General features: G+C 42.8%; 1 protein-coding gene across 1 annotated transcript; it reads left to right on the top strand.

Annotated features, from left to right (window-relative positions):
* Positions 1 to 14,138: 14,138 nt before the first annotated feature.
* LOC124733414 lies at positions 14,139 to 104,913 on the top strand. The gene is made up of 7 exons (XM_047248525.1): positions 14,139 to 14,388; positions 51,643 to 51,779; positions 76,618 to 76,818; positions 83,335 to 83,729; positions 86,220 to 86,439; positions 92,587 to 94,238; positions 104,589 to 104,913. The coding sequence occupies exons 1-7, from the start codon at positions 14,139 to 14,141 to the stop codon at positions 104,911 to 104,913; spliced, it is 3,180 nt and encodes a 1,059-aa protein (XP_047104481.1).
* Positions 104,914 to 144,179: the final 39,266 nt, after the last annotated feature.

Raw genomic sequence — 144,179 nt, forward strand, 5'->3', positions numbered from 1 at the left:
GGAGTCAAACTACGGTAGTCTGGCAAACGGACCGTGAGAATATTTTCCCCAGAAGTTAAAAGACATGCCAAAAGAAAAAAAATTATGTGCAAAACGAGCGGCAAATTTTTATATTCAGGTCAAAAATAGTTCAAATGGCTCTGAGCACTATGGGACTTAACTGCTGAGGTCATCAGTTCCCTAGAACTTAGAACTACTTAAACCTAACTAATCTAAGGACATCACACACATCCATGCCCGAGGCAGGATTCGAACCTGCGACCGTAGCGGTCGCGCGGTTCCAGACGGTAGCGCCTAGAACCGCTAGGCCACCCAGACCGGCGAAGATGGTTCGATGAACCCTCTGCCAGGCAATGAAATATGATTTGCGGAGTATCCAAGTAGATGTAGGTGAACCCAGAACTTATGGTCTAGGGTGCTATAAGCTTCAATTTTCATTCACCTATCGTATTTGTGGAGGGTACACTAACCAGCGCTTGGTATGTGCAGAGTGTTCTATTCCATCTACAGGAAGGTGATGTTCCAATAGGATAATGCTCACCTACACACTGCCCATGAAACTCAACGTGCTCTGCGAAACGTGCAGTAACTTCCCTGGCCATTACCATCTCAGAATTTGTCTCCAGCCGAGCACTTTTGGCATATGATAGGACGAGAAGTAACTCATGCAATTCGTCGACCTACAACTCTTACAGAACTACGTGAAAAAAAAGAGCAAGCGAGGAATATTGTGTAGCACGACAGTACTTGCCATTTCTATGATAGACTGGATTCCAGAGTCAGCGTCTGCATTGCATACTAGTATGGGAGTTTCGGCATAGATCGATACTGGTACCTCAGAAATGCTTGTGCTATTGATATGTAAACGTAATCAGTTAATGTACCCCATATGCGCTGTTGCTACAATAAATCTTTATCGAATAGGAAACGTCTAAACGGAGGTACTAAAATTTTCTGGCAGTACATTTAGTTTGCGTCTCTTCTTTTTGGGGAAGAAAGCAGAAAAATGGAGGGAAACTCCGTCCGATCAGGACTCGGCAGCCCTGACGGTACCGACAAACTACCTTCGCGTCCTCAGTCGATAGGTGTCAATGGATATGGACACTGAGGACCATGTTGTTAGCACACCGCTCTTCCTGCTGTTCGTCAATTTTTGTGACCGGAGCCGCTAGTTCCTCCTCAAGTAATTCCTGAGCTCTTCTCACAAGAGATGGTGGACTCCACTTACCAACAACACTTGGCAGATCCGGGTGGTCACCCATCCATGTGCTGGTCAAACCAGACAGCACTTACCTTCGAAGATCTGATGGGAATCGGTGTTCTCACTGTCGCTAGGACGTTGGGTGACCACATTGGTAAATACGCAGCCAGCGAGGCGGATTGCTAACCTAAGGCTCGCGGATTCTAATCCCTGCCGGATCGGAGATTTTCTCCGCTTGGTGAATGAGTGCTGTGTTATCCTCATGTTCGTATCGTCATAACTGACATTCTACTGTTAAGATGGTTGTACGGACACGTCCCGAAAGCTGATAAATTAAAAAAGAGTAGTGGTTGACTAACAGGGAGAGGAAAGCTCTCGCCAAGTTCAAAGATGATAAAAATCAACTTTGCAGTTTTTCAACATTTTAAAATAGATACAATCAAAGCACAAAAATGAGTTGCACACCAAATTATACTAACAACATCCGCACCTTGGCATCTATGGGAGGTACTCGCGAGCCACCCAAGTACTTCTCTCTAAAAGCGGGATGGCGTCCAACTCACAGTTTTAAATTAACTTATACAACTGTCGTTACTGTCGTTTTTTCCAGATCGTGCGCGTCAATATGGATGACAGAATACGGTCGCTCATGCAAACGAATCCCCTCCCACGCAAAGAGTTGCTCTCTATCCGCACACACACACACACACACACACACACACACATACACACACACACACACACACGCACGCACGCACGCACACACACACACGTGCACACGCACACACAAACACCCACGCATAAATATGTACGACAACATGACTCAAAAATAAAGTGGCGTTAGGAGATGAAGGATGATGGAAATTATGCATACGGATTAGAATTGCAACGAATGTTGGTAAATCCCGCAAGTGTTGCTCTATGCAGATTTCATTCAGTGAAGAATATATTTATTTAAAAAAAAAATCACCTATGAAATTCAATTGTAAAGTCATCTTAGCTGACGGCAGAGAGTAGGCCGATGTAACATGTGTCCTTATCTTGCGACGAAAATGACCATCTCGCAAACAACATTTAAATAATTGATGCTTCCGAGGAACTAACCGTAAGATTAAGCGCCCCATAAACACTTAAATGACGGGCGAAAGATTTGCATTACGACAAAACTTTCTTCGAAAACTCAAGTGTGTTGGGAGCCGTGCGTAAAAGTCTTCAGATTTCCAGCGGAAGTGCTATGTGACAAGTGACACAACCCTTAAACACACCGTCCGGCCTCTTGAATGAACTGCTATAGCAGTGTCGTGAACACGAGGGTGTCTACTACGGAAGTCATAGACGGAAGCTGCATGTGATCTCGCCACCTGCATCAGGACCTCTTAGAATCGTCGCCGTATATCTGTTTCTAAAGCAGAATCTTACACTTGAACTCAAGCTTCAACAAAAGTAATAGGCACAGTACCAAATGATTACTCAGGTGTTGTGGTCCGCTGTTCGTGGTCTTGCGGTAGCGTTCTCGCTTCCCGCGCACGGGTTCCCGGATTCGATTCCCGGCGGGGTCAGGGATGACTGGGTGTTGTGTGATGTCCTTAGGTTGGTTAGGTTTAAGTAGTTCTAAGTTCTAGGGGACTAATGACCATAGGTGTCAAGTCCCATAGTGCTCAGAGCCATTTTTTTGAACAGGTGCTGAATTGGAGACGTAGCTACACAGAACTGAGTTCTTTATAATCACAGGATACAAAGTAATTCGTAGACAGAGATTAATGGATATGGAAACAATGCATCTTCAGTATAATGCCTCACAAACGGCAGTAGGGTTCAGCCCTCCTCCACGGCGTTCTGTCCTTGGAAATTTCTTCCCTTACCCCAAGAGTCTGGAGATCCCTGGCCACCTGGTTCCCCCATCTTATTTTCAGTCTCCATTCATCCCTCGGTTTCCTTTTCTAACACTTCTCCCGATGTAGATCCCTCCTCTTTTATGCGTCGTATCCCAGCAGGAATGGTCATTATTCAGGGATACGGCACGAACCATAATCTGAAGGAAAAAAACTCCATATGGACTTACACCATATTCCGAACGGTTTCCGAGACAGTACATATTAATGTACATTCCTATTTGTTTTCTGTAGTTTTCAGTACATTGTCAGTTTCGCGCAGTCACCCATATACAACACCTAGTAAACATCATAGCACGCTTTCTACAAAGTATTAGTTGAAAAATACCTGTTTCACGCAGCGTGCTGAAAACTCTGGCAAACACTCAACGATCAGGAATTCGCCGTGCCGAAAGCACCGACTGCGTTCTTCGACAGCATCAGTGCCACTACCATGGAAGAAAAACCGAACGTACACCGCATCTTCATGTTCTTCATTAGTGTAGATTTGTCTCACTTTAGACAACGCCTGTACACACACAGTTCACCATTGCTTCTCTCTGATACAGTCTCAATCCCTGGCACTTCTTCATGACGAGAAACAAAATACGTACATCAAAAAAGGTTTTGCATCACCCCGGTTCCCAGAACTCCTGAAGATAGACGTTGACTGTGCATATTGTATCAAAGATACAGTCCCTTTGACTGTTCTGAGATGTTACTAAACCCGCCCAAAGATGTAAACAACCACGCATGAGCAGCATCTACACTCCTGGAAATGGAAAAAAGAACACATTGACACCGGTGTGTCAGACCCACCATACTTGCTCCGGACACTGCGAGAGGGCTGTACAAGCAATGATCACACGCACGGCACAGCGGACACACCAGGAACCGCGGTGTTGGCCGTCGAATGGCGCTAGCTGCGCAGCAATTGTGCACCGCCGCCGTCAGTGTCAGCCAGTTTGCCGTGGCATGCGGAGCTCCATCGCAGTCTTTAACACTGGTAGCATGCCGCGACAGCGTGGACGTGAACCGTATGTGCAGTTGACGGACTTTGAGCGAGGGCGTATAGTGGGCATGCGGGAGGCCGGGTGGACGTACCGCCGAATTGCTCAACACGTGGGGCGTGAGGTCTCCACAGTACATCGATGTTGTCGCCAGTGGTCGGCGGAAGGTGCACGTGCCCGTCGACCTGGGACCGGACCGCAGCGACGCACGGATGCACGCCAAGACCGTAGGATCCTACGCAGTGCCGTAGGGGACCGCACCGCCACTTCCCAGCAAATTAGGGACACTGTTGTTCCTGAGGTATCGGCGAGGACCATTCGCAACCGTCTCCATGAAGCTGGGCTACGGTCCCGCACACCGTTAGGCCGTCTTCCGCTCACGCCCCAACATCGTGCAGCCCGCCTCCAGTGGTGTCGCGACAGGTGTGAATGGAGGGACGAATGGAGACGTGTCGTCTTCAGCGATGAGAGTCGCTTCTGCCTTGGTGCCAATGATGGTCGTATGCGTGTTTGGCGCCGTGCAGGTGAGCGCCACAATCAGGACTGCATACGACCGAGGCACACAGGGCCAACACCCGGCATCATGGTGTGGGGAGCGATCTCCTACACTGGCCGTACACCACTGGTGATCGTCGAGGGGACACTGAATAGTGCACGGTACATCCAAACCGTCATCGAACCCATCGTTCTACCATTCCTAGACTGGCAAGGGAACTTGCTGTTCCAACAAGACAATGCACGTCCGCATGTATCCCGTGCCACCCAACGTGCTCTAGAAGGTGTAAGTCAACTACCCTGGCCAGCAAGATCTCCGGATCTGTCCCCCATTGAGCATGTTTGGGACTGGATGAAGCGTCGTCTCACGCGGTCTGCACGTCCAGCACGAACGCTGGTCCAACTGAGGCGCCAGGTGGAAATGGCATGGCAAGCCGTTCCACAGGACTACATCCAGCATCTCTACGATCGTCTCCATGGGAGAATAACAGCCTGCATTGCTGCGAAAGGTGGATATACACTGTACTAGTGCCGACATTGTGCATGCTCTGTTGCCTGTGTCTATGTGCCTGTGGGTCTGTCAGTGTGATCATGTGATGTATCTGACTCCAGGAATGTGTCAATAAGGTTTCCCCTTCCTGGGACAATGAATTCACGGTGTTCTTATTTCAATTTCCAGGAGTGTATTAGACGATGTGGATCCGAAAGCTCATCAGTTCCAGTGATTGCACCAGGAAGGAGGTACATGGCCCTTGATGTCTGTAGTTCAAACATGCCCAGACGGGTGGCCAGGCGTCTCGGAGTGAACCATAGCGATGTTGTTCGGACATAGAGGAGGTACAGAGAGACAGCAGGAACTCGCTGTGGCCGCCGAAGGGCTACTTCTGAAGTGGATGACCGCTCCCTACGGTATATGTCTCGGACCAAACCTGACAGCAACGCCACCATGTTGAACAATTCGTTTCACGCAGGCACAGGACGTGGTGTTACGACTCAAACTATGCGAAATAGGCGGCATGATGCGCAAATTCACTCCCGACGTCCATGGCGAGATCCATCTTTGCAACCACGATACCATGCTGCGGGGTACAGATGGGTCCAACAACATGCCGAATGGACCGCTCAGGGTTCACATCAAGTTCTCTTCACCGATTGGTGTCGTATATGCCTTTAACCAGACAATCGTCGGAGACGTGTTTGGAGGCAACTCTGTCAGGCTGAACGCCTTACACACACTGTCCAGCGAGTACAGCAAAGTGGAGGTACCGTGCTGTTTTGGGTTGGCATTATGTGTGGCCGACGTACGCCGCTGGTGGTCAAGGAAGGCGATACGTGGATCCCATCCTCCGACCGAGAGTGCAACCATATTGGCAGCATATTGTACCCCCATCGTGCTCATCTTGTGAATGACTTCCTTCAGGATAACGATGTCGCTCGACTAGAGGGCATGTTCTCCAGACATGAACCCCATCGAACATGCGTGGGATGGAGTGAAAAGGGCTGTTTATGGACGATCTGACCCACCAGCTACTGCTAGGGATCTACGCCGAATCGCCTTTGAGGAGTGGGACAATCTGCACCAGCAGTACCTTGATGAACTTGAATATAGTATGCCACGACGAATACAGGCATGCATCACTGGAAGAATACGTGCTACTGGTTGTTAGAGGTGCCGGTGTGTACAGCAATCAGGACAGCCACCTCTGAAGGTGTCGCTGTATGGTGGTACAACATACCGTGTGTGGTTTTCAAGAAGAATAAAACGGGCTGAAATGATGTCTATATTGCTCTCTATTCCAGTTTTATGCACTGGTTCTGGAACTCTCGGAACCGAGGTGATGCAAAACTTTTTTGACGTGTGTAGAAGCGAGTATCAAATTGGCATCCAGAGCATCATGTTCACTCAACAAATTGCCATCATAACAACTTCTTTCAAGAGGAACCAAAATATGGATGTACTAAACTGAAATCAGTGTTACTGTGTGGGGCAGAAATATGGAGAACAGATAAGAATACCGAGAAAAAGATAAAGGTTTTGTAAGTAAAATTCTGTGGAAGATGTTTGGATCAGGTTGTGAGAGTGGAGAATGACGAAGAAGAAAGAACAGGGAGGTCAAAAGAGGGTACGCGTATAACGAGCAAAATGTTCTTGCAGAAATCTAGGGGATAGATGAGGTGTCCCACGAGGAATTATCGGTATTGAAGGGTAAGACAGAATCGTTCATTCGAAGAAAGAATTTCATGTGAACGTATTCTCTATTTCGAACTGTTTCCTGAATAAAACACGCTTAATGTACATTTGTTTTGGGTTAGTGGCGCACCCGTATGGGTCTTACCAACCCAACAAGCTTGACGCGTTATTCTAACCCAACCCACCTCGTTACTTTCAGCCTCTTTGCACAAGAAGTCTTTTTGGCATTAAACTAGCCGATGACCGTGCAGTTGTGGGAACCGAGGTGATGCAAAACCTTTTTTGATGTGTGTATTTGGTTTCTCGTCATTTCTGTTGTTTACTACAACTGTTAGATATCCAAATTCATCTGTTTCCTCAGACATGTGTTCATCAGTCTTCAGTTTAACCAGCCTATTTGTCTTTTAATTTCTTCCTACCCTCCTCAATTATGTTTTGTTGCCATTGACCTTTAGTCCAATATCTATTGCCTTTTAAATAGTTTTCTTGCCAGTATTTTCAGGTTATCTACATTTTCAGCGATTAATGGTGCATCATCTGTGAAAGGCAAGTATATTAATTTTTATTTCTGGCCTAATTCCCTCTTCTGCATTGCTTGCTGCATCAAGTGCTTCCCATATTATTACGCTGAACAAGAATGCTTTTATGCCATGCCATTGCCTGACTCTTGTTTCTACGTTAAAAGCCATAGAATATATGTCTTCCATTTTCACTATCGTTATAGGGCTTTACAGTGTAACTTTTGTAACAGCACCTTTTTCACCGTCTCCTATAATTTTCCTTTTCTATAACACAGTGGGTTTTCATATAATCAACGAACAATATTAGGATTACGCTGTTGTATTTCCTGTATTTTGATACGGCTCCTTTTAGTACAAATATCTGATCGGTGGTCGGTCGATTCTTCATAAATCTCGCTGTGTCTTATCTATTACCTTCTTTTCAGCATCTTTCTAAGTCTCTGGAGAACCTCATGTCGTTTAGGCTGTGCTACTTAATGAAATACCCCCATAATTTCTGCGTTCTGGTTTGTTGCTCTTTTGGTGGACTGTACCATATTCGCTTCTTTTCACTCTTTCTCCGTTATAGATGTTACTCAAGATCTTGCGTATTTATTTCATAGCTGCGTCTCTTCCCTTTTTAAGTAGTTTAGCTGCTATTCCGTAAGTCCCTGGGGTTTGGTTGTTTCTTAGTATTTTGTCTGCGCCAAAGCCTCTTTCACTGTCGGCGGTGCAACTGACAGGTCTATGTTATGATATATTCGTTGTTCCTCCATTTATGTACTTCCATCTTCTTGATTTAAATGAACCTCAATATATTACTTAGAAAGCTCCATACTTTCATATCGTGACCGGGTGTCTTACTAATTATCTCCAAGTTTTTAACAGAATCCTCTTTTCATACTCCGCTACCACAATTGAGGCATAGACGTAACCATTGTTATATTAGTGAAGCTACCTCTTGGTCTAAGAGCAGTTATCCTGTCACCAATCGGTTGAAAACAAATTAATTTTCCTGTTATTCTTTTACTGACCATGAAACCTATTTTGTTTTGGAAATTTCTATTGCCCGGTCTCCTATAGTATGAAATTTGTTTATCTATTTAGAGTTCTCCTGTTCCACGGTTTCTTGTTGCTCGTAGTGCTACTACATCAATTTAATATTTCTTGAGTTCTTCCGGAAATACATTGAGAGCCCAAGTTGTTGCCGAAGTTCTAACGGTCCATGTTTCAAATCTTTAAGTTGCCGTCTGTAAGCCGTTTCCGATGTTCCTTGTTTCCATTTTCATATAGAGTAAGGTCTTGACGTTTCGTAACAATTTTTTTTTCGTTGGGTGAGTTGTTGTCTACCCAGTGCTCAATCCCCAACCTGGAGGAGAAGTCCAGTTATATTTTTAGGTTGAGTATTTTATTTCCCTACTACACTCGGACTCTGCTGGCGGCCATGCGGAGAGCCTTTGCCAATGCCAGTCGGGACGTGCTTGATGGAGACAACCTGCAAATTCCTACACGGGTATACGTTTTATTGACACGTCTATTACATTTCCATGGAGGTCTGCTCTCCTAAGTCCCTTTCACTGGTCATTCAAAACGCATGGTGGCAGTAAGTACAATCAAGCGTTGCAGAAATTCAATAATAAAGTTTCTTATATCTGAAAAAAATGATTAATGTAACCTAATATGCATAGGAAGTGAAACAAAACTAAATTAAATCGGTAAAGACTCAGCAAAAATTGGGGAAACTAAACCCCATTTATATGCTACAATTTCGTGACTGTTCTTCGTACGTCCTAGGTTTCATGGCAGTCTCGGAAAGGCTTCGAGCTTCGTCAGTAGCGCATCATAAGTATCAACGAGTAGTCTTTTCTGTATCCTGCGGCTGTTACACGTTTTGATGGTATTCAGGTCACTGTAAGTGTGTACGGCTTTCTTGTGCCTATATGTGAAGGGCAAGCTCAGGGACTACTGTAGGGATTGTGATACCGTTTTCGCAAATAGACTCATTAACGAGGAAAGTTTGTGTGTATAATTTATAAATATTTCGTGCAAATATGCTGAACCATGATGAATTAAAATCCCGTTCAACGATTTTATGTCTGTCGTCAGGAACTACCTTGGGTATTTTGATGCGGTTTTGAGTAACAATCTCATTCACGAGGAAGGTTCGTGTGTATCTTTTATTGCTGCTACGCCAGACAAGTGACACGGGCGTAGTTACTTAGGGCAACCCGTTGAAGGTTCAGTCATGTCTCTAGTATAACACTATATTCTGTGCGTTACTTACGATATACGTACTTTAGCTGAAAAAAATGTTCGTTGTGATTATGCTGAAACATTAAAATATTGTTTAATGTCTCAGAGTTGCAATGAGTAAATTGAAAGTAAACATATGGTAGTGCTAATATGTAGTTCTGCTTGTATGGAGTTTTTGCACCAAGTGCTCTAACTACATAACAACCAGGAGACTATGTAAATCTGAATTAAATAGGTAAGACACATATAGCACAACGATATGACGCACAAGTAAGCTTATACACTTTGAGCCAACAGTCCCTAAATGTGGTAATGATGATGATGGTGATGATCAGTTGTTTAGGGTGGTGAACGATGAGGTCATGACCGCTCTTTGAACATGGTAGCAATTTGAAGAACAGTATCAGCCCAGGGAGACAAGACTAGACCTTCAATATACAAAACTTATGAGTCGGTAGATGTTTATTATCTTCAGTTCCACATAAATGCACAGTCCTACGTTGGTTCTTTCTTTGCATCAATCAAAGACAATCAACATATTTATTTCAGTGGAGTATGGCTCGAACAAGATGCTAAACGATAACTGATGACTTCTTCGTGGCTTCATGTTCGTATACGGTGGCAATTAGCCATATCTGTCAAAATCAGTCGACAAACTGCACTGAACAAACAACGTAAGTAGTTAATTAAAAGATATAGCGCGTTTCGTCCACTTCCACAGGTGATTGTCCATCTCTGCTGGGGTCACTAAGCAAGAAGTAGCGCTCACTTGGAACCTGGAAGTTTTGTTGTATAAATCGAATTGCTATTCGTCCGTCTGATTTCATCAAATGTCAGACGTTCTTTTACATGTTGTGGAAGTTCAGTTTGTGCTAAGAGGTAATCTTAATCACGATAAACTTCTGAACTGATAAGAAGCCATGTCGCAGGTTGATAGTAATGTTACACTCGTGTAAGCTCTTAGCTTGGCTTTGACTGAACTACATGTGCTTCATAACGGTAAAACTTCGTAGAAGCAGAAACGAATGTGTCTCAGGTTCATGATTCGAGCTGCAAGACAATGGAGTGTTCTAGTAGAATACACAATGCGATGAGGAAGCAAGCAATGTTCGAGCATTATTTGATCAGTTGACTAATTGCAAACACTGGACTCACCGGTACGTCCAAGTGAGACGATTTAGTTGGTCATTAATAGTTGCGATGTATTTTTCAGATGCAGGCTATTAAATCGGTACATCATTACAGCCTAATTGCTATATTCAACTGAGGAGTCGACATGTCGATTGTTGCTCTTCACCGAACAACTGGAGAAACTATTCTCTGGAAGATTATTCCGTTACTTTTTATTCTCTGTTGTGTACTAAGACAAGCATCTCAAGAACTTTCAAGGCATCAACGAAGCTTACTGTAATAGATCGCGTTGACTTACAGTTGGGTTGGGTTATATTTGGGGAGGAGACCAGACAGCGAGGTCATCTCTATTAGGGATGGACGGGGAAGGAAATCGGCCGTACCCTTTCAAAGGAACGATCCCGGCATTTGCCTGGAGTGATTTAGGGAAATCACCGAAAACCTAAATCGGGATGGCAGGACGCGGGATTGAACCGTCGTCCTCCCGATTACGAGTCCAGTGTGCTAGCCACTGTGACTTATTTTAGAGGAAGAGCGCTAGTTCAGATGCGGAAGTCTGACGAAGCTATTAACTTGAAAGATTTAAAGTTACAAAGTAACGACAATAAACCTACATTAGAAGATCCCGACGAGCATTTGAAGCCTGTTACAAGTGACTCCTGTCTTGGCCTCTTTAACTTCTGTAGATCTTCGTCGAAGCTGTTTTCCGTATTCCGTCGCATTCAGCGCAAGACATCCGCTTGCAGTTCCTGTAAGTCTGAGATAATATCCACTTAGTCGTTCCTTCATAATTCAGAACAGGTGATCTCCAGAGGGGGCCACGTCTGGAGAATACGATGGGCCTGGCTAATAGGAATCCTACGGAAACCGTTGTTTTCTGACTCGTATGGGGAAGAGCTCTGTCGTGTTGCAAGAGCACTTTTAGTGACGGTGCACACTCTCGTCACACAGGCGCCGATCGTTTTGGAATACCCCCAGTGTTTACAGCCTCCTTCCACAGAAATCACCCCTTTCAACGCTATTCTTGACGATCAGACTGACATAATGATTTCAGCTGGGAAATTGGGCTGTACAGGAATCACACTCCCAACGGCATGCTGCAGTGGTAACACCGGTTCCCGTCAGATAACTGAGGTTATCTGACGGCTGAACTGGGCTAGCACTTGGGTGGATATGCCGAGCGCTGTTGGTAAGTGCGGTGCATTCAGCGATTGTGAGGTAAAGTTGAAAGACGTGCATGGACCTTGCATTTCTTTCACTTATTTACGATAGTTTAGTCATTTTATTACCATTACTAATACGGCAATAGCATGCCTGCTATTCTGCTGATTATTTCAGTATGACTGCATAATGAAACTGGAGAGAGGAATGGAGCAAGGTACTTTTATTTTATTTCCATATGCTGCAATCAGCTAGCCATGTTGGCTTTCCTTTTCCCGCGTTGACCTTTTAGCTTGGAAGCATCAGCCGGTAGTTTGAACGACTTGGAGAAGTCAAAGTAGTCCTTCTTCTTATTCTTCTAAGTAGGAGTACCAACCTAAAACTCAGCTTCTCCAGCACTTTTGGCTCTGTAAAGAGGCCTCCCTGACAACTCCCCGACTAAATCGTATCAACTCACAAGTCATTCCGCCAAGTCAGGAATGTCTGCTTGAACGGCAGCTAGTTCGGCGACAGATCCGTACATCCGGATTGGCCGACGAAAAATGCGCCAATTCCCACCCCCACAAGTCTCGGCACCGCTGGAGCAACGGCCAGTAGGCGGTTAGCAGTCGTGAAGAGCCGGTGGCGAGATGCAGAAGAAAACGGTTGCAAGCTGGTAAGCATGCGTGCTCTTGCTAGATTCAGAAGCGGATTGAGTCGCGAATACATATTGAAATGTTAGGTGATCTTTAATTTCGGGAGGATTTGCATCTCATTGCTTTTATTTCGCTGTCATTTTGCTATTTTGTTTTTGGACTTGGCGTCAGAGCCTGGTCGGTTGCAGTATGCAAAACATACGTGGGAGTCTCAGTTATCACGTTCGGTATAATTCAACCACTTTCGTAACTACTTTGCCTGCAGCGAATGTCTTTCCTTCTCCAATACTCCATGATATTAGCGAACATTTCATAACGGCCTTTGTGTATTAGATTTTCCCTTCGTTGTCGCCCACGTGTGAACACGTGGCGAGTAGTTCTGCACACGATTGAATTGAACCAGAAGTAGCGAGGCCCGCGTTTCTTGTTATTGATATTCGTAAATAAGTGTGTTGCAGAATGAGTTTTATGAATGTTATTAGTTTAAGGACGGGAGGCCGCTTTAAGAACGTGCATCCACTAGTAGTTCATAGTTTGCCTTTTGAATATATTTACGTATTAGCTATTGGATCCCGTCTCTTACCTTTCACTGATTATTAGAGCAAATTCTTTTCTGAATGGTCAGCTCCCACCTTTCCTTGTCCATTTCGAACGCTAGTATTGTGGGTGATTGTTGAATTGGGGTCATATCCCTCTACGCCCCCCACTCTTGTGTTAACGTCCATCGGTAACAAGACATGTATACTCAATAATTATACATCGTTTGTACAAGTGTAATTTCAATTTATAATAAATTGTGGAGCTTTTAATTCGACTTTCAATGAAAAGTGTTAACCCCATTTATAGAAATATCAAGGAAATGCTAGCATTGCAAGGCCTCCCTACTGAAAATGCTCCTCTTAAGATGATAAAATTGATTGTAAACCGAATGAGTAGTTTTTCTTTGATCGTGGTGGGTATTTTTTATACAGTGAGATAGACGATCCTTGAGCTAGGCCCTAATCCTTTCTGATGTGCCGACACTTCTGCATTAAATTCGATCCCAGTCCTCCGTTCTAGACATGGGAAAGTTACACTAATAGGGCAATTGTGAGCAAAATCCACGTTATGTGGTGAAAGGGCAGGCCCTGCCATTCCCAATCCCTTGTAATGGGCCAGGCACCTCTTTTAAAGTTAGGAGCTACTTGAATGAGAAGCATCGGCTCCGGTATCGGTATCGACATATGGGCGGGAGAGCGGCGTGCTGACCACATAGCTCTCCATATACGCATCCAGTCACGCCTCTGAGCCGAAGATGACACAGCGGCCGGTCGGTAACGCTGGAGCTTCATGGCTTCTCCGGACGGTGTTTAGTTTAGATTTTAGGGTTTACACTCCTTGTTATTCTACTGCCACCTACTGTCGGACTTAAGTACTACACACGTACCACTGAAACAACGATTCGACGGGCGTACCGTGAATGACGGGGAAAAAAATTATCTGTAAATGAATATGGAACACCTCTCGTATAAATGAAATCCGACTCTGATCTAGGTTTTACAAGGTACTGCATGTTGAAAATCTGTTTACAATCGCACCTGACTTGCAGTTCGACTAACTGTTACACGCGCGACTTCAACTTCTTGCAGTATTGGACCAGTGTCTTGTGACGGTTGTGGTTTGCCGCAGCGCTGAGGTGGCGGCCACAGACATGAGAGCCGGCGGGGACTGCGGCGTGGCAGCAGGAGGCCGCTGGCTGATGACGCTGGCGTTGGTGTCTGCGGGCCTGGCGGCCGTGTCGCCCCCGCCGCCTCCATCGCCGCCGACCCCACCGCGCTGCCGGCTGTCCGAGTTCCCGTGCGGCGGCGGCGGCGGTGGCGGCCCCTGCGTCGCGCTCGACAGGTTCTGCGACGGCGCAGACGACTGCGGCGACAAGTCGGACGAGCCGCGCTACTGCTCCCGTGAGTTCCGCCTGCCTGCTCTCTGTCCTGCCTCCTACTCTAGTTGAGGCCGGTTTTAGTAACATCTTCCGACTACGGTTGCCGTAAGGGGGAATCCTGACTTGTTTCTGTCTCTGCAATTAGTGACCGGCTTGCAAGGCAGTCACGTCTTAGGTAACGTACAAGAATGAAATAATATTTCATGGGTGAAAAATGTGTGTACATTCAGATGCTTGGACAATCTTAATGATATTCATCACACAATCCAAAACATTAAGATGAAACAGATCTTTGTACTGTCGCCAATGGGACACAGTGAATGCACACTGGCACGTGAAACTTAAGCACAAAGTAGCGTTCGCGTGATATGTCACTGCCAAGGTACAAAATGAGACGCAAGAAGGATTACAGCAAAGAACTGAAAACAACAGAGAAATATGTACTGAGACAAACACGAAAGACACTTTAATTCAAAGACAAGAATTACAATTATGGAACAGCGATTCATGATGGATATAAGAGAGATATAGGAACAATTAATGCATCCAGAAAAATTGTCAAATATGACCGTTTTGATGGCCCACGTGTTATAGGGAGAGAAGCGTAACGTTACATAGAAATACTGGCTTCCAAACCATTGAGCACCGTATTCTCACCCAACCACGCTATTATGACACTGTACTCCTCCCCTATGTGCGTCTTTCTAGGCTTGAATTCGGCCCGAACTTAATTTTAATGCGTCGCAATGCGCAACCGCATGGAACTGCACAGGTACAGGAGGTCTTGCAACAAGAAGATATTCGGCCAACACACTAGCATGCCTGTTCCCATACTTTAAATCCCATCAGGTACGTTTGGGAAGCGTTGCGTGCGTGTGTGTGTGTCTGTGTGTGTGTGTGTGTGTATGTGTGTGTATGTGTGTGTTTTGAGGTTTCCGGGCGCTAAACAGCGTGGTCATCAGCGCCCAAACGCATAGAAACAGGAACACATGCGGTGAAGGGACACAGACGGACAGCGAACAAGGAGAACGGCTAAAAGACACAGACCTGACGTAGTTACAAATCCTCACATACAGAGGCAAAGCAAGAGGCGAAGGAACGCACTAAAAAGGGAAAGGAAACACAAGGCAAATAGAACAGAAATCTAAGTGAAACAAGTAGGTAATCGTGACTGGCGGAGCTCTTACTTAAAACCTGGGTGAGCCAGTCACCCAGCAGCACATTAAAATCCTCTCCCTAAAATCCGAGGCAACAAACTGGACAGGACACAAAACCTAAGACCTTAACCATAGTCGTTGCGTCGTCTTGCAAAATAGAGGGCAAATCCGGTGGCAAGAAAACCACCGCCCTCTGGTCAGAGAATAAAGGACAGTCAAGTAAAATGTGGCGGACGGTAATCTGGACGCCACAAGCACTGCAGATTGAGGGGTCCTCCCGTCGGAGTAAAAAACCATGCGTTAAGGGACTGTGCGTGATGCGGAGGCGAGTGAGGAGAACCTCATCCCGCCTGCATGACTGGTAGGACGTACGCCATGGCCGCGTGGTGGCCTTGACCAGACGCAGCTTATTTTCACCGACTGCCCGCCACTCCTCTTCCCACTGACGCATAACATGAAAACGCAGGAGGGATGTAACAGCATGGAGGGGGACGGCACATTCAACAACGTGGGGGAGGGAACATGTATCTTTGGCAGCCACGTTGCGGAGACGTATTTGAGCACTCTCACATGCACCGACGAGCACGCAGCCGTTCTCAAAAAAATTGTTCAAATGGCTTTAAGCACTATGGGACTTAACATCTGAGGTCTAGAACTTAGAACTACTTTAACATAACTAACCTAAGGACATCACACACATCCATGCCCGAGGCAGGATTCGAACCTGCGACTGCAGCAGCAGCGCGGTTCCGGACTGAAGCGCCTAGAACCGCTCGGCCACAGCGGCCGGCATCCATTTCCAATCGCGCTTGTGGAGCCATGGAACGCCCTGCTACAAGTACTCTTCACCAACCCAATGGTCAGTATGGGAGCACGCTGCTTATTTGGTCACACGTGTTACACTGCCGACCTTAGAAAATGCAACACCAAAAACAACTGGAGATATCACAGCCAATTTGATTTGGGAGGTAACACGTCATGCAAAGATCACATGATTGTAAGTACAGCTTCATGTGAAATGCGGAAGATGATGAAATTACTAATTAGTGGTGTCGCCATTGCTGGCTGTAAGCACTAACCACTGCTACACGCCCCGACAGTGAATGAAAGAGGCTCTGGATTTGTTGTTAGGGTATAACAGCCATGCTGCTTCCATGTACTGCCAAAGGTGATCTGGTGTAGCAGTGGGTGGTGAATACCGGGCCAGTCATTCCGTATCATCGAGCAGACGTTTCCGACAGGTGGGAGATAACGAGAATAGGGACGCCAAGGCACATATGCAGTTCGACGGGCAACGAAGAAGTTTTGAACACTGCGCTCCCTATGTGGTAGAGCATTATCGTGTTGCATTGTGTCCGTCGGCAAGTTCCGAAGTTATGGGAGAACGACAGGCTCCAACACTTCGGGATGTAACGCTGACTGGTTAGGTTTCCGGCAGTGCTTACCAGGGATAGGCGAGAGTGGAATCCAATACCACACAAACCATAGTAACGGATGCAGTACCAGTATGGCGATGCATAAGGCAAGAATTCAAGAGTTTCTCACCACGGTATCTCCAGACTCTAATTCGAACGTCGTGGTGGTGCAGGCAGAATCGAGATTCATAGTTAAAAGCAATGTCGCTCTATTCGGTTGTCCCCGTCCGCCGTTCTTAGCACAAATGGACACCTTGTCGAAAGTCCACTCTGCTGCAAACGACTTCGAGTGTCACGCGCGGACAGTGCTTCTTGTGGAAAAGACTGAATTTGTTTTGATTTGGTTCGTAATGTTGCTGAGCGATCCGTCACTGACACGCACACGGTATGCCTGTCCACACGTGTAGCGGTCCGTTGTTCTCTCCTGCATCCAGCGATTACAGACACGCATCACTGTTGCTTGGTTCCGTCCGACACGACCACCAATTTCTCTGAGACATAATGGGAAACCACTATAGTCATAAATGAACTAAAAATATTGGCATCTTAACTAAGAAGGCCAAAATTATAAATACATAAAGTATAAAATAATAAGAACCAAATTCAACCAATAAAGTGAAATACAAAGTGTTAGAAAAATCATAAAGCTTAAATAAAACCAACAACAAAGGCAATCTAGCAACCAAAGTATTTCTTGCTCGGTCGAACCCCGAGGCATTCTCGAAAGACGCTCGCTGGCTTCTACGAGGCATACTGAAGTTTATTACGCAAAAGAACCTAAGTTTGCCCCAACGGCCATCTGTTCCCCTTTACATAGCGCTCGGACTTGGGACTATTGGTGCCCGTGCTCTACGTCTGCGCTGAAATTCTAACCGTGTGCATCCCTCGTCTCCACAAACGCGCGCAGAAAATTTCACCTGAGTTAGATGATTACTTTGTTGCGATTTTGAATGAACAGCAGTGTCTTAAAATCCATATCCCGCTGTTCGTTATGGGCAGGAGACCATTATCAATCGCGGTAACTTGAGTGACATTGTTGTCTTTGAATAATACTGTCATTTCCATTCGTCTCATTAGGTGTTTCTATCATTTACGTTCTGTATCATACTGTACTGTAGTAGCTGTTTCTGTGTATGTTCCACGTTTTATTGCGCTAAGTTATTTGGCAGTGGTACATCATGTAAAAAGTACTTCCGGCCTCAAGTTTTCCACAGCGGTGTTCCAGTCGTAGCGTAGTGGGTCAATTCTGTCGTCAAGTTCCATCGCACAGCATTGGAAAAATGATACTGGCTCGGAAAATATTTACAAATTTGACTCGAAAACGGCCCTTGTTAAGTAAAGGAGGACAACCAGTCGCAGAAAATAGTAAATTGATGCATCAGTGTCCTACTGTCATGTGCCTACATATGCGCGTCTCCAGAGTGCTCTGTTCCAAGGCTTCGCTGTCATTACGTTTGAACAAGTGAGAGGAACTGATGTATTTAGTGAATGCAACAGAAAATGGTGCTCTAGAGAAAATAGCAAGTGTTCATTCTCTATGCAGTCCACCCCGGTAGCTGAGTGGTCAGCGTGACGGATTGCCGTCCTACGGGCCCGGGTTCGTTTCCCGGCTAGGTCGGAGATTTTCTCCGCTCAGGGACTGGGTGTTGTGTTGTCTTCATCCTCATTCGGAGCGCAGGTCCCCAAGGTGGTGTTTAATGTAATAAGAGCTGCACCAAGGCGGCCGGACCTGCCGCGCAAGGGGCCTCCCGGCCAATGACGTCAAACGCTCATTTCCACTCTCTATGTTGAACACAATTAGTAGATAATATTTGTAGGCAAAGCAAAACATGGCGTCAAAAAGGTAAGAAAGGGATTGCATAGCGAATAAAAATTTTGATGTTCGTGAGCAAAGCTAGATCTCGCTTCAGTCTCATTGTAAATATTTTGCGGGCCACTTTTATCTTGCTCTCCCCATGTATTAGGAAAAATCATGTCGGAGGCACGACGTAAAGTAATACAAGGGAATATCAACCTGTTATCAACGAGGTCATTGCAAACGAAGCTGAAGTTCGGAATGAGGGGTCGTGGACAAGGAAATCGGTCATGTCGTTGTCAGAGATTCCCTTAACTGCTAATATATTGAGCAGGTAGAGTGATCAGGATTTTTTTATAAGCATGATGATAAAAATTTGATACGTTTATAGAAACTGAAACAACTACGACGTATAAACACTGAAATCGGGACAGTTTACCTAGTGGAAGTGTTCATCTTGAAATGAATGATAAGCAATGTCAAGTCCAGGATTTAGAAATCACAGTTCTGAAAGATTATAACGGATCAATTAGTGTATTGTTTATATGATGTCTGTCATTCTGAAAATACTGCGTCAGCTGGACAGATCGCAGTGTCATACACGAACAGTTGGTCAGTCGACATCATTAATGTAGCTGTACGTATGTAATTTCTATCTTAGAGCTTGTCAACTAACTGGCAATGCGTAAGGGTAACGCGTTCCTACGAGTATGTAAACTATGACGGTTAAGCAGTAAAGGAAATTTGGTAGCTTAATCTTTCCAGCCAAAATCTATGCAAAGTCAGTGGTTCCGCACTGAACAAAGGTCCTTCATTATGTACACTCTCGCGATGAATACTGATTTTATTGTTGACAGAACAGCACAGTGCACTCATTCCTCATCTCATGCACGATGCAGCGGAGAACGTCAAGCTGAGTACTACACGAATCCCAGTGAAAGATATGCTACCGAAATACAATGTCAGACAGGAAGACCGACGGGCGTGACGGTTATTAGGTGGTAACGAGAGTCTGATTGTCTTTCCGACCGATAAAGAAAATGCTACGTTGATTATTAAGACTGACAACTATCGTCAGAAAATGTTATATTGATTGGAGCGTAATACATACAGGAAGCTCAGTGGCAATCCAACAGTCTTTAGAAAACCAGGGAAGCCTTTACATGCTACTAGTATACCTGATGAAGGGGTGAAGACATTAATAACACGTGCTCCCCAGCCACTGAAACCTTTTGGATTCCTGAAGGCAGATCTTCTGTTCACTGTAGGTGCTAAAAGGGAATCTAATTGCATCTGGCAGAGTTTCTGACTGAGATGAAAGGACGTTGACAGCACGCTTCGTTAATTTGCAGGCGTTTATCGAACTACTCAAGAAGATGATGACAGACGAAAACAACGTTAAGGTTATATTTCTACAAGGTTATTGTGGAAGACATGCCGGATCTCTTTCGTCAATTACTTGAGCGTAGCGTGAACAAATCTTCTTACAAATTACACAACGGATTTTAGTCTGAATTTTCATAGACAAAAGAACATTGTAAATTAGACAAATGGTGTGTTAAACTGACCAGCGTGAAACTTAGTTTTGCAAAACACGATTTTTTTACTTGAAAGTAATCCGGGCAATCAATAAAAATTAGTTGGCGATTTTAGGAAATAATTTTGCCACAATTCTCATAGCGAGACGAAGAGTGGGAAATGTAGAAATAGACTATCAAAATGGTGAGTAGCGTTGTAAAAATGTATTTAATTGCCTGAAAATAATCAGAGCAATTGAGAAAAATTTAATTAGGGGCAACTAAAGTAGTTCACGAACCGCTGCAAGTTGCTAAGTAGATAGAGTGTCAAAAAATTCTCTTCGAGGCTTAGCTACTCTTCACATGTAAAATTATGTAGGTGTGATACTTAACTGTCGAAAAGTCTCTCCTCGATCAAGCACTAAATTTCAAGAACAGAAGACGCTATGAGACAAACATGGCAAAAAGCTTAGCATTTCAAGATGCAGCTAATTCTCGTCAAAAAAGTAACGAATGGTGAGATATTTGATTTTTAAAAATAGTTACTTCGGATTAAGTGCTACATTTAGGACATTTCTAGAAAGCAAACGTTAGGAAGAGAAATGAGGTTTCAAAGAGTTCATCTTTTCACAGCCTAGTTATTCTGAGCGTAAATGTTTCAGTGGTGTGATATTTAACCGTTAAAATGTTTCCTCCAAATCAGTTATTAAATTTAGGACATTTAGCAAAAAGGAGACGGTTGGAAAGCAAATGAGGTGACAGTAAAATCACGTTTTCTGAACAAAACTAGAAAATTTAAAAAGGAGACTGAAGAAGTTGGTCAAATATAAGTGATCATCATTAAGAAGAAAAACAGATTAGAAAAATTTTGTTACACAACTTTAAGTGATGATCAAAGTTTAGTACATCAAATGAGGTACGTCAAATGATTGCCTATTCAATTTTATTTCATGCGGTCAGGCAAATCATTTAACAAAACAATTGAGCGAATTTTTTCACAGTGTACAAACTGTTCACAGTGGACAAACTTTTCCGTCAAATTGTTCTATCATACATTACCGACAACTTCTTTTACGTGCACCGAAGTGTATTATGGGATGGACGGAAAAGCGATGATATCTCAACAGTCACCGGCAATAGCGAATTTCTTCAGGGAATACTTTGAGGTGCAGGATCTGAACACGACACCGGTATTTTTCGCCCATTACATACCACAAGAATGTTGAAAATCAGGTGGACTTATAAGATATTGAGTGCCGAGGTTGTCCGCTCCGCAGAAACCGCGAAGAAAGGAACATACACAAACAACTGGAAAGACGGAATTCAGGATGACGGGACATGTGTTCAAACATCAGAGAATAGCTAGAGGGAACTGTACAGGGTAAATCTGTCCGATTTCGTCATTCAGTGTCTAGGAAACCATCGCACAACTACTAGTATAAATAATTTATTAACTGTCCTGTAGAAAACAAATCTAGAGCACAATGGCAGACCGAGATATGATAATATCTGACGAATACTATCTGCAGTATGAATGTAAATATTTGAGACTCGTCTTTAGGAAAAACCGCTCCAGCGAGATGGGAATTGCAGTTCATATCTGGTGCCACCACGGCAGTTGTGGCAAGATAGAAGTCTCTTAGATAGTATACTTATGCAATGTCTAACAGAAGTAAATGAAACAATAAGTATTTCAAACCTAGTGACATTGTTTCTGGGGATAGGCCGTGTCCCGTTTTGTAGAATATATATTTATGGCAGATACAGAAGAGAAGATGTTCACCTCGACGAAATTTGTACCACATCTCTTGTGGTGAGATATAGCTGGCTCTTTTACAGTTTGGTCTCGCGCTTACGAGAGTTGTTAAGACTTTTAGAACATGAGAATAAGTTAGTCGAAAAGTGGCTAGGTCTTTAGATTATTTTACTCGCTGCATATTTTCTGGATCTGTATTTGCAGACATGTAGCTGATACACAAGTGCAAAAACAACCGAGAATCTTAGAACGCTTGGTTAGTAGATAGACCTCCTACAATCTGTGTTCAAGGGTAATGTATACCTTCACATCAGATTTGCACCAATTTAGTAAGCATCTCCTTAAGATAAAGAAGATTAGTGCGTATCAAACTCCTGAGCGACCCTACCGTATGATGCTAACATATCAATTCGGTAAAAGCCTATAAAAATTTAAAGGAAAGAATTATTTCAGAAAAATTTTCCTGTCACTTTCAGAGGCCATGGTAAAGCGTGATCTGGGTTTGTGTAATGCTGCAGTCAAGGTGAGAAGTGGTGCTCTTACACTACACACCCTCCTCAACGCACGATACCATTAACTGTAGAGCACATGTACAGAGTACATGCAAAGGTAAGTTTTTCCCAGAATGAGACTGGTAGCATAATTATCACACTTAGAACATCTTTCCACCAAATAAGGATAAAAGCAAACACTGACAAAGGACAACGGAGCTTTGCGATAGAAAAGTAATTTTATCTCAAGACATGTGCTTAGACAGCCACGTAAGGCTCATCCAAGTGGATCTTATTAAATGAATTTATTGATTTGATCATCGCCCAATAGGTGAACCAGAATCGAGGGAAACTGGGGACTAGTTATTATCAGATATGTTTGCCCCATGTTTCGTATGATCTTCTTGAAAACTTATTTGATTCTTCCCCAACTGATTTACTGCTCCCTTCATTGACTTCAGTGTCTTCCAATATATTAGTAAGAAAATCAGCAGAACAAGAAAAGTGTAGAGTTCACTAAGTTGTGGTTTTAGTAAGGACATTTAGAAAATCAGCAGAACAAGAAAAATGTGGATTTCACTAATTTATGGTTTTAGTAAGGACATTTCGATAATTTAATTTGTTTAAATACGTGAGTTATTCCTCACACTAGAGCACCAGACGCGCAATGAGCACTCGTCATTCCACGGGAATTAATACTCTGACAGCGCATGCCTGTTGCTGAGTCTGTGTAGCAAGCAGACGTCGTGATATCTCAAGAATTTCCATTTATTCCAGCTGTTGCCGTACCCCGTAGATGCGCACATTATTCTTGCTGCCTCAGGTAGGGAATCTCCGGTTTATCAGGGGAAATATTTATGTCTTTAATACGCAGAGAAGGGAGAGAGAGAGAGAGAGAGAGAGAGAGAGAGAGAGAGAGACAGGACAGAGACAGAGAGAGAGATACCGGCAGAATTCCCTGCCGGGACACATATTTACGACTGCGATACAAGACGAGGGAGATAGCAGTGGAAACAAGAAGGCGGTCTTGTCTTATCACAACGTCGGAAGTAATCCTGCGACGGGAGGAACACGTGCCAAGGCGAGCGAGCCCGGACCTGGCAGGTGCATCGATGTATCGACCGCTGCCCTCGAGTTCGCTCTCGATTCAATGCAAATACAAGGGCTCGTGCTGGTCGATCTGCAGACGCAACCGCGCGGCGATCGCAATTATTGGGAGTGTGGGGAGGGTAGGGGAGGGAGGGAGGTGTCACAGATGGCTGCACCAGCGGCCGTCGAACCAGGCCACTATAAATGTGAACGCGGAGGAAAAATTATGCAAGAGAATAAAATGTAATTCAAATGCCGGTGGAATGTTTCATTTGTAACCGTATACCGTACTGGAGCTCTCCTTCCCCGGGTCGTACATATCCAGCAGCAGCTGCCTGTATCTGAATATATATTCGCCGGTGACGTGTGTCCTGTATGAAAGCGTCGCCGTTGGAATTCTTTTGGGAAGTAATTCAAATATGTCCGACATGTACCGCGAGGTAACACATCATTGTGTTGTTATCTTAAATTTGGATCTTTATCAAAAAATGGATGATTATTTACAACGTCTGCCGTCTTCAGTTGCTGAGTCTAACAATATTATTCCGTTACCACTTGTAATCGACCTCAAACGATTTTAATCTCGTTACCTCTGTACTTGATATTTATATATAGTAATTTATATATAGTAATTACTAGATTATGCTACAGACATCACGGTAATTTGATAGAGTACACCCATTAGAAAAGTCCTCTCTAAAATTTAGCTGTAGATAAATAAAGTAAGTTAAAATGACGTTCACAGATAACACATCTGCGTTCTCATTTTCTTGCGTTTGATAGCAGAAAATGCGCTATGAATAACAGTTAATGTAACATGAAGCGAATACGTTTACAGAATGTTGGTAAGCAAACATTGCTGCTACGACTAGACGAATACTTGGGGTACAGAATGAGCGTCTCGTGTCTACTCAATAAATACCACTTCAAGTCTTTTCTGAACGTTGCATAAAAGTATTTGTTTTATTTTGAGAACGTTTCAGATTGTAGCTTGCGATTCATACCGTATCATATTTAGTGCAACAAGTTACCAAGGAAAGTACAAGGTTCTACATGTCGGGACGTGGAATGGCAGAAATTTGAGCATGGTAGGGAAGACAGGAAATATGAAAAGTGAAATGAAGTGAAAGGAGAGTAGACAAGTATTTACAGTTGGATGAATAAACTTTCTCTGTCTCGTGATGACTGGGTGTTGTGTGATGTCCTTAGGTTAGTTAGGTTTAAGTAGTTCTAAGTTCTAGGGGACTGATGACCATAGATGTTAAGTCCCATAGTGCTCAGAGCCATTTGAACGATTTTGATGACTAAACCGTAATGTCAACAACAGCGGAAAATGGTATAACTGTGCTGATTATGAATGGTAAGGAGGGGCAGAGAGTGAAGAGTTCAGTGGTTGTTCTCATCAGAATAGACAGCAAAACAACACTAATAACGATAGGCCAGGCATGCCGATGTGGCGAGCTGAAGATGAAGAGCTAGAGAAGTATGAGAGGATTTTGAAGGGATAATTCAATACGTAAAGGGAAATGAAAATTTAATAGTCATGGCCGGCTGGAATGCGGTTACAGGAGAAGGAGTAAAAGAAAGAGTAATAGGAAGAAATGGGATTCTTGCTAGGAATGGGAGACGAGAAGGACTAATTGAGGTCTGCAATAAATGTCAGCAGGTAATAGAGAATACGCTATCGGAGAATCACAAGAGGAGGGGTATTATGTGGAAAAGGCCGGGAGGTACAGGAATATTTCTGTTTCATGACATCATGGTCAAGCAGAGATTCCGAAATTAGATACTGGATTGTAAGGCGTACTCAGGAGCAGATATAGATTCAGATCACAATTTAATAGTGATGAAGAGTAGGCTGAAGTTTAAGATATTAGTCAGGGAGAATCAGTACGCCAAGAAGTGGGATACGGAAGTACTAAGGAATGACGAGATACACTTGAAGTTCTCTGAGGCTACAGTACAGCGATAAGGAACTACTCAGTAGGCAGTTCAGTTGTCAGGGACTGGAAAATTTCTGAAACGGAGAATCACCGCAGTTGGAAAGAAAAACATGGTGTCGTATATTGACGACATAATGACTTGTACATTGCTACGCGTTAGCCTATTTGGAGCCATCAAAGGTGCTCCAAGGTAGCAACTAAGAGACACAATGCAGAGAGCAGGCAAAAGTGGTAGCGTTACCAGAGATAAACAGTAACACTAGAGACGTGCAAACAGCGGATGCTCCGTACAGCTGTACCAGGGGAGAAGTTTCACTTCAGAGAATTAGCTGGTAATTCCGTGCACGGCCCAGACGCTCTCGTAAGGCGTCACTGTACAAGCTGGGCACGAAAAGGCACGTCTTAGCTGAGGCAGCAAGCCCCTGAGAACTGCAACGTCGGTGGGTTTACAAAGATTAGATGCTACTACAGCAGTTTCCGCCCATAGAAGGGCGGAGGACGCGGCCCAGTGACGTGAAACTATATTGTTGCTGGCCATAATAGGACTACCAATGACGTTTAGCTTTCAGTGGAACGCTGTTGATACTGAGCAGGAGTAGGCGAGGAATCTAAGTGTGGTTGACCAGAGGCACCCTTAGGTACAGAAATACTCGCCATATTTGCTAAAACTTGGTAATTTCCAGTGAATCGGTGGGTCGACTAAAGGAAAGCAGAAATGGTGGGGTGCCACGATTCATTAAAAACCCATGTTTTTCAATTCCGAGGAAGTCCCCAGTCAGACCGCTAGGGCACCGACTCCGTATCGCTTGTGGCGGGTCTCAGTGTGCTCCGACACGTCTCTCACTTGGAGTGCCGCTCTCATGTTAGCACCTAACGTGCTGCTGGTGTCCATTACTGCTATCAGCACCCCCCACCCCGTGGCTTCAGACACTGGCTTATGTTGTGCAGCTAATTCCTTTTGCTTTTTCTAATGTTCAGAATTAGCCTTAATTGTAGTAGTTAGTCTGATCGCAAATAAATACCGCTAATCAGATCCATGGACTCCATGACTCTGCTGCTATAAGCATCCAGTAGCGTTCCAGAACTCACGTCTTCGTAGATGCCCTGTGAGAATATTTGCCGCCGATCCAAGTCATCAACCTGCCTTCCCAGGGACTTTGTCTTTCTGCATTTTCTACTACTCGCTCGGAAATTGTAGACTGACCCTAAACCCCCTGTTTTCACTCTATCCTGCCTCAGGACACGAATAGGTACAAAGAAGATAACTGCGAAGAAACCGTGGGTGATAAGTGAAATACTTTAGTTGATTGATGAAAGAAGGAAGTACAAACATGTTCAGGGAATTTACGGATACAGAAATATAAATCACTTAGTAATGAAACAAAACGGAAGAGCATGTAACCTAGGGCGACATGGAAACATCAAAAATGAAATGCAAAAAGAACTGATTGCCATATGAACTTAGACAGCATATATTAAAGTAAAAATAACCTTAGATGAAATTAAAAGCAAAAGTGGTCAAGAGTTCAATGGATATTTCACTGTAAAATGCAGAGGAGAGAGCAAATAGATGGAAATAGTACTTCAAATGTCTCTATGAGGATAAACTTATCCGATGACGAGAGAGAAGGACACACTTGAGTCGATATAGAAGAGATAGGGGATCCGATATTAGAATTTAAAAGAGCTATGGAAGACTTAAGATCAAATACTTCAGACGGAATTGATAACATTCTATCAGAATTCATTGGGGGAATTGTCAACAAATCGACCACTGAATTTGATGGGTAGAATGCATGAATCTGACGATATACCGTCTGACTGTCGGAGATACATCATCCACACAATTACCAACGATTGCAATACTTAACAAATGCGAATATTATACCATATTCTCCTTAATACGTTAGGCATCCAACTTTATGACAAGAATCATATGCAGAATAAAGGAAAAGAAATTTAAGACGTGTTAGATGACGATCACTTTGGCTATAGGGAAGTTTGAGGCAGCAGAGAGGCAGTTCTGACGGTGTTGTTGATAATGGAAGCAAGACTAAAGGCAAATCAAAACATACACAGGAATTGGATTTGTAAGCTATAACGAAACATGGATAATATTCAGTTTGGGCACGAGCCAAGAGGGAGAAATAAGCGTGGAAGTCCTGGAACGAAGTTTTCGGATTATAAAGGGTCTAAGACAGGAATGTAGTGTTCCGTCCCTACTGTTCAATCTATATATCGAGAAAGCAATGATGGAAATGAAAGAAAGTTTTAAGAGTAAAATTAAAATTGAAATTCAGGGAGAAAGGGTATGAATGATAAGATTCATTGATGGGACTGTTATCATCAGTGTTGAATGGAGTGAAGAGTCTAAAGAATACAGAATATGGGTTGAGGGGAAATCGAAGAAAGTCCACAGAATGAGAAGTAGCACAAATGGGAAAAGCTAGAAACTTAATAGCGGGGTTTGATATCACGAAGGAGATGAAGTTACGGAATTCTGCTACCTATGTAGCAATATAAACCATGATAGACAGAGCAAGGAGGGCATAGAAAGCAGACTAGCACTGGCAAAGGAAGACACTTCTGGCCCAAATAAGTTTACTAATATTAAACATAGGCCTTAATTTGAGAAAAAAGTTCTAAAAAATTGCATTTGTAGCACAGCATTATATGGTAGTGAAACATGGACTGTGGGAAAACTAGAACAGAAGAGAATTGAAGAGTTTGAGATGTGCTGTGGAAGAATGTTGAAAATTAGGTGGGCCTGTAAAGTATGAATTGAGGAGCTTCTTCGGAGAGCTTGTGAGGGAATCAATATATGGAAAACTTTGTCAATAAGAAGGGATAGGATGATAGGACATCTGTTAAGACATCAGGGAATGACTTCCATGGTACTACAGGGAGCTGTAGAAGGCAAAATACTGTAAAGGAAGACAGAGATTGGAATACTTCCAGCGAATAATTGGGGACGTAGGTTGCAAGTGCTACTCTGAGATGAAGAGGTTGGCACAATAACGGAATTCGTGGTCGTGCGCATCAACCTAGTCAGAATACTGATAACAAAAAATAAATAAATAAAAAACCAGATCAAACTTAATGAACAGTCTTTGGTTGCTTGTGGATCACAAGTGGTTAAGGTATGAAATGATAATTCCGTTTGCAGGTGCACATTTCACAGAATACTTCCATGTGAAGTTTTTGTCTGATGTGGCCAGACTGATGGATTAGTTCCGCTATACTGGTTATTCTGACAGTCTGACACATATCACACTTACGTTTCTACAGGATGGGGTAAATAAAAGTGGCCCAACAGAGTTCCAGGGTAAAAAGAAACACAACAGAGCCAAGGAAATACATTAATAACCTGACTATAACAGATGTTGAAAGTGGACACCATTCATCTCGGGGCACTTTTATCCCTGGCCAGCACGCTACTGAAGGGGGATCGAAGCTGGACTGCTGGAAATACATAATCTGCAATTCTTGAAGACTTTAGACCTCCACACACAAAGCAATCGTACGATGAGAGGTCAGGTGACCTGGGTGGCCAGCTAGGGCAGCGACATAAGTGACCTCTGCTAACAACTTTATCAGGCGTGTAGACTGTGTAAACGTACTCTAAGATTCGGCCGGCTGTATGGGCAGTTGCTCCATCGTTTTGGAAGTACTTGTCGGTCTTTCTCTCCTCCGATAAAGCTGCCACAATAGTTCAGTCGTACCCACTCGTCCGTGGAACTTTTATTTGCCACATCCTGAATATGAAACAGCATTTCACATGCGCGGTTACGGAAAATCGGGTGCTGTGGAGCCGAAGTTTTTTGGTCGCTGGGACTGTAAGATGCACCAGATCCTCCACTTTTATACAATGGCGTCGCAATTCATACAACAAAGATGAAACACCTCATAGAAGAATGTACTGTGAACATAAAATATTAAATTTAATCATTTCTCTACTGCACGTAGATCGCTGCTTTTTGCCTTCCCCTTTGCAGCCAAAAACAAACATATATGTCACATGGAAAAATGCCATATACGATATTCATGAGTAGTAGGAATATGCGAGGGACGTTCAATAAGCATTGGAACTTATATTTTTTCTCAGCCTGTTTCGGCTGAAAAAAATCAGAATTTGTCGTCGGGCATCGTGGAATATTTTCGTGAAGTTCAGACAGGTGGCGGCGCTGTACGAATTCTTCAAAATGACGTCTGTAATGAGGATGTGTTCCAAACAGAGATCTGGGCGGAAAAATCTGAGCATCGTTGATATACAAAGGCGCTTGTAGAATGTCTGTGGATACCTGGCAGTGAACAAAAGCACGGTAAGTCGTTGTTCCAGGCGTCTGTCATCATCGCAACAAGGTCACTTAGACCTGTCCGTTCTCCCGCGTGCCGGCCGGTTGCATACAGCTGTGACTCCTGCGGTATTGGAACGTGCGAACACTCTCATTGGAGGTGATCGACGAATCACAGTGAAACACCTCTATGACAAAATAAGCCCCCAAACAAGTTTATGCACCCGAGAAGAGCTCATAAAGTCGTTGGAGTGTTCTTCCGCATCAACCTTTCAGCACGGAACTCGCACCTTCCGATTTGGCTGTATGAGGGATGCACTCGACGGGATGCAGTACGTGGATAATGAGGAGGTTATTGATGCAGCAAGACGTTTGCTCCGATGTCGACCAGTTCAGTGACACCATGTGAGCATACAGGTCCTCTCAGGAAGATGGTGTGAGGCTGTCGCATTGAACGGAGATGATGTTGAAAAGTAGGGTTTTTTAGCTGAAAGAGTGGGGAATAATATTGTCTATCGGAATCTCAAATAAAATCAACCTACTTTCAGAAAACAATGTGTTGCATTTCCTTTTGAACTCCTCTCCCATACTGAAAAAGGACAATTTAGTAGACCGATTATGGGACGAAAATATAACCGGAATTTATTTATTTGTTTGTAGCTACTCTGTAGAATATCTTAACTACTTTTCTGACGCTGACTGCCCAGTTACATTACTGCATGCCGCAGATGGGACGACATCATGGTATAACCCACTCTATGTGTAGGCTATACCTACATCTGCATACGTACTCTACAAACATGGCGGAAAGTACCTTTTACCATTGCTAGTCATGAACTTTCCTGTTCTACTAGCGAATCGAGCGAGGGAAAAATACCTTTCAAAATGGCAGAATTCGAAGCAGCGACCGTAGCAGGCGGGCGGTTCCGGACAGAAGCGCCTAGAAACGCTCGGTCACAGTGGCCGGCAGAAATTACTTTCCATACACTACCGCAAAATCCTCTCATCTTCTATTCACAGCACTGTCATAAGACGTACGTAGCTGGTTAACAATACCGTTCTGCAGTTTTCCAGAAATGTCGCTTCTCTAAACTGTCTCAATAGTTTCGCGAAAAGGATGTCTTCTTCTCTGCACAAATTCCTATTTAAATGCATGGAGCCGGCCGGTGTGGCCGAGCGGTCGCAGGTTCGAATCCTGCCTCGGACAGGGATGTGTGTGAGGTCCTTAGTTAGGTTTCAGTAGTTCTAAGTTCTAGGGGACTGATGATCTCAGATGCTAAGTCCCATAGTGCTCAGAGCCATTTGAACCATTGTTTTTGAATGCAAGGAGAATTTCCGTAGTGCTCGCATGTTCATCGAACCTAGTGGTAACCAATCCAGCAGCACGTCTCGTAATTGCGTCGTTGGCTTCATCATTTCTCCTTTTACACACCAGTGAGAATGAGTAAATATACGTTTCTTTCGCTCTACTTTCGTAGTTGAAAGTTCACTGGTAATATCTTTACTGTGAAGCAGGTAAGTTTTGTTTCAGAGTTTGCCAGTGGTCACTGTAAATACTACGGTTAGCTTTGTAGCTTGGATGACAGTGCGAGGTGCAGGCTGTGGTCGGAGCATACACCTAGACCCGATAAAAACATATTCTAGTACCCAACAAGCTGAGGGAACACCCGCAAATAAACATGCAAATTAATTGAAAACAAGGATACTGTCATGCAACGGGAAACGTCTTATTTAAACGAATATTAATTGAGGTATGCCTATTAAGCACGAAAAATGTGAGTACCACACCACTTTCGTAGGTATATTAACTGGAGGAGGTTCTTGTAGCTGAGAATGGTAACAAATAGTAACTATAACAAACAGATTTATTGACCGTGAACGTGAAAGTTACCCACAAACATCTTAAAAAGAACCATTAATAATCGAACAAGGGAACACAACTCAGGTGTATAGGGAGGATAAAAAGTTAGTGCTTCCCGGGCATGGCCAATGACTGTGTGAGTTCTTAATGAGTTGTAGAGAGTTACGGAAGGATAAGAGTGAACACTATCAAACTGCTAAAATGTGCACTGAAAGCAACATTCTGGATGCGTGACTTTAAAGTCGCGAACTCAGCACCTGAATAGAGCGAATGAGATTCGTTCCTATATTGCTTCGGCGGCTGCGACCATGTGGCATCTTACCAAGTGGGCAGCGTGGAAGGAAACGAGGCTGTCGCGAGTAGTGGCTGCAAGATATGATTTCAGCCTTCATTTTGTTCTTAGTGCTTAAGCACAAACATCTGTCCAGCGGCAGAAACGTTCCTTTCATCCATCATCTCTCCTGTCCTAGTCTGAAGTGTTTGTACTCTACAACACCCTGAGCAGAAATGTGCTTTGTAAAAGCCTGAGGCATAGTATCACCACTGAACTTAAAACAGACAGTTTGCAACAACCTGACAAGAAGTGGGTTCTTCAAGAGCCGTCTGAAATTTGGCTGTTTTGCTGCCAGATCCGGACTTTGGGTTAGTGAACACGGAGATTCCGAGTATTGACACATGAAAAATGCGTAACACGCTTATACAATCTCCTACTCTTTTCTGTCTCATTATGTTTCAGCAGATAGCTCAGAGGCTACAGCTACAGCTGGGAGACTCCTTGATACGTCGATCAGTTGTAGAATTTTGGAACACGTATTATGTTCGAGTATAATTACTTTTCTGGAGACTAGAAATCTACTCTGTAGGAATCAGCATGGATTTCGATAAAGACGGTCGTGTGAAACCCAGCTCGCGCTATTCGTCCACGAGATTCAGAGGGCCATAGACACGGGTTCACAGGTAGATGCCGTGTTTCTTGACTTCCGCAAGGCGTTCGATACAGTTCCCCACAGTCGTTTAATGAACAAAGGAAGAGCATATGGACTATCAGACCAATTGTGTGATTGGACTGAGTAGTTTCTAGATAATAGAACGCAGGATGTCATTCTCAATGGAGAGAAGTTTTCCGAAGTAAGAGTGATTTCAGGTGTGCCGCAGGGGAGTGTCATAGGACCGTTGCTATTCACAATATACATAAATGACCTAGTGGATGACATCGGAAGTTCACGGAGGCTTTTTGCAGATGATGCTGTGGTGTATCGAGTGGTTGTAACAATGGAAAATTGTACTGAAATGCAGAAGAATCTGCAGCGATTTGACGCATGGTGCAGGGAATGGCAATTGAATCTCAATGTAGACAAGTGTAATGTGCTGCGAATACATAGAAAGATAGATCCCTTATCTTTTAGCTACAAAATAGCAAGTCAGCAGCTGGAAGCAGTTAATTCCATAAATTATCTGGGAGTACGCATTAGGAGTGATTTAAAATGGAATGATCATATAAAGTTGATCGTCGGTAAAGCAGATGCCAGACTGAGATTCATTGGAAGAATCCTAAGGAAATGCAATCCGGAAACAAAGGAAGTAGGTTACAGTACGCTTGTTCGCCCACTGCTTGAATACTGCTCAGTAGTGTGGGATCCGTACCAGACAGGGTTGATAGAAGAGATAGAGAAGATCCAACGGAGAGCAGCGCGCTTCGTTACAAGATCATTTAGTATTCGCGAAAGCGTTACGGAGATGATAGATAAACTCCATTGGAAGACTCTGCAGGAGAGACGCTCAGTAGCTCGGTACGGGCTTTTGTTAAAGTTTCGAGAACATACCTTCACTGAAGAGTCAAGCAGTATATTGCTCCCTCCTACGTATATCTCGCGAAGAGACCATGAGGATAAAATCAGAGAGATTAGAGCCCACACAGAAGCATACCGACAATCCTTTCCACGAACAATACGAGACTGGAATAGGAGGGAGAACAGATAGAGGTACTCAGGGTACCCTCCGCCACACACCGTCAGGTGGCTTGCGGAGTATGGATGTAGATGTAGATGTAGGTACGGTTCTGAAATTGACAAATGAAAAACTCTGCACGTGGGCATAGTGCAAAAGCACGAGCTCTGCCGTAAAATATATAATGATCCAACGAGAAGTTGGAGCACCGTAATGAATAGTCACACGCCTTGAGTGAAGCTTTACCTAGAGATCATTACCTGGCTGAATGGATTTCTGTGTGAAATTTCATGTTTCCTTCGAGAAAGGGATGCCTATCCCGCAACCCTCCTACAGAATGGGCAGGGGGAATGACAAGGCCATCCTAGCCACCTGCGGAAGAGGGCTTGCCCAAAGTACAGTAATTTTATACAGGGAAATTTACTTCACTCATCCAACTTGTGAGCCTTCAAACCTAATAAACTTCCACCAAAGCAGAAAGTGAAGCGAAAAGAGCCACTGGCTATGCTGCTCCAGTTCTGGAAGTACAGAACAGTGTAGTGAACGACTAGATGACAAAGGAACTTGCATATCATCCTCTGAATTACATTAGACTTTTGAGAGCAAAATGGCCACGTTACAAAAGATATCAAAACAGTTAGTATGCTTAAATTTCAATTTGGGTTACTAATATTTTGTCTCCTTTGCAATGTGTTTACGCAATGAGAGGCTCTGAAGACAGAAGCATGGGAGAGCTTAACCACATGATAAGACGGTAGATGCCTTTCTAACGCAGTTAGGCGTACTCTATGATGCTAAAACCTACAGAATTTGCTACACATTCGGATACTTCGAAGCTGATTTTCGCGAAACGGAATATCACTTCAAGATTTTTGTAAAAGATGATGTGTGGAAATACTCTGTTTTTTAGCGAATGGAGAGTGATTATGTCTTACAAATATTTCGACCAACAGCACTGGTCAGTTGAGCGCATTGTATACCACATGGCTTATGCTGAAGGGTTTGATTTTTATTGATCTTTTGCTGTAACAATAAAGTCCTTCACAAGTGCAAAGAAATATTTGTTTTTTAAATATACAGCATTTATTTGGGGTGCTCTACGGTAATACCGTAGAACATCAACAAGTAATTAGTTTTAATTTACAATTACGAATTTGTTCTTCAAGAAGCGACAGAACAATTAGTTCACATGAAAAATGCTTACATTAGAGGTTAAACGTTCGTTCATAGTTAAATGTACCACATTCGACTTATTTAGATGTAGCATTCCTTCTTATGGTAACTGTTTAAGAGAATATTTTCCAACAATTCTTCCAGATCGCAGACCGTCTCGTATTGTAAAATCAGGAACCAATATTAGAGCCACTATTACCCGTGACCTTCATCGGCGCATGTAATATGTGAAACTAGAGAAAGTTGGCAAATCGTTAAAATGTAGGACTGCAACGTGCATTTGATAGCACAAACATCCTATCTCTGATCAACAACAGTGCCTCTTTCTGAGGTGCTTCCTGGAAGAACTAAACTAAAGCACACCCTCATTTATCCGAAAATACATTTACGACGTGAGAAAACATATTCACCTACTTCCACTAGATTATTTGTAGTAATGGGCCATGGACGACAAGCAAAGAACTACCGAAGAGGTTAGTCTGCCACGCATACTCTCCAATACAGTTACTTACGACGCGTACTACACTCTGTTACAAAGTATGTTTTGCAGTACCCCGACGACATATGTAATTATTGAACTCGCACGATTCTATCTGGTGTCCTGCAGAAGACAAATCAAGCAGTGTCACGGAGCAGAAATCTCTTCCCTTCAGCTCCTTACAATACACAGGATTTCTCTCGAAGATAAATTGATTCTTGGGCTCTACGAAGGGCAGAAGTGAAATATCAGAGGTTTCAAGGTGATCGTAAATATCGATGAAAGGCAAATTTCACAGATGCTGCCGAGAACTGTGAAATACAGATCAATCTATTTCTCTGCATCGCGGGTAATAATTGTAAAGTGGATGTCGATACAGGATTCTGGTTATACCATTACTTGACAAGGTCATATATTGATTGTGTATGTATTTGTCTTGGGAAAGCTGCGGGTAAATGGTTCAAATGGCTTTGAGCACTATGGGACTTAACTTCTGAGGTCATCAGTCCCCTAGAACTTAGAACTTGTCTCATACAACATCATATACTGTAAGACAGCTGTGATTGGCCTGCACTCTACATAGTGATATCGTCTCAACAAAAGCCTTCTTTCTCTCTTGTTAAAGAATATAGAGAATATAGGACCATAACCCTTTTATCAAAAGAAGTTAACTTGTTCAAAGACCACCATGCTTCAGGTTATCAGATCAGAATGACGTGTCGCCGAATGAGACTAAGTTTTTTAGTATGGATACCTAAATGATTGCGTATTTTCGAGTGAATATCTCTACAACTGAAGAAACACAAGTGTCACCTACACCAACGTTTCAATGAACGAAGGTGGTTGTAGTTATGCTCTCTGGAATAACGTCAGTCACGGTGATAACAAATATTTTGTACGTATGGAAGGTCTTATTGGTACGGAACGTTCGCTTGTGTTCGCCAAGAAGCTTTTGGGAGACCATATTATTATCCTCTTTGATTGAAGATCACCTTAGGCATCCTTTTAGTTTCATATAATTCCTTCATTAGTGGCTTTTGAGAAACTGTATTTTCTGTGTAATCAACCACATGATGCACAGGTTAGGTATCGAACTCGAGAGGCCCAGTTAAGAATCTCAATGCTGCCCTCCTTATTTGGGTTCAATGTGGTCTGCTTTTAAGCCACATATGTTGAAATCCGCGATGGCTCGTAATAAATCGTAGATCCCTCGAACAGAAGACAGTGAAAAAAAATTGGAAGAAGTCGCAGGTGACGACAGTCTACAAAACTGCTGTTTAATGTCCTTAACATTCATTTGCTGTAGCATCTTGCAACATACAGCGTATATTTCTATTGTGGTTGACGAGCTGTAACGAATAACATTATATCAGCATTTACTTCATTTGCACATTAATAATTATAGCTGTTAAGAGCAGCATGATTTTAGGTTGATTAGTACCTTCACGTACGAACAGCGTAAGCAAGCCATTAATATTTACTTTCCCCTGGACAGATCAGGTACTGAAATGGCGAAACGTGGATGCAACACGGACAGTCAATACCGATAGGTGTATTCCACTTCATGGTGAAGCTACGATCGCGCAGAAAACTCCAGGCAGTAAAATATGTGAGGTGTTTTATGGGAAACCTGTTAGACACAGAGGAAAAACACCTAACGCACTGAAGTTGGCATATATTACGGTAACACTTATCACCATATCAGTGCCTATACTCCTACTGCCTTGTGTAGTGTGGTCTCCTCTTTAATGCAGTATCTCGAACACTATGACTCCTCCATTCCAGCCACAAGGATTCTGAAAACATCAGTCATGTGAATCCCAATTTTCACATTACATCCTAAATCAATGGAGCAAGGCAGCCCCAAAAACCTTTGACTGATTGTCAGCACCATATGTACCCTTCTTATCAAAAGTACTTTGATATGGGTATCACGTGAAATTTGTTACTGGATTGCTGAGTGTTCATAGGGAGGACGTAGCGTGTTACCTGGGATGGCGAGTAATTGACAGATGAAGAAAAAACTTGAAGTGTGCACTAGGGAAGTTAGGTAAGGCTCTCGATGTCCATGCTGTATATTAATGACCTTACAAAAGATATTGATAGCAACTACGGATCTTTTTCGGGTGATGAAGCTTCCTTTAATAAGTCTGAAAAAATATTCCCTAGTATCTTGACAACATTTAGAAAGTGTTGCGAAGATTGATAACTTACATTAAATGTTCAGAAATGAAAAACTGTTCACTTCTCAAACCTAAAAGTTATAGTATCCTATGACTACAATATCAGTGATATCGTCAACTCATACAAATACGTTGGTGTAGCAGTGTGTAGGGATATGAAACTGAACGACCATATATTCACCATTGTAGCCGACACATGTGGCAGATCATAGTTCATTGCTAAAATACAAGACGGCAAAGGAGATTGCTTACAAAACAGTCCTGGAACTCTCCCTAAAATATTGCTCGTGTATGGGGGAATAGTTCAATATACGACTAATACTTTTACAGAAAAGGGCGGCACGAATGGTCACAGGTTTATCTGAACCATTGGGAGTGTCACGAAGTTGCAAAAGAAAACGGACTGGCGAACGCTTGAAGAGAGACGCCGCATATTCCCAGAAAGGCTTCTACAAAGTTTTAGAAACCAACAATGAACCTATGAATATACTATAACATTTTACTTATTGTTCCCGTAGGGATCGTGAAACCAGATTCGATAACAGTGCGCACAGAGGTGGTGAAGCAGTCATTCTCCCCTCGCTCTACGCTTGATAAGATGTAACGGGAAGAATTCCTAAAGAGGTACAAAGGGAACACGTCACGTCACATTGCTTTGTAAAATACGTATGGAGATATACCTCATTTCACTACAAATAGAGACATAGAGCTATAAATAGGTCGGTCTAAATGTAAACGAAGGCTTTCCGTTCCCATTCTGACAAAGTAAATGCATCCATAAATAAATAAAAAATAATAATTTTAATTCAATGCCAAAAGAAGAATAGTGCTCTTGCTGAAAGGCAATACGTCGAGCCATAGCGTAACAAAGCATGATGTATTTATTCATAGTAAACACTTCGTAAAAGCTCTTTAAATCGTCTGAGCAACTGGGAGAACATTCTTCACAGTTATTATAATGTTATAAGATTAAACTGTATAAAACAGAAGTGCCTCTTTTTATTAACAAAAGCTGGTCACTTTTTAAACGAGACGTCAGAGAACAAAAGCTGCAGTTGACATTGAGAGTACTTTTCCAAACAGAAAGGTATTGTTATCTGAAAATCGAGTGAAACACTGGATATAAAGAGAGATCAATGGTCTGCACGTGACATGCAGAACAGATGTTTTCGGAAAACAAGTGAAGCAAACAGCGCATCAGGCGGCTTTTGTTAGCATTGTGCTGCTGTCGGACCTCAAAGCAGAAAGCTGACAATATGACTGAAAGCTGTGAGCATTTTATGACTTTTTTTACACTTCATTGATAAATAAATACGGAGACCATTACTTGTATAGGCAGCAAGGCGAGTGACGGCGATGGTTAACCATTGTCGTACCTTCTTATTAACAGCTTTTTAGATGATATCACCATAGGGTGAGTAATTTCTAGAACTCCTATCCGGCGAGGAGCACTATACTTCTCCTATTTCATCGTTCAGTTTACGATTATGGCCAGCTATTTGGAGGTTATAGCAACTTCTAAATGCCAGAAATTAAAGTAGCGTGTGACTTTATGACACAAAACACCATCACTTCACTAGACGTCTGTAAGTAAGCGGTCGTCCATGGCGGAGCTAATGTGCCTCATACGACAAAATTAGCATCTGTATGACAACAAAGTATTAGATCAATACACCGCGGTTAAGCTTAAAGTGCACAGTGCCCGTGTGAATATCGTATTCACGATTTTTGCTGCAAGATAACCTACTTAAATAGTGTAGACCCGCCAGGGTAGCCGTGCGCGCTGACGCGCTGCTTCCTGGACTCGAGTAGGCGCGCCGGCCCCGGATCGAATCCGCCCGGCGGATTAACGACGAGGGCCGGTGTGTCGCCCAGCCTGGATGTGGTTTTTAGGCGATTTTCCACATCCTACTAAGTGAATGCTGGGCTGGTCCCCACGTTCCGCCTCAGTTACACGCGTCGTAGACATCTGAAACACGTCCGCAATATTTCACGAATTATACTGGATGCAGACAGTTGAGTATACTGATTCCATCCTGGGGGGTACGGGGTGCTGGCAGGAAGAGCATCCAGCCATCCCTCACACTAACACTGCCAAATCCGTTGTAACCCTGCTGACCCTGCGATCGCTGTGGGACTATGGCGTAAGCGAAGGAAAGCAAGAAAGAAAGAACCCATTTAAACAGTGTAATAGTTAGTGTACAATGCTTTCTGTAAATACAAACGTATAAGAAAAACCATATTCCATTACGTCGAGTAATGACGTGTTGTGGAACTTAGTTTTATGGCTTCTTTTCAGTCAAGGGCTGTGCCATAGCAACAATTACCGCGTTTTATTGACAACCATTTTCAGGTTCTCCGTTGAACACCATATACTCTATGAGATCAAAAGTGTCCGGACACCCCCAAAACATACGTTTTTCATATTAGGTGCATTGTGCTGCCACCTACTGCCAGGCATTCCATATTAGCCACCTCAGTAATCACTAGACATCGTGAGAGAGCAGAATGGGGCCCTCCGCTGAACTCACGGACGTGCTCAGCTGATTGGCTGTAACATGTGTCATACGTCTATACGCGAGATTTCCGGATTCCTAAACGTACCTAGGTCCACTGTTTCCGATGTGATAGTGAAGTAGGAGCGTGGAGGAACACGTACCGCAAAAAAGCGTACTAGCCGACCTCGTCTGTTGACTGACAGAGACCGCCGACCGCTGAAGAGGGTCGTAATGTGTAATAGGCAGACATCTATCCACACTATCACACGGGAATTCCAAACTGCATCAGGATCCTCTGCAAGTACTATGACAGTTAGGCGTGAGGTGAGAAAACTTCGATTTAATGGTCGAACGGCAGCTCATAAGCCACACATCACGCCGGTAAGTGCCAAACGACGCCTCGCTTGGTGCAAGGAGCGTAAACATTGGACGATTGGAAAGTGGCGAAACGTTGTGTCGAGTGGCAAATCACGGTTCACAATGTGTCGATCCGATGGCAGGTTGTGGGTATGGCGTACGCGCAGTGAACGTCATCTGCCAGCGTGTTTAGTGCCAACAGAAAAATTCGGAGGCGGTGGTGTTATGGTGTGGAGGTGTTTTTCATGGGGGGGGCTGGCACCCCTTTTTTTTGCGTGGTACTATCACAGCACAGCTTGAACAGAAGAAGAGATCGGTTGGTAGGACATGTTCTGAGGCATCAAGGGATCACGAATTTAGTACTGGAGGGCAGCCTTAAGGGTAAAAATCATAGAGGAAGACCAAGAGATGAATACACTAAGCAGATCCAGAAGGATGTAGGCTGCAGTAGGTACTGGGAGATCAAGAAGCTTGCACAGGATAGAGTATCATGGACAGCTGCATCAAACCAGTCTCAGGACTGAGGACCACAACAACAACATCACAGCACAGGCCTACATTGATGTTTCCCACTGTTGAAGATCAATTCGGGGATGGTTATCGCATGCTTCAACACGATCGAGCACCTTTTCATAACACACGGCCTGTGGCGGAATGGTTAAACGACAGTAACATCCATGTAATGGACTGGCCTGTACAGAGCCTGATCTGAATCATACAGAGCATATCAGTGATGTTTTGGAAAGCGACTTCGTGCCAGGCCCTACCGATTTACATCGATACCTCGCCTCAGTGCAGCATTCCGTGAAGAATGGGCTGCCATTCCCCAAGAAACGTTCCAGCACGTGATTGAACGTATGACTTCGATAGTGGAAGCTGTCATCAGCGCTAAGGTTGGGGCAACATCATATTGAATTCAAGCATTACCGATGGAAGGCGCCACGAACTTGTCAGTCATTTGAAGCCAGGTGCCCAGATACTTTTGATCACATAGTACACAAGTAAATGATACGGCGTGAAATAGAAGACGTTGTAAGACCTGAAAGTGTTGTCTGGTGTGCGTCAGATCTGACTCGAGGAACGCGTGTGCAGCGAAAACCCTTTTTCATATAAGGTGGGCGACTGCAATGCTAGTTCTCTCCTCTGAATTCTTAATATAACTGATGGCTGAGTTTGGCCACTGTACACAACGGAAACACCGCCAGAGTGAGAACAAAAAATTTAGTTATTCGTGGGTTGCTTAAGTGTTGCTGGACTGTGGATATCTATGTCAAGAATGAGATTAACAGCCATTTATTTGCTCTAATGATTGACATAAATCACAATAAAATCTCTAGATAGCAAAGTTCCGTAAAACTAAAAAATTAACGCACAAATTGACTCTAATACTGTACGTACGTGTGGAAGACTGTAAGGAGAAAGCACTACAAGATCTGCTCATCTTTCAATCAGCAAATGAAGAACTTCTCAGGATATAGATCGCACTACCGCAATTTCTGAGATTTAAATTACTCCAAGTGAGCTAGCGTGCACTAATCAGCACCTTACGGCAGCAGGAGACAACTCCTTCTGAACAAGGGCCTGGACCGTGAATGCTACGAATCCAAGCTCCCAGCACAACACCATATACTAAAAAAAAAGAAGGAAAGGAAAAAAGCTCTACACTGAGGGGAGGATTCAGTGCTTTTGCGAATGTGATGGACGAGAATATCACTTATTTCATGAAGAAACTGGCGGCCGCAGCAGGTATTTTCCACTATTGTTCGAACCCTTAGGACCAAGCGTGATGGCCATGGGACTCATTTTCACTGGATAACCAAAATTAAGACGCAGAATCAACTGTCGTTCTCACGCTAAATGGACAGTGCACTCCCTTTGATATTCGTGCAGAGAATGCAGAAATATCAAACTCAGTTATTCTTTAGGGACCTGCTGTGGTGGTACAGTGCCCCGTTCCCACTGCTATGGCACGGTGCTGGCTTTTTCCACAACAGAACGAAGAAGGTAGCAGCTGCCTGTCTCGTTGAGGAGACGTGTCTCTCCTAACGAGATTCACTGGCTTTGCTGACAACAGTAGTCTGAGACCACACCGGCAGCACCCCGACCCAGTACCGTTGGTAACCCCCATAATACGATGATAATTGACAAGTTGTACGGAAACAACACTACACCAAATGGCAACAACATTCCCCTTTATCATAAATTAGTCAAACTCTTTCAAAAACACGATATTAATATTCTACATTCATCAGCTAAGAAATTACAAAACTTTTGTATTCATAATAAATAACCATACAGAGACAAACTTAGTGGTTCTGCGGTGTAGATGATTACTTTCACTGAATGCGATGCATCATACATCGGGCAAACAGGTAGCATGTTGAAGACGAGATTCTGCGTATGTACATGTGATCACAGCAGTGATATTCTCCTCATGTATTCAATCCACGACAACTAGTATTATATGGGTTTTAATATACATGGGCCAAGGAATGAAAGTACCCGAAGTTGGTGTAAGTGCTGAGCCGAAAGTAGTCGTTCGCAATAAATTTCTTTCAGTATACAGCTGTCGTAGTTATTTTTCTTTATTTAAATAATTTAAATAGTGTTCAATTTGGAAAAAAAGGAAACCAGGAGAAAAACTGAAGTACTTGAAGAGATAACAATTTCACTTCGTTTAAGTGATAATAATGTTAGGCTTCTGAATCATCAATTGGTCAGAAAGAATTAGACTTTCTACGATGTTGTGATACCTCTTTCAAAATCCATCTAATTAATTTCCTCCCAGTTTGTTTTTCTTATTTTGCACTATGTACTGCTACGGTTTCGATTCCCTTATTACTTTCGCATATATATAGTCATTTTGGCTGTATTTTATGTACGCCAATTTGTAACTCCCAGCGATCTGTATTGTTTTTATGGCAACACTTGATTTTACAGTATTTCTTATTCTTTATGTTCCTTTAATTTCTAAGCACATTGAATGCTTTTTGCTATGCACTATCATACATTGTCGATTAACGTGATACCCAATAACTTTTACTTATATCCTGTAACTGCTTTTATAGTCTTACGTCCAGATTGGCTAATTTTTACCTATACTAGTGCCTTTCGTTGACATGCCGTCCTTTTGCGTTTATACACTTGGTTTTCTTCAAATGCATTTTTTCCTTCGGTTCTTCCTTTAGATGCTTTGCCACCATGGTTCTGATTAATAGCCCTAACAACTGGTGACAAGCATTGCTCCTATAGCCCTTTGTGAGTGTTGATCTGTTTTAAAAAAAAAAATTGAATAATTTATTTAAATTTACATTTATCCTCCTTAATTTGTAATTTATAAAAATACATCCTTCTTGTTTCCTTTTCTTTCAAAATGTTTAAGCATCAACAAGGCAAACGTGTTATTTATAATAAAAATAACTTTTCAACCGAGAGCGTTTCTACCGAGAGCGTTTCTTTATGTAATAATGAAAACCGGTTGCTGTACCAATTAGCCTATCATGGTATGTTTTCTGACATATCGAGTTTTTGGGCAGTAAATTTAACACTCCATTACACTCTATGTGTCTGAAAGATACAGGCTGAGGGTGTTTGATGTCAGGTTTAGCCGCGTCGGGGCTACGTTGTCTTCCTCTCTCCTATTACTCCAGCGCGTGTTCCTCAACGGGTTAGTCGGACGTTCTCGCGCCTCACATGCACAAGAAGCGATTAATTTTTCTTTTGTACCTGACAGATACGTCACGTGTTTTTCAGTAAGCATTTTAGATGTTTCATTTTTGATTTTACCCCTCAATTTTCTTTTTAGAGTAAGTTGTGATACCTTGTGATTATAATTATTTTTGTGAAAACTGATACGTGCGCCTGATAAATACTCATGTATCTATCTGACGAAGCGTGAATATTTATGTTAGTGTGACTATTCCAAATGTTCTGAGTAACTTCCATATGTCCAAGTTACTCGTACATAATCTGTTTTTCCACAATCAGTATTTTTTATTGTCAGGTTCAAAATGACGTCAAAAATAGTTCAGTATGGTCTCGGTAACCTCGCCAACATACGACAAATTCACCAACTCCAGCTTGATGCCTTTGATAAGAGTGATGACGATGTAAGTCAACCTTCATTAGCTTCAGCTCCTGAAGGAATACCAAACCTCATTCCAGAGGTTCGAGAAGATGCATTTGATACTGATGCAGAAGAAGAGGTTCGAGAACTCGAAGACAACTCGGACCCTGAACAAAGTGATTTAGACACACCATCTGATTCAGAAGACGATGACACCTCTTTTTTGTCTAAAAAAAAACAAAGAAGAAAAGTATTGGATTCCATCTCATGAAGAAAAACACCTTATCCACGTAATGGGAGTGGCAAACGCAGACTTATAAGACGATTCCCAGGCCTGGGAGGAAAGGTAAAAGAGTCACAGATCATTCTGGAAAACTGGCTCTGTTTATTTGATGACAGCATGTTAGCAATGGTCGTAATTTTCACTAACCAAAATATCGATAGCAGTCGATATAATTATTCACGTGACAGAGACGCTAAAAAGACGGAGAAAAACGAGACAAAAGCGTTTATTGCCGCTCTCTATATGCATGAAAATTGTAAAGCATGGGAACTAGACCTTACAGATTTATGGGCTGGCGATGGATTCGGGAGTGACATATTTCGTCTCACCATGCACATCAACAGGCTTCGTTTCTTACTTCAGGTTGTAAGATTCGATGACAGGCAAACCAGAGAAGAGCGAAAAGCGCTGGATCACCTTGTCCAGGTCAGTGAAATTTTTGTAAAATTCGTCAAGAGAGTTATCAAGCGGATGAAGACGTCACCATCGATGAGAAACTGGACGCTGTTAAAGGTTGGTGCTACTTTATTTAATATACTGGGTAGATCTTTCCACCATGTACAAACTCTAGGGGCTGATCGATGAGAGGATAAGCAACAAAGAAGGTGTAATGGTCATACGTCCGGAAATGCATAGTTTACAAATTAGATACCGTTTATTCAGTCTTAATTTCTTACAGAGACTGTGGTCTAGTACGAGCTGTACCATGCAGCCATAGTTATATTATGCAAGGTTTCTTCCTGAAGGACGGTATTGTTCCTCATACGTCATGCCCAAGCGCCCTCTCCTGTCATAGTCATTGGTAATGTTGCGTCCGGTTCACTTCTCTTGCTGACTCACCTTGTTGTGGATGTGATACAGTGCTGTACAGAATGGTTTCGTATTAAAATCAAAAGCTTGCCGACATGGTGTTTACTTACGGAAAGGCAAATGGAAATTGGTGGCCGGCAGCAAGGCTGTATCCAGAGATCTATCCCTGCCGAAAACAACCATAGCATTTAATGTTGGCTATGGTGTTTCGTCGTTTGTCTGAGACAGGATCGTTTCAGGAAGGAGGAAATCATGAAGGACATATCTGAAATTTTCGGACAGCAGACCTGGAGGAAAATGTGATATATACTATATAAGGCGACTGCCATTTCAGTACCAGGCAGTTGGTCCACCTGTAAATGGTAAGCAGACGACCATGTGGAATACTCTCGATGACAAGTGCTACTACCCTTATCACTTACAGCGTGTGCAGGGTTTACTATTATAGGCGTCGGTGTTACCGGAATGTATGGTTAGGGATAATTGGTGACCGTGTTTTGGGACGAGTCTTCCTTCCACGCTGCCTAACAGGCCGGAGCTATCGGCATTTCTTGTTGGATAGTTTGACTCCCCTGGAGGAAGAAGTGCCACTAATCATTCGAAGGGCTGTGTGGCCGCTACATGACGGTCCTGCAGACCACTACGTCGTTAACGTCCGGACGCATGTCAATCGTAACTTCCATGGTCAATGGATTGGACGAGGGGGTCCAGTTGCACGGCGTGCTCCTTCATCGTGCGTGTACAAACTGCGCAGTTATGACTTTTTTCTGATACGTTTGTCTCTCTTAGACTACGTTGTTAAATTGTGTCTGATGGCTAACATCACGAGTATTGTTGTGATAGTCACGATCACTATGGTAACTGAGTACACTATCAAATAAATAATAAATGGGCAGTTTGACTAAACAATTGGAGGAGTTATCAACTTTCTCAGAGTATCTCACTACCCGACTGATGCAGATCGTCCTTCCTAAGTTATTACCTGCACTTAATGTGTGGAGTACATATTTCCATGATGTGATTTCCTACTGTTTCAACTTTTGTATATGCCACCTGATGCTTTCATTACACACGCTGTATCCGTACATTCACTCAGTACGTATCATGCTTATAATAGAACGTGGATGCTTGATGAAAGCCTTTTTACGTTGTAAATGACATCCAAACTAAATTCAGAGGGACAAATACATTTGTTAACTACGCAAAATATGATAACTGTAGTGCGAAACGTTGTCTTCTCCGAAAAGGCAAATGAAGATAGTACTTAATCGTAACATTAGGGCAGGTGAAAAACAAACATTACAATGCGATGGGAACTACAATCACAAAAGGGAAACTTACTGCAATTCATCAAAGAATTTAGAAATGCGAATAGTGATACATTACGATTAATGGGCAAACACTGCACACACTCGCGTGTTTATATGAAAGAAAAGGAGATAAATATAGTATGAGAGACACGGACGGAGCCAAAGTGAGAAAGAGAGAGAGGAAGAGAAGAATAAGAGAGAGAAGAGTGGGTGGATTGGGTTCAAAGAAAGACCGAGAGAGAAAAAAAGAGAGAGAGAATTCAGATTCTGAGTGGAAGTACACACGGCGTGAGTACATAGCCCCACCGCCTTCAGCGTCTTCTTTTGTCGCAGGTAGTAATTAGTATCTATTTGTAGAACAAAAGAGAGGAAATATACTTTCATTTTAAAGTATTTTTCAGCGACGGCCCGTGAGAGTGAAGTAGTATTTCAACAACACAACACTCGTGGCACAGCGGAAGAATTACAAGGAGCATTAGAAGGCCCAATTTACAAATTAATGTTAATGACAGGTACTAGTAGTGTAACATGTTGTTACTCAAATAATAACTTTTTTATGACATTAGAGGATCAAAACCAATTCGATAAATACAGCGACTGCAACATTGAACTTTTAATTCAGTTTTATATTTTAAGAGATCTAACACCTGTCTGCAGACACCCGTTACGTTGTATGAACTGGTCAATCAATAATGTATAAGTGCTTTCAAAATATCCACGGGTATGCTGCCGGTCTATAGTGTCCAACAGGCACAATATTTCGGCTATCAAACATGTCGCCACCATCAGGTGAACTGATGGACTGAGCTCCTGTGAGCGTGCCGGCACGGAGATCCGTACGCTACGGCTGCTCAGAGGGAACTGGGTTCGGTCGCGGCGGCGGCCGATTTAAATACCCTCCGCCCGCGGCGCGCTCCCTCCGCCGTCCGCGTCCAGCGCCACGGTCGTGCGGTGGAACAGATTGCGACGGCGTCTGAGATGACGTCGGTGTGATGGCTCTGTCCGCCGTGGTCGTCACAACTATACGTCTGCTCGATTTATTCTTGATTAACCCGATCGCTGGTTCCCAAGCTTTGCTAAGATTATAGCCACAGTCACGGTTTATGAGGTCGTCATTGGTGTGAATTTCGATGGCCTCTCTAACAACGCTGTCCCAGTATCTCGACGTCTGTACCAGAATCCTCGTGCGGTCATACTCCATGGTTTGATTTTCCGACAAACAATGTTCAGCGACCGCCGACTTGCTCGGATACATCAGTCGAGTGTGCCTCTGGTGTTCACGGCATCGATCCTCGACGGTACGCATCGTCTGACCAATATGCGACTTGCCACATTGACACGGAATCTGGTACACGCCGGCCTTCCTCAAACCGAGGTCATCTTTGGCGCTCCCCACCAGTGCACGAGTTTTATTTGGAGGACAAAACACAGTTCCGACACGGTGTTTCTTCAGAATGCGGGCGATTTTCCCCGAGAGTGCGCCTGTGTATGGAATAAATGCAGTGCCTACCTCCTCCCTCGTGACTTCATCCATCTCAACAGGTTGTGCTGCAGTGGTTGGGCGGAGAGCACGTTGAATCTGCCACTCTGAGTACCCATTTTTTCGAAATACAGTTCTCAGATGTTCCAATTCCTGGGGTAGACATAGCTCCAGCACACTTTCTAATGTCATCAACCTATTTCGCATGAGGTTATGGCCTCACACATTTCGTATTTCATAGACACAGACAAAGAACTCCTAACATCCATCTACCAGTAACTGTCTTGGTGATCTGACCCACACGCCTCCACTGTCATGATTATATCTTCCACTTCAGATTGTTCTTTGATATGTGTGACTGTCCTTCGTTCAGTATTAGTAATTTCCGTCTTACATCTGTACGTTTCTCAATGAGGAAAATACAGTTTAGAACACTAATCGCCTTAAAAGCCCATATTCTCTGATTCATCTGATGTCGATGAACTGACAGATGAGGAGAGTTTCGATGATGATGAAACAGGGTGTACTATGGACTGTGTTCTTAAAATATCCAGCCTCAGTATCCTTTTCATTCAGGAATTCTGATATGTATGGGCTGAATGTATTCAGATTGGCCGAAGAGGATGTAGAATACTTGTTTTCTGAGGAGATAAAGTGGAAGACGTGGTTACGTTATCACTTGATGTCGGTGAACTGACAGATGAAGAAAGTTTCGATGGTGATGTAACAGTGTGTACTACGGTGCAGGATAATCCAGGCACAGTAGAAGTCAACGTGCCGGAGGACGACGACATTCCAAGCTGTTATACAGCAATTGCACCGTGTGTCAGGAAACTGAATATCAGTCACACCTGAGGACTCGTGCTTCTAAAAAGGAAGAGAGTGAACCATCGGTAGTATTGTCTAAGACATATCCTAACTGTCGTTTCGGCAAGTACGTAGTCTGACAGAAACTAACCGTGAGAATGCTGTGACCGCTGTACAATGTTATACGTCGATGGGAATTTTTGAGGAACTGCTTACTTCTAAGTTGCTAAATAGCGTTTTGGCAGAAAATGAAAAGTGTGCAGAACAGTGGAACAAAAAGCCGCCGCATTCTACCTCAGTAGATGAACTGAAATTACTTATTGGTTTCGTTAGTGAACTCGGACTCCATACATCGCCCAACCAGAGAGATTATTGCTCTGAAGATGACAATCGATGGTGCGCCTTGTAAAAAGTGCCACACTACGTAATCAATACTCAGAATTAAAATCAGTGTCTCATTTTGTAGCAAAGAATGAAGGAAGTGATCGAGTATTCAAGGTCAGAAATTTGATTATCATTTCAAGAAGGGAATTTCTGATGAAATTCTCTCGAGCGGCGATATGATGGTCAGGTACTACGGTCGTCATTCTCCGAAGCAGTTTCTAAAAGGAAACTCTTTATGTTTGGATATAAATTTTGAGCTTTGCATGGAAGTGGTGGCTATTATTATAATTTTGATTTGTTCTGTGGGAAGGATGTCTCTGGAGATTCTCAATGTTTGAGAAATCGAGTCGTGACAAAAATGCTAGTGTTTCGCTGACCCAAATAGCAGTACCATGTATTTTTATAACTTTTTTTCATATTATCTGTTTGTACAACTAAAACAGATGAGTTTCCATGCCACAAGTAGAATAAGACAAATCCGGACTCTTGATTGCACTTGCGAAGTAGATAAAATCTTAGCAAAGAAATATCGAGGAAATTATGGTACTCATTTTGATACAAACAAGCATATCACCATGAACATCTTGTTTAGGCTTTAGTCAACAGCATGTAAGAATTTTAGAAAATTCATTACACTGTGCTGTCTGTGAAAATGATATTTAATCCGCTACCGGTCTTAAATCATCTTGCTACGACATTCCATTTATGTTGGTTTTCAGTAGTAGCGTATACCAAAGCATGTATGACACGTTGAAAATGGTTTAAGACCGAAACCGGTAACAGAATAAATTTTACAGTCACAGACAGCACAGAGTAATGCATTTTGTCAAGCCACCGTGATAAAGTGGAATTACAAGACATGTGTTTCATTGGCAACACATTTTCATCTAAGTGAGCCTCTGGTTTGAGTTTCTATATGGCAAAAGAGCCAAAATGAAATGAAGCTCGTCGAACACCCTTATCTTGTGACTGAGTACTGCAAATATATGGACTTCGTAGACCATCATTAGTAGCTTCTGCAGAACATGCGATCGCAGTTCATGAGAAAAAATGATACTGACAAATTTTCATTAGAATTGTTGACGTGGCTGAGGTACATACATACAACAACGTATCTCAGGAGACGAGAAAATTAAGGATACTTGAAGATGCATTCCCACATCTTATCTGAAAATCGGGCAGAATGAAAGACGAATTAGCAGACCAGTACCATCGTAGACCTTCAGGAAGTAAGCTCTGGACACTGTGAGTCAGTATGGGAGGGGTCTCGTTATTGGAAAAAATTTGGTAGTAAGAGTGATGTAACTTCATGAACTCTTTGTTTTCCTAAATTTCATAATCAACTAGACTTCCCAACTAATTGGTTTGGTTGTAACTGTGCCATCTAACTAGCTACCAATTTCTATGAATATATGTTTCCAACCCTTAGATCGATAGTTATTAGATTCAATATTTTTAATAAGTGTAATTCATTGACCTTGTAGGTATTAATCACTAACTTTAGAACATAATTATAATTACAATTTTTCATCAAGTGTGTAACTGATGTGACTCAATTTAGAGGCTAACTAAAATCTGTCATTAATAATTTCTCAAAATCTTTCAAGGGTACTGAATTCATTTTGTAATTTGAGCACTTAGATAAATCTTTCCCACTTCGAAATTTAGTGTTTTGTTCTTGATTTTCTTTCCTTAAGTATAAAGCGGAACGGAAATAGTGAAACAGGAAATAAAGTTGAACAAAGATTGTTTTCTTTATAGGACACCACAGGCACCCAGCATCCTATTTACAGGACAGTGATTATTTTTATTTCTGTCAGAGAAAATACATTTAAATTTCAGCTAAATGTTATTTTAAACCTTTTAAACATTTATTAAAAACTTTTAAAGACATTCACACCAAAATAAATTCGGACGCTACGGGTTAAAGAATCACTTGTTAACCTCCATGGTACTCGAGGAAACTGCAGAGGGTAAATACTGTGGGGGAAGGAAGAGACTGGAACACAAACAAGTGAGGACGTAGGGTGCAAGTACTCTTTTGAAATGAAGAGATGGGAGCAGGAGCGGAATTGCCGGCGGCCCACATGAAAACAGTCAGGAGAATGATGGCTCAAAAAAATACATGCCGTAGTAAAGAGGAAGGGGCCGCGCTCAGGGAGCTATGTTTGATTATTTCAGCGTGCAACAGGACGTACTACGGCGACGTGGGCCGCACGTACGAGTTGGAGGTACGACGACCGCGGGAAGACCGCCTGCCCTTTCTCTGTCACCTCAACTTCACGGCCGCCGGCGGTGACTATGGGGACATTGTGCAGGTGAGCACAGCGGATTGGCTTCACAGATATACCATGACCTACTCTCTTACTGTTTTTGTGCAATCTCTTTTTGCCGTTTGTATGAACAATACGTGATAGACTTCAGACGACATAAGTCCTGCCTTGTACATTCATCTCACTCTCAAGCTAATCGGGAAATACAGCGTGTAAATTAAATAGCGTCCATATTGAAATATTCTGCAAGCTCACCTTACCTTAATGTAGGTAAAGTAGAAATTACCAAGAAATATGTTGACGTCGAGATACATACGTTTCTCTGACAAGTTGGCAGTGTTACGGTGCATGGAAGTGTGACTTCTTGATTTTGAAGATGTAAACTGTCTGTGTTTTAGGACTGAATTTAGTGGACGTTACAATCCCATAGAAATGACCCTGATAAAAATTCGCCCTTTTTCTCAATGAGTGTTGACCTACAGTAATACTAATACAGTGCTGTCTGACTTCATTTAACAAAAATTTAACACAGACGAACTTACGTCACCAAAAAGTTAAATCAGGTATATATATTATTTAAGTGGGCTTAGCGAGATAGTCTCTTATCAAAAAACTAAGAATTGATGATACAAAATTCCTATATTCCATCTCATATACAGAAAAATGCACTGCAAACAGAAAGACTATTCAAAACATAATATTGTGATTAATACATATGAAAGAAGTTATCTAAAAATAATGAACTCATTCACATCAAGATAGAAAGTCCAATTTAAAATTCATAAAGAAAATGTGCCAATAGGACTGATACATAATGCAGTTAATAACATCGACTATTTCACTGAACAAAAATTAATTACGCTTCTGCAAACAGTAAATTTTTCGTAAAAATGACTCACTAACGAACTGCTACCAGATAGATGAGATAGTCAGACACACTGCTATTGCTTCGTTCGAAATTAACGATTTTTAGTCCAACATCCATGTGGATGAAACCATTTTATGATTCAAAATATTCTCCTCACCCACAAAACATTATCATAGGCTGCAATAATGGAACGTATTTATTTCTTAATATGAGTATGTATGTGTTTTAAACCGGGTACCTAGAAACAACGGAGAGGCTTCGTCCAGCCGTAGCCCTCAGTGGTTCACAACACCACAACAGGCCACAGCAGTCCACCCACACCCACCACCGCCCCACACCGAACCCAGAATTATTGTGTGGTTCGGTCCCCAGTGGGCCCTTCGGGAATTTCTCATACCAGACGAGTGTAACCCCAAATGTTTGCTTGGTAGAGTAATTATTGTGTAGGCGTACGTGGAGACAGTGTTTGAGCAGCAATCGCCGACACAGTGCAACTGAGGCGGAATAAGGGGAACCAGCCCTCATTCGCCGAGTCTGATGTAAAACTGCCATAAAACCATCCACTGGCTGGCTGGAACACCGGACCTCGTCACTAATACGCCGGGCAGATTCGTGCCGGGTACCGGCGCGCCTTCCCGCTCGGGAAGCAGCGCGTTAGACTGCGCGGCTTTCTGGTTCTTAATATTAGTACTTCGTTATAACTACCTTTCCTGCAGTAAAATTTTTTTATGGAGATGGAAGGACTAGACATAGTCTCTGTACTAGCTGGCACTGCTGCCAATGTACTTATCAGTCACTTTGAAAACCAGTTTTCTGTAACCACTCATAATAGACATAGAAAGTGACGTATGGCAAAATAAATTTGAACATAGGATTAAACAGCTAATCTGTTGCAAATAATTGTTTGGTACACTGCCTTAAGTTTCGACATCTGCTAACAGTGTCTTCATCTGAATGAAATTTCGAAGTCCATAAAATGAAATTGCGAGGAAGCAACGCTCAGAATTTAGAGCAATCATCCCTAAGTAAAAAATTAAATAAAATACGTTCCAGCATTTGCCTAATATGTATGATGTTGGTGCTACGTAGGCACACGAGGCAGAGGCTGGAACGTGTTGTATTTTATTATTGACTTGAGCATAATTGCTCTAAATTCTGAGCATTGCTTCCTCTCAATGTAATTTTACGGTTTTCAAAAGTTCATTCTGACGAGGACACAGTTAGTAGGTGTCGAAACCTAGGTCAATGTACCAGTTATTTGGAGCCGGTTGGCTGTATAATCCTATGTTCAAACTAGCATACGGTTGCTGAGAAACAGTCATGTTTAAAACTGTAGAAAATAAATGTTGACATTGGATGATAGTAATCTGTTAGCTCATATGTGAATGATGTTCATCCTAATGCTCACTTTGTTGTGGAGCTCAGGCAAATGCGTCCATTAATTTTCTCGATTATGCATTACTAAGTAAATCAGAGGCTTTATTTTGGTATTTATCGTGGGCCTAAAGCGTATGATGTTCTTAGTTCACAAAATTTTTGACACCCAGCGCAACAAAAGAAATCTTTTACGAAGCAATGATAAACAGAATACTTAAACTACGCCTTAATAAAACAGAAAAAAATGAATGTTCTAAACCATAATGCTTCCAAACAAGGCTGTCAATTTTCCATAGATAATTGGGTATATAATTCTAAACTCTTGATCTTGCAAAATAAAGGCAACGAATTTAGTGACAATGATGCAGAAAGGTTAGAATTCATTTCAGTTTTTCTGTTCCGCAGATTTAATGATAGGATCGCCTTTAGCACCAATAACACTCCAGTCAGCTACTTGTTCACAACTTCAAAACCAAAAAAACTAATTTACAGCTGCAGGCATTTATGAAATTTTCTGCACAGATTGCAAAACCTTTTACATTGGCCAAGCAGGCATAAACCTTAACTCAACGAGCATACAGCAGTAGGGACGAAAATTGTAGAATACCATTGCCTCTCAACTAATTTCAAAACGATACAGTGTCACTAAAATTGCCAATATTCTCCCTGATATCATAAAATGCAGAAAAGATCCAATAAGATCACCTATCAGGAGACTGAATTTACAGTCTTGTTCACTATATTAAGAACGATATTCTTAACTATAATAAAGCATAAAAACATTGTTGTGATTGATACCGTCTAGCTTATGATTGATGTATCGCAGTGTTATTAATTTCACCGATATTACATTTCAGTACATAGTATGGTAGGCCTATTTGTTCTAACTAACAAACCACGTTCAGTTTCTCATGCCTGCATTTCGTTGTAACGTCGTGTTTGTGCGCAGAGATGCTCTTTGCTGCTTCCAGTTATTTGTCATATTGGTTTCGTTCATCGCAGGGTCTCTGAGCATCATTCTAATAAAATTTTGGTCTGTATTTTGTTTTACCTCTGAAGCTCTTCACCGCCTCTGCCAACTTACCTACCTGCCCGCCGGCCGGAGTGGTGGAGCGGTTCTAGGCGCTTCAGTCTGGAACCGCACGACCGCTACGTTCGCAGGTTCGAATCCTGCCTCGGACGGCAGGTTAGTTAGGTTTAACTAGTTTTAAGTTCTAGGGGACTGATGACCTCAGATGTTAAATCCCATAATGCTCAGAGCCATTTGAACCATTTGAACTTACCTGCCCCCTGCAGGCCGTCTCTGTAACTTATTCTTCCCTTCGTATGTTTCACCTCCGGGAATGTACCAGCTATCGTTCTGCCTTCTCCCAGGACGTCCTACACGTAAGTTCATGTGAAATATGTCAATTTCCTAGACTGTATACGACTTTGCAAATACTTGACCACTATGGTGTTTTTAAGATATTTGATGACGATAATAATAGAAGCTCGAGAAATGAATTAAAAATTTGTGCAACAGCTGGGACTTGAACAAAGGTGTCTTTGCTTGCAGGTTGTTTTTCATCGTCAATTATTTTACAAGAAACGAATCCAATTTAATGTCAGACAAGTTCGTAGTATATTATTTATTGCACTGTGTGAACAAGTTGTTTTGAATTACATTTGTCGTTTATGATGGCTATTGCTACATCTTCTTCATTTGATAAGTCTGTCGCACACTATGCAGATACGACTGAATTATGGCCCTGAGGACCAAGTACACGTACGGTTTTTAAAATAAAAAGAAAAGTGCAATTGATGGAGGCATTTTATTGAAAACCGTAATTAATCTTTCGTGTGCCACGTGGTGGCTAAGCCTCGGTAAGACAAGGACTTAGTTTACGAGGTATTCCTGAAACCGATAGAAGCGCTAAGAAATTTAGGCAAATGAAGAACTTGTTTACTCTGACCAGTTGCAAATCAATTACGGCGTACAGAGAGTATGAGATCTGTCCCACATTAATAAGAACTGTAAGTCCTAAATTTTTTACTCATACGGCTCAACACAGACAAGAAGCCCTCGCCTCAATTAGGTTCGTCAAGTAAGCTCAAAAAAATGTTGAAATGTGTGTGAAATCTTACGGGATTTAACTTCTAAGGTCATCAGTCCCTAAGCTTACACACTACTTTACCTAAATTATCATAAGGACTAACACACACATCCATGCCCGAGGGAGGACTCGAAACTCCGCCGGGATCAGCTGCACAGTCCATGACTGCAGCGCCTTAGACCGCTTTTTTCTTTTAAGTCTCAGTTTGTTCGCTTTGGTTCGTTGTATCTGATTTTTTTTAATCTCATTTTTTTCGTTATAGTTCTTTTCAATTGTTCGTGGCGGACGTCACCTGACGCCCGTTGTAGTTCGTTATTGATCCATTCACTCAGTTTTTTTATTGCAGAGGGCAGTCAACCCTCTGACCGAACACGCTGAGCTACCGTGCCGGCGAGCGCTCGACTAATCCCGCGCGGTGCCAAGTAAGCATTTGCAGCAAATATTACCTTTCTTTCCGGAGCTCCTCACGCATACAAACCCTAGCTGCAATCTACATCTTTGTCAATACAATCCAGAGCAACCATCGAAGCACGCACAAGAACCGAACTGTCAGGAGCAAGAACAGAGTAGGATTCTCCATTCCTGTTTTTTTTTTTAAAAAAAAAGAGAGAAAAAGAAAAACAATCCACGCTGTCTACCTAGCCACCTCTATTTCTCAATGTTGAGCCACCGCTCGCCCCAAAGACAGCAGTTGAGACAAACCAGGACAGATGAGGCAGGAGAAATTACGCAGACATTGACTAGTGGGAACAGATATAACAACAAAGGCTGACTGATCGTGAGAAACACATGCGTAAATATTGATAACGTGGAAGTAGCAACAGGCAACCTGCAATACTTTGTAACACATATTTTGTTAGTTTGTCAGTCTGTCGACATCAGTATATCTGTTAGTAATGTCTTCTTGACCTACTCGCTTGTAAAAGTAGCTTACAAAACAATTTTTATACATGTAAGACCATTGTTTCTCTCACTGTGTTGTATTGTCGATTGAGTGGATAGTCTTTTGGATCTCTGGAAACGAAACTACTGAAATATAAAAGGCAAAAATAAAGACAGCTGACCAGAATATGTGGAGCTATTGACATGGAATCATTATTCGCTTCTAGCGTGTAACGTATCTCCCTCTGATGACTTCATCACTAATGAAATCTTAATACGGAAACATAATATTTTGCTTCCAAAGACAGAAGGAAGCACAAGGTCAACAGAAAAGGGGAAGTGTTAAGGCACCAAATGTTGATAAAAACTTCACTTACGTGAAAGCAACTTTAGTGTTTAATGTGTTTCAACTCACAGCAATAAAATCTCGCTTCTGTATGTCTACAATAAAATCAATCGTCATATTTCACTTTATTTAATTTTATGCATAATCACACAGAGTAATAACCGTAACTGATTTTGGTCGAATGTGGGGTATCTACACACTGTATACGTCGTAAGTCACAACTTTTGAATTATTTTTCGCTATTTCTTTATTATTCGCTAATTACTATTCCTTCTTCTATGATATTGGGGAGCGGTGGAGTAAAATTAACGAATAAAGAAACATAAAGGAAAAGTTGTCGTACATACGTTTCTTTGAAGAACAACATACAACATCTCAAGACAATGTCTTACGTTTCATTAGTGGAAAATTTCATTAAGTGTTTATATTTCATTAAATATTGAATTCTATATGATGAGTCATTACTTTCAAAAAAGCAGTTCGGCAAATACACCCCAGGTGGGATCAACATTTCCCAGTTACGGCTGATATTTGTGTGACGAAAGTAGTATGAAGTAAGTACATTGATAGCCGAATGATTTGAATCACACACAGCAAGCAAAAATAGTGAAACCCTCTAGTCTAAATATAAATGTCATGTTTAAATATCACATAGGGGTTATAATGTATCAACTCTACCACTTTTATGCCGAATAAGGACATAAGCTGGAAATTTAGAACGTGCCAAAAATACACAAAGAACATTACAAAGGCTGAGGTTTGCAAGCTGAAATACCTGTCAGTAAACAATATACACCAAGAAAACGAACATTAGATTTAACTGTTAGGACTTTTTGCGTTGACTGCTGTTGTTGTTGTTGTGGTCTTCAGTCCTGAGACTGGTATGATGCAGCTCTCCATGCTACTCTATCCTGTGCAAGCTTTTTCATCTCCCAGTACCTACTGCAACCTACATCCTTCTGAATCTGCTTAGTGTATTCATCTCTTGGTCTCCCTCTACGATTTTTACCCTCCACGCTGCCCTCCAATACTAAATTGGTGATCTCTTGATGCCTCAGAACATGTCCTACCAACCGATCCCTTCTTCTGGTCAAGTTGTGCCACAAACTTCTCTTCTCCCCAATCCTATTCAATACTTCCTCATTAGTTATGTGATCTACCCATCTAATCTTCAGCATTCTTCTGTAGCACCACATTTCGAAAGCTTCTATTCTCTTCTTGTCCAAACTATTTATCGTCCATGTTTCACTTCCATACATGGCTACACTCCATACGAATACTTTCAGAAATGACTTCCTGACACTTAAATCAATACTGGATGTTAACAAATTTCTCTTCTTCAGAAACGCTTTCCATGCCATTGCCAGCCTACATTTTAAATCCTCTCTACTTCGACCATCATCAGTTATTTTGCTCCCCAAATAGCAAAACTCCTTTACTACTTTAAGTGCCTCATTTCCTAATCTAATTCCCTCAGCATCACCCGACTTAATTAGACTACATTCCATTATCCTTGTTTTGCTTTTGTTGATGTTCATCTTATATCCTCCTTTCAAGACACTGTCCATTCCATTCAACTGCTCTTCCAAGTCCTGTGCTGTCTCTGACAGAATTACAATGTCATCGGCGAACCTCAAAGTTTTTATTTCTTCTCCATGAATTTTAATACCTACTCCGAATTTTTCTTTTGTTTCCTTTACTGCTTGCTCAATATAAAGATTGAACAACATCGGGGAGAGGCTACAACCCTGTCTTACTCCCTTCCCAACAACTGCTTCCCTTTCATGTCCCTCGATTCTTATAACTGCCATCTGGTTTCTGTACAAATTGTAAATAGCCTTTCGCTCCCTGTATTTTACCCCTGCCACCTTTAGAATTTGAATGAGAGTATTCCAGTCAACATTGTCAAAAGCTTTCTCTAAGTCTACAAATGCTAGAAACGTAGGTTTGCCTTTCCTTAATCTTTCTTCTAAGATAAGTCGTAAGGTCAGTATTGCCTCACGTGTTCCAGTGTTTCTATGGAATCCAAACTGACCTTCCCCGAGGTTGGCTTCTACTAGTTTTTCCATTCGTCTGTAAAGAATTCGTGTTAGTATTTTGCAGCTGTGACTTATTAAGCTGATAGTTCGGTAATTTTCACATCTGTCAACACCTGCTTTCTTTGGGATTGGAATTATTATATTCTTCTTGAAGTCTGAGGGTATTTCGCCTGTTTCATACATCTTGCTCACCAGATGGTAGTGTTTTGTCAGGACTGGCTCTCCCACGGACGTCAGTAGTTCCAATGGAATATTGTCTACTCCGGGGGCCTTGTTTCGACTCTGGTCTTTCAGTGCTCTGTCAAACTCTTCACGCAGTATCGTATCTCCTATTTCATCTTCATCTACATCCTCTTCCATTTCCATAATATTGTCCTCAAGTACATCGCCCTTGTATAGACCCTCTATATACTCCTTCCACCTTTCTGCTTTCCCTTCTTTGCTTAGAACTGGGTTTCCATCTGAGCTCTTGATATTCATACAAGTGTTTCTCCTTTCTCCAAAGGTCTCTTTAATTTTCCTGTAGGCGGTATCTATCTTACCCCTAGTGAGGTAGGCCTCTACATCCTTACATTTGTCCTCTAGCCATCCCTGCTTAGCCATTTTGCGCTTGCTGTCGATCTCATTTTTGAGACGTTTGTATTCCTTTTTGCCTGTTTCACTTACTGCATTTTTATATTTTCTCCTTGCATCAATCAAATTCAATTTTTCTTCTGTTACCCAAGGATTTCTACTAGCCCTCGTCTTTTTACCTACTTGATCCTCTGCTGCCTTCACTACTTCATCCCTCAAAGCTACCCATTCTTCTTCTACTGTATTTATTTCCCCCATTCCTGTCAATTGCTCCCTTATGCTCTCCCTGAATCTCTGTACAACCTCTGGTTCTTTTAGTTTATCCAGGTCCCATCTCCTTAAATTCCCACCTTTTTGCAGTTTCTTCAGTTTTAATCTACAGGTCATAACCAATAGATTGTGGTCAGAGTCCACATCTGCCCCTGGAAATGTCTTACAATTTAAAACCTGGTTCCTAAATCTCTGTCTTACCATTATATAATGTATCTGATACCTTTTAGTATCTCCAGGGTTCTTCCATGTATACAACCTTCTTTCATGATTCTTAAACCAAGTGTTAGCTATGATTATGTTGTGCTCTGTGCAAAATTCTACCAGGCGGCTTCCTCTTTCATTTCTGTCCCCCAATCCATATTTACCTACTATGTTTCCTTCTCTCCCTTTTCCTACACTCGAATTCCAGTCACCCATGACTATTAAATTTTCGTCTCCCTTCACAATCTGAATAATTTCTTTTATTTCATCATACATTTCTTCAATTTCTTCGTCATCTGCAGAGCTAGTTGGCATATAAACTTGTACTACTGTAGTAAGTGTGGGCTTCGTATCTATCTTGGCCACAATAATGCGTTCACTATGCTGTTTGTAGTAGCTTACCCGCATTCCTATTTTCCTATTCATTATTAAACCTACTCCTGCATTACCCCTATTTGATTTTGTGTTTATAACCCTGTAGTCACCTAACCAGAAGTCTTGTTCCTCCTGCCACCGAACTTCACTAATTCCCACTATATCTAACTTCAACCTATCCATTTCCCTTTTTAAATTTTCTAACCTACCTGCCCGATTAAGGGATCTGACATTCCACGCTCCGATCCGTAGAACGCCAGTTTTCTTTCTCCTGATAACGACATCCTCTTGAGTAGTCCCCGCCCGGAGATCCGAATGGGGGACTATTTTACCTCCGGAATATTTTACCCAAGAGGACGCCATTATCATGTAATCATACAGTAAAGCTGCATGCCCTCGGGAAAAATTACGGCTGTAGTTTCCCCTTGCTTTCAGCCGTTCGCAGTACCAGCACAGCAAGGCCGTTTTGGTTATTGTTACAAGGCCAGATCAGTCAATCAGCCAGACTGTTGCCCTTGCAACTACTGAAAAGGCTGCTGCCCCTCTTCAGGAACCACACGTTTGTCTGGCCTCTCAACAGATACCCCTCCGTTGTGGTTGCACCTACGGTACGGCAATCTGTATCGCTGAGGCACGCAAGCCTCCCCACCAACGGCAAGGTCCATGGTTCATGGGGGGGGAGGTGACTGCTGTAAGTAAACAAAAAAAAAATAAAATAAAATAAACGGTCGAGGTTAGAATGAATAACTAGGAAAATCAAAACTTTGTGACACACAGAAAATGCGAAGACGACGGCTTTTAAGAAATCAAAATTTAAAAAAAATGGTTCAATGGCTCTGAGCACTATGGGACAATATCTGAGGTCATCAGTCCCCTAGAACTTAGAACTACTTAAACCTAACTAACCTTAGGACATCACACACATCCATGCCCGAGACAGGATTAGAACCTGCTACCGTAGCAGTCGCGCGGTTCTGGACTGAAGCGCCTAGAAACGCTCGGCCACCGCGGCCGGCTCAATATACAAGAGGAGGCTTGCGTCCACGTGATGTAGACTCCCAGTGGAACAGACATTCATTTAAAAAGCCAACGCAGCGTCAATTAATATTATTCTTAGTTATGGGAGGAATGACAATTATAATGTGCATTACTGATCTAAATGCGATGAGCATAAGTGATTAAGAACATTCAAAAATTATTCTTTATGTGATCTCACATTAGTTCACTGAAAGTTCTGTGGGAAGATCACCGAATTAAATGAAAATGTCCTAAACGGAGGATGTACAGGAAGAAGACTGTTGGAAACGTTTACCACAATCTGAAAGTTAAATGACGTGTTGCTCAGCTACGAGTGCTAAGAAAGACTTTGACAGGGAAGACAGAGAATGCAGTATCTACTCCGACATATTGCACTTGCTACGTAAAGCACGCAAAGAACAGACAGAGTTTAAAAAGTCAGTGTCCAATTTGCTGAAAGACATAACTAAACAGGTAGAAAAAATATGTCAAAGATTCTTCGTTAATACGTTGACTTCCTTTAATTACAAAAACTTTCGACTTCTTTGTCCTTTTCTTGACCTAATATTTCATCTCCGCTACACCACACCTAATCAATAATTTGTTTTCAAATTCTACTCGCTGTTCTATTTAACTTCCAACGCAATACGAACTATTCTTGGATACTGCAGCACTAACCTACCTCCGTTATTAGTAATAATAAACCTTACAGATCTCTTCCGTCACCTATTCCTCCTAGAAAAGCTCCCTTTCATATTATGATTTGGATTTAAATTTTACTCAAACCCAAATGACGTCACCTCGTTCTGTAACATCACTTCATTAGCTTTAGCTAAGCAATATTTGATGTTCGAGTTATTCGATACTTCATAAATTTTTAGGATTTTATTTTTCTAATTTTTGTGTCAATTTGTTATACCACCTCCATATTAGCAATATTTTAGGATACCAAAGCACCGTTTGAGTATCCAGCTACTCAGGGAAGAGAACTAAAACCTCTTTTTCAAGTTAATGTACTTCGTTGAACCTGTTTGAATACTGACTACACTTGTTTCTGTTTGGGTGATCATGTGTAAGGCGAAGTATACAGATCCAAACATTTTCATAAATTTGTGTACGGATGAAGTAGAGCTGAAGGAAACTTGACGTCAATAGGATTCTTTTTCCTAATTTCCGCTCTCAGGCAGCTTTCTTTTCCCTGTTATTGACAGTTTTTGCTAACGACTGTGTCAACACGTTTTCTTGGGAGCACAAACATTTAGCAATCTGCAGTTCGTTTTTTCTCAAACCAAGGTCACGAAAGAAACTACGAGGTCTCAAGTGGAGAGATTCCATCTCCGAATGATATTCCATCTAAGCAATAATCGTGTCTCTGTCAATGGTCGAACGGCATAAAAGCCCTTCAGCTCATGAAAGGGCTCGACTGCCTCCAACGGCGATTTAATCGATTCTCTCAATCTTCCAGCTCAATAAAGAGAATTCCCCTTCGTTAGTCGTCTTTCTAGAAATAGTCTGCGCAGCCTTCCATTCTCTATTCAGCCCTGTCCTATTCATACCGAAATGAGTTTTCTCAGGCACCTGGAGTTCCTCACGATGCGCCCATTTTTCTTTTGAGCAGCGAATGGCACCTGCCACTGAAGTATGCCTTACGTTGTTATACTCTTCATACTGGCTGTCACCAGGACCATTAGTGCAGCTCAATTAATTTCCGTCACTAAGGCATTTTTGAGAGAAATTTTTACAGAGTAAAGGAATTAAATTACTATTCTTTTGGTTTTAGATACTTGATCAAGAATGACTCTTTTTAACCTGGTAGGAAGCAGGCACACTTGTTTGTAACTTTACGTTAATGATGATCTCGGTTCTGATCTATCAAAACACAAGAAATTTTTATTGACTGACGTACCCTGTTCAAACGGTTTTGTGCGAGTAAGGTGGAAACATATGATGCTTCACCCAGTCTCCCCAAAAATAGTCTCACAACTGCGTTTTAGTGAAAATAGTAATCTAATTACCGTGAAACTAACATATCACACTTGAAGAAGAAATTTACCAGTCCCGCATGTGGTGTAAATGGATAGTCTTTCCTATAAAAGAACGCATTTATACTGTACACTTGTCGTGATTTCATCTCTTGTGGTAAACGTCTCCAATGTCTATTGCATGTGATACCTGGAAACTAGAAAACACATTTCGTTTTCCACTGACTGTCGAATATTTTTAGCCCTGAATGGATTTATGAATATGTCATCAATTTTAGTCCTAATTAATTATGAATACTTGTAAATTTCAAATGTAAGAGCGCAACGTAAAAATAAATCTAAAACTAAAATTTCTTTGAATAAATCGTGACTGACAGAAACACGTCAATTGGTCACAGATGAGAGCGTGATGAAAAGTAATCCCTCCTAATTTTCTATCTGAAAACTCTTGAAACTTTTTCAATAAAGCAAATGTTATTAACGTTAATAGCCTTTATTCTTCATGTCCAAATATTACTTGTCCTCTGCCACTAGAGAGCTTCGAATTGTAGCGTTTCTCATGGCGGTGTTTAACGCAACTACGCAGGTGCGTGAGAAACACCGTATCGAGTTTCGAGCTCTAAGAGTTCATCCACACATGGAGCTCCTCTACTTCAGCACGATAATGCCACCACACGCTATCGCTGCAATATCTACAACCATCCGACGCCTTGGGGTCACTGTAATTAATGGTAAAATGACTTGGACCAATCTGATTATCATCTTTTCCCATAAGTTAAAGAACACATTCGATGACAGCACTTTGAAAGCGATGAAGCGGTACAAGTATAGGTAAGCCAGTGGCACCATCAAATCTTCTATAATGACGGTATCAACGAACTGGTCTAACGGTAGGAGAAATGCGTTCGTTGAGAGATAAATATTTAGATGCGAATTACAAAGATGTAGAATGTTAATAATGCCTGTTTTTTAAGAGTTTTCACACAAAAAATGCGGAGGCATTACTTTTAAGAGTGGCCCTTGTAGATGTATGATAGGACATCTAATTCGATTAATTAATTGTTCTAAGGCAGGTGAAATACACTAAACAGAAATATGATCTATGGACAGCGTAAGGAAAAGGCTTTGAAACACAGCTACTGAGATCAGCTGAGGTTAGCGCGTGACAAAAGTACGTGAGTTTATCTGTACAGCCCCAGTAACACGGCCAGCTGCAGCAGACTATCAAAGGCCTGCGTGCACTCCCACTCCGCCAAAAGAAAGTGATGTTTTCCTTTGTTTTTAACTCTCTATAGCTCCCAATAGCACCAAGGAAGTATGGAAGTTACTTCCTGAAGCCTTAACAGATTTCCTAACATCCTGCTACTTCATGTTGTCAGTGTTTTCCACACATTTCTTTCCTCGCCGATTAGTCGGAGAACCTCACCATTTTCTACCTTATAGTGACACCTCATTTTCAACATTCTTCTGTAGCACCATGTCTCAAATACTTCGATTCTCGTCTTTTCCGGGTTTCCCACAGTCAATATTTAGTTACTATTTAATGCTGCGCTCCAGACGTACATTCTCAGAAATTTTTTCCTCAGATTAAGACATGCGTTTGATGCTAGTAGACTTCTCTTGGCCAGGAATTCCCTTTTTCCTGTGCTATTCTGCTGCTGATGTAGCCGTTGCTCCATACGTCGTCAGTTACTTTGCTGCCTAGGTATCAGAATTCAACAAATTTACCTGCTTCGTGACCACAGATCCAGACGTTAAGTTTCTTGTCACTCTCAGTTGTGCTAAATATCATTACCTTCGACTTTCTTAGACTCACTCCCAAACGATATTCTGTAATCATTAGGTTGATCACTCCATTCAGCAGGTCCTGTAATTCTTCCTTACTCTCACTGCGGATAGCAGTGGTACCAGCAAATCTTATCACTGATATCCTTTCACCTTGAATTTCAAATCCACTCTTGAACTTTCCTTTGATTTCCTTCATTGCTTCTATGTTTTCGTTGAACAGTACTGTTGAGAGACTACATCCCTGTCTTACTCCTTTTTAATCCAAGTACTTCGTTCTTGACCTAGCTCTTGTTGTTCCCTCTTGGCTTTTGTACATATTGTGTATGTATATGTAAATCATTTGATACTGTCGAATACTTTTTCAGGTCGAAAAACCCTATGAAAATTTATTGATTTTTCTACAGTCTAGCTTCCATTATCAATAGCAATCTCAGAAGTGTCGCTCTCTTACCCTTACCTTTCCTAAAGGGCCGGCCGAAGTTGCCGTGCGGTTAAAGGCGCTGCAGTCTGGAACCGCAAGACCGCTACGGTCGCAGGTTCGAATCCTGCCTCGGGCATGGATGTTTGTGATGTCCTTAGGTTAGTTAGGTTTAACTAGTTCTAAGTTCTAGGGGACTAATGACCTCAGCAGTTGAGTTCCATAGTGCTCAGAGCCATTTGAACCATTTTTTCCTAAAGGAAAAATGACCGCCATCTAACACATCCTCAATTTTCTTTTCCGTTCTTCTGTTTATTATTCTTGTCAGCGATTAGGGTGCATGTACTGTCAACCATGTCGGTTCTTGGTATCTCCTTGTGTTCATGTTTTTGCGGAAGACAGACGGTATATCGCTAGCCTCATACATTCGACACACCAACGTGAATAATCGTTTTGTTGCCACTTCCTCCAATTATTTTAGAAATTGTGAAGGAATGTTATCTATCCCTTCTACCTTAATCATCTTAAGCCTTCCAAAGCTCTTTTAAATTCTAGTCCCTCCTGTATGGTCTATGTCGACTCCTGTTTCTTCTTCTCTCACGTCATCAGACACATCCCCCTTCTCATAGAGGCTTTCGATGTGTTCTTTCCACCACTGCTTTCTCTCTCTTCTGCATTTAAAAGGACTATTACTATTGCAATTTCAATTTCACCGAAGATAGTTTAGACTTTTCAGTCTTTCCGACGGTCGTTTCAGTTTCGGTTTGTTCATATTTTTGGAGCACACGTTTCGCCGTAGCTTCCTTGCACTTCCTATTTATTTTATTCCTAAGTCCTTTACTTATATGTTCTTAGACTTCCAAGAACATTTCTGTACTTCCTTCTTTCATCGATCAACAGAAGTATTTCTTCTTTTACCCTTGGTTTCTCGCAGTTACTTTGTTTGTACTAGTGTTTTCTTTGCAATTTCTGTGATTACTCATTTTAGAAACGTCCGTTCCTCTCAAATGGACCGCCCACTAAGTTATTCGTTATTGCAGTAGCGATAACCGCTCAGTACAGCCCCACCTCTTGTGACTCTTGAATAGAGTATTTGCTGTCAGTAGCTGAAATTTCTTTCTTTCTCCTCTCCCGTTTCTGCTACTAAGACCGTATTCCTCCGCAATCCTTTCTTCTACTCTTTCATCTACAACCACATTCCAATCCCCCATTACTATTACAGTTCGCCGAATCCGTGACTAAAGTTCTTCCCATTATTTCAGCAAATAATTCATTTAGTTGCATCCTCCCCCTACCTTGTACAACTAAGGTAGTCTCTGATGACCAAAATGTTAATGAGAGTCTGACTGCAACTCTTCTTATTTCTTGTTTCTCTTAGGGGAAGTAAATGTAATGTCTGAAACGATATTAAAAGAAATAGATCTGGAAGCAATATTAATTTTTGACGACAGGGCAGTAAGTGACTTCTTTCGATGGTCATGAATTTTGTTAACTGTCTTTCAACGACATATAGAAATTTGTGACTGAATTCAGTCGTGTACACGAGCACTGAAAATTTCGCGTACACACAATTTAGGTGTGACTCGTACAAATAAGATTGCTCAAAGATACTACCGTGTCAAGCGCTCCTTTTTTATACTTGACCCTATAAAGACTACTATTTCTGTAATAAACTAAGAACAGTTATTTTGTATTGCTTTATTGAATTCAAAGGAAATTCAGATTACAGTATTTACGTGTATACCCAAGACTGCATCTGCACGTATTTGTAGAACTCAGACTTTGTTTTCAGAAATTTCGACATGGCATAACATCTAAACCTTTCAGTCTGTTTTGAAAGGTAGAATAGCATGGTGTTTTACCCATCTCCCCAAAAGTAATCTCACCCCTGTGTTTTAGTGAAAGTTCTGAATTAACTACTATGTATTTAGGAAAATAGGAGAAAAACCTAAATTATACAACCCATGTATAGTATAAATAGATAGTATTAATTCATATAAGAATGCATTTATATTGTACGTCTGTAGTGATTTTATTTCTATTGGTAAAGGTTCCTGAAGTCTATTGCTTGTGATACTAGGAACTAGAAAAAACATTTGACTTTCCATTCAGTGGCGAATATCCCCCCGTCCCCTCCTGGCCGCTCCCCCCCTCACCAGAGTGGGTTTGCGAAATTGAAATCAATTCTAGGCCAATCAGTTATGAGACCCTGTAAACTGCAAACGTAAGGGCGGACGATAACGCTAAATCTAAAATTAAAATTTTTTTAAATTAATCCTTACTTACTGAAACATGTTATTCGCCCGAATATGAGGGCGTGCTGAAAAGTAATTCCTCCGAATTTTTTTATTCGAAGTCTCCTACACATTTCAAATAAAACGTTAATATTCTACATGTTTATTCTTCATGTCCACAAAATTGCAGTCACTAGAGGGCTCGGAATTGTAGCGGTTAACATGACAGAATGTAACCTAGTTATGTCAGTGTGACAGAAACAGAGTGTTCTAACCGAGTTTCGAATCGAAAGAGTTCGCCCCCACGGAAGACCCTCTACTTCAGCATGACAATGCCAGACCCCAAGCGAGCACCGAAACATTTGCGGCGATCCGACGTCTTGAGTTGACTGTCATCGATCATCCTCCATACAGCCAGACTTGGCTCCCTCTGACTTCCGTCTGTTTCCAAAACTTAATTGGCACTTTTAAAGGACTTCACTTTGATAGTGTTGAAGCGGGAAAGGCGTAGATGTGATTATGGCTCCGTCAAAAATGTCAAATGTTCTGCAGTGAAGGTATCGACACGCTGGTCTCACATTGAGAGAAATTTGTCAGTCACCAGGGTGACTATGTTGGCAAGTAGATATATAGACATGAAGAAGTAGAATGATAATAACGTCTGTTTCATTCAAAAAAACTTTCAGAGTTTTCAAATAAAAAATTCGGAGGCATTATTTTTCACCACTCCCTCGTACATGTGAGATCTAACACAATAATTGGCAATAATCTGAAAAGGTTGAACATTTTAGTTCCCCAGAACTGCTGTGTTGCATATAATTATCTTAACTACCAGTTGTAAACGAAATTAAGTGCAAGAAATAGAAATATAAGCTACACAGTACTTAAAGAAAAAGCAGAAATTGTGTAAAACCTTTTAGTCTCAAAATAAAATACGAATATGAGGCATGGGTGACTGCATGAATAGAGGAACCAACACTGGATAATCCTCGAAAATAGTGAGTAGACATTGTTTAATTGATTTTAATCCACCTGTGCACAATAGTTATTGTAGTTTCAGAAATCAAAATACGTATTGTTGCGTAACTTTCTTTTATCTCTGTGTATTGACCTTATAGATGCTTTAAAGGGACGCGCCTCTGAATGGGCAGCATTTTTATTATTACCTTCACCACTATATTGCAACTGATCTATAAATGAGAGATAGCTCTAAATTCTTACACCCTATTAGAGTCATTAGTCAAAGCATTTCCCAAAAAAATCATTGAGATGTTATAGTATTTTGTTACTGACAACAATATTTATAACAGTATACAAAACGGAACACTATTTCACTGCAGTACCGTTTATTTTGAAACCACTTAGGTGTTTTATGCCTCCAATTTCCTTCCCTCATGCTGATCTGTGAAAAAGACAAGTAACTTATTTTACTACTACAAAAATATTTAAAAATGTAGCTCAAATATCACCGACATCATCATGTTATAAATTTTTCAGGAAGTAGTAGAAAATGGAAGTACAGGAAGTCATTTTATATATCTGTACCAATTTTTGTCAGTTTAACTTCAGTAATTTAGGAGAAAAGTGTATCTGAATGATGAAAATTCAGTTTTTTGGTAAATCGCAAAACAAGGTTTACAAATTTATTAACTTACCACTATGCTCGTTTAGAACATTCTAGCTGCAAACTCCGGTTGTCCTCCAGTTTCTTTATCCGCCATACTCTTTCTCTTCATTCTTTTCTTTATCCTTGACTCCTTGGTAGCAGCTTCTGCAGCTGTTTCTGCTTCGGTTACCCCCCGCTTATCAGTAGCAGTTAGAGCTGAAATCATATTCCTTCTTCATAAGATTGATCCTTGAAATTGCACCATCATTGAATGTTATTATTGCATCCATTACTCCAATTTTCAGTACTGTCAGCCCAACAAATACAGTTTTGGGTATTCTCTCCCATATACAGCTGATGAAGCTTTCATTTGCATTCGTAGAGAGATCATGCATACATATTTGCTAATTAAATTTTTATTTGCCAGATCCCTATACATAGGCCTTATTGCCTCCATTATAGCAAGTGGTAAGGAATGCTTGTGGGTATATAGTGTGCCTGTGACATTGCTCAACCAGTACTTGCAGCACAAATCTTTCCCTTTCGGATACAAACCATGCTGTGGAGTTTCATCTGTTGACACTCTGTGAAATCATGTTGCCCAAACAGCTAGTCTCATGTTCTCCAAATCTCCCACATTTCTCCTTATTGCTAGTCCCTAATATTGAGTCAAAGAATCAATTTCACTTTTTGTAAGATGGCCTGGACCACCTATGTGTTTTGCGTCTGAGCGTTTTTTCCCCTGAAGTCACTACATTATTTTCTCAGCCGAGCTCCCATTCTTTCTAGTACATGCCCAGCACATTCAAGCTTCTCTATCAGAGTGTCCCCATATGGTCTGTCATTAACAACAATAGTGTGTCCTTTACAGTCTCCATCCCCAAGGTAGCCTACATACCCAACACCACGACTGACCTCTGATATTCTAAAAATGTTTAAAACTCCTATCGTTTCCGTCTTTCCACTGAGGCCATCAAAGTTCTTTGTACAAACATGGATGCCAATAACTTTACTTAAACAATCCTCGCAGTTCTTTTGCTATACATCGATAGTATAGTATCTCACCTGTTTTCATAAACATGGCAGTTAAAACCCCATACAGAGAAGTATGACCTCTCTTCTGCCAAGATCTATCAAATGCTACTACAATGTCTGTATTCTCAGACAAGGCTACTGCTTCTTCTTCTGCTCTTTTCATTAAATGTTCACTTACATCACATAAAGCATTAGTATTAATTTACTGTATCTGTCAAACCTCAGTGGAGGTGGAGGCAAATCCACCACTGCACAGAAAGTCTGGGCAGCTCTCCTCCCCCTTCCAATACCTCGCATTGCATAAGCAAACTGAATAATTACACTGTAATGTCGACTATCAGTTACTGGCGGTGTCATAATATCAATGTGCATCCTACACGAGTTACAGGAAATCACTAACCAACTTGAAAGACCCTTCGTTGCTGAAATGTTCTCAGAAACGTCAATACTATCTTCACAATTGCAGTACTTATATCTCAAAGCACTCTTTAAAAGTCTTGAAAGCATATTTAGGTTCACAATAACATATCCGTTGTTACTGCTGCTCCCAATACAACTAGTCTTGTTGTTATTACCTTCAGAAAGCGAAAGTTTACGTCGAGATACACTGGCTGTGGGCACAATTTCCGTGAGCGACTTTTGAAGCAACTGACGTGTATTATTCGGTTATGTTTGTAACTGGTTGCCGAGAAACTTTGTTTTGGGGCTATATTTCTTTAGTCTCGGCATTTGTAGCACAGGAAACACACACACACACGAACAAAGCATCACACAATAACTACAAAACCACACGCGTATGATATTCAGAAATCATACATTCTCAGATCTTTCTTTACATTCGAACGCTAGCCTTATAGACATGCTTGTACTTTGGTTCTGGGAATCAGTGCCTTCTATAATACACCTGTGTTAAAGATCCATAATTAACGACGGAAGAAACGGAAGAACAAAATAATACATAACGTATTCAGACGCACTTCAAACTGACAGATTGGTGTAGCCCCTGTACAACATTACGTTCAACCTCAATTTTAGAATGAACGGAAAATGATAATGCCTATAAAGTAGACATTTTTGAAATCTGCATGAAAAGCTCTTTTCTATACACCAAGAATATTTTTTTTCAAATTTTTGTTCATTTTCACGTGCATGTCCCCTTAAGACAGAAGTAAATTGGTTTTTGTTGGAAGAAAACTGCATATTAATCCATTTTTAACTCTGAATATCTGTTTATTTTAAATTTTTATGAAATTATACTGTAAAATACATTGTTAATGGTCCAGATACAGCTAGGTTTGTTTTTCTTCTCAAGTGCTGTTTGTGCATATTCCTTTTAGACCAAGCAGTTTTTCTCAAAATATTTTAGTCTCTTAAAAAATCGTAACTCATTACTAGTATTTTAATTTTTACTTCGATTACTAATATAGTATAAAATCAACTGTAGGTTAATAGAGACGATCGTCTCAACGTATTTATATAATAAGGTGCTTTGGCATGAGGTAGACGAACTTTGAAAGACTATAGGCCATAAACAGAGCAGCAATATTAAGGGATGTCTTGTTTTAAGGTGCGTGAAATGTTTTATCATGCGAGGAGCAGGAATTGGAAAGGTGGCACGGATGAAATGTAACAAGTCACCCAGAAACGACATCATTTAACAACTGTAAGAAATTATTTTTCTTTCACATTTAAAGACATGGAACTTAATATTTTCAAAGGAATGTAAGGAAAGAGGTAAAAGATTTAATCGAGAAACTTTCAGCGAGGTTTCACAGAGTTATATTACGTAAAGTTTCTATCTCAAACAAATCGAATAACAGCCAAAGATATTTCACTTAACACGTATTTCATAGAAGAATTCATCAGTCAACACTTAACATCTATCAACACGTCAACTTACAGCTGCATCCCCAGAAAATTACAACAAGCAGTGGACACTTATAAAGTAATATGGAATATATTATTCCAGAGAGATATTAGCTCAAATCTTTAAGTTGGATCCGAATGACTCAAGCTAGTTCTATAAGAGAATGTAGAAAGTATAAACAATTACGCCCAAAATGCTTCAAATAAAACAAGAAGTGGTAAAATTATTACAAAAAGAAATTACACAAGGTGACCACAAGAAATGTTTCATGAATTGCAGACTGGGCTCACATCCAACAGACAGGAATTAATACGACAAAAATAGACAGCAACATTTAGAAGTGAAAGTCAGCCAAACAGAAACCGGCGAACCACTTGTTTAAAAACGGGTTTAGCTAAAATGGAACACAAATAATATAAAGGACTTTCTGGCACAGTGGATGTGTCCGAATTACAATTCACGCTACCTACACATTATGAGGTCACCAACCAAGTCCAACCATCGCCGGTGCCATCGGCTCTGTGATCACACTTTCCACATGAATCCTATAGCAAGAAACATCAGATCGATATCCACGCCCGTCTCCCACCAAATCAGGGCGACTTTCTTCTAGGGCATTTGATTTGGTATAGTGGACAATAATCATACATACACTCTAAATGATATTGAGTAACACTCACGAGGCTTCTACTGAAACAACAGGCAGTAAAATTAGTACACAGAAAATGCTCGTAGTGTCCGTGTTCACACAACTGGCAGCACTTGTCCTTGGACGACTATCCTGCAGTTATTGGTGAAAAACGAGTGAGAGCGAGCTAACTCGCATTTCCGTTAACTCGGCAGGGTAGAGAGCAACACGGCCGCTGGCGGGGTGCAAAGGAGGCGGTTGCTTAATTAGATAGGCAAACAGATTACCAGTTTCTCGTGAAAAGCAGCCAAAGTTGCAAGATTCAGTTTTGTTGGGTTACCTAAACGCACTTCCAAATAACTGAAAATGGGTTCAGGTAAGCCGAAACTTCATAACACAACGTGCTGTCTCGTTACTAACCCAGCATGCTGGAAATCCACAGAGAAATTACATTACGCTTTCGATATCATGTCGAAGCCTTGCACGGACTGACATGCTTAAGGCATCCTTATTAATTACTCAACTTCAAGCACAGTAGCAGACTCTTCACAAGCTGCGAAGTACTTTTATCCCTTTAGCAATTTCACATGTAAGAATCAAGACAAAGTAAAAAATAAGAAGTACTTAAGCTTGGTGACATGATCACGTTTCACGTAGGCAATGGAAGACATGTTCGTCGTGTCTATGAGCATCAGTTTCTTGACACTAGACGTACACAGTTCCGGTACCGGTACGCTTGCTGAATGGAGAGAAAATGGAGAGAGCGTTTAGTTACCTTCTTGTAGTGCTTCCTGGGTCATTTTAAGGATGGAAACCGGCTAGGATTCAACCTAGTCATGTAATTTGCTACATTGCCTACAAATTTCGGGGATTTACTCAAATGATTGGACTCTACCTGAATACCAGTTCATACTTCCTGTAGGCTTTTGTTAGTCACCTATGATTGGTTGATGACAATGAAACTGTCATCACCACCTGCATCAGCAACAATTTGTTCTTCCCTAAAAAGAGAACAATAGTTAACCATCCACTTTTTTTACAATCCAAATCTGGCTTGTAATGTAGCAGCGAATGCAATATTCTGACTCTAAGCTTTCTAGGTACATGATCTTGCAGTTTGCGTATTTACTTTACTATGAGGGGTGTTCAACAAGTAACGCAACAAATATTTTTTTCTGAAAACAGGTTTGTTCTATTCAAGACTGCAATACACCATATTATTCCTCATATTTCGGGTACAAAAGCCTAGTTTTCAACACTGTTTCCTTTCAATGAGAGGGCTTTAAGCCACCTTCCTGAGACGGCCTGTATGCCCGCGTGATACCAGTCTACTGGTCGATGTGAGGGCCAACGTCTTGCTCCATCAGTAGCCTCCCGTATCAACCACTTACTGCTTCCCAGCGGGTGCATCCTTCATTGGACCAAACAGATGGAGGTTGCGACATACAGGCTGTAGGGTGAGGAAGGAGAGTCCAATGAAGTTTTATGAACTCCGCTCGGGTGCGCAGAATTGTGTGAGGCCTTGCATTGTTAGTGTCCACGATTTACTGAGGGTAGCAGAATACACTTCAGAGTAGATCGTTGCACCATGAGGGAGGACATCAGAATATTCGCTTCTGAGTTCCAGAAGGTCGTGCCCATGACTCTGCCGGCTGGGAATGCAGCTTCGAACATTTTCTTCGAAGGAGTGGTGGTGTGGTGCGCCACTCCATGGGTTGCCGGTATAATTCCGGTTTCAAGTGACGAACCCAAACTGACGGACTAGTGTGTCAGCACTACCAACGGAGACTTCCACCTGAGCAGTGACCGAGCGGGATGGCGCAGTAGTTAACACACTGGACTCACATTCGGGGGGATGACGTTTCAAACCCGCGTCCAGCCATCCAGATTTAGGTTTTCGCGCCATTCCTCTAGATTGCTCGAAGCAAATGCCGGGATGGTTCCCTTGAAAGGGCATGGCCGACTTTCTTCGCCATCCTAGACACAAACAGAGCTTACACTTCGTCTCTAATGATCTCCATGTCGACGAGTCGTTAATCTCAACCTTCCTTCCTTCCTTCTTTGAGCTAAGATCCATCGATCACCTGAAGTGAGAGTGTCTCCACGTTCCAACACCGCAGGAGTCACAGCTGTGTGTGGCCGTCGGGCATGCGGAAGATGGGACAGGTTTGCGCGACCCTGTTGCGATAATGACAAACGACTCACCCAACGACTCACCGTGCTTTTCTTCACTACCAAGTCTCCCTAGACATTGTGCAAGTGTCTATGAATATCTGCGGTGCTTCGGTATTCCGCCAAATGAAACTCAATGACTGTCTCTACTTAGAAAGCAGCTCTGTTGTGTCCGCCCCCCGGTAGCTGAGTGGTCAGCTCAACAGAATGTCAGTCCTAAGGGCCCGGGTTCGATTGCAGGCTGGGTCGAAGATTTTCTCCGCTCAGGGACTGGGTGTTGGGTATTTTAAGCTTCATCATACCATCCCTATCGACACGCAAGTAGCCGAAGTGGCGTCAAATCGAAAGACTTGCACCCGACCAACGGTCTACCCGATGGGAGGCCATAGTCACACGACATTTACACTTATTTACCTCTGTTGTGCTTCCCATTTTGAAGCGTACGTGATCCGTCACCACTATCGGAACATCATGAAACTATGGGTGCTGAAGCGGAAGCATTCCACGACGTACCACAACAAACTTAGTATTTTTTAAACCCAAATTGACACAGAAAAAAATGTGCTGCATTACTTACTGAACGACTCTCCTATTTCCTCATTCACTTTATATATGTTTAGGTACTGCGTAATACATTCATCATTTTCATTACGCTATAATGTCTAATCCTCTTCTATTCTCACTAATCCTACTTTTGTGCTCTCCTTTCTCTTGACGTGTAAATTTCTTACTGTGTATCACCCAGTTCTTATGATTAATGTTGATGCTATCAATGTTTTTTACTATTTTAAGCATTATGTCCTTAACGGATCTTACAAAGCTAAAGTTAAATGAGTTGTATTACAGTGCAGGGAAACCAATAGAGGTATGTTCAAGCCACCTTCAGTAATGAAGACATTCCCAGTAAAAGAAACGGCTCTCCTATATACTCGAAGGTGGCGTATTCACTAATAAGGCCCGACTCTGCAGCAGTCGTACTGCACCAGGCAGATACCTTCCTCTTCTGTAAACCTCCGTATGGGAGAGCTGACAACACCAACGTTTCCTGCGTACACTCTAAGGATGAATTAGCCACTACTAGCATTGTATCGGAGTTGCATGGATTTCAGCTGACGTTCGACACGTTCACGGTGGGCAAGTTCGTGTCGTTCACGAGCGACGGCTGCCCGGACGGCCACATGAGCATCCGGGAGGCGGGCCGGCCCTCGACGGGCGGGCAGTGGTGCGGCAGCGCCTGGGGCTACACCGTCTACTACAGCGAGACGCCCTCCATCAACCTCACCCTGCTGCTCTACAAGCTGTCCGAGCAGGTCAGTGTCTGCAAAAACTTTCAGTCTTAAGCTAAGGAAATATCGATACGCAAACCATCCAGCCAAAATTTTAAACTAAATTAACTGTTAAGAGGTTATATTAAACGAGGAAGGTCAAGTAATTCATTTTTAAATCGCGTAGTGCTCTTAAAGCTAAGTGACATTTAAAGTTTGCAATGCAAGAACCCATAGTAATGTGGCCGAATGTCAGAGCACCAGAGGCAGGACAAAGCGTACAAAGCAGACTACAAATATTCTGGGAAGAGCAGTATTTTGCTCAGTTGCAGTCTTTCAGAGATTCTCTGCCACGAAATATGAAAGTGATTTGGAACCTTCAAGGCGACTCCTCCATCCGGCAGCTATAGCAGCGTGTAATTGCTGCTGTCATGGTCTTCAGTCTATTCTGATAAAGCTCTCCAGGCAGGTATATCGTATGCAAGCCTCTTCATCTCCGAATTTTTTTTTGGTCATCAGTCTACTGACTGGTATGATGCGGCCCGCCACGAATTCCTTTCCTGTGCTATCCTCTTCATCTCAGAGTAGCACTTGCAACCTACGTCCTCAGTTATTTCCTTGACGTATTCCAACCTCTGTCTTCCCCTACAGTTTTTGCCCTCTACAGCTCCCTCTAGTACCATGGAAGTCATTCCCTCATGTCTTATCAGATGTCCTATCATCCTGTCCCTTCTCCTTATCAGTGTTTTTCACATATTCCTTTCCTCTCCGATTCTGCGTAGAACCTCCTCATTCCTTACTTTTTCAGTCCACCTAATTTTCAACATTCGTCTATAGCACCATATCTCAAATGCTTCGATTCTCTTCTGTTCCGGTTTTCCCACAGTCCATGTTTCACTACTATACAATGCTGTACTCCAGACGTACATCCTCAGAAATTTCTTCCTCAAATTGCGGCCGGTATTTGATATTAGTAGACTTCTCTTGGCCAGAAATGCCTTTTTTGCCATAGCGAGTCTGCTTTTGATGTCCTCCTTACTCCGTCCGTCATTGGTTATTTTACTGCCTAGGTAGCAGAATCCCTTAACTTCATTGACTTCATGACCATCAATCCTGATGTTAAGTTTCTCGCTGTTCTCATTTCTACTACTTCTCATTACCTTCGTCTTTCTCCGATTTACTCACAAACCATACTGTGTACTCATTAGACTATTCATTCCGTTCAACAGATCATTTAATTCTTCGTCACTTTCACTCAGGCTAACATTGTCATCAGCGAATCGTATCATTGATATCCTTTCACCTTGTATATTAATTCCACCCCTGAACCTTTCTTTTATTTCCATCGTTGTTTCCTCGATGTACAGATTGAAGAGTAGGGTCGAAAGGCTACAGCCTTGTCTTACACTCTTCTTAATACGAGCACTTCGTTCTTGATCGTCCACTCTTATTATTCCCTCTTGGTTGTTGTACTTATTGTATATGACCCGTCTCTCCCTATAGCTTACCCCTCCTTTTTCAGAATCTCGAACACCTTGCACCATTTTATATTGTCGAACGCTTTTTCCAGGTCGACAAATCCTATGTAAGTGTCTTGATTTTTCCTTAGCCTTGCTTCCATTATTAGCCGTAACGTTAGAATTGCCTCTCTAGTCCCTTTACTTTCCCTAAAGCCAAACTGATCGTCACCTAGCGCATTCTCAATTTTCTTTTCCATTCTTCTGTATATTATTCTCGTAAGCAGCTTCGATGGATGAGCTGTTAAGCTGATTGTGCGATAATTCTCGCACTTGTCAGCTCTTGCTGTCTTCGGAATTGTGTGGATGATGCTTTTCCGAAAGTCAGATGGTATATCGCCAGGCTCATATATTCTACACACCAACGTGAATAGTCGTTTTGTTGCCACTTCCCCCAATGATTTTAGAAATTCTGATGGAATGTTATCTATCCCTTCTGCCTTATTAGACCGTAAGTCCTCCAAAGCTCTTTTAAATTCCGATTCTAATACTGGATCCCCTATCTCTTCTAAATCGACTCCTGTTTCTTCTTCTATCACATCAGACAAATCTTCAGCCTCTCTGAGGCTTTCAATGTATTCTTTCCACCTACCTGTTCTCTCCTCTGCATTTAACAGTGGAATTCCCGTTGCACTCTTAATGTTACCACCGTTGCTTTTAATGTCACCAAAGGTTGTTTTGACTTTCCTGTATGCTGAGTCTGTCCTTCCGACAATCATATCTTCTTCGATGTCTTCACATTTTTCCTGCAGCCATTTCGTCTTAGCTTCCCTGCACTTCCTATTTATTTCATTCCTCAGCGGCTTGTATTTCTATATTCCTGACTTTCCCAGAACGTGTTTGTACAGCCTCGTTTCATCAATCAACTGAAGTATTTCTTCTGTTACCCATGGTTTCTTCGCAGCTACCTTCTTTGTACCTATGTTTTCCTTCCCAACTTCTGTGATGGCCCGTTTTAGAGGTGTCCATTCCTCTTCAACTGTACTGCCTATTGCGCTATTCCTTATTGCTGAATCTATAGCGTTAGAGAACTTCAAACGTATCTCGTCATTCCTTAGTACTTCTGTATGCCACTTCCTTGCGCATTGATTCTTCCTGACTAATGTCTTGAACTTCAGTCTACTCTTCACCACTACTATATTGTGATCTGAGTCTATATCTGCTCATGGGTACGCCTTACAATCCAGTATCTGATTTCGGAATCTCTGATGTAATCTAATTGAAATCTTCCCGTATCTCCCGGCCTTTTCCAAGTAGACCTCCTCCTCTTGTGATTCTTGAACAGGGTATTCGCTATTACTGGCTGAAACTTGTTACGGAACTCAATTAGTCTTCCTCCTCTTTCATTCCTTGTCCCAAGCCCATATTCTCCTGTAACCTTTTCTTCTACTCATTCCCCTACAACTGCATTCCAGTCGCCCATGACTATTAGATTTTCGTCCCCCTTTACATACTGCATTAGCCTTTCAACATCCACATATACTTTCTCTGACTGTTCATCTTCAGCTTGCGACGTCGGCATGTATACCTGAACTATCGTTGTCGGTGTTGGTCTGCTGTCGATTCTGATTGGAAGAACCCGGTCACTGAACTGTTCACAGTAACACACCCTCTGCCCTACCTTCCTATTCATAACGAATCCTACACCTGTTATATCATTTTCTGCTGCTGTTGATATTACCCGATACTCATCTGACCAGAAATCTTTGTCTTCCTTCCACTTCACTTCATTGACCCCTACTATATCTAGATTGAGCCTTTGCATTTCCCTTTTCAGATTTTCTGGTTTCCCTACCACGTTCAAGCTTCTGACATTCCACGCCCCGACTCGTAGAACGTTATCCTTTCGTTGATTATTCGATCTTTTTCTCATGGTAACCTCCTCCTTGGCAGTCCCCTCCCGGAGATCCGAGTGGGGGACTATTCCGGAATCTTTTGCCAATGGAGAGATCATCATGACACTTCTTCAATTACAGGCCACATGTCCTGTGGATACACGTTACGTGTCTTTAATGCAGTGGTTTCCATTGCCTTCTGCATCCTCATGTCGTTGATCATTGCTGATTCTTCCGCCTTTAGGGGCAATTTCCCACCCCTAGGACAAGAGAGTGCCCTGAACCTCTATCCGCTCCTCCGCCCTCTTTGACAAGGCCGTTGGCAGAATGAGGCTGACTTCTTATGCCGGATGTCTTTGGCCGCCAATGCTGATTATTTATCAAAATTTAGGCATTGGCGGGGATCGAACCCGGGACCGAAGACTTTTGATTATGAATCAGAGACGCTACCCCTAGATCACGGGTCTCCGAATAACTACCCGCAACCCACATCCTTTTGATCCTTTTGTTCCTGCTTTCTGTATTTGTACCTTTGTTTACAGTTTCTACCCTTACACTTCCCTCCATTTTCAGATAGATCATTCCTTTGTCCCACAGTTCGATGTGCGTGTCCTATCAAGTTCGTTTGGTTAAATCGTCCCATAAACTTCTTCTTTTCCCAGTTTGATCCATTGCCTCTTCAGTAGTTATTCAATCTACTAATCTTGATCATTCTTCTGTAGCAGCACATTTCAAAAGCTTCTATTTTCGTCTAGTATGTTCTTTTTATAGTCCATTTTCCACTTTCGATTAAGACTACCTTCTCAAAAGACTTCCCTTCATTTCAACTTATATTACTTTTTAACGAATTCTTCTTTCTCAGATATGCTTTCGTTGCTGTAACCTTTCTGCATTTTGTATCCTCTCTGCTTCGGCCGTCATTAGTTAAATGGTCGCCCAAACATAAAAACTCATCTATGTCCTGTAGTGTAGCATTTTCTAATTCCCTCGGCACCGGGTGCACGTTTTGCCGCATTATGGAAATTTCTTATGTAGTCAATTACAGAAAGTGCTCCATGTGCCGATCATGTGGTCCTCCCAAAAACTGTAAATGAAGGGTAATTTCTGAATGATTTGATCAAAAACAGCATGTATGATTCACAGCAAACCTTTAATCAGTTCAGCCACCTATTACCGTGACTGTACAGGGAACTCACAATAAAGATTACATGACTACGGAAGAAAGTTTCCGAAAACTTCATTAGTATTTTTTCCAGGAAACTCGTGTACCTCTCACAGTAGACGGCTCATAATGATGTTTGACCCAATAAAATGTGGGCTTCAGTTCTACAGCTACGCTCTCAGCTACAGCAAATTTATATCCATAATGCCCCATCAAATGATGCATGAAGTTTTTGTGAGAGATCTGTAAAGAGGAAGCAACACGTGCCAGATCGTTGTACCGAATGAATGCCAGAAGCACAGAACAAATAATTCAGTTTAACCATTCTGTTCTCTAAGTCTCTCATTGCTTATATTTTTGCTCCACGATGAATCAAAGACTAATTTTGTATGACATCATTTCTTGTGAAGACGCCAAAACTGGCAGGTCTTCGAGAACCGTGGGCTTATTTGGGAAGGCAAAGACTATATCTTCGTTGCTCGGTTTGTAATGACAACAACAGAACTGACAGGTCTTCGACAACAGGTGATTTGTTTTGGATTCCAAAGATATAATCTTTATGGCTGCATTTCCATTGGCGACGTCAGAACTGAGTTTGAGAGACCAGGACGGGAACATTGTTACCTCGTAAAAATCTGTAACCTTGCATTCTGTACTCATGTCTAGTAGATCGAAAACTATTTAAGTCATCAAATCTGAGGTCGTGGAAAGACGTTCAACGCTAGAGTTGTAAGACCACAATAGCTTACAGTACAATGTCGTAACTAAGCGTTGACTTCGCTAGTTTTCCAAGTAGCTTTGGTACTTAAGGACATAAGTGCATTTACCTGTAGGTTAAGTGAGTCGTGTTACCTCAGAACGGTCGCTTGCTTCATGTGTGCAATCAGCTTTTTTCGAGATTCCCCTAAAACCAGTAAGTGTGAACCATTCAAGAAACTTAATGGGTTTATACAAAGAACTGGCTAATTGCGGGACATTTTGGTTCCAGAAGGTTATCCACGTAACCTTAAAAGTAAGCAGTATTTATAACAAAATTAAATTGTCAACATTTAATTACGGTTTGTTTCAAAAATTGTTCATCTGTAAAGCGAAACAGAGGAATGATGCTGTAAAAATGAAGAAAACAATACAGTTTTAGCATAGAGCAGTAGAAAAGGCAAAATAAGAAACGAAAATATATCAAACATTTCTTCAGTACAGCACCGAATTTAAGTGGAATATGTTCCTATTAGCCGGCAGGTGTGGCCGAGCGGTTCTAGGCGCTTCAGTTTGGAACCGCGCGCCCGTTACGGTCGCAGGTTCGAATCCTGCCTCGGGCATGGATGTGTGTGATGTCCTTAGGTTAGTTAGGTTTAAGTAGTTCTAAGTTCTAGGGGACTGATGACCACAGATGTTAAGTCCCATAGTGCTCAGAGCCATTTGAACCATTTGATCTATTTGCAAGAAAAGTAATTGCTTTGTTTGCTTTAAAAAATGGTTCAAATGGCTCTGAGCACTAGGGGACTTAACTGCTGTGGTCGTCAGTCCCCTAGAACTTAGAACTACTTAAACCTAACTAACCTAAGGACATCACACACATCCATTCCCGAGGCAGGATTCGAACCTGCGACCGTAGCGGTCATGCGGCTCCAGACTGTAGCGCCTAGAACCGCACGGCCACTCCGGCCGGCCTTTGTTTGCTTACATTAAAGCTTAGAAGTTGGTGGATCAAGTAATTTCTATTATTAATAAACTGCCATTTATAATCTGTAAGGATATAAAATACACGCTGGACTAACAGCGAATGGCGTGCCTTTCTAATTATGTGCAAAACAACCAACAACAAAAAAAAAAAGGCTACCGGTAATCCTACCAGTTAGTACGTCATTTATGTAGTGCATCAAAATATCGAACCATAGTTCTGGTAGATAGCAAATCTATTCAATACTCATGGAAATAGAAACTTCTGAAATCGCCCAAAAATCTATTTTAGTTTAGTTGCTTCTGGTTCATAAAATAGCATCAGCCTTATTGCTTGGAGTGAGACGCGTTGTTTTATTTTTCGCAGGGAATCGGCTACAACTTCAACTTTAAGTTGTCGTACAAGGTGCTGCGCGAGGAGGAAGCGCGGGTGCGTTACGGCAACCTGTCGGCAGCTTCCAACAGCAGCAGCAGCGGCGGCGCCAGTGGCAGCGGTAACGGCGTGCCGGCGTGGCGCGGCGACCTGGTGCCCGGCTCGTACTGCGACCGCGTGCTGGAGCGCTGCGACGCGCGCGCCTGCCGCGTGCAGTCGCCCAACTACCCGGGCGTGTACCCGCGCAACGCCACCTGCTACTACCGCGTGGAGCAGCGGCCCGTGCCCAGCGGCCGGCACGCGCTCATCGCCGTCAGCCAGCGCCACTCGCACAAGGTGCACATCAAGGATCAGGTCGCCGAGTACGACCGCACGCAGCGCGTGCTCAGGTACGCTCGCTGCCGTTCCAGAAAACGCACTACCGTTCCTACAGAATTGTCATCTATAGTTTTACATCGCCACCCACCGTACTATGGTGCCACAGCTTACCAGAATCACCCTCACTCCTCCTGCAACACAACCCTCCTTTCCCGTTCATGGATGGTCCAATGGAAGAGATGCTATCAGTGTCATTCCACATACGCTGAAGTTCAACGAATTTTGTCACAGTGGATATTACGACAAAAATAAGGTGGAGTTAATAGTATTACTTGGAGTGTTGGTTCTAGATATGTTTAGATTAGTCTTTCTTACTGCATCTCCCACGGCAGTTCGTTGATTTACATACAGTGTGGCGTTCTACATTAAAGTATAATTTTGGAGACGATTCATTGTATCTGTGCTACAGGTTTTATATACACGTTCAACAAAAAAGGCCACACTTGGTGACCGGCATGCAATTTCTCATCCCAGTTCAAGAGAAAAGTGTATCTGGCAAAACCTAGTCTTCCCAGTAACTTTAATACAAATGCGATTTGAAAAACGGAGCGCTAGCAATTCTGTAGCTCCACGCAGGGTGGCCGAAAACAGTGGCATGAACTCTGCGCTATGCCAGAGCTGATTCAGTTGCTTAGTGAGTCGAGGCAACCTCATGAAGGACGGAAACGATGACTCCTTGATAGTGGAATCGCCTTCGCGCGAACATTTTCAATGAATGCATTCGAATATTTCCAATTTACATCGTCACATTGCGGCAACTTTTGTATTTCTTTCTGTTACTGTTGCCTTTATTTGGACATTAAGAGATAACACGAACTTCTTACAGACGTAAACGACAACTTCATTTCGTCCGTGACACAAATAAAGCCAACCGAAAATATTAATGTATACAATAACGTCGTCTGTATCCAGTGAGGTGAAAAAAACACAATAGGTAGGCTACACTAGATTGCACATTATGATACGCACAATAATGCCATTTTGTACATTTCACGTCCATACTTAACTTCACAGAGCCTGAATGTAAATGTACGAGGAAAATTCACTTTTGAGAATATGTTCAAAGCGACCACCATGTATCTGTAAACGCTTCGCCACTCGGTGCACCTTACTTTTCTCGACCGTACGCAACACACCTTCATTCACCGTTGCTGAAGTAGCATGCAAGCGAGCTATTAAATCATGCACGTCTATGGGTAGAATACTATGAACTTCTTACTTTAAGTGTCTACGCAAATAAAAGTGTACTGGATTAAATTCCGTGAAACATGGAGGCAAGAAATTTCGACCTCCACGACCAGTTCATTTCCATGGAAACGCTTCATTTAAATAGTTACTCACATTCATTCCGATGCGTGGCGGTGCACCATCACGCTGAAACCATAGCTGCCACTGAGCAACAAGTGGAATGTTTTCTAATGCCTCAGGCAAAATACTGCAAAAAAATGTTCAGTGCTGTGTGAAATCTTTTGGTGCTTAACTGCTAGGATCATCAGTCCCTAAGCTTACACACTACTTAACCTAAATTATCCTAAACACAAACACACACACACCCATGCCCGAGGGAGGACTCGAACCTCCGCCGGGACCAGCCGCACAGTCCATGACTGCAGCGCCCTAGACCGCTCGGCTAATCCCGCACGGCTAAATATATTGCAAAGATACGTAAGACGAAAGGGCTCATTCAACTTGCACGGCAATAGGTAAGGTCCCAAAAGCAATCCTCTCACGAATCTAGCCCACAGGTTTATGCCAAGGCGTGCCTAAAAGCCACGTACGCTGCTTGTGTTCCGATCAATAACGGCTCTTGTGCACGTAAAAACACCTTCACAATGAAGCGACATTCGTCAGTCCATATCGCATTATTTATAATCAGTTAGTTATCTTCCACTTATTGCAAAAGCCTGCGCTCTTCAGGGTCACGCCTTCTGGAGTAAACGAGGGTTTCTGCGCTCCACACTGTTGTCGTGGAAGTCGGTACGTTTCCAGCCTCGTCTAACGTAACGAATAATTTCAGGCCCATTAACAGAATCGATCCGCCATTCGACGATTTCACTTATGCTGCAGACGAGGCGACAATGAGCCAGGCGTTTGTTCCTACTACTTCGGCGGTCGATAGTTCTGTTGCATTATTGAACATGGTGTTCTTTCACAAATTTTGTTCTTCTAGGGACCCTCTTCACCAACTCCGAGTTTTTCGATACTGTATTATTGCGCCCTATACGTCAGTTCTAGAGGAGCACGAAAGCCCTGAAAATATCCAGTTGAGCTCTACACAGTACGTCAGAGGTTAGAGGCAACAAGGGAGACGTACAGGGTCTCTTCATATCGGCCCACGAGAGATGAACACGTGGTTGACGGCTGCTGTGACACACTTCCCACTTGTGAACGAGTGTTTCAGTCTTAGCAAACTGGTCAGCAGCAATGAATGACACTCCCGATACACACTTTCTTCTATAACTCACCTGAGTCGTTAACGGTAACCCTGGTGTACATTACAGGGTCTGGGAGCAGTGTAACGTGGTGCAGGACTACCTGACGATTTACGACGGCTCGTCGACGACGGATCCGGTGCTGGTGAGGCTGTGCGGCGGCGACGCGGTGCCCGACATCGTCAGCAGCGGACCCAACATGCTGCTCGAGTTCCACACCTCGCCCTACGACAACCCCTTCCACCCCGTGCCGCTCAGCTACCTGCCGGGCTTCGAACTGCAAGTTGAGGCAAGTCCTGCCAGGTTTCACTGCTATTAGCTGTGGCTATCGGTACACAAGTAAAGAGGAACCAGTACGTCTTTTATAATTTGAGGAAACCCGTGGACAACGTCCTAGATAACTGCCGACATTTTGTCAGTTGAACACCCCCTCATTTCTAAGGCACAACAAATCCATCTTCGTTTGCGAGACAGTGTAAGTTGTCTGCGGTGGTTCTTATCTTTCTGAATACTCCTTTTTTTGTTTCCTGAGTTGTCTTACCCGGGCACCAAATGTTTAAATTACAATGCATAGCGATATCTAGTTTCATTAGTGCCTATGAGGAAACGGGGAATTGTTACTTGAGCATTCATTACGCCGAGGAACCTCGAGCTTCACATCACTTTTATTGTTCAACTACCTGAAGAAGTTTATTTCTCACTATTGACAAAAAGTACGAAGCGAATGCAGTAACAGTTGCCATAGTTGGTACCATGGCCGCTCAGTCCTGGTCACAGTGTGACTTTGAAGGGTGCTTTGGGCAATATTGGCGGCAGTATTTATTGCCATTCGTGCTGGCGTCTCATGACTTCGGGGTAACTTTTTGTGTCGTTGTCGATCCAGTTGCTGCTGACTGGTCCAGCTTCATTCACCAAAACCGAACAGCGCGACATCCTAATAAGGGCTATCGGATTTCCCAGCTCTCTGCAACTGGCCATATCTCACTGCCTGTAGATATTGTTGTCTGCTGTGGTAACTTCAGAAATTCTCTCTGTCGTAAGTGAAGCTACGAGGGTTGTCCAGAAAGTATGTTCCGATCGGACGCTAAATGGAAACCACAGTGAAAATCAAAAACATTTTATTTTCAAGAGTTAGCTACAATTTCTAGATATTTCTCTACATTGTCGCCGTTCCGACTTAGACATTTGTCGGGGTGTTATACCAAATTTCCAACACCATCGTCATAAAACGCCGCTGCCTGTGCTTTCCGATAATTCTCTACGCTTGTCTATTGCGCGTAGCCTGCGCCACAAGTGTTGTCTTCGTATCCAGTATGTCATGTGAACAGAGATGATACTCAGGATGAGCCAATTCGGACTGTGTTGTGGGTGATCGAATACTTCTCATCGAAAAAGCTGCAGGAGCGTCTTCCCTGCCCCTGCAGAGTGCGGCTGAGAATTGCCATGAAGAAAGAAGTGCGTGGCAGTTGTGTTAGGTGGGCTGCATTCATTAAGGCGAAGCCTCTCAGCGGGCCCTCCTACTTGGCGGGAGACATCGTTGTTCTAGGCACCTTTACTCGCTCACAGTGCGCTCACAACTGAAACGAGCGTCTTGATGCGTCGACGGTCATACTACGGACACCACCCAACATATATGTGCAAAGATTCATGGGGTTTTCATTGTGGTGTCCATTTCGTGGCTGAACGGAGCTTACCTTCTGGACAACCCTCGTATTACGAACGAAATCAGCTGGAGGACGATAGTCATTGCTTCTCCTGTCATGATTTACAAGACCAATGGAAAAAAATGAACAGGAGAACTGTTTCAAGTCATCTTTCTGAACTCGTTATTCCTACTGGTGATTTTATTGGCTGATAAAAAGTCTGATACAATTTTCTAACTTAGCGAACTTGAGAAAATTCCTATACGTATATGTTCACACGCTGTGATATTACACAAATTGAAAATATAGTTTATTGTAATTGACATTCATGTAACTAACTGTTCACAAATGTCTAGAGAGTTCGAAGTAATTTATATTTCAACTACAAGTTGTGTTCAGTTAATAATGTTCTATTGGGGACTAGTTTTGTAGAAAGTAATATTTCCAAGCCGACGAAAAACTACGTTCTAACAAAAACACCGTGGTAGGAGAGACTAACAGGTCCAGTTTCAAATTCTAGGTAAGAGCTGTTACATGATTATGGATTGGACGGCGTTAGCCGAGTGATCTAAGGAAAGCTTCGTTTCCCACTAATTTAGGGTTAATTAAATAAATATGCCGACTACTGAACAGTGTTCACATATACTACCAAGATGTTTTAATTTCAATGTATTTATACGTATATTTGATATCGCACTTCCCACCAAAACTAATCGTCAATAAAGCGTTTTTCACTAAGAGCTGTACGAATTCATTCAAATTTATTAGAGCTGAGGATCACATTTTGCAAGAAAGAGGAAAGTGTTCTTTCCTCTATAACGTTGACAGCATTTGAAAACCCCTTGGTGGCTTGTGGTTTCTTACACGGAGAAAACGCACCTAGTGTTCATGAAAGAACAAAACTTCTACAAACAATTAGAGTTGGAAAAAGTGGCAATCTTTGTCCCTGCAAAGAGTTGAAAAGAGATAGATTGCTAAGTCTGTATTCCCATCCACCCCCGTAATACCATTGACGATCAGCCATACTGAAAGGGCATTATCTCATAACTCGGCAACTACTAGTTAGTAGCTAAGTTCAAAAATGAATGGTTAGAGGCTGACGTGGGTTCGGCGCCGAGGGTACTAGATGTGGAACAGTAACTTCACAGGTGAGGGCGAAGCGTGAGTAGGGTTAACACTTACTGTGCAGGACATAGCATTCTTCGGGGAACCACAATGACGCAACATTTTTCTTGTATCTTTGTGTTATTGATGTGATGAAGTTGACATCGAGAGGCACAATAAGGAAAACTGGTAAATAAAATAGTTTCCGTCCAAACGAATAATCTGTGTGTAAGAATTGAAAAAGTGGATTTGCCTGGTGTTGAATGAAGTAATCATCGGTTATGGACGTTTGTGAAAGTCACTGTTTTTACATACATCTTCTACACTTTTGCATAGCTGTTGTCTAGTTTTTACGCTTTTTTGGCTATGTAAACATGTCACGACGAACATCTGAGCTAAAAGTTTCAAAGGACTCTGTCTGAAATACTATTGATTCATTTAATTTCAGTTTGATGTAAGGGCTCCACATACATTAGCTCTAATGTGCCCAGTGTATTGCAAATGTTTGCACTAATGGTAACTCTGGGAACTGAAAACCTATGGAATCAATTCAAAGGGGCTACATTATTTGGAAACTATAGTTTACATTATCCAAGAAATGCTTTTCTTTGTGAAGAAGTATGTATTTTTAATTGCCTCTCTGTTGTATGTCTAGTATCTGACGTATGTGCAACCGTCATGTGCATTTTCTCATTTCACGATCGATCGGATTTTTCTTTCCGAATTGCCCTCTTGTATTGTCAGTCCTCTCAACAAATGATATGAGAATAACTACACCTCCAATGCATTCGGCACTTGCCACAGTAGGAGATGTCTTAAAAAACAGTTTATGCAATATTCTTCTTCGTAAACTTCGTCTTGGTGTAATCTTCCTCTGTCTGCATAGTATGAAAAGCAAAGGCGAAGCCAGCTTCGGTTGCTAAACGTGGTTTCTTCGCAAACATTAACGTTAGTCTGATGGTCAATATTGTCCTTCAGCGACGTCAGCTATCTTCTTGAAGTGTAAGTCATGAGGACAGCTGTTACCGGAAACACTGTGCAATGTGGTTAACGTCGTAATGGCATTTCAGATTACTAGCCACGAACTGTTACAGTGTCATTTGACACTAGACAAGCTGGTATACACCTTCCCACCACAAAAGGAAATTCCTCTTTCCACTCTTCATTACACTGTTCTCTTCTTTACACATATTTGATTCTTAGGGAACATGAAATTATTAGGAAACCAGGAACAATAATTTTCACTACACGAAGCTTGGGACCATAGTCAAACAAAAATGTCTGAATGGATGTTCTGACATTTTACTGTATAGAATCTTTATGCTGTTACACAATTACGATTTCAGCCTTTGGCTGTTTTCAAGAACCACAATGTTAAGCACCATCATACTACTATAAACGAAGTAATCGTCGAAATATATGTTCTATATCTGTCAGACCCTTTATGAATATATTTTCATTTATATGCTGTGAAATCTTTATTATATAATTGTGTTAAATATATTTCGACGATGAATTCGTTTAACAGAAGTCTGATCATGCTTAACACTGTGGTACTTGAAAACGGGCAAAGGCCAAAATCTTGATTATACAATAGAAAAACAATCTATACAGTCAAATGGCGGTACTTCAGTGTAAACAATAACAGTTTTCCTTAAACAGTATTACTAAGTGAAGAAGAACTATCACATAAGAGTCAAGTGTGCGTCCTCAGCCATGACGTTATTTATGAATGCTGAAATCAATTTTTGTGCCCACTGTAGACTGTCAGAAAGACTATATTTTGTATTATAGTACGGGACAGCTGTGGGGTTTGCTATTTTCAAATGAAATTGCTACGACAAAATACATTTCGTTGTACGTCTCACTGCCAACGGCGGGAATAAAAAACGGTTTCAGTATTCAGCAAAAAGAAATAAAGAAAAAATAAAATAAAGAACCGTCACATTACTCGCTACGAAACTGAGTGAGTGACTGCATACTGTCAAGGCTACAAGAAAGTTTTAACAGCACTGCCAAATCGACAAGAGCCGCCTTTTACAGTGGCAAGTTCCGAATGAATGGTATGAGTAGTTTTTCTCATATAATATGTTGAGAGGATTGACCACACATGAGGGATATTCGGAGAGTAAGATCCGATGGATCGCGAAATGGAAACCACAGAAACAACCAAAAATCCAGAATGAGAGTTTCACTCTGCAGCGGAGTGCGCGCTGATATGAAAAATCCTGGCAGATTAAAACTGTGTGCCCGACCGAGACTCGAACTCGGGACCTTTGCTTTTGGCGGGCAAGTGTTCTACCATCCGAGCTACCAAAACATGACTGACGCCCGGTCCTCACAGCTCTACTTCTGCCAGTATCTCGTCTCCTACCTTCCAAACTTTACAGAAGCTCTCCTGCGAACCTTGCAGAACTAGCACTCCTGAAAGAAAGGATACTGCGGAGACATGGCTTAGCCACAGCCTGGGGGATGTTTGCAGAATGAGATTTTCACTCTGCAGCGGAGTGTGCGCTGATATGAAACATCCTAGCAGATTAAAACTGTGTGCCCGACCGAGACTCGAACTCGGGACCTCTGCCTTTCGCGGGCAAGTGCTCTACCATCTGAGCTACCGAAACACGACTCACGCCCGGTCCTCACTGCTCTACTTCTGGCAGTATCTCGTCTCTGCAAGGTTCGGAGGAGAGCTTCTGTAAAGTTTGGAAGGTAGGAGTTGAGATACTGGGAGAAGTAGACCTGTGAGGACAGGGCATGAGTCTTGTTTCGGTAGCTCGGATGGTAGAGCACTTGCCCGCGAAAGGCAAAGGTCCCGAGTTTTAATCAGCCAGGAAGTTTCACAACCAAACATGTTTTATTTGTAACATTTACCTACATCTTCCAGCTATTTCTTTACACATCGCCGCTCCGGTTGGGGCATTTGACGTAGCATTGTACCAAAGTTTCTGCCAATTCCCTACACTGACTGCAGTTTGTTATCTGCGCCAACGATTCATGTGAGCAGAGAAGAAAATTTGACCGAGCCAAGTCCGGAATGTATGGTGGATGATGATACACTTCCCATCGTAAACGCTGCAGGAACGTTCTCATTGCACCTGCATGGTGCGGCCGAGACCTGTAATGAAGAAGAGAATGCATACAATATCAAAATCTTGTACATGGCTGCACATTCAGAGACCGTGAATAGGTACAATTGAAAGAAAATTAGCCCTCGGTCTATATATATATGTTATAGAATATAGACCATTCTGTGATTTAAATCAAAGAATGGTCTATATACATATGTTATAGAATATAGACCATTCTTTGATTTAAATTCTGAGGCAGACACTCCTAGCAGTGTCGAAACCAGTTTAATTTGTTAGAAATAGTGACCGAGGGCTAATTTTCTTTCAGTTGCATGCAATATACTTGTATGAACTGCATGAAATCAAGCGAAGTCTCTGCCAGCAATAATACCTGGTGGGAGAGACTATTTTGTAGGTATCTATAAGTGATCACTGTGCGCTCAGAACTGAAAAGAGTGGCGTGAAGCGATCGGCTGGTATAGTGGAGACAATGTCCAACAAAGTTATGCAAAGCTTCAGCGGATGTTCATTGTGGTTCCCATTTCGCGAACGCTCGGATCTTACCTTTCGGATAGCCCTCGTACATGCGTAGGAGATCGCTGATTTTGACCTGTTCCGCAGGTGGTGTTTGTGGACGCCCGGTCGCATAGCTACGTGCGCGACCGCAGGCACTGCGAGTTCCTGCTGACGAGCTTCGACGCGCCGTGGGGCGAGGTGGAGAGCCCGCAGCACTCGCTGCCGCCCAACACGACGTGCCGCTACCACTTCCAGGGCCGGCGCCACGAGACGGTGTGGCTGTCGTTCCTCAAGTTCCACCGCGCCGACTGGGACACGGGGGCGGCGGTGGCGGGCTGCGTGCGCCTGTGGGACGGCCGGCTCGACCCGGTGACCAACAGCAGCGGCGGGGGCGGCGCGGGGGCGGTGCAGCTGCTGGGCGAGTTCTGCAAGGAGGAGGCGCCGCGCCTCTGCGACCACAGCCTGCTCAGCAACAGCACGCGCCACACGCGGCCCTGCGCGCTGCCCGAGAGCTACGTGTCGTCGGGCCCGGAGCTGACGCTCGACACGTTCCAGGCGAGCGCGCTCTTCCCGCTGTCGTTCCTGCTGCGCTACGAGTTCGTCGACACGTCGCTGGAGGGCGCGCCCGCCGCCGGCGCCGAGGCCGGACCCTGCGACCGCGTCTTCCGCTCGTCGCCGCTGTCGCCGCGCGCCGGCCGCTTCCAGTCGCCGGGCAGCGTCTTCCTGTACGGCCGCGGCGGCGCGCACAACCTCAGCTGCGTGCTGCGCTTCGAGGCGGCGCCGGGCGAGCGTGTGCGCCTCACGCTGGCGCGCGCCAGGTTCGGTGGCCGGCCGTGCCAGACGCGCCGCGACGCCGACACCGACCGCTGGTCGTGCGCCGTCCCGCCCAAACTGCCGCTCAAGAAATTTCCCAGGAGGAAGCGCGTCGGCGTGGCGGAGCTCTCCCTGTCGGAGTACCCCTGGACGGGCGTAAAGATACAGAGAGACTGCTTTTGCTCTCCAGTGCTCGAACCGGTCGTGATCGACACACTGACCGCATCAACCGTAGAGGTCAACTTCACCGTAACGTTCATGAACATCACACAGGACTTCAAAGACTTCTTCTTCGACGGAGAGTACGAATTCATCTCCAGCTCCGACGCCAGCACACCTGCCTGCGGACAGTCCAAGGAAAACGTCGTACTTCGCGGCTCCAGTGGCGAAATACTCTTGGGCGGCGCGGCTGTCAAACCTCCCACCACTTCCGAAGTGCCTAAGCTGAAGGTGGAGGAGGGTGTCCAGAGCGACTCGAACGACGTCCTGCCATCGCGGTGCATACACCTCCCGTGGCTCATCCAACCGGAGGACGCGCTCAATAACTACCTGTACGTAAAGATCGCAGGCTGGGAGATCACTGGTGACAGGCGCGACTGTCCGACGCCGAACCGCATACTCGTGCACTCTGGAGACGGTCACCGGCCCTCGGTAGTGGTGTGTCCCGCCAGTGCTGGCGCTGCAGCAGACAACGAGGTGTCCGGAGGGGGCGTTGTGGACGTGTTTTCGGACGGCTGGGACCACCGCAGTCCAGTGCAGCCGGCAGATATCCTTCCTGCGCTGCGGTCGCCACACGCGCGCAGTCTGGTGGTCGAGTTCCTGGAGAGGCGGCCCGGCACCAGCTATGCCGTCACGTGGATGGAGGTGTCACGGCGACCTCTGCTCTCGGCATCCAGCTACCTGCTCACTGCCTCCTCTGCAGCGCCTTCGGAATGCTTATATCGGTAATATACCACAAACTATTCTATGGAAAACTTAGGGCGGAATAATGACAAAGTTATGAAACGACGTACACACATTCACACATTCACTCAAACACCTCAACCATCACATGACCACAGTCTGTAACTGCTGAATCCAGCCAGAGACAGTGGTCGTGTGTGTATGAGTTGTGTTTGAGTGAATGTGTGTATGTGTGTGTGTGTGTGTGTGTGTGTGTGTGTGTGTGTGTGTGTGTGTTGTCTAATTCAGAAGAACGTCTTTTGGCCGAATGTTACTTGTATAGCAGTCTTTCTGTTGTGCCTGCCTGTGACTCAACATTTCCACTATACGGTGACTAGCGATGTCCTTTTCATAATACTGTCACAAACTATTCTATACATTCCTTATTCTAATTCCGTCACAGTTCCGTGTCATTATGCTGGGGACGGCTTCGAAACACCAAGTTCATTTTCAAGCCAGGCCTATTAAAGCCAAAACATGGAAACATAGTTTTTTAAAATTTCAATAGTTGTCCACTGAACTGTAACATATGTAGCTCCACTGATAGTGCTTGGTTATGCGACAGTCGATTGACACAGGGGTAATACACACATGATACATAGTCACATATAACGTCAGGCCAATTTGACAGTGTAAATGTATTCATGAAGAATGCTGAACTAGATAAAGTATTAGCGCTAGATTCATTTCCAGAGGAAAGCAGCTGATGTCACTAGTGTCTCGTTCAGCACCCATGCGCGCGCTTACAGCCAGCGGTGAATTGCATCTCAAATCCGAACTGTCAACGCGCATATTTATATAGCACAAACCTTGCATGAAAAATAACGTATGGCAATGTTTGCTCCATTATCAAAACTTACATACTCAAAATATGTAAAAAATATGTACTGCTACATTCGTATTAACGAATCTACACCAACACAATTCTAATGACAGCTTTCAGTGACATTTGCTTGTCACTAACATTTAATTCGTTAAATTCGGAGTACTGCTGCGTAGTGTAGGATCCCTACCAGATAAGATCAACGGAGTACATCGACATTGTTCAAAGAAGGGAAGCACGTTTTGTATTATCGAGAAATAGGGGAGAGAGAGCAACGGATGTGATACACGATTTAGGGTGGACTTAATTAAAACAAAGACGTTTTTCTTTGAAGCGGAGTCTTCTCACAAAATTTATATCACCAGCTTTCCCCTCCGATTTCGTTGGCGTCGACATACAGAGGGAGAAACGATCATCGTAATAAAATAAGGAAAAATCAGAGCTCCCTGTTCGAGTGTAATAACAGAGAATTTGAGTGAAGATAGTTCGATGACTCCACTGCCAGGCACTTAAGTGTGATATCCAGAGTAACGATGTAGATGCAGATGTAGAAAAGAAGTTTGACATACGTGTCCCTCATGAAAAAGTAACATAGGTCTAATGAAATAATTATCCGGTGTGTACTAACGACAGATACTTAACAGGTCAGAGCATACCTTCAAAAGTCGACCTGTGTCCAAGTTCCTCGACATACAGTTAACAGAGGACATGCTCAAATCGTCTTGAGTACTGAGTAAGACATAACAGATGCAGTGTCGTAAACATTGTCGTAAACCGTAGGCTAAAAGCACCAATGAGCTACGTTGTCAAATGAAAAAGTACATTCAATTTGTACTCACGTTATCCTAATCTGCCTACTTAGGGCTGTGTGACACGTAAATTAACCTGTAACATAGTCCATGAAAAATAAATATAAAAATCAGTCAAAAAATATCGAAATGAAACTACATATCGTGGCAGAGAAATCTGCCATATTCCGCCGAATTGGTCACTTGCCATAAACAAGGGATGTGCAGAAAGTGTCTCCGCAACGTTGTGTATAACTGTAAGAACCATAATCCACAGGTCTAGGGTTCAGTCTTCGGTTTGCCTTAGCACTTTCTCTATCATTTTGTCATTTTGACTTCTGGCAATGACAGATAGGATAAATAAAGTTCAAAAGGTGGAAAGCTTTCAGTAGGACCAGTGATGTGCTGCGTCATGCTTTTTACTGAGAGATGTATGGAGAATACTTCGTGGGATTTCTAATGTACTAACAGTCTCTGTCCAACATTTCACACTTCAGTTGTTGCTTACTTTGTTAACTGTCAACACTGGGGTGAGCACCACATAGGTCAACTCATCTGCTTCTGACTCGCCATACAAAAAATTGTATACTTGGAAAACTCTCGGTGTCGCTTCTAAAAGTGATACTGACCGTGTTAGCCTTATGCAATTCATAATGACACTACAGTGGCTAAGTTCCCCAACCACACGCGCACCAACACGAACATGAACTGTAAATATTCTAACCGCACCATGGAGCTCACAATAGAGACACAGCTGAGTGATACTGCTGGCAGGAACATTATGTCACACTGTTACCTGCTTCTGCACATCATCCCACAACCTGCCTCCTGGCATGTCCAGCCCTATAATCACAGCCCTGTAATACAAGCAATGTAAAGTGCAAGCCACTTATGAGGTTGAGTAGAACTTTACTTTCATCCAGACAGTACATTTTCTGAAAGAAAACATAATTTTCTGAAGCTATTTGTTATAACAGCTACAGAAAACGCTGAGGAGAATCTACCGGTGTTCACCGCAGCGGCTCAAAAATATATGGTTTGAAAGACACGGGGTCTTTCAATGAGACGCAGGTCCACCACCTGTCGATTGAGCAAGTTTCTGTCAGATAGAAATATCGTCCCACGTTATTAGAGCCGGAAATTAAATTGGCGGAAGCAAGATTAATGATCAAACGGTTCAAATGGCTCAGAGCACTATGGGACTTAACATCTTAGTCATCAGTCCCCTAGAACTTAGAACTACTTAAACCTAACTAACCTAAGGACATCACACACATTCATGCCCGAGGCAGGATTCGAACCTGCGACCGTAGCAGATTAATGATCAAACAACTCCCGTAACGTACGTTTTGTACTGAGCCAGATCGTGAACATTATCAAAGATCGCCTAACATTTGCACTGGTAATCCTGAATCTTCCCCACAGTGGTCTTTTGGGATTACCAAGTTCATTATGTCTCTACAAAATGGGTGCTAAGTTGCTTGATAGTAACGGGTAAGTTACAATGTCCAGCTTCTCAAGCCCATCCGTACCGTTACTGATGAAAGATCGCTGCCACTACAATCTGCGTTCTAGTCATTTTGACAATTATGCCGTATGGTCGTGATTTAAACATCAGACACATCAAGTGCATACATGTCATCGATAATACGTTCTGAGAGTTCGAAAATCTCTTCACATATTTAACTTTTACCGTTAAAGCGGGTGAAACTAGAGCTTTTACTTTGAAGAGGCAACCAGTGGATTCTGGAAGTACTGACTGCCGAATACTAAAGCCATTTTCTGCACGTATTACGCAATGGTCTTTCTAAATGTGTCATCAAGCCGTCCTCTGAAGACTCGAGTTGGGTGATCTTCGTACGAAAAAATAAAGTCACAATTCGAGTAATGCTTTCATGAGCGTTGATAACAGCTGTTAGTCACTATAGCATAGACAGTACGAAGTAGTGGAGGTAGAAGACGTCAGTATCCGACTCTCACTATCAGTCAGATCTGTGGATATAGTTCGAGACAGAAGTAACTGTTCCAGACGGTGCCACAGATTTTTGATGACGCTGAAATCCGAGAACTTGACGAGTCAGAGTGGATGTGCGACTGCTCCAAGATTCTGCTGATACTATACAGCGGTAGTTAGACGGCTGGAGGAGGAGAATGTTATCATTATGCAACCACGAGTGATTTAGTATTTATTTACACATGGGGGAATTGAAAGTCATTCATTTGATACAGTCTTTCTGATGAAATTACTAGTCGTGGAAGAAAACATTTCTGTGTAATTAAAATAGGCATAGGAAACTACACCTCCTGTTTAGTCATTCCCTGCATGCAGACCTGCTGGAAAGACTGCTGAGGTGTAAGAGTAATTTACAGAGAGATGTGAGATTCATTTGATGATACAGCGCTATTCCGGGTCCCCATGATAACTTGTTACTGTCTCTTCGCCCATTGTAAGCTAGTACGTTTCTGGGTAGCAGTGCAGGGGCCTATCCTTTGTGTAATTCAAATATTGACGACATACAATTTCTTCTGGACTGCTATTTTCCACAAATGTTAATATGCCACTTCGAATCTGATTGGTTCTGACTTCCAATGAAAATTAGTAAACCTGAAGATAATTTGTAAAATAAGAACCAGATACGAAATATTAACTACACAAAATAACTGATAAAAGGAATATACGTAAAAATATCGATACGGAAACGGGAGGATAATTTCATGCCATTTTATCAAGGGACCTGGAGTGTCTGTTACGTTAGTTTAGAGTCTTATTACATACAATTTTAGGCTACATTGCAAACCAGTTTTTATCTGGAACTATCGATTTAGAGTACACTATCTTATCAAAAGCATCCGGACAGCTATTAGTGGTCATTAATATGGGGTGTGTCCATCCTTCGCCTTTATGACAATTTAGGGTCTGCAAAGGACATTTTCAACTGGAGTCTCAATGTCGGTGGAGGAATGGCAACCCATTGTTGCTCAGTAACCGAAAGCATACAATATAATGATGTTGGACGCTGGATTCTTGGGCTAAGTGGACGTTCTAAGTCATTCCAAAGGAGTTCCATTCGTTCTAGGTCTAGACTAACGGCAGGCAGGTCTACTGTAGGAAAGCTATTGGCCACAAACCATTGCCTCACAGATCCTATTTAGTGAGAGGGTGCATCGTTATGCTGATAAGATCATCGTCTCCCCTGTTCCCCCACAGTAAGCAGAACTTAGTGATGTAAAATGTTTTCATACCGTTGCAGAATTAGTGGTTTCTTTAGTGCAATTATGGGCCCAATCATGAGTCGCGAAAAGCACCCTTATACCGCAACACCACGTCTCCCGTGCTTCATTTTTTTGCACTACATGTGGTGGCAGGTAACATTCTCCAGTAATTCGTCAAACCCAGAGCCTTCCATCGGATTATCACAGGATGTAGCGTGAGTCTTTCTGAAGTCACTCGTTTCTATTAGGATCATTTTATCCCATTCTTCGCGTTTTCACTTCACATTTGCTTCACCAATAGTCGACATGGCAGATTTGGGAAGGCTGAAACGTCCGCAATTGAATTGTTGGTCGGGTGTCGTCTAGTCCACGTTGGAAGTCTAAAATCATTCCAGACCGACCCATTCTGCTGGTTCTGCTTTTCTACTGACAACGTATTGCAGATGAGGTACTGGAGGAAATATGTGAAGGCGGGTCATGAGTCGTGCTTGGATAGCTCAGTCTGTAGAGAAATTACCTGTGAATCGGAAAGGACTCAGGTTGGAGTGCAGGTGTACCAAGATTCACAAAATACAAAATGAAAGATTTATATTGGTGAGTCCACCTTTTGTGGCATCTAGTGGTTAATTCCGCAGTAAAGATAGTAGCTGAGGTAATGAATTAAAATTTGTGCCAAGCGCCGGACTTGAACTGAGGTCTCGTGTTTCTTATGGGTATGTGCTACTCTGCAGCTGCACGGAATATCCTACTCCACCGCCGTCCCTAACACAAACTTCAATTCGAACCTCAGCCATCATGATATTCCTTTTCTTAAATGGTCAGCATTGCCGAGGCTCTCCGATATTGGAATAGTACCACAACTTTGTGCGTAATGGGGAAATCCTGTCTGCAACCGAGCTGTAAGTGATCTGTTGAGATGATGTTGTTGTTGTAATTTTCCTAGATACAAATTGAGTCACAGCTTTTTATCTGAAAAGGATAGAAGCTGAAGTTATGAATTAAAATTTGCGTTTCCAGGAAATTGTAGTTACTTCAGGTCAGTAGATCACCTGCGCCTGAGGTATAGGCACGATTTACCCATTACACAGAAAGCTGGCGTGTTATTTCTATATCAGATAGCCTCAGCAGTATTAGCGATTTAAGAAAGGGAAATTCAAGATGGGATGCAGTGTGAGCAGAAGTTTGTGTTTGGGAGGGCACTGGACTAGGGAAATCCATGCAGTTATGTTAGCAATAATGCTGTGGTCATTTAGTGGATAATGTAGCTAAGTAGTTGGTGTTAAAATCCAGCCATTACTACAAAATTTAATTCACTGCTTTAGCTTTTATCCATATTGAAGATGAAGCTGAGACTTAACGTATCTCCAGTAAGAAGTAATTACATCAGACCAAATCCGCAACACATTTAACTGTCTACATCTACATCTACGTCTACATGGATACTCTGGAAACCGCTTTTAAGTGCCTGGCAGAGGGTCCATCGAACCACATTCACAATTCTGTATTATTCCAATTCGTTTAGCACGCGGTAAGAACGAACACCTATACCTTTCCGTCCGGTCTCTGATTTCCCTTATTTTATCGAGGTGATCGTTCCTCCCTAAGTAGGTCGGTGTCAACAAAATATTTTCGCTTTCGGAGGAGAAAATTGGTGATTGGAATTTGGTGAGAAACGAAAAACTCCTTTATTTTAATGATTTCCAGTCCATATCCTGTATCATTTCTGTGACACTCTCTCCCATATTTCGGGATAGTACAAAACGTGCTGCCTTTTTTTTTGAACTTTTTCGATGTTCTCCGTCAGTCCTATCTGGTGAGGATCCCACACCGCGCAGTAGTATTCCAAAAGAGGTCGGACAAGCGTAGTGTAGGCAGTCTCCTTAGTAGATCTGTTACATTTTATAAGTGTTGGTTGGTTGGTTTTTGCGGAAGGAGACCAGACAGCGTGGTCATCGGTCTCATCGGATTAGGGAAGGATGGGGAAGGAAGTCGGCCGTGCCCTTTCAGAGGAACCATCCCGGCATTTGCCTGGAGTGATTTAGGGAAATCACGGAAAACCTAAATCAGGATGACCGGACGCGGGATTGAACCGTCGTCCTCCCGAATGCGAGTCCAGTGTCTAACCACTGCGCCACCTCGCTCGGTTTTATAAGTGTCCTGCCAATAAAACGCAACCTTTGGTTAGCCTTCCGCCACAACGTTTTCTACGTTTTTTTTTTCCAATTTAAGTTGTTCATAATTGGAATACCTAGGAATTTAGTTGAATTTACGGCTTTTAGATTAGATTGATTTATCGTGTAACCGAAGTTTAAGGAGTTCCATTTAGCACTCATGTGTATGACCTCACACTTTTCGTTATTTAGAGTCAGCTTCCATTTTTCGCACCACTCAGATATTTTTTTTATGGTTTTGCAGTTTGTTTTGATCTTCTGATGAGTTTATTAGTCGATAAACGATAGCGTCATCTGCAAACAACCGAAGACGGCTGCTCAGATTGTCTCCCAAATCATTTATATAGATAAGGAACAGCAAAGGGCCTATAAAACTACCTTGGGGAACGCCAGAAATCACTTCTATTTTACTCGATCACTTCCCGTCAATTACTACGAACTGTGACCTCTCTGACAGGAAATCGCAAATCCAATCACATAAGTGAGACGATATTCCATAAGCACGCGATTTCACTACGAGCCGCTTGTGTGGTACAGTGTCAAAAGCCTTCCAGAAATCCAGGAATACGGAATCGATCTGAAATCCCTTGTCAATAGCACTCAGCACTTCATGTGAATAAATAGCTAGTTGTGTTTCACAGGAACGATGTTTTCTAAACCTATGTTGACTGTGTGTCAACAGACCTTTTCCTTCGAGGTAATTCATAATGTTTGAGAACAATATATGTTTTAAAATCCTGCTGCATATCGACGTTTACGATATGGGCCTGTAATTTAGTGGATTACTCCTATTACCCTTCTTGAATATTGGTGTGGCCTGTGCAACTTTCCAGTCTTTGGGTACGGATCTTTCGTCGAGCGAACGGTTGTATATGATTGTTATGTATGGAGCTAATGCTTCAGCATACTCGAAAAGGAACCTAATTGGTATACAGTCTGTGGTGGTTAATACACCCTAACCAGCCAACTGCAGTTGTGCTGGAGGGCCGGGCCACATAAGCAACATTCACAGTTTATAACCACAAGACTTTTATTAAACTTTTCTTTGGCCAAATAAAATTTTATCTTTAAAATTCAAAATCCTTACAAGCACGGGCAACCGCCCTATACAAACAACAACATTAATCTTTAACCAAGCATTAAGTGACTTGCAAGTTAATTAAATACTATACAAAGTGAAGCTACCAAAAAGAGACTACAATAATGAGATAAAGTTTAACCAGTAATGGATATCACAATTTCTTTTTACCACAAAAGAAAATACCAAGAGATACGCCCCTTCGTGACACATTTTCAAAACAGGTGTCGTAACACAGGCACGGGCAAATTCAAGTTGCAGAAAGGGGGTCCACTGGACCCAGACCCGAGGCGGCTAGACCCAGAAACCACAGCAGGTGGGCGAGCTGGACAGGGTGCCGCACACAGTGCACTATAACAAACTGGAAAAAAAGGTCTTAGAGCCCGTGCTATTATACAATATCGGAGAAAGGGGAGGTGGGGTGGGGGGGAGGGGGGGGGGGAGAAAACGGCAAACTTTAATTCCTCAAACGTAAAATAACTTTGATGTAGAAAATAACAGCCTATTTCACGAACATTGAAATAAAATAATAAGGGTGAATGAATAACTGTTGCCCTTGACGTAATATTAAAGGACGAGGGCGAATAGCACAACACCAAGTCAGCTTAGAAATTTAAACTACACTGGTAGGTTAACATATGCTCACTGAAACTGGGGAGCTCACTTAAATTACCCCTTAACAGGATACTGATAAACTTAAACAATCAAGTAAGGCTATCATTTCACAGTTTACGTGTGATCAAGTAATGCAATTAGATAACACAGAACGTACAGATTCAATGTTAAGACTGTGCTTTGAACCAACTATAACAACGACCACACAGTTCACTGTACCAGGAAAAATATTACAAATGGTTCAAATGTCTCTGAGCACTATGGGACTTAACATCTGAGGTCACCAGGCCCCTAAAACTTAGAACTACTTAAACCTAACTAACCTAAAGACATCATACACATCCATGCCCGAGGCAGAATTCTAACCTGTGACCGTAGCAGTCGCGCGGTTCCAGACTAACGCGCCTAGAACCGCTCGGCCACCTCGGCCGGCAAAAATATTACAGTTTCACCACACTGGCTTATGCCGTCCATCACTCCGAAAAGCAATAGTACCAATTAATACACCTCGCTTACTCGGACCGCCGGCCAGAGTGGCCGAGCGGTTAAAGGCGCTACAGTCTGGAACCGCACGACCGCTACGGTCGCAGGTTCGAATCCTGCCTCGGGCATGGATGTGTGTTATGTCCTTAGGTTAGTTAGGTTTAAGTAGTTCTAAGTTCTAGGGGACTTATGACCACAGCAGTTGGGTCCCATAGTGCTCAGAGCCATTTGAACCATTTTTTACTCGGACTGTATCAAATCACAAAATCCAGATAAACCTTTAACCAAACACAATAACACGTGTTTACTTAAACAGCACTAAATAGAGGGGACCTTTTGGTTGGCAAGACAGCAGTTCTAGTCGTGGTGCCGATACTTGGGAAGCAAGGTTCAGTATAATATGCGCACCGATAACATGACAAGCAATTCTCACCAAATCTTTCATAAAAGCCTTTACAGATCCCAATCAGGTCCGCACGACTCGATTCGGCTAACGTGGCCGAGTCCAGTTCCCACACTACAAACTAGGTTCGGTCTTGCAAACGTGTCAACCACGCTTGCCTCCGATTTTAGCGCGTTGCGCGGCTCTCCGGTTGTCCCCTTTCTAGCCCCCACACCCGTCGCGGCCAAAAGCCACGTCAAACGACCGAGCCCAAAGATCACACCATGTCGACCCGATCGAGCAATGGATACGAGCCGCTGGCCGGAGTGGCCGTGCGGTTCTAGGCGCCACAGTCTGGAGCCGAGTGACCGCTACGGTCGCAGGTTCCAATCCTGCCTCGGGCATGGATGTGTGTGATGTCCTTAGGTTAGTTGGGTTTAATTAGTTCTAAGTTCTAGGCGACTGATGACCTCAGAAGTTAAGTCGCATTGTGCTCAGAGCCATTTGAACCATTTCATACGAGCCAAAAGGGCTCACAATCTGGACCAGAAGACTGTCAGGGTACTTCTCATCAGACAGTGATTGGCCGCAATCAAACATAGATTTATTAGGAGGGCGGTGAGTTCAGCGTAATCTTATGACAATGTCACTCTCGGTATGAGAGACTGGTTTTGATGATGACCCTTCAGAGACGAAAGCTGGAAAACCGTTCGCTATTCAAACAATTCGATCACCACATTTGTCTCGCATTAAAAAGCGTTTTAAGTCGCTACAGTGCAACGTGCTCCTCTTGCGACAGGTGTCCGGAGCTGAACGCGTGCATCAGTGCGGCGCTGTGGTGCGACGGCGCGCGCCACTGCCCGTCCGGCTTCGACGAGGACGACGCCAACTGCGCGTACCAGGCGGCGGTACCGGTGCTGTACGCGGCCATCGGCGGCGCGGCGCTGGCGGCGCTCGTGCTGCTCGTCGCGGCGACGCTGCTGGTGCGCGTCTGGAGGCGGCGTCGCGCGCGCTCCCACAAGCCGCCCCCGCAGCTCGTCTCCGCCGCCGGCCGCCGCCCCAACGGCAGGCACTTCCACACCGACCCGCTCTTCCTCGACGCCAAGGACGCCGGCCTCTGCTGAGTTTTCCCTGTCTCCCGACCCGTGACGTAACACCGAGTGCCAAACTTCGTGTAAAGGAGAAACCTGTTCAAATACGGTACATTATACAAAACGCTGATAACATACAATGCTCTTAAAGTGGAGACCGTCAAAGTTGGTGATCTAGTGTGCTGGTGTCAGGAATATTGCCACGCTCTTTGCAGGCCAAGTGTTCTGTGTGTGTGAGGTTGTAAACGAATTTAATTTCGTCAGCGCTGCAGAGCATCTTTACTCGGGTGACACTTTACTCGATGTGGCACTGGCTTACTCAGGAGACGATTGTTGAAGCTGGGAACAACCACGGAAACTTTATCTAACGTAGGGTGACTTTTCGACGTGTATGGAAAATCAAATGAAGTGCCAATAAGCTGAAGAGATAAGTACCTTTAATCCACGCAAACCAATATTTACACAGCTCATTCCATTATTCTGTTGCTCACAATCAACACGTTGCAAAGATATAAAAAGTAGTAATTCATGTATAAAGTCAATAAAGAAATACGATGGCTTTTCCGAAAGTAAGTTCCGGTCAGTTGCGAAATGAAAACCACACTGAAATCAAAATTTACTTAATTCGCAACATTTACCCACACCTTCCAGCTACCTTTCTAAATAGCCGCCGCTTCGACTGAGACATTTGTCGTGACCTTATACAAACTTTCCAGTAACCTCGTCAAAGAAAACCGAGAAAGGTGGCGCAGTGGTTAGACACTGGACTCGCATTCGGGAGGACGAGGGTTCAATCCCGCGTCCGGCCATCCTGATTTAGGTTTTCCGTGATTTCCCTAAATCGCTCCAGGCAAATGGTTCCTTTGAAAGGGCACAGCCGACTTCCTTCCCCGTCCTTCCCTAATCCAATGAGACCGATGACCTCTCTGTCTGGTCTCCTTTCCCAACTAACCCCCAACCCCTCGTCAAAGAAAGCAGCCGCTTATGATTTCCGTCAATTTTCTTCGCTGATATGCCATTTGTTGTTTGTGCCCAAATGTCTTCGTGCCCAGCGGATCATGTGAGCAGAGATAAACAACCGAGAGAGCCAATTACGGGCATTATTTCGGGTGCTCAAACACTTGCCATAGAAAACGCTGCAGGAGCGTCTTCATTGCCACTGCAGAATGCGGCTGAAAATTGGCTTGAAGAAAGAAGCGCATTACATCTATGTTATGTGGGCTACATAGCTTCAGGCAAAATCTCGTACCAGATCGACCAGATCCACATATTTGGCGGGAGGCACTGTTGTTTTACACATCTATACGAGGTTACTCTGCGCTCTGAACTGAAAACAGTGACGTGAAGCGATCGACAGGTACACTAAGGACACTTCCCAACACATCTGTGCAAAGCTCCATCGAACTTTCACAGGGGTTTTCATTTCGTGCCCAATCGGACCTTACTTGCCAAACACCCCCCGTATTTTTATTTTCTTCCACTATCCATCACAGTTGCGATAATGATTTCTTTGTGGCTACTAGTGTCCAACCACCACATCCATTTTTTAGAAACCATAGCATGCAAAATATTTTGTGGTGTTAAGAAAGGTAAAAATTACAATGTGCTTCCACTGCTGTACATACAAGTTGAAGGTCACATCAAGCATTATAATTTGCTTCTATCAAAGCAGTACATGCTTTTACATACTTTCATGTACATGTGAGTAACCAGATTTTCATTACACGTCGCTAGATATCATTACATCAATTCAAAATGACAGATGACAGATGCTTGTATTGGGCACGACGTGTTCGGCGTTGCGTTGGTTTTATTAAAATGCATGAGGTATCATAATTATGCTCGTAAAAACATGTAAATGATTGTAACTAATTTTAGAAACTGTAATGAAGGATTGTGGCGTTAAATGTAGTTTGTTACCACTGACCAAACGTCAGTGGTCAGTAGTAGCCTCTATGGAGGTTAAGAGGCGATTATGACAACGTAGTGTTTCAATTTGCTGCATTCAGTTGCCAAGAAATCGATTTATATACTCGCATGAAGTTTCAAATTTTGTATTCATGTAATGATTTCTGCTGAAGAATAATGAACATTTGCTTACTCACATGTGCACTGATGGACTGATGACTACACTCACATCTAAGGTATGAACAAACACGTGTTGAAAAAATTTTGTGATGCTATACGTAACGTTCAACTTACATGTACAACTATGGAAATGCACTGTAATTTTTACGTTTTTAACATCATAAAATATTTATCAGGCTCTAGTTTCAAAATGGATGTGATGGTTCAATACTAGTCGCCGCAAGGAAATTACTGTTATCACAAGTATGATGGACGCTGGAAGAATATAAAAGTGTTTAATATCAAGATACTAGTCCTGTCCTCCATCAGTACGTTGGAACTTCATACAGAAATAGTTCATGCAGTTGCGTCGTCTGAACACATCACATTGGTAGCAAAATTCAGTATTGAACCAAGCGATACAATGTGATAAATTTGGAGTTACTATAATTTCTCTCCATTGGCTGGCTGACCAAGGCGGTGAACGTTGCCAAGCAAAGGTTTTATACGTATCCGCCTATGATGAACATAAACCGGGAACTCTCACACAAGTTACTTGTTCCTCCAAATGGCTGCATTATGTGGCACAGGCGGGTTCCAGATGTCTTTTCTCTCAAATAAAAATTATTTTAATTGCTTAGTAAGCTGTTAATGAAATAAAACAATTTAAGAATAACATTCGTCATTTGACTGTCTGTCATTTCTGCAGGTGAGATTTGCCTACACATTGTAAGGTCACCCTATAAAGAAGAACTTTTTCAACTACCGAAACTTCCAATACGTACAGCGCTTCGTTGGCACGACTGCACTCTGTGTGAAGGCATAGATAAGCACTTTCACTACTGAAAGTTGTGAGAACCTCTGTCCACAAAATCAGTCATGACACTGATATTTAAGCTGTAAAACTAGACCAATTTCTTATAGTCAGTGTGAAGCATAATGGAAGATAGACAGTGTATTTTTTGTCTCAGTTCGTTCTCTCTGAAAAGATGATACAAGCAACAATATAAACAGGTAGGGTATGTTTCGACAGTGAAACCTGATCCACCGGCGGCCTATAATGTTGTTTCAGAGATTCTCTAATCATGGTGACATTAATGCGAGCCCGAACTCCTTCGACATATAGTAATATTGTAAAATAAAAACATCAAAACAAGAAAGGGTGTAACTAAGATTATAATATTTGAATACCTTTCTGAAAGCAACTACACGCCTGATTGTCACAAGTTCGTGTACTATCCGTTCTCCTCTACAACTGATTATCACAGCTATTTGCAAGTTCACATAGTGACTCTTACATATAGAGACAGAACCATCAGCCAGTATATAAACAGCTTTGACCAGTCGCTGTGCTTCCTTTGTGTGCGTCCCGCCTTTCCATTGAAACTGTTACGAAACGAGTCTGGATACGAAGTGTTTGGTGATTAGCAAGCACTGACTGATATGCGCTAGACCAACAAATCAGGTTCTGCATCGATTTTAAACATGGCTTCTGCAGCCATACAAAACAACTGTGATGATTCTAGGCTGATCTGTGACGTCTGAACGCTTCGTTGTCGGTATACGTGTATGGCTAATCGATATTGTTACGCTGTGGAGAAACGATTGACAGCATTCCCAACAGCTAAGAATACAACGACTTTGCCTTCTTCTTTCTGTGTAGACTGATGATCTGTGCCAATCCTGAATAGATAAAAAACTGTTTCAATAATTTACTATTGTTTAATGTGTAATTGAAGTTTATAAAAAGAAAGAATAAATAGCTTGAAAAATGTGTCTTCAATTTCATACTTTACCTTGTAAAAGAAAAAGTAAATCTAACATGAATCACATTCAGTATCTTTAAGAAGCCAAAGGTTTCATAACTGCAAACGAGTTCTCATTTTTATTCACCTTTTTGGAAAAAAAGCAGATTTCCTTCTCCAAGGAACTATAAACAAACACACTTCAAAATATCAGCTATCAGTTCGTGTTTTCCTCTTATAAGTTTGGTATTCGCTGACACTTCCGTTTTAACCCTATACTTTCTTGGTACACTATGTGACCAAAGTATCTGGACACCTGTTGAAAATGACTTACGAGTTCGTGGCGTCCTCCATCGCTAAAACTGGAATTCAATATTAAGTTTGCCCACCCTTAGCCTTGATGATAGCATCCTCTTTCGCAAGCATACGTTTAATCACGTGCTGTAAGATTTCTAGAGGAATGGCTGCCCATTCTTCACCGAGTGCTGCATTGAGGAGATGTATCGATGTGGGTCGGTGAGGCCTGGCACGAAGTCGCGTTCCAAAACATCCCAAAGGTCTTCTATAGGACTGAGGTAAGGACTCTGTCCAGGCCAGTCCACTACAGGGATGTTATTGTCGGGTAACCAACATACGTCGTACATTAGAATCAGTTGTTCCATCGTGTTGAAAGACGCAATCGCCATCCCCGTATTGCTCTTCTACGCTGAGAAGCAAGAAGGTGCTTAAAACATCAGTGTAGGCCTGTGCTGTGATAATGCCACGCAAAACAACAAGGGGTGCAAGCCCTGTCCGTGAAAAACACGACCACACCATAACACCACCGCCTCCGAATTTTACTGTTGGCACTACACAATCTGATAGATGACGTTCACCGGGCATTCGCCACATCCACAGCCTGCCATCTGATCACTATATTTCGTAACGTGATTCGTCACTCTACGCTACGTTCTTCCACTGTTCAGTCGCCCAATGTTTACGCACCTTACCAAGTGAGGCGTCGTTTGGCATTTACCATCGTGATGTGTGGCATATGAGCAGCCGATCGACCATGAAATTCAAGTTTTCTCACCTCCCGCTGTCATGCTATTCGAAATGGATCCTGATGCAGTTTGGAATTCCTGTGTAATGGTCTGGATAAATGTCTGCCTATTACACATTACGACCCTCTTCAACTGTCTGTGGTCTCTGTCAGTGAACAGACGAGGTCGACCTGTATGGTTTTGTGCGGTACGTGTCCATTCACGTTTCTACTTCACTGTCACATCTGAAACAGCGGATGTTCTAATGTGTGTGAAATCTCATGGGACTTAACTGCTATGGTCATCAGTCCCTAAGCTTACACGCTACTTAACCTAAATTATACTAAGGACAAACGCGCACACCAGTGCCCGAGGGAGGACTCGAACCTCCGTCGGGACCAGCCGCACAGTCCATGACTGAAACAGTGGACTTAGGGATGTTTAAGAGTGTGGGAATCTCACGTACAGACGTATGACACAAGTGACACCCAGTCACCTGACCAAGTTGGAAGTCCACAAGTTCCGCTGAGCGCCCCATTCTGCTTACCCCTCATGATGTCTAATGACTACTGAGGTCGCTGATATGGAGTACCTGGCAGTAGGTGGCAGCACAATGGACTTAATGTGAGAAACGTATGTTTTCGGGGGTGCCCGGATACTTTATATCACATAGTGTATTTCTTCGTACGAGGGTTGGAACTTAAATAGTGGCAACTATTTATTCACAACCGACACAAAAGAGTTCAATGCTTGCACGTGTTACTGTCCTTAAAAGTAGCCACCAGCGATATGGAGGGCGTAGTGTACCGTTAGCAGAGCCTGTTCTGTTGGTGGTGCTAATGGAGCGGTCTACTACTTGTCGAATCTCGGGAACAGTTCCGAAGCGAATGCCATCAAGCCAATACTGAAAAGTCAATCCAACGAATGGCGTCATTATGGGTCGCGGCGAAGGTCGAAAGTGCATCAGAGCCCTAGTATGGTGAAAGTTATGGTGATTCTCGTGTACGACTGTGACGGTGTTATCCTAACACATTACGTTCTTCCACGGCAGACCGTCAATGCACAGTATTATTGTTCGTTTTTGGAGCGTTATCTGCTACCAGCTTTGCGAAAGAAGCGGTGACACTTTCTGCGCAACTCACCCATCATTTTGCTCGACAGTGCACGGGCGCATATAGCGCAAGCTGTGCTGCTCTTTTCGGTTGATGGGACTGGGAAGTACTGGTACCATCCACCATACTCCGCGGACTTAAGTCTTTGAGACTTTGATTTTATTCCAAAGATGAAGGAACGACTTGGTGGCATTCGCTTCAGAAATGTTCCAGAGATTCGACAGACAGTAGACCGCTCCATTCCCACCATCAACATAACAGGTTCTACTAATTGTATACTACGCCTTCCACATCGCTGGCAACGGATTCTACACAACGCTGGTGACTACTTTTAAGGACAGTAACAGAAGCAAACTTACAACTCTTTTGTATCTGTTGTGAGCAAGTAGTTGCCACTATTTAAGTTCCGGCCCTCGTACCATTCTAGACTTCCATTCTTGGGCTCTTACTCAACAACTGTTGTGAAGCCATAGTGCACCTGTATGACGATATCATTACGGACACTGTGGCGCACCAGTTGTTCAAAAGTGTGATTCATTTAATTTAGGGACACAGTTTGTTTCGGAAAGTCTCGATCCTATTTCATGTTCTATAAATAGGAAAAACACAAAGTTCACTGTTTCAAATGGTTCAAAAGTCTCTGAGCACTATGGGACTTAACATCTGAGGTCATCAGTCCCCTAGAACTTACAACTACTTAAACCTAACTAACCTAAGGACATAATACACATCCATGCCCGAGGCAGCATTCGAACCTGCGACCGTAGCAGTCGCGCGGTTCCGGACTGAAGCGCCTAGAACCGGACGGTCACCAAAGCCGGCTCACTGTTTCATGTGCAAACATTCACATACTGCGTAAGAGTACAAAGTTAACACGCCCTTTTCCTTATCAGAATCCACCTGCCCATTCCGTCCACAAAGTGCTCTACACGTTCTGCTGAAGCCAGTCTCTACCTACTGTAGCGACCTTCCCGAGGTCATCCTGTGCGTGAGGTGAGCTTCTGCAACGGAGCACTTACTGTGAACAGATAAAAAGCAGGCTCAGCCGGGGTGAAATCTGCTGGAGGAAAGTGTTTCTCCCGGAGGGGGATGTTCAAGAGGTAGAGCCGAGTGCTTGTGCACTGTGGTGTGCATTATGTCTTGAGCTTGTGCGTTATTGTCTGCATTATGTCGCAGTTAACTGAATTGGAAGGTGGGTAAATTGTTGGTGTTCGTATGATTGATACATCCTTAAAGAAGGAAGTCGAAGTGATGGTGTTTCAAGAGGCACCGTAACGGTCATTTATGCAGCATACAGGGAAGGAGGGAAAACATCATTCGCTAAGTTACAACCTCGATAACTGCATTACCAGCCCACCTCAAACATAAAAGACTACTGTACTAAAGTAGTATACCAACCTATACCTCGAACACAGCGTAGGTGTATGCAGCAGTCAAGACCAATACAGTACCGCTTCGCAGAAGATTTAAATTTAACAAGGTCAATTTGGAAACATTCGCAGAGGAACTGGATAAAGTTATAGTAAACATCGACCCAACTCCAGAGAACAACGAGACTTTTGTGTCAATGCTACAGCTACAGAGAATCTCCGGACAAGATATATCACAAGGATGCCGACAGCAGTACATCCCAGGTCTCTCACATGACTCAAGGCATCTCCTAGCCGAGTACGAGGAATTATACCAAAAGGACCCCTTTAGATAAGAAACAGTAGCATGTGGTACAGCTTTGACGGAAATGCCAAGTGAAACTCGGCAAAATAGATGGATAGAGACTCTGGAGAGGATAGATATGACACATAGCAGCAAAATAGACTGGAACCTTATTAAAAAACTAGACGGAGACCCAAATGGTCCCAAACAGTCTGCCACGGTAACACCTAATCAAGTGGCTGATCAACTGCTCCTGAATGGAAAGACTAATACAAAACAACAGAAAGTAAAAATTAACACGATTTTAGGATCAGAAACTAAAACTATTTTAACACCCTTTACAATCAAGGATTTCAACACGGTCTCAGCAATATGAAAAGCGGCAAAGCCGCTGGGGAGAATGACATGTCCACAGAGCTGATCAAACGCTTTGGACTGGGCACAAAGATCCTGCAACATATCAATCAATGTCGCGAAACATGTAAAATCCCCAAGATGTGGAGGAAGGCAAGGATAGTGACACTTTTGAAACCCGGGAAGGCACCTGATTCACCAAAGAACTATCGCCCAATATCACTCCTGTGTCATCTTTATAAACTGTATGAGAGACTTATTTCAAATCGTGTGATAGACTCTATTGAGATGACACTTATTCCTCAACAACCTAGTTTTAGGCCTGAAAAATCATGTACTAGCCAAATTCTGTGCTTAACAAAACACATAGAAAAAGGATACGAAAATACAATGATAACGGGGCTAACCCTGGTCGACATTAGCTCTGCAAATGATAAAATTTACCACAGGCTGCTGCTCCAGAAGCTCTATAATGAACTAAGAGACTATCAATTTGTTAAGATTATCGAGTCCCTATTACAAAACAGACAATTTTATGTTGTCCTCAATGGCAAAAAGAGTAGACGTAGAAACCAGAAAAATGGTCTTACCCAAGGTATCGTTTTGGCGCCCTCCCTATTTAATCGGTACACCAATGACCAACCGATGCCTAAGCTTACAAAACATTTTCTGTATGCGGATGATCTGGCAATTACAGCACAGGTAAGGAAGGAGATTTGCGTATGTAGATCAGAAGATGGAGAAAGCTATTAGAGAAATGTCAGAGTATTATGAAAACAATTTTCTCAAGCCAAACCCGTCCAAACCACAAATCAGCGCCTTCCACTTTCGATCTTCGCAATCTAACCTTAACCTTAACGTCTCTTGATATAATAAGACATTGGAGCATACCGACAAACCAACTTACCAGGGCCTTATGCTCTACAGATTTCTGAGATACAGGTCTTATTCTTCTTTCGCTTGCGCGTGTACCCCGTGGTTCGAAGATTCGGCACCGTTAGGTACGGATTTGGCAAGGTTAATGTTAAGAGGTAGCCAGATGCCCTTCCTGCCACCACCCCGTAACCCCAGGGATGGAATTAGTGTACCCCAGCTGTCTGTGTCTAGTGTAATCCCTGGAAAAGTGCGAACGTGATTAGATGTCTATGAGTCGTGTAACTGAGGCAGAACGTGTGAACCAGCCCAGTATTCACCTATGGGGATGTGGAAAACCGCCTAATAACCACATCCAGGCTGGCCGGCACAGAGGCCCTCGTCGTTATTCCGCTGGGCGCACTCTATCTACATCTACATTGATACTCCGCAAGCCACCCAACGGTGTGTGGTGGAGGGCACTTTACGTGCCACTGTCATTACCTCCCTTTCCTGTTCCAGTCGCGTATGGTTCGCGGGAAGAACGACTGTCTGAAAGCCTCCGTGCGCGCTCTAATTTCTCTAATTTTACATTCGTGATCTCCTCGGGAGGTGTAAGTAGAGGGAAGCAATATATTCGATACCCCATCCAGAAACGCACCCTCTCGAAACCTGACGAGCAAGCTACACCGCGATGCAGAGCGCCTCTCTTGCAGAGTCTGCCACTTGAGTCTATTAAACATCTCCGTAACGCTATCACGGTTACCAAATAACCCTGTGACGAAACGCGCCGCTCTTCTTTGGATCTTCTCTATCTCCTCCGTCAGACCGATCTGGTACGGATCCCACACTGATGAGCAATACTCAAGTATGGGTCGAACGAGTGTTTTGTAAGCCACCTCCTTTGTTGATGGACTACATTTTCTAAGCACTCTCCCAATGAATCTCAACCTGGTACCCGCCTTACCAACAATTAATTTTATATGATCATTCCACTTCAAATCGTTCCGCACGCATACTCCCAGATATTTTACAGAAGTAACTGCTACCAGTGTTTGTTCCGCTATCATATAATCATACAATAAAGGATCCTTCTTTCTATGTATTCGCAATACATTACATTTGTCTATGTTAAGGGTCAGTTGCCACTCCCTGCACCAAATGCCTATCCGCTGCAGATCTTCCTGCATTTCGCTACAATTTTCTAATGCTGCAACTTCTCTGTATACTACAGCATCATCCGCGAAAAGCCGCATGGAACTTCCGACACTATCTACTAAGTCATTTATATATATTGTGAAAAGCAATGGTCCCATAACACTCCCCTGTGGCACGCCAGAGGTTACTTTAACGTCTGTAGACGTCTCCCCATTGATAACAACATGCTGTGTTCTGTTTGCTAAAAACTCTTCAATCCAGCCACACAGCTGGTCTGATATTCCGTAGGCTCTTACTTTGTTTATCAGGCGACTCTGCGGAACTGTATCGAACGCCTTCCGGAAGTCAAGAAAAATAGCATCTACCTGGGAGCCTGTATCTAATATTTCCTGGGTCTCATGAACAAATAAGGCGAGTTGGGTCTCACACGATCGCTGTTTCCGGAATCCATGTTGATTCCTACATAGTAGATTCTGGGTTTCCAGAAATGACATGATACGCGAGCAAAAAACATGTTCTAAAATTCTACAACAGATCGACGTAAGAGATATAGGTCTATAGTTTTGCGCATCTGCTCGACGACCCTTCTTGAAGACTGGGACTATCTGCGCTCTTTTCCAATCATTTGGAACCCTCCGTTCCTCTAGAGACTTGCGGTACACGGCTGTTAGAAGGGGGGCAAGTTCTTTCGCGTACTCTGTGTAGAATCGAATTGGTATCCCGTCAGGTCCAGTGGACTTTCCTCTATTGAGTGATTCCAGTTGCTTTTCTATTCCTTGGACACTTATTTCGATGTCAGCCATTTTTTCGTTTGTGCGAGGATTTAGAGAAGGAACTGCAGTGCGATCTTCCTCTGTGAAACAGCTTTGGAAAAAGGTGTTTAGTATTTCAGCTTTACGCGAGTCATCCTCTGTTTCAATGCCATCATCATCCCGTAGTGTCTGGATATGCTGTTTCGAGCCACTTACTGATTTAACGTAAGACCAGAACTTCCTAGGATTTTCTGTCAAGTCGGTACATAGAATTTTAGTTTCGAATTCAATGAACGCTTCACGCATAGCCCTCCTTACGCTAACTTTGACATCGTTTAGCTTCTGTTTGTCTGAGAGGTTTTGGCTGCGTTTAAACTTGGAGTTGAACTCTCTTTGCTTTCGCAGTAGTTTCCTAACTTTGTTGTTGTACCACGGTGGGTTTTTCCCGTCCCTCACAGTTTTACTCGGCACGTACCTGTCTAAAACGCATTTTACGATTGCCTTGAACTTTTTCCATAAACACTCAGCACTGTCAGTGTCGGAACAGAAATTTTCGTTTTGATCTGTTAGGTAGTCTGAAATCTGCCTTCTATTACTCTTGCTAAACAGATAAACCTTCCTCCCTTTTTTTATATTCCTATTAACTTCCATATTCAGGGATGCTGCAACGGCCTTATGATCACTGATTCCCTGTTCTGTACATACAGAGTCGAAAAGTTCGGGTCTGTTTGTTATCAGTAGGTCCAAGATGTTATTTCCACGATCCAGTGCGGGCGCCCCTACCCGAGTCCAGGAAGCAGCGCATTAGCATTATCGGCTAACCTGGCTGGCAGATCTCTGACATACAGGGACCACTGTGAAAAGACGCGACAAAAGGTACTGCCAGAAATAATATTCCATGGAAACTAACTAACAGCAAATGGAATGCTACACCTTCCGTATTAAGAACCACCACACAAGACTTATGCTTCTCAACAGCCGAGTATACCCGCCCAGTATGGTCCAGATCAACCCATGCAAAGAAGATCGACATATATCTTAATGAGAAATGTCGATTAACAACGGGACGCATGAGACCTACTTCCCTACTAAAACTATATAGAGCTGCCGAGCTTGCGAATTCCAACTCTCGGAGAACTTCACATGAATTCAGAGAGGCTCAGACAAACTATTGACAATCGGCATCCCCCTTTTTGGCAGTGAGAGTAAACATGGACGATTGGAACCCCGTAAAAAGTTCTTAGCCAAGACAGTAGAAGATCCATCAGTTGTTCGAATTTAGCACAAACTGGAAGACATGGAGAATACTGAACCGAATAAGTACAGGGGTGGCCACTGGGGTCTCGGAACTACGAAATAAGTGTAAATGTGGCGCTGTGTAGGACATGGAGCATCTGCTCGCCAGCCCAAACTCCCCTCGCAGGTGCAACCCCGATGATTTATGGCTGGACAAGAAAGAAGCCTTGGACATGACCCTATACTGGGCTGAATGATTGTGACCTGGTTTCTGGACATGAAAAAGTAAGTAAAGTAAGTAAATTGTCATCTCAACGCTGCTTTATTGTTGCTAAACCTGGACATTATACACCCGCGATCTGAAGAAACTCGAACGCTTCAACCAAAAGAAGGTAAGATACATCATGAACATGAAATAGGATGACCTTGAATAAAATACCACCGTTCCTGAGAAGGTGAAAATGAACAAGATATAAGCTCTCATTATTGGCACCAAGGAAGATGGATTGGCCATGTTCAGCGGATGACAGATGACAGACTTCCATGTCAAATGCTGTACAGTGAAGTGAGCACAGGTAAAAGGCCGCGAGGTGCCTCTCTTAAAAGCCATATGTATAAGTACAGGAAAAGTCTAAAAACCTTGAACATCGATACGAGTAACTGGTCCACCTGAGCAGAAGATCGCAGTCGCTGGCACTCAACTACCTCAAATGCTCTTCAGAACTTTGAGCGTGAACGTCGAATACTGGAGAATGACATAGCCAGAGATATAAACTCCTCCAGGCCTAGCCACTTCCTCAACCTTCCATCATTTGTTACTTCTTTGGTCGCATGTTCCATGCTAGGATCGGACTACTAAGCGATCAGAGACATTTCAACGCCTGAACCATGACACAAGATATCTCAGAAGAGAAACGTAAACTCGGATACGAGTATCAGCCGACGACTACGACGACATGACGAGATAACATGAAGACCCAGGTGGTCCTTTGCAAAACTGACGAAGAAAGGAACACGTTGTAAATACTGACTAGAAGAAGAGACACTATAATAAAACATGTGTTAAGACATTAGGGAGTAACCTCCAAGGCTCCAGAGGGAGCTGGAAACGATGAAAACTGTAGAGGAAGACAGTTACTGTAACTCGTCCAACAAATAATATGAAGGACGTAGATCGCAAGTGGTACTCTGAGATGAAAAGATGGGAACAAGCATTCATGGTGATTCGCATGAAATCAGTCAGGACACCGAAGACTCAAGAAAAAATACTTTCATCAACAAATAATGAAATAAATAATGCCTGACCCAACCTGAAAACAGCACTAAACACGAAGTATACTGATGCACTTTAGTGATCGTTCTGCCTGTCACAGAAAATCGCAGCTGTTATTTAAATAGCTGCTAATAGCTTCTACGTATATGAGGTTACGTTGAAATCTTACCGTATCATCTGCTTTCTTCGATTTTTTTTTGTCAGGCATTGTGCATAAGTGAAAAAGAACTTCAATTTGGCTTTTAACCAAAGAGAAATTGACAAACGGCCGTATGTTTTCTGAAGTTATCTTATTTAGTCGACCAGTTTTGGCAGCGGGGTGTATCATAGGAAACGTGTCGCCTGATCGGATAAATAACGTTTCTCGTTGCGCGAGGTCGATACTCGTGTCCGGATCCAGTATTACCTAGACGGACGGCTGTTCAGAACATCTACTGCGCCATTGACGTGGACTGGTGGAGGCTATAATGTGCCGTGGGGGATATTCTCCTAGTTTTCCATCAGAACTGTGGTAGTTCAAAAAATGTTTCAAATGGCTCTGAGCACTATGGGGCTTAACATCTGTGGTCATCAGTCCCCTAGACTTAGAACTGCTTAAACCTAACTAACCTAAGGACATCACACACATCCATGACCGAGGCAGGATTCGAACCTGCGACCATAGCGGCCGTACGGTTCCAGACTGAATCGCCTAGAAAACTGTGGTGACAGCAGTGGACAACGTAAACCTTATGTGGACCACCTGCATCCGTTCGCGCTTTATGCCTTCTTTGACGAGTATGGCGTCTTATAGCAGGATAACTTTCCTTGTCAGAAGCCCAGGATCGTACTATACCAGTTTGAGGACCGTGATACTGAACTCACGCTGTGGTCTTAGCCACTAAACACCCACCCACTGAAAGGTAATTTTTGCGAACTGCGTGATTTATTGCATAGACATCTGGTGCCACAGACCTCCGGAAATCTACCAAGGAATTGTTGTAAGCATGCCACACAAAATCGCTGCTTCAATACGTTCCAAAGGTGGATCTGTGCGCTATTATGCAGGTCCTAAGGTTTTGGCTCATCATCGTATACATCGTTAGTACTTGAAATTGTATACCTCTGACCTTTGGAGGAAACTTGGTACACTGATTTGTGAGTAAATCGAGGAATTCCAGATAAAGAATCAGACCTTCACAGCTGTCCTCGGATAGACAAGATGGAAATACAAGTAGAATATTTCAAAATCTGAGATATATCATGGACCTGTTACATCTAAAGGGAGAAAAAAAAGCAAGCTCATTGAGGAAGTGAAACACGAGGACGTGATACACAATGAACGCAGTCACTACTTTTTTTCTGTATGTTCCTATGGGACCAAACTGCTGACGTCATCGGTCCTTCGGCTATCACGCTACTTGATAATACTATGAGGTTCAATTAAATAAAACCCGGTCAGTGCGTCTGCCTTTGCCTAAAACGTAACGTGGCACCAGGTAACTGTGGGTATGGTGGCGCACATCTATTGGTAGAGAGACTGACGCATGTGTACCGTTTGATGTTGCGTAGCGCCAGTGTGGTTTCACGCCGAAGAGAAGGTGGTCACACATCGTCCACTACCGAACATACAGGCTAGTAAGTAGGAACAACGAGGAGTGTTTCCATTTTTAGCGGCGGAGGGAGTTGGAGGTCGTGAAATGTATCGACGGATGAAGGCTGTGTACGGTGAATAGTCTGAGTCGTTCAGTGTTGTGGAATGGCGCAAACGGTTCCTTGAGGGGCGCGAGTCACTGGAAGAAGATGCTCGTCCAGGACAGGTTCATCATGTCATCACACCGGGATTGGTTTCAGAAGTGAATGCCTTAGCCTTTGACAACCACAGAATCACCGTGGACATGTCCATCGGTAAATGGGTATTAGCGTGGGCACCGCCCGCATCATAATGCATCAACACTTGAACTTTCGAAAAATGTGTGCGCAGTGGGTTCCCACAAACTGATAGCCGAACAGCGCTACACTCTAATAGTGCTGACTTTGATTCATCTACAATGTCATCATGAGGAGAAATACGGCTTTCTGTTGCATATTGCCATGGTGACACCATTTTGAACCGGAAAACAAGAGTCAGAGCAAGTAGTAGAAACACGCGACTTCACCACCTCCAAAGAAATCAAAGGCCGTGCACACCTGTTATGGTCAGGTCATGAGGCCCTTCTTGCTTGACCACAAGGGCCCACTGCTTGTCGAGTTCCTGGAACGGGGAACCATCACCAATGCCCAGCGTTATCAAGCCACTTTACAGAACCTTAGACGAGCCATCAAGTCGAAACGCCGAGGCATGTTGTCCAGTGGCGTTATCCTCCTGCATAATAATGCCCGCCTACACCCAGCCAATGCGGTGAAGACGAGCGGGCCGCTGTGGGCCAGCGGTTCTAGGCGCTTAAGTCCGGAGCCGCGCTGCTGCTACGGTTGCAGGTTCGAATTCTGCCTCGCGCATGGATATGTGTGATGTCCTTCGGTTACTTAGGTTTAAATAGTTCTAAGTCTAGCGGACTGATGACCTCAGATGTTAAGTCCCAAAGTGCTTAGAGACATTTGAAACGTTTGAAGACGAGATTGCAGCAGTTCGGTGGGAAACGCTGGAACATCCACCTTACAGTCGCGACCTTTCACGGTGTGACTTACATGTTTTTGGAACACTAAAACAAGCTATTCGTGGACATCGATTTGCAACGGACGACGAAGTGTGTGGTTGGGTCCAGGCCTGAATCCGACAGCAACCTACTAGCTTCTTCAAGTACGGAATCGATCGGGTAGTGTCGCAATGGGATACAAATGCCAACAGTTCTCGCGGCTATTTTTGACTATGTGTGCTGTGTATAACTAAATTTTCGAGTTAATAAAATCGTTTCCGTCACTTTACGCTGGTGACCGGCTTTCTCGGAGCAGCTTCTTTCCTTGACGATTTATGTCATAGTTAACAGTGAGTGCAACCACAACATTTTGATCACGAGAGTACCGTACGGTTCATGTCTAACGCCGACTCTTCTTTAAGCGCTGCGTATTAGCAGCAATTTTTTAAACTGACAGTACTAGCTTGTGATTGTATGTGATGGAGACACTTAACACTTATAAAGTCAGCTCTCTTGGACGCCTATGTGCTGCTTACGACAATTTTGTAAGGCCTGCGTGTTATAGGCAACTATTAATATCACCATTGTTTGCATTTATGTTGTAAACTGTATGTGTCCTAAGATCCGATGAGGGCGGCTTTAATTCCGCTGAAACCGGTAATCATGGAATAAAAAGAATTCCTGTGATCTGGGCTACCAGTTATTGTTTTACACTGTTTAGGATTATGTGCACATTCTGACGCAGTAATTGTGAAGTACTGGGTCGAGCAGATCACGGTCTTTGAGAGGTTTGTATTTTCGAGCTTTCAAATGGTACATTGTCTCAACTGTTTCTTCCGTCTCTTTCACCGTATTAGACAATGTTTTACGTAGTTCACATGGGATCTACTTGTTCTGGCGTAACCACAAACGCCGGAACGAAGACAATGAACGCAAGACCAGAGAAAGTGTTGAGGCGACGTCAGCCAATAGATCGCTGACAAGGACCGCACCACGACAGGAGCGACCTCTGCAAGGAGTGAATATAAGCGCCGCTCCTGCCAGCGTCGGCCGGACTTTAGTGGACAGGATGCGCAGAGTATTAGCACAGCTTAGTAGAGAGCGCTTCGATATCAGATTGTAGTGATCTATATTCATTGCTTGTTTGAACATCGTGTATAGCAAGGACTCAGATTTTTGTTGCATGTCGTCCGTCGCTTGCGACACCTTTGTACATTCAAGTTAAGTATTATCGACCTGCTTTATTCAAATAGAGCTGTTAATGTTATTTGCTTGAATTGTTGTATAGTATTCCGAGAACACGGTATCCTTTAGGCACTCTATTCGAGATGAGTGGACAGGACCTCACATTTCGCGACAAGGACTCAACACAAGTGATTTATCTCTGCTGTACCACAAAAATCAGCTGTTAATTTTATGAACTGGCAATAGAATACTGTCGGCTCAGATTTTTTTCCTTGCACTGTTGATGAACACTGGCATCAAATCGCTTGTCAACGGAAGCTGCTCTGCGGAACACACTGGTGTGAAAAACTAGAGTACAAAAGTAGCTTTCGCACGATGTGACACTGTCAAGTGACACAGCTGGATGAAACTTGAACCATACCAAGAAAGAATTGCTATAGTGTAATACAGTACAGAAAATAAGTAGATCACATACAGAATGAGATGTACACTAATGACACGAATGTCCTCTCGTTCCAAGCGCTCCTCCACCAGCACTATTCGATGCGGTCGTGCATTATCATCTATAAAAATGACGGCAGGGCCGAATGCATCATTGAAAAGGTGCATATGGGGAAGGAGTATAACGTCACAGTAACGTTGACCGGTGGGTGTACCGTGTTAAAAAAACTTGGCGGTTACACAGTAACAGCTGTACCACCAAAACGATTGTGTTTTACAATACTGGAGGAACCCTTGTATGGCGAGAGGAGCGAACGCGTGGTGTACCCGTGACAACATGACAACTATGAAAGTCTGACAGCTATACTTTTCAGTTACTTGAGCTCACTTACAGGCGTCCTGCATAGTGTTTTATATTCCTGTCCCTAATGTTCGGAAACTATGTTTCCACTGTCTGTCTGCCCTGTTTCAAGGTATTTTCGTGAAATATTCGATCATGACAGACAGCACTTATGTAAATGATAAATGGATCGCTTTGAAATAAACTGGTCACTTGTTGTTCAAAATATTTTTATTGATGTGTTTTTGGACCAGCTTATTTAACATACTGAAGATGAGTTGCGAATCATCCAACGAAAAGTTATAGTATGAGACGTGCACTCGCAAAATTATTCTTATAAAACGTTAGAGTGCATTATTCACGTGAGTACTCGACAACAAAGCCCTCAGGACGGACTAACCAACAATGTCCGACGAATTCATAATTACTAAGGACCAGCGTAACACCCGGGTGCGTCTTACAGCTCGTATTGAAATACTTTCGTAACGTCACACACAATATTGAATCCACGTTAAATGCTTAAATGATGATCACTATTCTGTTGTAAGGTCAACTGAACATAGACAAGAGGCATTAAAATACTCTTAAAATAACGGAAGCTATTGTGCAACATTTCAATGAAAAATCAAAACACAGTATCAAACAAGTTGTTAACAAAATTCATAAATCATATTTACATCAGGTATCACAACATGATTAGAAATTAATAAAATTAGTGAAACATATGGTCGGTTTGAACAATGAGTGTCCTTCTACTATCTAACATAATTCGTGGCTCCTTGGCGCTTCTACACTGTTTCATTAATGGTTATTTATAGAACTGTTTACTGTAAAGATATCAAATGGCAAATCGTGTATACGCGTCAACTAGGAAGATGAGGTAAGGATGTGCCTTATATTTGAAACGATGTTTCTCTGGGTGTTTACTGACATCATCAGGTTTTATCTGATACCTCAAATAATCAGATATCTCTAGTGGTCCTGCCTTTAATCATTTTATAATCTGTCAAAAATAAAAGCAGCTGAATTTTTTTTAATGTTAATCATATCATCATGTTTGAAATCGCTATGTCATCCCATTACTGGCATTTTTGTGATTGGCTTGGTTTAGCTGCCTCATATTTGTAGAGAACGTAATGTAGTTTCGTTGAAAATATAATATTCATCTTTCCTATCGTCCACTGAGTCATTACGATCCTTCAGCAACTTCGTACAATCGGGTCTCAGGAAAATCGCAGCATCCACCGTCCAACCACCATCATACCTATTACGGACGTATTAAACTACAACTCTGCGATAACAGTGGCTTCTGCGAATTCTGTGTTTCTGTAAAAGGCATTTTTATTTGTGATTCGTTATAGTTTCCAATCGCATTTAAGAATTTACAACCTGCACCCCTTGACCCATGGTCTACATGTAGCGTCCTTGACTACTAATTACAACGTCGTCGGCGCCCGGTTAGAACTAGGTCCCAGCATACATTTTGAAAGAAAATCATGGGAAATGGTGGTCGAAGACTTCTGGCATAAGAACTACCATCATTCTGCCAACGGTCTTGTCAAAGAGGACTGACGATCAGTCAAGGATTTAGGGAACTCTCTTGGAGTGAGAAACTTCCCCTAAATGAAGGAACATTCGACAACAATCAACGGCATGAGGATGCAGTAGGCAACGGAAACCACTGTGTATCCACAGGACATGTGGTACGCTTTTTGAAAGAGTGTAGTGAGGATATCTCCACTTGCGAAGGTTTCTGATCTCCGGGACGGGACTGCCAAGGGCAGGTGAACATGAGGAAAAGATTGAATAACAAACGAAAGGGTTACGTTCTACGAGTCGGGAAGTGGAATGTCAGACGTTAGCACGTGGTTGGGAGACTAGAAAATTTGAAAATGGAAATGCGAAGGCTCAACATAGATATACCGGGGGTTAGTGAAGTAAAATGGGAAGAAGACGAGGATTTGTGGTCGTAGGAGTATAGAGTAATATCAACAGCAGCAGAAAATGGTATAATGGGAGTAGAATTCCTTATCAATAGTAAAGTAGGACAAATAGTCAACTGCTGTGAGCAGTTCAGTGATAGGTTTGCTTTCATAAGAATCGACAGCTAACCAACACCGAAAACGGTAGGTCAGGTATACATGCCGACGTCGCAGGCTGAGTATGAAGGGATAGGGGAAGTATGTGAGGGTATTGACAAGTAATTCAGTACAAAAAGGGAGATGAAAATGAAACAGCAATGGGTGTCTGAATGCGGTTGTCGGGGAAGGATCAGCAAGGAGTATACGAGAGAATATTGGTTTCGTAGTGGGAATGAGGGAGAAGAAAGGGCAATTCACTTCTGCAGTAAACTTCAGCTAGTAACAATGAGTACTCTGTTCAGTGACCACAAGTGGAAGAGGTACACTAGGAAAAGGCAGAGAGTTACTGGAAGACCTCAGAAACTCCGAATTCAGGTACTGAAATGTAAAACGCGCACAGGAGGAGATACAGATCAGTTCACAGTTTAACAATGATGAAAAGTACACTGAGGTTTCAGAGAGTCGTCCGAAAAATTCAGTGTGGGGGGATGTGGAATACTGAAGTACTGATGAATGACGAGATGCGTTTGAACTTTGCTGAGATTATGGATACTGAAATAAGGAACGCCAGACTAGGCAATCCGGTTAAAGAAGAGTGGACATCTCTAAAAAAGGCAATCACTGATGTCTGAAAGAAGAGCATGGGTTCTGTGAAGGTATTTGCGAACGAACGATGGGTAACAGAAGAAAAACTTCAGTTGGTCGACAAAAAGAGGAAGTGCACAAACGTCCAGGTAAATTCAGGAATACAGAAATACTAGTCACTTAGGAATAAAATAAATAGGAAGTGCAGTGAGCTAAGGTGAAAAGGCTACATGAAATATGTCAGAAAGGACTGAGTCAGTATACAGAAATGTCAAAACAAAATTCGGTGAAATTAAAAGCAATTCCAGAACCAACAAGAGTCCAATTGGAACTCCACTGTTAAATGCAGTGGAGAGAGAGAGCAGATAGGTGGAGAGAGTACACTGAATGCCTCTATGAGGTGGAGTACTTGTCTGACGACATGGTAAAAGAAGAAAGAGGAGTCGACGTGGAAGAGGTAGAGGATCCATTATTGGAATCGGAATTTAAAATAACTGTGGACGACTTGAGATCGAATAAGGTAGAGGGGATAGATAACATTCTACCTGAATTTCTGAAATCACTTGGGTAAGTGGCAACAAAACGGCGATTCAAGTTGGTAAGCAGCGTGTTTGAGTGTGGCGATATGCCACCAGACTTTGGGAAAAAAGTCATCCCAAAATGCCGAGGGCTGCAAGTGCCGACAAGTGCGAGAGTTACAGCACAATCAACTTAACATCTGATGCACAGAACGTTCTGACAAAATAATGTACAGAAGAATGGAAATGATAATTGTGCTATTGTTAGATGACGATCTGTTTGGCTTTAGGAGAGATAAAGACACAACAGATCCATTCTTGATGTCACGCACAAGAAAAATCAAGACGCATTAATAGGATGTGACCACGTGAGAAAAATGTTCCAGAATGTGAAATGGTTAAAGATGTTCGAAATTCTGCGAAAAGTAGCGGTAATCTATAGAGAAGAGGTAATATACAGTATGTACAAAAATTAAGAGGGAACCATTGGACTGGAAGAACACGTAGTCTTTCGCCCCTAATATTTAACCTATAGCACGAAGAACTAACGACGAAAATGAAAGAAAGTTTCAAGAGTGGGTTTAAAATTCTTGGTGAAAGAATATCAATGGCAAGATTTACTGATGACATTGCTGACCTCAGTGAAAGTGATAACAGACCTCAGTGATAGTGATAACAGGACTGGCTTAATGGATTGAGCAGTCAAATGAGCACAGAATATGGACTGAGAGACAATTGAAGGAAGTGGAAGGTAATGAGAAGTAGCAGAAATGATAATAGCAAGAAACATAACATCAGAATTTTGGCTCACGAAGTAGACGAAGTTTAGACATCCTTCTACCCAAGCAGCCACGCAGGGTAGCCGCGCGGTCTGGGGCGTCTTGTCACGGCCCGCACGGCTCCCCCTGTCCGAGGATCAAGTCCCCCACGCACATGTGTGTGTGTGTGTGTGTGTGTGTGTGTGTGTGTGTGTGTGTGTGTGTGTGTCGTCCTTAGCGTAAGTTCGTTTAAGTTTGGTTAAGTACTGTGTAAGCTTAGGGACCGATGCCCTCAGCAGTTTGGTCGCTTAAGACCTTACCACAGATTTCTAAAAATTTCTACCTAAGCACCAAAATAACCCATGACGGACATAGTAAGGAGGATATAAAAATCAGGCTCGCACTGGCTAAACTAACGTTCCTGGCTAAGAGATGTCTATTAGCTTAACTGTGGGAAGAAATTTCGTAGAATGTTCGTCTACAGCGGAGCCTTGCATACAAGTGGAACATGGATTTTGGGTATACCACAACAGAAGAGAATCGAAGCATCTGATATGTGTTTCTACAGAAAAATGTTGAAAATGAGGTGGATAAACAAACCAAGAACTGAAGAGGCTGTGCGCCGAATCGTCGAGGAAAAGAATGTATGGAAAACATTGACAAGAAGAAGGGACAGGCTGGCAGGAGATCTATAAAGACATCAGAGAATAAATTTCATGGTACTAGAGGGAGCTGTAGATGGTAAAAACTGTAGAGGAAGGCAGAGCTTGGAATACATCCAGCAAACAATTGAGAGTGCTACTCTGAGATGAGAAGGTTAACATAGGAGAGTAATTCGTGGCGGTCTGCATCTAACCAGTGAGAAGATCGATGACTAAATAGATATATAACTATTCAGCACTCCACCATCGTTAAGCTTTTCCTTGTGCTATTTATCAGTGTAACTTTTAGATTGTGATTAGTCACAAATAACAACTAGCAGGCAGTGATAAATATATCTGCTAACTGGTATAACTGGTGAGGTAAACTGTGTCAGTGCTATGGCAGTCACATATTCTCCCCTCTATAGGCGATTACAAGCCAGTACCCAAGGTTAGCTTCTTTATTACCCCAGTGGACGAAACGTTACGTGAGATGATATTGTTGATAGCTGCAACTATCCTTCCTTAGTTGTTACGTGATCAACAAAAATAACTCGAGGATGGGACACGCTTGTGCACAAAGAAATTTTAATGACAAAAACACACTTCGATTGTGCGAAAATATTTATGCTGTAATATTGAGAATGATACCGTAAACTGTAGCACGTACAGAGTGAAGTCTTGTTCAGAATACAGATTCTATCTGCTTTCCCACCTGGATATCCCAGAGTTTTAAAGCACCGCTTCCGGCACTGGGAGATGCGACGGATCGAATCAACCGGGTGGATTAACGTGTGTTGCAGTGTCGTCCAAGCGGGATGTGGTTTTTAGGTGGTTTTCCACATCGAAGTATATGAATACCAGACGTTAGAAAACTTTCGCTCTTTTTCACACGGATTACACTATGCGCAGGCCCCTGGAGTGCACATATTCCATCCAGCGGGATAACGGGGCGGCGCCAAGAATGGCATACAGCCAACCGTTACAGATGACCCTGAAAAATCCTCTAAATACCACGCCGACTCTATGCCGGTGCGAGACAAAGGCAAAAGAAAATGAAATTCTAACTGCTTTATGCAGCTTACAAGTATCTGAACTACATTTTCATTCATTCGAAATAAAGATAATTCGCAATATTCACAGCAAACTGGAGAAGTAGCCAATGTCCCCTTAGACGTATTCGTCTAAATAAAGTGTGTGATAATCAGGCTGTGAGTAGGCAAGGCGACGAACATGAATGACAAATTTAGAGTTGTGGTAACACACTGACCTGCAGCGTTGCTTACTGTTTACGTTCTTTCCATATTTAAAACACTTTGCCACATTTGAAGTATTTTTCCGTATTTAACGAACCTATCGTCATAAAAACATAAACAGCGAAGCAAATTCGGGAACCTAAATTACATTATGGACAACTCTCCCATACTTAATTAAATCAAAACGTGCATTCAGTCTTATTATAACGCGCTCAGTGCTATGAATGAATATTTAATAAAGAAAATAATGTACATCTTATAATTAGTCATTTGAAGACAACAATGGGATGGCGATAAGAATAAGGTTAATGAGAGAAAATGTCTTTCAGGGTATCGTGGAAACGATACTTCATTCAGTTACAATGTACCAAGATCGACTCGTCATGAATTGTGTGCACTGCATTGTTAAGTCTATAATACAAATAGATTTGCGACTACCAGAAGTGTTTAAGAAACTGTACCGACCGTCATATGATGAAGTTACAAATCTGAAGATGGTCTAATCCGGCTGAAACGGATTGTAACAGATAATAAAGCTTAATCTAATCTGTTTCGTTCATTGAATAATAAAAGAGATAACTGACTACTGCGTCAGAATGCCGCTTTTCAATTAAATATGTTGGTTTTTGAACTAGATTCGTAACAACGTGTTTATTAGAAGCTCAATTGTGTTTTCATATGAATTTACCGTATTCGAAACTGATTGTGTGTGTTTCCTATTCGACCTGTGACTACATCTGAAATGAGTTTCGTTTCGTTTTTGATGCTGCTGTTGAGGACACGTCTGTCGTAATTAAATTAAATTAAATAAACACGTGTTAGCAATAGCCAGGTTGGAACTATTACAATATCCTTCTCAAAATAAATCGCTGTGGTAACGCAAATGAAGGAAACGATGCTGTACATTTTAGTCGATACTAGTCCGTAACATCACACGTTTAGCACTATAGTACAGAAGAACTCATCTGTAATGAACATCACGCTGATTAATGTTGCGACTAATCACCATCACCAGGCCATGGCCCAACATGGCAAAACAGAATTTTCGCATCGTAGGCAAAGCTGACTGATAAATACGGAACTCACTTTGATATTCTCACATGAAATGCTCCTATTAGCGAAGGTGGCTAGAAACATCAGGTGCGTTGTCATAGTGTAAGTACAACAACCCATAACCAGGTCACTATCTGAAATATCCTTGCATTTTAAATCTCTGCCGTACAGAGATTCGAGTCAGGAAGCAACGCCTTTCACAGCAAATGCTCTTCTGAAAGAGCTAGCCAGGCAAGACTGACGATCCGCACTCACAGTTCTACCTTTGCAAGAGCATCCTCCCTACATTTCAACTCATGTTAGTAGTTCTACCTGCGAAGGGCGATATTTCAGAGTCCCATTCCATGACTCACTTTTAATCTGCCTGAAAGTTTCAAATCGGGTTACAATGTACTGCAGAGGGGAAGTTCATTCTGGAAAGTTAGAGTTTACATTGAAAATATAATTTATCTCCCTGTATGAACGACATCAAAACCACTAACATTTTTTGTGGTTAGTAAGGTAAGCCATTCTAGGACACGTCGACTCTTTGAAGACTATTATAAAGCCGCCTCCACCAAGATACAAAACTCGCTAGCCATAGGCATCGATTGACGGTTGTAATGTGAGTCACTCGATTAAAGCCGATTCGTGGCGCTCTGCTTCGGCGTCGTCGTTTTTCGGTCGTCGCCATGCACGCATTTGGGTGCTAAAACGTAATGGAACGCACGCACCCGTTCGCTTGCAGCTATTGATTTGCATGCAGTCGTACGCGGCAAACAGGCCCCGACAATCACCAGTGATTAAGCGGTGACACGCCCGGAAAACGCGTACGGTAATTTACGATCCAATAAATTTTGCACGCGGTCCTGCCAAGTTTGTGAATGCGTCGGCGTGCGAGATTAGTGAACTTATCACGGGGTGAAAACAAGAGTGGTTTTACCTTTTCATGGTGGGGAGCCAACGATAGCTCTCAGCTAAAATGTGTGACAGGCTTTACGCCCTCACTCGACACAGAAAGCAAGCGTGTTATTTTCAACTTCAGTAGCTACCAGGCGTCTATATGATGACTCCTTACAGGAAATGTATAGCCAAAATGTTAATCAGAAAAAATTTATTGGACTATATTTCGAGATTATAAGATCATATGAGCGGTTTTGATTGTGCTAACAATTATCTTTAGATCATAAAATATCGTTACAGAGTGTAGCTCGTCATATGTTGCACGATCAGGTCATTAGAACACAGTCATTTACAACAAGTGGCGATCTTTTATCAGCTCAATATGGTTCCTAGATCAATCGCAACAAGTCATATCACTTCACAAATTTTCTATCTAAACAAATTAATGTTATATCGAAAATTAAGATCGTTTTCCCTCACTCTTGTCACATGTTACAAAATACTTATGCCCATCCGTCCAAGCTTACACCACTTGAATAATAATTCCGTTTATCTGTACTTGTTAACACTGTCCTAATAAGAAACCAAATATCCAGATACAAAAGATATGCTCACTTGTCCCGTCATTCTTGTATTACGCATACTGCATGTATCAAAAGAAACACTTTACACAAATAACGCTTTGCATGGGTTAAAGGGTAGCTTGTGTAAAAATAAAGAATTATTTTCGTTTCAATATTTAATAACCAATCAGGATACTTAGCGCAGAAGTTAGCAGCCAAGGCTTGTTTTCGGGAGGACGATGCCTCAAAGCCGCGTCCGGCAATCCTGATGTAGGTTTTCGATAGCTAAGCAAATGCCGGGACGGTTCCTTCTACAGGGCACTGCCGCATTCCTTTCCAAACCCTTCCCTAATACTAGCACGTCTTCCGTCTATAATGTACTCGTTGTCGATGGGACGTTAAACACTAATCTCCTCCTACTCATCCTCTTCGGAGGCTAAGATGACAAGAGTCATGGGATACCTACTAATATCCTGTCGGACCTTCTTTTGGCCAGCGTTATATAGCAGCTCCACGAGGCACGGACTCAAGAAGTCGTTGGAAGTCCCCTGTCAAAATATCGAGCGTTCGGCCTCTATAGCCGTCGACAGTTGCGAAAGTCATGCAAGTGCACGATTTTTTGGATGAACTGACCATATTTCGGGTGATCTGGATGGAAAAATCATTCGCTCGAATTATCCAGAATGTTCTTCAAACGGGGCTCCCTCCGTCGACAGCTCGAGTCCTCCCTCGGGGATTGGTGTGCGTGTGTGTGTGTGTGTGTGTGTGTGTGTGTGTGTCGTCCTTAGCACAAGTTTGTTGAAGTTAGATTACGACAAATTTCCAACTGTTCTTCAAAGCAACATCCGTGACCCGGTGACAAGGCGGGTTGTCACTCACAAAAATTCCATCCTTGTTTCGGAAGATGACGTCCATGAATGGCTGAAAATGGTCTCCAAGGTGCCGAACATAATCACTTCCAGTCAACAATCGGTTAAGTTGACCAAAGGACCCAGTCCACTCAGTGTGAACACAGTCCTCGCCGTTATAGAGATACCACAAGCATGTTCAGTGCCTTGTAGACAACCTAGGTCCATAGATTCGTGGAAGCTGCACCACACTCGAACCGTTCCATGTCGGGACTCATCTGATCTTGCCACGACTTTCCGGTTGTCTAGGGGCCAACCAATACGGTCACGAGCACAAAGAGGCGCTGCAGGCTATGTCGTGCAGTTTGTAAGATACTCGCTTCAGTCGTCTGGTGACATAGCACATTAATTCTGCCGCGCTGTCCATGGATACGTTCGTCGTACATCCCACATTGATTTCTGCGGTTATTTCACGCGGCGTTGCTTTTCTGTTAGCACTGACAATTCTATGCGAACTCTGTTGCTCTTGATCGTTAAGTGAAGCCCGTCGGTTACTGCTTGCCAGTAGTGAGATGCCTGGAATTTGGTATTCTCGGCACGGTGTTGACACTGTGGATCTCGGAATGTTGAATGCCCTAACGATTTCCGAAATAGCATGTCCCATACGTCTAGCTCCACCAACCACTCGGCGTTCAAAGGTTGATAAATCCCGTCGTGCAGTGATAATACCTTCGGAGACCTTTCCTAATGATTCACCTGAGTATAAATGACAGCTCTGCCAGGGTATTGCCCATGTAGACATGTACGGAAGTGAAACGTGGACGGTAAATAGTTTGGACAAGAAGAGAATAGAAGCTTTCGAAATGTGGTGCTACAGAAGAATGCTGAAGATTAAATGGGAAGATCACATAATTAATGAAGAGGTATTCAATAGAATTGGGGAGAAGAGGAGTTTGTGGCACAACTTGACAAGAAGAAGGGACCGGTTGGTAGGACATGTTCTGAGGTATCAAGGGATCACAAATTTAGCATTGGAGGGCAGCGTGGAGGGTAAAAATCGTAGAGGGAGACCAAGAGGTGAACACGCTAAGCAGATTCAGAAGGATGTTGGTTGCAGTAAGTACTGGGAGATGAAGAAGCTTGCACAGGATAGAGTAGCATGGAGAGCTGCATCAAACCAGTCTCAGGACTGAAGACAACAGCAACGACAACATACCTTGTGTGGGCGATACTACCGCCATCTGCATATGTGCACATCGCTTTCCTATGACTTCTGCCACTTCATTGTACAACGTCACAGTACAAGACACACTTTTGTCTCAACCGTTGGCTCCATTCTTCGCAAGGCTTCGATATGTCAATAATATAGTCTCTTTTCCATGTCGGGTTGCTACAAAATCTTTCAATAAGAACATACTTTGTAACAGCAATAGAATTGATGAATGTGATTTCCTCCCGTGTGCTCCATTAGTTTGCGGTTCCACTCGTGTGAAGTGGAGCACTGACGTGCACATTATAGTAAGGCATATTTGTGTAGAGAAGCAATGATGATGATTGGCTTGCGTCTTATCTCACTCATGATAACCACACAAACATATCCTTCCCATATGGAACTGAAACGGATTTGTTTTAAGCTTTTGCGATTCTGCGCTATGGAGATGAATTACGTTAACATAATGTTTAATTTATATCTTGTGAGTGATTTCGAGTGCACAGTTCAGACATAATAACGTTCCGTAAGGTTGTCAGACTCCATCAATGACTGTAATTGCAGTAATAATGAATTAAGAATTACTAGGTGCGGGAAATAAACAGAGGTAAAACTAGTAGAAACTATAACGAGAAGATATCAGTAGATACGAGGGTCAGTCAAATGAAAACCTTAATTTTTTTTAATATTATTTATTGTGCAGAAGTGGTACAAAGCTGTATCACTTTTCAACATAATCTCCCCCACGCTCAATGCGAGTCCTCCAGCACTTACAAAGTGGGTGGATTACCTTAGAAAAAATTATTTGGTAATCCGCACGTGGCGCACCTCTTCATCAGAACCGAACTTCTTTCCCCCCATTGGGGCAAGGTCGGGTGAGTATGGTGGATGAGAAAGACACTCAAAATGCAGGTCTGTGATTGTTGCAACTGTTGTACGGGCAGTGTGGGGCCTTGCATTGTCATGTTGCAAAAGGACACCTGCTGACAGCAATCCACGTCGCTTTAATTTGATTGCAGGCCGCAGATGATTTTTTAGGAGATCTGTGTATGATGCATTGGTGACAGTGATCCCTCTAGGCATGTAATGCTCCAAAATGACGCCTTTTTCGTCCCAAAAGAGACCCAGCATAACCATCCCTGCTGATGGTTCTGTTCGTAACTTCTTTGGTTTTGGTGATGAGGAATGGCGCCATTCCTTGCTCGCTCTCTCCGTTTCCGGTTGGTGGAAGTGAAACCAGGTTTCGTATCCAGTAACGATTCTTGCAAGGAAGCCATCATCTTCTCGTTCAAAGCGCCGAAGAAGTTCTTCACAAGCATCAACATATCATTCTCTCATTTCAGAAGTCAGCTGCCGTGACACCCATCTTACAGACACTTTGTGAAACTGGAGCACATCATGCACATTTTGGTGTGCTGACCCATGACTAATCTGTAAACATGCTGCCGTGTCATTCAGTGTCACTCGGCGGTTTTCCTTCACTATGGCTTCAACTGCCGCAATGTTCTGTGGAATCACAACTCTTTGTTCCTGACTTAGACGAGGAGCAACTTCCATTGAATTCACACCATTTGCGAACTTCCTACTACATTCGTAGACTTGCTGCTGTGACGAACATGCATCACCGTACTGAATCTTCATTCGTCGATGAATTTCAATGGGTCTCACACATTCACTACGCAAAAACCGAATAACAGAACGCTATTCTTCCCTGGTGCAAGCCGCAAGTGGAGCGACCGTCTTTATACTGATACTGCGGCAGTATGTGTGCATGTGCGCTATGCTGCCACCTACAGGCCATTCTGCACGCTGTTTGTAACTCGCTTACCAACTTACAGGATAACGGCGCGAAATTTCGATTTGTTATTACAATTAAGGTTTTCATTTGACTCACCCTCGTACTTGTTCACAATACAATAATTCAAGCAATAACGTCACATGTGGCGTTGCTTTGTTCATATGGCAGTTGAAAGCCGTTGTGTTCCGGATGTTTATTTCGCGTGTCCAAATTGTAACGAAATATCATCATAGAGCTCTATAATTCGCCAAGGAAATTTCACTCACAGGTGGCGATGTTGACAAGTTTAACATTCGAATGGTTCAAATATGAGCAGCCAAAGTGTATGTCGATGAACCCCTCTTGAATATCATTCAAGTTAAGGACGTTGAAAAACGGTAAGCCATACGAAAACGCGAAGATAAGAACATTTTCACGATCGATGGTTGTCGGACAATGGCGTCTAATAAGTTCATAACTCAGGTATAAAAGAATGTTGAAATTCATCGAATGAATAAATTATGAGAAGGTTTTGTGCAAGATGTCTGTTGCGTAAGTTATGCGTTCAACAAAACCAAATGTCAGAATCATATCACCAAATTTAATGGGACTGCTTTATAAGCAACGTAACATTGTTCGTTCCCTAATGTATTTCTGTGGTTTTGGAGTAGATTGATAACCTCACTTCAGTAACCAAACAGCAATGACAGTGACCAATACACCGATAACTTCTTGTATGACAAAGCCATCGGTAGAGAATTAGTACTTGTTATGAAACCGTTTGGTGCAATCTGGTGGCATTGCGCCAGTTTGGGCTCAGAGAGCTATGGTGAGTGATTGTAGCATTCAAATTGAGTGGTTCTTACAAAATATCGGTTGTAAAACCATGACAGGCGAATATTACACAACTCATGTAGTCCAAATGGATGTGAAAACGCATTCGAAGAGAACTTGAGAGCAGAAGATACAAAAATCATATTTCATTAAGCCACCTATCTTCCTACTGGCAATTCCCAAATGTAAAGTAATTTCTAGCTAGACAAAATCTAGATTGCATTTGAGAGGTATGGCGAATATGGGCGGAAATTTTGAAACCCTTCCACGGTCCCACTTTTGGAATGGAATCCACTCACTCAGAATTCCTCGAACAAAGTTCAAACTACATTATTACGGACTGGGGGCACATTAATTTCATTGCGTATTCTTATTCTTTCTAACAGATAAATGGCACAGCGGCGGATACATAATATAACAAGGGAATAAAAATTAAGTTTGATAGTGAAATTGACATTCAAGGTGAAAAGGTCTCTTTGTAAGATTCCCTAGTGAAATTGCTATCCTCAGCGAAAGTGAAGAGCAACTACAGGATCTGCCGAATGGAGCGAACAGAGTAATGAGTGCAGAACATGGAAGAATAAATCTAAGAAAGACGAAAGTAATGAGAAGCAGTAGAAATGAGAACAGCAAAACTCTTAACATCAGAATTGATGATCACGAACTAGATGAAGTTAAAGATTCTGGTACATAGGCTACAAAATAACCGATGACGGACGGAGGAAGGAGGGCATAAAAAGCAGACTAACACTGGCAAAATGGGCATTCCTCGCCAAGAGAAGACTACTAGTATCAGACATAGGCCTTAATTTGAGGAAGAAATTTCTAAGAATGTACGTTTGGAGCACAGCATTGTTTGGTAGTGAAACATGGACTGAAGGAAAACCGGAACAGAGGAGAATTGAAGTGTTTGAGATGTGGTGTTACAGAAGAATGTTGAAAATTAGGTGGACTGATAAAGTAAGGAATGACGAGCGTGTCCACAGAATCGATGATGGAAGTAATATATGGAAAACCTTGACAGGAAAAAGGGGCAGGACGGTAGGACATTTGTTAAGACGTCACAGAATAACTTCCATGGTACTAGAGGGATGTGTAGAGGAAGACAGAGATTGAAATACATATATCAAATAAATGGGGAAGTAGGTTGCAAATGTTAGTATGTATGTGAGATAAAACAACTAGCCTGAACAACACACTCGATAGAAAGAAACGAAGAGGCTAGTCGGTCATAATTATGATCACCTCGGCCATCGCAAAACATAAAGTAGGCAGCGTGGTCTATATCGACAAATATTTGAGCAGTTGACCAAAGAAGAATATTGCCTTTTTCTGCCAGACCAAGAAATTCTCTCCTTGCCCTCATAAGCATATGAAGGAAGAAAAGGTGATGTGACATAACAGAAAATAAAGGCCCACCGTTCGAACAATGTGACTGCTAGAAAGACAGCGGCTATGGCGGCTTCAGAAGCGGGCACTCTGTGGGTAACGGAGCGGGGATGGGCTGTTTCTGGAGCAGGGAACTCAACGTGGCTTCAGTTGTGGACGTAAACAGGAACTCCGAGATCTCTGGCGCTGTGGAGTGGCTCAGACGTCGGTCGGGACGGGCGCGAACAAACAGGCGGAGTGCGTGGACAGGTTTTTCTGGCGCTGTTAGCCGCGTGATTGATGAGGACACTGCGGTCCATCGAGCGGCGGGTGACGGTACGCGCCGCTGTGTCAACACGGCCTGCCTCGACTGCTGCGGACCGGCTCGGTCCGCGCTGGGACAGCCTGCTGACACGACCAGCTGCGACGCCAGCCAGGGGGCCCTGGGTTCCCGACGACCACCTACACCGACTAAGCATATTAGTTAATTAATTTGAATCATTTGTACTCTGAATGTTTCGAGGCGGCCCGCCACGAATTCAGCTCTTTTGCACCAATCATTTCACATCAGAGCACACTTCCATCCTGCGAACCCTTTAGTTTATTGGATGTATACCAATCTCTGCCTGTCCTACAGATTTATCCTCTACAGCTTCATATTCATTGAAATGATGATACCTGTCTTATTGCAATCATCCTTCTTCTGGTTAGTTTCCCTTCCTGACAGTGTCTTCGTGTTTGCTGCCGGATTCTGAGAGAAACTCGATTCGATATTTCGGCGATTCAACTGGTCGCCATCATCAGGAGAATACTGCTCCTGCTGATGAGTCCCGCTCAGAAGTGACGGCAGGCTGCTAAATGACGTCTTATATAGGCCACCGTACAGTACATGGCGCATGCGCCGCCCATCACGGTTGCTGCCCTCCAAACTGGGAGGTGGCGCCGCCCTTAATAGAACACTGGCGGCAAAGATATATCGCACTCAGAGCCCCACCGATGAACGTTCTGTTTTGATGCGAGATAGTACAGCATTGCACGCCCTGCTAATAGGCAACCCATTCTCTCTGTTAATTAAATTATCTGCCAACCTAATTTCAATTGCCTCTTTATAGACACTGTTCCAAAAACCGGAAGTGTTTGAAACTATTAGAGTTTCTTTAAATTTCATACCGTGTCCTTATTTAAGCAGTGTTCCGCTACTGCCGATTTTTTCGGCTGTTGCAGCCTCCTATGACGGCGATGTTCCACCAATTAGTCATGAACTGTGCGAAACGAACAGCCGATGTGAGCTCTCCCACATTGACGCGGAATTTTGTATAGATCGGGTTTCCTAAGCCCCAAATCATCTTTCACAGAGCAGAGTAGTGCCCCAATATTACAAGGTCGGCGAAATACACTCTTAATATTAAAAACCTTTGAAAATTCTTCCAACTTTTAGAAGAAAGGCCACCGATCTATGTTCCCCTTCATGCACCTCCAGAGATGGTCAAAACTCCATAGCCCGACGAACCTACTCCTCATAGTATCCATTTTCTTTAAAAACAGCCATCAAATGTGGAAGTTCTTGTGATAATCTTTCCTCGTCGGAAATGGTATGTGCTCTGCCTACCAAAGTCCTAAGCAAGCCACTGCGTTGCTGTGGTGGATGACAACTCTTAGGATGCAGATACCGATCTGTGTGCGTCGCCTTTCAGTGAACACTATGTCCCAAAGTATCATCTGGTTTTTATAAACCATAATGTTTAAAAATGGAATCATCTCATCACTTTCATCCTCCATGCGAAATTTAATGCTGGGACGAAGGCAGTTGAAGTGGTCCAAAAATCAACTAAAAGCATCACGTCCATGTGGCAAGATGAAAAAGATTGCAACCAACGAGCTTCTGGAGATATGTGGATGTTCCTTTTTTCGTCTGGCCATATGGATGTGATGCTCGTAATAGATTTTTTACTACTTCAACTGTCTTCGTCCTGGCATTACATTTATCATAGAGGTTGAAAGTGATGTGGTTTAAAAAAACCAGATGGAACTTTAGGATATAGTGTTCACAGAAAGCCGACAAACAGAGATTGGTAGCTGCATTCTAAGAGTTGTCATCCACAACACCAACTCAGTGGCGTGTTTAGGACTTTGGTACCCAGAGTATATGCCATTTCCGACGCGAAAAGCTTAACCCCTAGAACTTGCGCATTTGATGGATGTTTTTAAGAAAAATCGACACTCTGGAGAGCATATTCTTCGGGTTAGGGAGTTTGGAGCATCACTAGAGGTGAATGACCAGGAACATAGATCAGTAGCCTTTCTTCCTTATGCTGTAGGCATATCGTTTAAGACAGGAAGAATTTTAAGGAATTTTAACATTAAGACTGTGTTCCATCCACCTTCTAAGATTAGATAACTACTCTGCTCTGTGAAAGGTGTTTTGTGGCTTACGAAACCCGGCGTACACAAAATTCCTTGTCAGTGTAGGAAGGCATACATGGGCCCATCGATTCCCACAGTTTATGACAGATGTGATGGAACATCGCCCGAATCAGCAGTAGCGCAACACTGCTTAAATGCGGGACACGGTATGAAATTTAGCGAAACTGAGATTGTGGCCAATACCTCCGGTTTTTGGAACTGTGTCTATAAAGAGGCAATTGAAATTAGGTTGGCAGATAATTTAATTAACAGAGACAACGGGTTTCCTCTCAGCAGGACATGGAATCCTGTACTATCCCGCATCAAAACGGAACGTTCTTCGGTGTCGCCCTGAGTGCAATATATCTTTGCCGCCAGTGTTCTATTAAGGGCGGCGCCACCTCCCAGTCTTGGAGGGCAGCAACCGTGATGGGCGGTGCAAAAGCCGTGCACTTCTGATGCAAGGAAGTTGTTATTATTATTATTATTATTATTATTATTGTTATTATTATTATTATTAAGCATCAGACTGATGAGGGGAAGCAACATATACTTCCGTGGCTCCCTTTCCCGTTTAGAAAGTGCCGCGTGCTCTGCGTATTTCACACATGCTAGTCCCACATGCAACAAAATTACAGTATTTATCTGTAGGGGTTAACAAATTACAAGTCTGATAATGACGCCTATTTAATGGTGCGTCCGTACTATACAGGATATAAAAGGAGAGTTATATCACTCGGCAGTGGACGGTGGGTTGCGTGCTTTTTTTTTTTTTATTCTTCAAATGTCTTCAGAGTCTGTCTTTAATATCGATGTTTTTACATGCGCGCTGAATTAGTCTATAGTTTCTTAGGCGCGCCAGTGGCACTGATTTCATTTCTCCTTGTAAATCGTCAAAATATTTTACGTTGACATGTAAATGGCTCTTGGCCTCTTTCATTACTCAAATCAGTGTTTCATGTGAGCAGATGTGGCGGTGTGAAAATACAAAATCTCACACTTCCGCTGGCCTATGTAGGACGTCATTTTGCAGCCTGGAGTCAGTTCTCAGCGAGACTTATCAGCAGGAGCAGTAATCTGCTGAACATGGCGACCAGTTAGATCTCCGAAATATCGAATGGCGTTGATTTTAGGTACCGGCAGCAAACTCGAGAGCCTACGAAGTGAGTTTCGCTTCCTGTTTACCCATACTCCATGATTTACTTCCAGAAAATACAGTGCTACAAACATACATCTTCCGAAATTTATTCCTCGAATTAGGTCCTATATTTGTTTTACTTTCATCATAAATCACCTATTTTCCTGTGCTAGCCTCCTTCTTCCTCTTTGCTTCGGCTTGTGTTATTTTGTTTGCAAGGTAGCACAATTCCTTCGCATGTCTATTTGTCACCCATTTCGATGTTAACTTTGTCATTAATCTCATTTCTGATACTTCCACCTTACTCTGTAAATAGTGTACACTCGTTAGACAGTTAATTCCATTCAAGTCATGCAATTCTTATTAACTTTCAAGCGTAGGACAACGCCAGCAGCGAATCTCATCGCTACTATTCTTTCACCTTGAAATTTAATTCCACTCTTGGAGCATTCCTAGTACTTCTACCATTTTACGTACAATGTGTATCTTGAACAATAGCCCCCATCTCCAACACATTTTAATCCGGTCGTTTCGTTCTTCGTCTTCCATTCCTATTGTTCTCTCTTTGCACTCATCCATATTAGAAGTGTGCTGATGGGGGTGCAAGGGCACTTTTCATACCACATTGATATGCAAATTAATTAAATTGATCCATTAAGTTCCACCTTCCGTTCCCACTCGTGGATGACGTCATGTGTTTTCTACAGCCGGTACCTGGGTTCCCGCCCCTACCCGCTCCCACTTCCCCACCTGCCCTACTGGCGGGAATTTCGAATTTTGACGGGAATTTCGAATTTTGGCGGAAACTACGAATTTTGTGAGCAATGCAAACAACGTTGCAAGTTTCCAAACAGCCGGAATTTCTTTGTCCTATGGGTTTGGTCACGTCTCACAACCCTTCCCAAACCCCTTTCCCCTCAGGGAATTGGCGGGAATTTCAAAATGGCGGTGCCATTTCCAGGACTCGAACACAGTCCTCCTGGCAGAAAGCCCAAGTACACGCCCTGACAAATAGAAACTCTCCAGGTGCGGTAAAGGAAGGTTAAGTTAGTGTACTAAATTTACAGAGTGATTATAATTAAAGTTAAACTTTCTAACCGCGTTTGGAATAACACCACTGGTCAGCATAACGTCAAATTGCAACGGAATATTATCGGAGAAGGGGGGAAAACGTATAGCAGAAGAAAAACAAGTAGTTACGAAATGTAGTAATAGACTGCGCTGCGCGTATCATTATTTAATAGTGGTCGACTACAAATGACAAATCAATCAGACAACAATCCCTAAGGTTTACGTTTGACGTTAAACAAACCATACTATTGTATGGCAGTGGTGAACAGTAGTGATGCTGTTAGTTACATAAGCCTATTCACAACGGCAAGGTCTAGCAGATCGTTTGGGACAAATAGGTTTCTTAATTGTCCTGAGACCAAAAAGCAAGTAAAAAGCATCATTCACATCGGTCTTTAGTAGCCGGGAGGCCAAAAACCGCATAAAAAGCATCAATCGAAATCAAATCGGATTATTAATTTCCGTGTGACTGGCGCAAAACGTGATCAGCTTGCTGTCCGCTGATTTCTGTAACAAGTTGAAATCGAGAAACAGCATGATCCGCAACTGATCGAAGTGTTTTCGAAGTCACGTTCAGAATGTGTTATGCAATACGTGCCTTCAATGCAGCTAAGTTTGCAATCTGAACACTGAACACAACATCTTTCACATAACCCCAAAGCCAGAAGTAACACGGATGAAGACCACGTGATTGAAACGGCCGGGCTGTAGGGAAGTGGCGGCTGATAATTCTAGCACTTCCAAAATGGCCCTTCAGCAGCTGCTTAACTGGATTTACCATGTGCGGAGGTACGTCATCTTACACAAAAATGATCCCATACACAAATCCACGCTGTTAGGGAGCTGGAATGACGTGGTTGCGCAAAAGACACTCATAGCGCTTACCGATGACGTACAGGTAACAGGACTGGAACCACCTGTCTCTTCGAAGAAATATGGCCCTATGATAAGCCGAAAAACCCGCAAGACATAGTGACCTTTTCAGGATGAATTGGTACTGGCTGATTTGATTGTCGATTTTCCGTTGGCAATATTCGACAATTCTCTGTTTTGACATATCCTGTCAGATAGAAGTGGGATTCGTCTGTCGACAAAATCTTCCACGACCAATCATTGTTCACTTCCATGCGAGAAAGAAATTCTTAAGTCTCTCTTGCTGGCAGGTCATCAGGAAGCAACTCTTGCACATGGATAATTCTGAATGGATAGCAAAGAAGTATGTTTCGTAGGATTTTACGCACCGCGCACACGGGCATGTCCAATGTTCTGGCAATTCTCTGTGCACTACATATTTGCACACCACCACTCGCCTCCTCCGGCATTGCTGTGGCCACTGGTTCCACTGCCGTCGAATAAATTGGTTTCCTCGCTCTACCTGGTTGCACACCAAAGGAATCCTTCCTTTCGAACTTCCGAATCATTTTCTCCAGACCCACGGCAGTCATCGGGCCAGCGCCTTGTTTCAAACCTTTCAGTGTCCGGAAATTCTGCAGAGCGACTAGTGCACAGTCTTCATTCTTGTATTACAGCTTTACAAGCAGAGCACGATACTGTATTGAGACAGTCATGCCGAAAGTCGCAGACGCGAAAGAAAGAAAGGCCGTGTACACGGCCTATTTATACCAACTTCAGTGGGTCGTGTGTATGACAGGTGTTTTCATTTACGTATTTTGACACATACAGCGCCATCTGTTGATCAATTTTCGCACGATCTTTTCCTTCTGTCATATGTTTTCACCCTTCTCTGATAATATTACTTGGTAATTTGACGTCATTCTGACCCGTGGTGCCGCGCTGGATTAGCCGAGCGGTCTAAAGGAGCTTCAGTCATGGACTGTGCAGCTGGCCCCGGCGGAGGTTCGAGTCCTCCCTCGGGCATGGGTGTGTGTGTTTGTCCTTAGGATAAGTTAGGTTAAGTAGTGTGTAAGCTTAGGGACTGATGACCTTAGCAGTTAAGTCGCAAAAGATTTCACACACATTTGAACATTTTTTTGACCCGTGGTGTTATTTCTACAGCGTTTTGGAAATTTAGCTTTAATTATAATCACCCTGTATTTTGGTTGGAAAACTGACGTAAACACTGATCCTAATTACGTAATTAATCGTACAGATCGATCCTAATTACACATGTATATGCACTTTTGACAGAATTGTGTTCAATTGATGAGGTTCTGTTGTTGGGCATAGAGGAGCCACCTGTAAGCATACAGCTGAGGAATGTGTCTGTTGCTGTTTGATGTGAGAGTTCGCTACTGGTGCATCCCGCTGTATTGCTCGACCATCATCCTCCAATCCGGGTGATCTGAATTCAGGAATGCCTAGTATATACTACCACAACTGATGGAAATTGCTTCATTGTTCTAATTACATATCGAGATTGTTGTGAAATAAACCAGCACTCTTAAAAAACGGGTCATAGTGCAACCCATGTACTGGGGACTGGGAAAAACTATCGTCCTAAAAGAATGCACAAGGAGATACGGGCGGTAGTTGCAGATGTTTTCTCCC

Source organism: Schistocerca piceifrons, chromosome 1 (genome assembly GCF_021461385.2).
Source record: "Schistocerca piceifrons isolate TAMUIC-IGC-003096 chromosome 1, iqSchPice1.1, whole genome shotgun sequence".
NCBI lineage: Eukaryota > Metazoa > Arthropoda > Insecta > Orthoptera > Acrididae > Schistocerca > Schistocerca piceifrons.

Excerpts from the sequence above, each read along its gene's own strand:
- LOC124733414 (XM_047248525.1), top strand. The coding sequence starts at position 14,139 with ATGAGAGCCGGCGGGGACTGCGGCGTGGCAGCAGGAGGCCGCTGGCTG. Across the intron at positions 14,389-51,642 it reads CGAGCCGCGCTACTGCTCCC|CGTGCAACAGGACGTACTAC; the intron begins GTGAGTTCCGCC and ends TGATTATTTCAG. Across the intron at positions 83,730-86,219 it reads CGCACGCAGCGCGTGCTCAG|GGTCTGGGAGCAGTGTAACG; the intron begins GTACGCTCGCTG and ends TGTACATTACAG.